A 144,179-nucleotide genomic window follows, 5' to 3' on the forward strand; every position below is an offset into this window, starting at 1 on the left:
ACAAAGTCCTGCGCCGCCTGAACAGCCTCAACTACGAAGTTGTCCCCGATGGAACTGTGGTCGCTGGCCGTCAGCGTCAACGGCCTGATGTCGTCCATGTAGTGCGCCTAAAACCGTACTTTTCGCGTGTCTGAGCGCTGTGTGAACGCTGTGTGTCGCCCGTTTACCTCCTTACCCCACGTGTGAACTTGACTCTCCTCACCTCTCAACTAGCGCCGGATGTATAATTCACCTCACCCATATTTTTCGTTTCTTTTTCCCCTTCTTCTCTCCCTGTACATAACCCATTCCACACCGAGACGGTGTTTGATTTCGCGGGAGGGAATAATGCCACGTGCCGAACGCGCCGCGCGGCCTCCACGCTTAGTCAACGACGACGACGAAGTGTTGTTGGCTCCCGAGGAGCTCTGGCTCTGTGCTTTGGGCCCTGGCTGTCTGATTAACGCGCCTAGCCTTCTGTTCCCCCCGACGTCTACCTGCACGGCTCCTCAGGTCGTGACAATATTTACAACTTTATTATTGCTCATTGTATTCAGAGATATGGAACCAAATGCGGTTCCAAATGACGCGCAAACCCTGCAGATATTGAAGCGAAAATCTTCACTACGCCTCCTTTTGGAGGCATTGGGCCGCAAGTTTGACCTTGAATATAGCTAGAGGTCAAAGAAATGACGCCTGTCTCGTATACCTCGGTGCACACCCGAAGCGCGCCCGTAAGTAAAGAAAGGGGGCGGTCCCACTCTGGCGGTGAGCGGGAACCATTTTTGGTGATATTTGTACGTCGACTGTACCTCGCTCGTTCGCTTCATAAATATGGTTCAGATATCTCCGAAAAGCTAGTTTTCTCTGCTTTCAAAAGATGCATTTCTTTTAACGGTAGCTGCAAATTTGTTTCAACTGTAAAAGAAAACGCAAAGATGAAAACTGGCAGTTGAGCTCAACTTGTCTCAGGAAATGCAAAATTGTGAGAAACCTCTTGCACCTAAAGAAATATATTTCGAGATACTTTGAGATGTGATGCTAGTGCGCATTTTTGAGCATTTAGAAGTACGTGTATAGATTAGTTTATTAGCCACGCTTGTTTGAAAAGCATAGAAAACAGAACAATATAATCTGCAATAACTTTTGGGATATGCATTGCACTGCGGCGACTTCTTGTACAGTTTGAGAACGTCTAATCGCTCATCTATTCTGAAAATTTCAGTCATCTGCCTAGTTTAGTTTAAAAGGTATTCCTGATCAAAGTTAGCGTTTTTCGAAATATTTAAAAACGGAATGCAATACTGTGCAGTTAACCAGCACTTCACAATTCTGAGATTTTGCGTGAAGAAACTAAGTACTGCGCTCTACGCGGCTAAGCATCGCCTTTACTCTACGGCTTTTGGGGAACGTGCACTGTCTAGTTGAAAAAATGTTGATTTTAGCTACCTTTTTCGTTGTGCTTATGAAGGGCACAAGCTCTCGGAACGTTCCGCAGCTTCTATTTTTCAGGTAAATATACTCTTAAAATATCGGGCTCTTATTCTTTTATTCAACTTGTAAAAATTATCGACTACAAAGTCCACAAATTACAAACAATAATAGCAATAACGCAGCGACATGCGATAAATGTAGTAAGTAGCGCCATCTACATTAGCGCACATGTACTAAATGGTCACAGTTCAGAAAAATGACAAGTGTGGCGCTGCCAAACACCTAAAATCAGGAGGTGTTCACGAGAGGGAATCATTTCTCTACAATATTTGCACGTTCCCTTCCATTTTGCCCTCTGTAGCTTCCGAGCAGATTTACACCATATTGCTTTGCTGGATTGCTTTTTGCGAAAGCAACACTACGCGAGTCGCCTAGCCATTTCGCAGAGCTGAGGAAAGGAGGTACTGCGCATGCGCGAGGAGCAGTGACGTCACACGGCGCCCGCCGTCGTCGCTGCGGCGGTGACTCAGGTGCCGCCGCCGCGCTCGCCAGTTGCGCATGCGCAGTAGCGGCGCATAGCTAGCGTGCCGGGGCCACCGCCGCTGCCGCGCGCTCTCCATAGCCTCTCCCGCCTCTCCCTGACGCTACGAAAAGCATTCTAGGCGTCCTCTTATTTTTCGAGGACAGCTTTGGCATTGCTGAAGAAGGAAGGAGACAGGATTTTGCCTCGTGCCGTCGGTTGTTCGTTGTTCCGGCTAGCGCTGTGCTGTGGAGGGGAAGTTGGAGAGCGCTCGATTCGCCTGCGCTCGCTGTACCATTTCGGCAAAGCTGTGCGGCGGTGCCCCTGAGTGTGTAGCGCTAGTTCCGGCAGTTTGAGCCACGGTGTAATAGTAGGCTATGTCTTTCACCGTGGTTTGAGCGCAGTTTGGCACTGTCTGCTTCCAAAACGGATGGTCGAGTGCAGGCCTGGTCGTCTGCTAGCCTTGGTGACGCCAGTGAATTGCAGCCAGCTGTTTCTGTTTACACCCCACATCAGCGGCTGCCAACATCTCGTATCTCGTGAAGAAATCTTCAAAGAGCACATCACAATAAAATGTTGCCATGAACCAGCCTCGATGCGTGCATGTGCACCTCGTGACAGCTGGCGCGAAACGACGCGACTGAACTGTGTCGACGTGCATCATGCTGCATGCACGTCTTTGTTTTTTACAGTGATGTCAGTCACGTGTAGCCGTTTTTTTGGAGAACTCGAGCAGTGCTCTAGCTTGTCGACGAGTGGAATTACTTGAGTCTCCGCCGTTTATCACTACGCGCAAACCATCATCTGCCTTCATGGCGGCTGCAGCTGCACTATTTCGGCACTAACCACTGAGAAGGGTTGCAGTTTTCCTGAACTACGCTCGCACTACTTTCAAACGAATGCCGTGGTTCAGAGCGCACCGTGTTTCACCGCTGAAATGAAGCCATGTGAGCTGGAGTGCCGCGGGAACCAGTTCATGTGGTACAGGCGAATCGAACGGATCTATAAGTCGGGTACAACCAGTGTTGTAGGCGTTATCGAAAAAAAGTAACTAAATACGTTACTCGTTACGCTAAAAGAAAAGAACGCGTTACCGCCTACGTTACCTACCATTGCCGAAAAAAAAAGGATCGCACGTTACTTTGCCGCTACTCCATGGCCATAATTACACTGCGGCTTCGCTGTAAGAACTGAAAATAACAATTTTATAAAGCTCATTTTTCACATAATTCCGACCTCACAAAGAAAACATAGGTGAACTCAACAAATTTACAGTAATTCTGGTGTGCTCCTGCTTACGAAATTACGCGGAAATTGTGTAGCATTAAAGGAATGCTTAGTTCCGGAAAAAAAATGTATTTGCGCACATGAACATTTTTTGTCACTTGAACCTGCATAATTATCACAAAAATGTTAGTGTTTATGTCAAGGTGTTCAAGGTCAGCCTCGCTCGCTTAGGAACTCAATAAACAGAAACGTAGCCGCAGTTGCAGATAGAAATAAACAAAATTTATTTTGAAAACAATGTTGATAAACAACGACAACTTTCTAATAGTTACAACTTGCTGTTACTGCAGCTGCACTGCAAAGCTGTCATCGGACAGCTTGCCTCTCTTCCTAGTGGGGTTGTTAGTGGGGGAGTGGGTTGTTCCTTGTTCAAGATAGGGGAGAAAGGGGGGGGGGTTGTATGACTATGAAGGGAGAAAGTTGGAGTGACAGTGTTGTTGAGCAGAAAGTTTTTAGAAAGTTTAGTATGAGGTAGCTCATTACTGCCGGCACAGGGACAAAGGTCCATTTCCTTCTTTTTTCCGATACTTCAGTGCTAAAGCCGGTTGACTGCAGTCCCCTTTTCTGTTCTGTACCATTGTACTCTTTCGACGGCTCTCTTGGGGCCATCTTGAAGTAAACTGGCGACATTCCTGAGTTTACTCAGAAGGGGAACTGCTTCCACAAAGAATGCGAGAGTGTTGCCTAGGAACAAGACCTTCTGGTTGGAAAACAAGCTTACAGAGAAACTGACTTACAGATTTCTGCAAATGGTCTATTGGTGGCTCGGCATGCGTGCACTCTTTAGAGAGTTCCGTGCGTGAGTGGTGTGGGGACAAGTGTGTGAATGCGTGTTCGTGCATTTTTTTTTTACTTGAGTGCGTCGTCAAGGGCAGGTGTTTTCTGGCATGCATGCGAGCCCCAACAAGGGTCGTCGAGAACACCGGTCTGTAGATGTTGTTTACTTGCAACAACATTTTCGGCGTTTCTTTTTCTGAAAAATAGGCGGAGCGGGGCAATTGAAATAAGAAATAACTAGTAACGTGACACCTCAAGTTACCGAAAAATGTTAACGTAAGCGAAAATCGTAAGCGAATTATTTTGCTGCGAATGTGTGAATGCATGGCAACTGGCCCATCTCAAAATGATTTGCTACTAACCCATGAAACCAAAGGGCGGGCTCAACACGAAAGTACAGTCATGAAATTTATGAGCGTGAACACAGCAGCGCGTGGCAGATAGCCTCGAACCCTACTCTTGACGATACGCGGCGGTCGCCTTCATAAACAAAGTGGAAAGGGATGTGTGTCCTGCTTGCTGGAAGCAGGCAAGGCGGCATAGCCCTTTCCACCACGTTGATAAAAGCAGCCGCCGCGTGTCGCCACAAGTAGGTCTTGAGGATACTTGCCATGCGCTCCCGTATTCACGCTCATAAATATCATGACTGTACACACGTTTCTTACGTGTTCCCTGTGCAATAAATATGACAATACACTCCGGTTACATTGAAATAATGGACAGTAGTCCGCCCAATATATTGGTTCGAAAACTACAAAGGCATGCACTCTGCTTTTAGCGCGTGCATTATTACGGGAAGCTGAAGCAAGACAAGGAAGCAGCTGCCAACGTTCTTCCATAGCGTGCCGCTCTTGGCATCGCATTTCAGTGTCAAATAAAATATCGCGGGAAAAAAAATATCAAAAAATATCTCAAGGATGTTATAGCTGCCTGACAACGGACGGTGTGAAAATAACAGCTGTCGCTTCAATTTCCAGGTACGCGTGCGTGAACGCGCACACACGCACGCACGCTTTTTCTATCTTTGACGAACCCTAAATCGGGGCAAATCGACGCAAGGCGAGTAAGATATACATTTCAGCACGCGGTGGAAAATTCTAAAGGCAGTAAGCAACCTAATAAGGCAAGCTGGATGCAAGAAGAAAGACGTACAGTCCCCGTCAAAAGTATACAGCCCAAGGGGTTTACTTCTCAGCTGTTTAGCGGGGCTCCCTAGCACATCTAGCACTCCAAAGATTGGGAGGGTTGAGGAAGCGATGCTATTCCTCTCTCGAGAGGTCGCTGGGCATGCATAACGAGGCACGCAGCAGGCCTCACAAGCAAACCCCTTGGGCCGTATACTTTTGACGGGGGGTGTACGTCTAACATAATTAAGAGCACACAGTTCAGGGTCCTAACGGGAGAGGGGAGGGGGACGCCCCAAGTGCCCACAGAACTATCCCTTTATAGCTGGCCCCTTTTTTGACAACGTTTCTCCCCCCCCCCTTTCCTCGTTCAGTGTTTAGACTTAGTCCGCTTCGTGAATGATATGCATCTATGCTGCATTTTTTTAAACCTTGGCAAAATTCTGTTCAAATTGACCGTCCCGAATTGGTTGCAAGATGCCGCCGCATGTACGACGAATATTTTTTTCTGAGGCGAACTCATTCCGACACGCTGCGGTGATAACCCTCTCGGTAGAAATTTCACGTCTCTTGTGCAATATCGATTCATCTCAGCGGTAAACAGAAATTGACAGTTGCCCACTTCTCTAAACCTTGTTCTTCACCAACCCTAGATTCTATGGTTGGACAAGCATCCGTCGAGCGTTGTCTGAAGTTGTCTAGCTGTCTTTGTGACAGTTGTATTATCATAGATGTAACAATATTTGATAAAAAACATTTTTTTTTCAGCGCTCGAGTTGGCAGGTTACACTCTACACCAGGAGTGTTCCGACTACTACTAATATTACTATGCATCAACAGGGACGAAGTGATTGTACGCGCAAAAGACGAGGGCAGAAAGAAGAACACAAGAAAGGCACCGACTTCAACTATAAGGTTCATTGCAAAAAAAAACGCCAGAAGTATATACCTGGGACATAAAAAAGCATGTATAATTTGCATGATATCACACCTTTCTATTTTTGTCGTCCGCTTTCCCTTTTCGCTTACTGCGTGCTGGGTTTCTTTTTCTTTGCCAACACTTATGTATCGACATTGAAAATAGAAAAGTCTGTAGTCGGGTACAACGCAAGAACGAAGCGGCACATACCCTCAAATGAGCCAAGGCTAAACAAGAGAGGGAGGGAAGCGGTCCTTTGTTCCCGTGCCGCGCATCCTTATCCCGAACAAAGATAATCCCCCTTCCGATGCCGTTTGGGCAAAGACGGTACCCTCTTTGTCCCGGCTCTCCAACTTTTTCCCTTCACCCTTCCACAACCATATCCCGAACAAAGGAAGCTCCACTCGCGACGACAAGGCCCTTCTTCCCTCTATGCTTAGCCTTGGCTACATAGCCGCAGAAGGCTACCGTGTGTGGATGTGGAAAAACCAGCAAGGAGCAGGCAGAGAAAGAAGCATGCCGAACCACCCCAGCCAACACCTCCCCCCACGCACGACGGGGACAAGCAGCCGGGTTTGCCATGGTTCATCTGTAACCCTCTGAAGGCAGGCGCAGCAACAAAAGAAAAGCGTTCACGCAGCGCGCGGGTCAAGAAAGGACCGGAAACACATCTCAACCAGAACCAGTCTCGGGTCGCTCAGGGGCAAGACGGGTAGACACTTTCCCAGTCATGGATCAGTGTCGTAGCCTGGTGGCAGAATTTGAACTACTCGCAAGATGGCGGCAGTGGAACCGCCACCTTAAGAGAAGAAAGCAAGAGGCGCCGTAGTGAAGGACTATGGAATAAAAAGGTGTCGCCGCCACCGTCTGGAAGACGTTGAAGTAACGAGCGTTAGCTGTTTGGTTTACGAGATGAAGAATGCGAAGAACGCGCCGCTCGTCTCGAGAAACGGAATGAAATATCCTTTGAAACGGGGTGGATTGCCACCAGGCTGGGCTACGCGTGCACGTACGCCCCCTGGCGCCATCTATCAGAAAAATTACGATGCACGTCTACCCCCCCACCCCCCACCCCCCGATTGCCGATTTGCACTCCCTCAAAATACGTCCGAAACGAAATTTTCTTCGTTTCGGGGGCCAAGGTGGGCCTAGAATTCGGCTTGCGGTGCGATACGGTAACGCTTCAATTACTAATTGCTTGTATACAATGTTTACCTATTATTTAATTGTGGGTTTATTTCTACTCCACAACCCATAGGGTTTTATTTGCCTACCAACTTCGGTATTGTGAGCGAGGACATACCGTGGCGCCCCCTCTCGCCGGCGAACTTGTGACGTAATAAGATGGAAAGCGCGCGTTGAGCTGCTCTGAGCGATGCTCTTTCGTCCAGTTTAGTTGCGCGTTAATGGTCTAGTTACTTATTCATTCAGTTATTTAATAAATATTTGCTTCGGTCTGGGCCTGTTCAAGTCTATTTGAGGCATTTGCCCCCCCCCCCCCCCCCCCATCCGGCAACAAAGCACGCCCCGAATGAGCGAGCTGTTGTGGAGTGTACGCCGGCGAGTTTTCGCCACTGCGACGGCTGTGCTCGAAGACCAGCGTTGTTGATGCCGTTATGGAGATTACGGGAGCTGCAACACCGCCACCACCAGTCAGAGGTAAGTGATTACAGAACCTCGGTAGCAAGATTTCTGTGACAGGTGCGAGTGACTACGGTCAGCGCCGGCGGGAGGGCGCCGTTCGACTGCTCCTTTGAGCTTCGTATATAGCCGAGTGAACGATGGGAATGACACGGAAAAATCTTCAACTGTGCAGAGCAGTCTTTCAGGTTATCTGTTCCATCGGCACTGACCGCGATCATATTGCCATTCGGGCTTCGGATGAATGTCTGTTCATCGTTTGTCACCATCATTTATTAACCGTTAAGGGTCCCGTAGGGACATTACATAAGTGGGGATACAGTGTCCGACGGTCATACATATGAAAAGGCAATCAAAATTGAGAAAACATGGCAATGTAAAAGAGAAACAAATTAATATAGTCAATGAAAGAAAATGGGAAGAAGAAGCACACAGAAATACATACTACAGTAATAGAACGCGTCCAGCAAAGTGTTTGGTGTTTTACAGTGCATCGTAGTTGACAACGGGTATAGGACGGTTTTATTATTCTTGAAAATGTTCGATGAGTAGCTGCCTAAAGTTGGAAGAATTAGTCTCAGCAACAATGTTTTCGGGTAGGTTATTCCAGAATTCAATCGCACAAGGAAGAAACGATTTGTTAAATGCATTGGTGGAGCCTTCTTGTACCCCCTCCCCAACTGTGATGTCCTGGTGCTGTGGGTACCATAATATATAAATAATACAAGGAAATGTTGCTGTATATACTGGCAAAAAGTGTTGTCTAATTTTGTGTCAAACTTTTTTCGCACTTCAACCTAGATTTTTCATAAGCTTGAGGGCACTAACAGAGTCTTTCAGTGCACTCTGAGGATCTGGAGCGCTTATCAAGTTGAGAAGCACCAGGCTTCCTGATGGCAGCTGCGCAACACCACCAGAGATACACTAAGTTCAGGCGTTGTGTCCTTCAAGAGGATTAAAAAGTGCTTATGGGAAGTGAAAATGCTGTAAGGTGTGCTCAAGAAAGTAGGCTGATGGAACCTTTCAAGTTGCAGGCTAAACTGAAAACATCAAGGTGCCTGAAGGCGACGTGCTGAAGAGGCTGCTGAAAGAATTGCCGTACAACTGTGTTGCTCTCCGCCACTGTGAAGGCAGTAAGTGGATATATTATGTAGGTGGCTTAGTTTGATGCAGGCTGTTTCGTGACTGAACACCTTGTTAAAACTTGCCAGTTTAAATGTTCCAATGCCAAAAAATTAGCAAGCTTCCTTACTGTCTGCAGACTCTTATACGGTGCATTATCACTGTTTGTGCATGGCACTTGAACCTGCTGTTTAAATACCTATAAATCAATGGTTTCAGGGAAAAGTAGATGCTTTTTCATGTATTGCTTTTCAGTAAAAACCACCTTCTCAAACACAAAAATGCATAGGAATTTATTGTTTAAGGTACACCTTAAAATTTGAACTTTATTTTATGAAATCGTAGTCACCACCTGACTCGCGCGGTGCCAAGTAAATGCTCAAAGAGCACGACAGGAGACCATTCATGCAACGATGCAGCGCCACTGCTGCCCATGAAGACTTCTTTTAGTCTTCAACTTAATAAGCAGTGTCAAGAGAGTGCAACAAACGCAGGAGGCCATACATATGATGGCATTTAAGAAGCCACCAGCGCTTTTTGAAGCTGCCAGGAAGGCGATTGCAGCAGGAATGCTCTCTGCAGACGAGATTTATGGCTACGTGCACGAAGCGTACACAAATACGGAAATTGAACAGATAACTAAGCTAACAGAGGCCCAAGCAGATTCTCAGGATTGGCTGATATACAAAAAAGGAATGCTAATAGCATCAATTGCATATTCTCTATATACACTGGTGCACACACTTAAAACAAGGATGGGACTACATGATGTGCGACATCTTCCAAAAGAGGTTCTGAAAGAGAACTCAGTGCAGTCATCTGCAATGGTAAGAGGCACTCTAGTAGAAGAGACAGCAAAGGAGGCCTATTCAGCTGTAAGTCAGCACAAAAACTCGAATTTATGCAGTGCGGGCTTCTTATTTCAGACCAGCACTCATGCATTGGCGCCAGTCCAGATGGGCTAGTTACATGCGACTGTTGCACTCAAACAGTTCTTGAAGTGAAGTTCCCCATCAGTTAAGAAGAATTCAAAGCCAAAGAAATAATAACTGACGCTGTAAGCTTCTGTCTAAAGAAGACTAGCAAGTATTTTTGTCAGGTGCAGATGGGATTGGCAAGGGTATCGAGTGCAGACGTCTCGTGTTTCAAGAGAGCGAAAACTGCTTGCTGCTTGCTGAAATATTCAGCAAGTCTTTCTTTATTCACGTTGTGGACAGGGCTGTCTATTTTTTGAAGTCATACGTGCTACCTTGCCTTTTAACTCATTAAGCACAGTAGGTGTTCACCATTATTCATTTTATTATGCTAATGGCTGTAAATAAAGTGTTTGTTTTGTGCAATACACCTTTTCTCTGGGTCATGCTGTTCACTGCATAAATTAGTGATATGCAGGAATAGCTTGAGATTCCAAATGAGGAATGCATTGGGAGGAACTGATGCAAAGAAGAAAAAAACTACGAGAAAAATGAAAATACTAAATATTATAGGAAAACATTTTTGTCAAGAGAAGCAACGCATCTAATGTGCACATTTAAAGGAAGTAACGAAACTGAAATAGATGATGAACACTGGTAACAAGATGCAAAACAAGAATTTTTTAAAGAGCAGAGCAAATACAATGCTGATCTCACTTAACAATATAGAAAAATCTGCACCATTTGGTGGAAGCGAATTAACAAATGAGCCATAGGAACCACAATCCAAAGAAAGAACGACTTGAACACATGTCATATGTACTTTGGTAACGTTCTACTTAAGCAAAAACTTGTCACAAAAGAAAATGGGCTTAGATAAATTCAAAATTCCCGCAATGACCTGTACAACAGAATAAATGTAAGCAAAAAACTCTGTGCCCAAGTTCCCCACCAAAATCTTGAACACTTTCATGCGCTCAATGGCACGTTCAAAGTTAATACGTTCAACGTTAATGCTTTGATTTTTTCTGCTTCATGTTTATCAACTTGCTTTCTCTTTCGTACGAACGGTTGACGCACTATTGTGATGTGATGCTCGAGGCAGAGTTTGTCTATTAAGAATCCTTTATCCTCCATGACACTATCAACTGAAGGGAGAAACCTTTCCAGTATTTTGCTCTCCTTTGTTATGTGGGAGTCAGATGCCAGACCACCATAAGCTTCACTTACGTAACTGATGTGGCCTCCTAGTGTCTCACAGACTAAAACTTTGGCTGTGTACACGCCCCTATACCAGCTGTATGCCAACATCTGGGACTCCATATCCCGTGGCCTCTGAATTTGGATCTCCGTGCAGGCTAACACAGCTCTCACACTCGAGTAGTCCTTAAGGTACACAGTCAAATTATCAACAACAGCTTCCTTGCTCGGCCAGAAGACTGCATCTTCAAGATTGCAGCTAGGATTACTACATTAGCCTTGAATATTTCTGACGTTGTGGTGCGAAGAATGCCAAAAAGCACACCAAGCAGTGAAAATGACATGTTGTGATTTAGCTTGACGAAAGTTAACAGTACCGCATCTTCATTTGGTAAGTAAAAGCTTTTTGCTTGAATGACTATCTGGCTGTCACTGTAAACATCGCACGTGTTGTAGAACAGCTGAAAGCAGGGAATCCCAGTTAATATGTTTAAATCTTTTCCTCCCTGCATACTTGGCGTGCTCAGTGGTTGTTGTCGTGCAGCATCGACCGTACTAACTTGCACACCAATCTCCTTCCTTATGGACTGAAGATCGGCAGGGATATCTGAAAATAAAATATATCTCTGTAATTAACATATGTAATAAATGAATGAAATATTAAAATAAACATGCATCTAATAATGATACCTTGATTTCTACCTGGGCTGGGACTGATATCTGCATCACTTCCTGAGTCAGGCACAATAAGTTCAATTTCTGCCAAGTCAGATGTGTTGTCTTCTTCTCAGGGTCATGTGCAGACAATGGGACCAAATTCTCTTTAGGGAAAATGTGGCGTAATGGCCTGCCTTCTGAAAATAAAAATCTGCTTCAGATATGTCTCTCCTACAATGGTACTGCAAATTTCTAGCTGCACAAAAGCCGACAATTACAACAGACAACCACAGCCTCTGCAATTCAAGTAGGTATAAATTCTTCACGCTCACTGCATTGAATGTAATATCAGCCTTAATTCCTACCTAATGGCATTGTTGACGAACAAATGACAAATCTCAGTTGATACAGAGGCGATACGTAATGCTACACAGACAAAATTATGATTACCAATCACATGAAAAGCAGTTTAGCTGGCCTTTGTATTTCATTAATGTTCGTCATTTAATACTTCGTGTCTGTTTGCGTCGCTCATTTGTGCAAAAAAAATTTTAGCTTAGCACTGACGTACAGTGATATCATAATGCATAAAACGCGAATATTTATTCTATCTGTTTTAAATAGCACTCTTATATGTTCGTACAAGGGGCACAAAAATGAAAAGCAAAGATATGAACATGCCACAAACGCACTGATTAAAGTGGCTATGAGAAAAAGTCACATCGGCAAGAATAGGAGTGCCAAATCAGAAAATTGCCTTTACCGTGGAATTCACATGTCATAAGCAAGCTTTTAGGAGACTCGCGGCACAATGAACACGTCAATTTATCAGTTACAGGCCAGACCAACACCACAGTACCAAAAGCTTTGCCACTCATAACAACAGGCGCAGCAATCTAAAACGGCGTTATTAAACATGCACAGAATGCGATGGTTTTGACTTCCGAACATTTAAATATGTTTCCAGGATGACGAGCTATGCGCGAAACTGCGATAACCGCGCTCACGGCCCCATGCATACTGCCTACATCGGCTCTTTACCCTCTTTCGACGACGCCGACTTGACGGCTGGCGGTGCGAAGATCGGACAGACAGGTTCTGGGTCGGTACTGCTTCGCGTAGAAGACAGCGCCTTTTCCATCCTGCCAGCAATACGCCTTCGTTAGCTTCACAAGTGATACGCGCGAGGGCGGTAACGCGCACGGCTCAGTCGCCCACTACTCACCGAACAGTTTAGCGCCAGCGCCATACACGAAGTCTTTCTCACCGAAATGTTTCCTGCCAGCACACACGAGAATGAGCACTTGCGCCTTTTCCCATTCGCAATTTGATCATCCAAGCTTCGCGCATCTTCCTGCATTTCGGGTAGAAATGGATGCTTACGTCGAGCTCTCACGCGTACATCCGGCATTGAGGCACCGAATAGTAAGCGACCATGGCAACAGCTGAAATGAACCGTAGCACTCCCAGCGACGCACACCATCAGAATGTGCAGTGTTGGCACCCATTAGCACAAAAATACAGATAATAACGCAATTTTCAGCTTGCAAGACGCTTCTCCAGATCTAGCGTCTGCTTCCACAACAGTAAGAGGAGTCCGGCAATCCCACTTACTATACGTAAAGTCGACGCTAGAGCCAGTCGCCCCAGTGGTGGAGCTCGCTCCCAATACACCTGTCCCCGAATGGGTGCCCGTTGGTGTCGGAGCATATATAAAGGAACGAATGTATATGCTTGTGTAGCGGTCCCCTAACGGCACAGTTTGCCTACCCGGTTTAGGATAATGTTTGGTGGAGGGAGGGATGAGAGGGCACAACCAATTTTAATGGCCACAATCTTGTATTCGAGAAACTGAAACTACGCTGCCATTTCGTCCCCTGACCTCATGCTCACACAGTTCCACCTCTATCCACCATATTCGACCGTGACGTCATCATTGGCACGCGGCAGGTGGCTGCTTCTACAATGCCATTGTAGAGAGCGCTACAAATCTCAATGCGAGGTGCGCTGTTTTCTAGTTGCAGCTACTGATGGCGCTTTGATCTCAGGGTTGTAGGAGACCTCACGAAATCTCGAAACGTGATGAGTAGTTGCTGGCACAGATGGCGCTGTGAACAATGGTGGTAGCAGGCCCCACGAAATCACGAAACGTGATGAGGAAGAGCTAACGCTCTTAAAAATTTGGTCTTGGGGGAAAGGGGATGGCACATTATCTTTCTCACATATCGGCGGACACATGAACTGCGCGGTAAGCGAAGGAATAAAGGAGGGAATATGAGAAGAAAAGAAGAAAGAGCTGCCGTAGTGGAGGGCTCCAGAATAATTTTTGGCACCTGGGGATCTTTAACTTGCACTGACATCGCACAGCACACGTGCGCTTTAGCGTTTCACTTCCACCGAACCGCGGCCGCCGCGGTCGGGTTCGAAACCAGGTACTCGGGATCGGTAGCCGAGCGCCCGCATCACTGAGCCGCCGCGGCGGGAAAATAATTTCGACCACCTTGGTGATCTTAAACTTGCACTGAGATCGCACAGCACACGGGTGCCTTTAGCGTTTCGCCTCCATCCAAACGCAGCCGCCGCGCTCGGATTTGAACCCGGGTACTCCGCATCAGTAGCAGAACGCTCTAAGCACTGAGACAACGCGGCGGGTAAGGGAAGGAAAGCTAAATGAAAGTTGGTTTTAAGAACAGTAAATTACGCCTGTCTCACAATGCGCCATTTCCTTTCCCCAAAAACCCAATTTCTTTTCAGTTTGGCTTCCTGAAATTACCTGCAGGTTTTGTGCGTCGTTTGGAGCCGGATTTGGTTCCATATCTCCGAATGCAACGAGCAAGAATACAGTTCTAAATATCACTGAAACTATAAGAAATATATACTCTTTTGTGTGAGCGCCTTTAATGTTGTTTCGAAGAAAGCAAGATGTTTAACAAATAAAAAATGCCTAATACCGTGTGTAAGTACGAATATCTATGAAAACCGCGAGTTGCTCGACCATAAACATAGGCAGCGAGATGCAGCTTTTCGCTTTCGACCGAGGTTTATAGTTTCGGATTCTGGCGTGCAGACGCCGGTGCGTATGGGCTCCAGTCATTTTTCCTATTTTTACCAACTTTTCAACTTCCGCTGAATTTTATTGTGTCTACCGAAGTTCATGAAGGTGCGCGGGAACTGCCCAGCCCATTTTCGAAACCGGCACTCCGTTTTTGTGGCCTACTTGCACACTTGATTCCACCGAGCCCAGTGCCAGCCTCGCTAAGCCTACCTACGCTGGAGATAGGCTCCGCTTCGCAGCCCGGCCCAGTGCTTCGTCAAGCATGGACTTCGTCACCGTAGAGGGGGACGATTCAGCCCCTGAAGAGTATATTGCCGCGAAGCTTGCTTTTTGTCTGTTCTTCTTATCGCGGCATTCACGCCGCATTATCACTTTTCTGGGACGCGAGACGCGACCAGAGTTATTTCGATTTTTCCTAGCCTCGCGCAAGTGTGCCTACTATGTTCTGGAACTTTCCTTGCCGCCTTTAAAATCGAGTACGGCTAAGAGCGGCGGGCATTCTGTTAGTCGACGACCGCCGAGCACGTTCGCTGCTGTCGCCGCCGCTGAGTTTTCAGAGCTGTTCTTAGTGGGCGTAAGCCAGCCTATTAAAGTATTCTCTTACGAGCTGCTCTGTGCCTTCCTCAAGACCGGACCCCAGTCGGTGCTACGTGACCCCGGCGGAGTTCCCGTCACCACCTCGTGACATCTGGTGAAGGTGCTGGGTAATGCACCCAACCCAACCTGGAAGATCCACCGTAGAGAACGAGAGCCAAGAAGATCCCGAGGTACGACACAGCCGCCGTCTTCAAGGCCTGCAAGCTCAGCACGGATTACTACCGGATCCTACTCGACAACGACAACAAGCTCCAGCGCCCCCATGACCGAGCCAGCGACGTCCACCCCTGTCATGCTCCACCAGCCACGGGTGCCTCCAACCTTCCACGGCTACCCTGGCGACGACCCGGAAGATTGGATAGACAACTTTGAGCGCGTGGCTACATTTACAGGTGGGAAGATGACATGAAGCTCCGCTATGTTTTCTTTTCCCTTGACGGTCCTGCAAGAACGTGGTACGAAAACCACGAGACTACCTTGAAGACCTGGAAATTATTCAAGTCTGAAGTCGTGAAGGCGTTTACCAACATTCTCCGGAAGGAAAAGGCGCAGATGCTGCTGTACTCACGGATGCAGCACCCAAACGAAACTGTCAGCATGTACGTCGAAGAAATGCAGCGTCTTTTCCGCCGAGCTGACCAAAATATGACGGAGGAGAAGAAAACCGGATATCTAATGCGGGGCGTAAAGGAGTCTCTTTTCGCTGGCCTCGTACGAAATCCGCCCAAGACTGTCGCCGAATTCGCCGAAGAAGCGTCAACGATTGAGAAGACCCTGGACGCCCGCACAAGGCAGTACAACCGACCACCGCAGGTCTGCTCCAGCTTTCCGGACACGACGACTACAACCAGCGACTTGCGGGAGATCATCCGTGAAATCGCCCGCGAAGAACTACGCCGGCTGCTGCCATCATCTTCACAACCTCAAGTAGCGAGCCTGACGGAAGTCGTCCATGAAGAAGTGCGGCATGCGCTTGGCTCCCCTTCTGCGACGACTGAACCTCAAGCTCCAGCCATGTGTTACGTCGCTGCAGTACGCAAGCCCGCGCCTCGACGTGCCACCCCAAGCCCTATTCGACGTGAGCCAGCAGTGCTGGACCGCCGCCCTCCGGGCCCCGCCCACCCGACCGATGAACAACGTTCGGGCCCAAGGAAATGCGACACCTGGAGAACCCGTGACAACCGTCCGCTGTGCTTCCACTGCGGTGAAGCCGGTCACGTCCTGCGTCACTGCCCGTTCCGACGCATCGGTCTTCGCGGATTCGCCGTTGACGCACCACGACCACGCTTCGGCCAACATCCACAAGAAATCGACGACTACCTGCGCCGCGACGAATACGTGTTGAGCCGATTTTCCCGCTCACCCTCGCCGCGAGCCTCGCGCTTCACGTCGCCCTGCCACAGCTACGCAGCGGCTGTGCGAGGAAGGTCCCCCAGCCCCCGTAGGGGAAACTGAAAGCAGCAACCTTAGGACGTGAGGTTGCTTCCCGGCAAAAAAAACGAAGACCCTCCAACGACGAGAACTCACGGCGACGCCGCACCGACGACGACACGACGCAACTTAAGAGACCCCAAGGCCACCGACATCGACAAGCCCCTGCATCCGCAGTCGCAATCACCGACCAAGCCGTGACCCGACTCCGAAAGTTACGTGCAACGCAAGAGCAAGGACTTCCGATCTAGAGGTGACTGTCGACGGCCGAAACGTTACTGCTCTAATCGACACGGGAGCTGACTATTCCGTGCTGAGTGGTTCCTTCGCCGACCGGATCAAGAAAGTGACGACGACTTGGGATGGCCCGCAGATACGCACAGCAGGCGGACACCTCATCACGCCATCAGGAAGGTGCACTGCGAGACTGACTGTCAACGGACACACATATCCGACAGTATTCGTTGTACTTCAGAAATGTTCCCGTGACGTCATTCTGGGGATGGACTTCTTGACACAGCACCGCGCAGTCATCGACCTCAAGTCCAAGTCCATCACGCTTTCGACGGACGAAGCTTTACCTCCGAAAACGACCCCAGAGCAGTCAAAGGCCCTCAGTGTTCTCGATGAAGAACTAACCATCCCACCCCGGTCCAGCATCATCGTCCCCGTCTGAGCAAGAAATTTCGAAGACGCAGAAGGCATCATCGAGGGAAACACGCAGTTGCTCTTAGACAGACGACTTGGCGTCGCAAGAGGCATCGCTCATTTGCGGCATGGAAAAGCCGAAGTACTGGTCACGAACTTCAGCGAAGAATACCGACACCTCAACAGAGGCACTACAATTGCGTTCTTGGACGAAGCAACTGATTTACTGGACGCCTTGATCATCTCCGACGAACCTGCAAATGACATCCTAAAGCAAGACCATGCTCCCACGTTCGCCATCAACCCAGCATTACCCCGGGACCGACAAGAGAAAATCACCTTTCTTCTTCAAAGTTACAGCGAATGTTTCGCCTCGTCATCAAAGGTGCGACAAACGACGATAGCCAAACATCGAATTATAACCGACGAACACACCAGACCTCTCCGCCAAAGCCCTTACCGTGTGTCGCCGCGAGAACGACAGGCCATCCGGGACCAAGTAGAGGAAATGCTTCGCGACGACGTCATCCAACCTTCGAAGAGCCCATGGGCGGCACCGGTCGTTCTAGTGAGAAAGAAAGACGGTGCTCTTCGATTCTGCGTCGATTATCGGCGACTGAACAAGATTACGAAAAAAGACGGCTACCCCCTCCCGAGGATCGACGACACTCTGGACAGGCTCTGCCACGCCAAGTATTTCTCCTCGATGGATCTCAAGAGTGGATATTGGCAGATTGAAGTCGACGAAAGAGACCGGGAAAAGACTGCCTTCATCACACCGGACGGACTGTACGAGTTCAAAGTCATGCCATTTGGGCTTTGCTCCGCACCCGCAACATTCCAAAGGGTAATGGACACAGTGTTGGCAGGCCTCAAGTGGCAAACCTGTCTCGTCTATCTAGACGACGTTGTAGTCTTCGCAGCGAGCTTCGAGGAACACCTCCGGAGGCTGAAGGCAGTACTCGACGCAATCAAGTTATCCGGACTTACCCTGAAGCCTGAAAAGTGCCGGTTTGCCTAACGAACTATTGTTTCTCGGCCACATCATCAGCAAGGACGGAGTGCGCCCCGACCTGCAGAAGACAGCCGCCATTGCCAATTTCCCACAGCCTCATAACAAGAAGGCGGTCCACAGATTTCTGGGATTGTGTGCCTATTACAGACGCTTCGTGAGGAATTTTTCGCGCGTCGCGGAACCTCTGACCAAGCTCTCCAAGGCAGACGTACCATTCACATGGAATTCGGCACAAGCGGAAGCCTTCAACGAACTTCAGCGTCTCCTGCAGTCTCCACCGGTGCTAGGGCACTTTGACGAAAACGCCGAGACAGAAATCCGTACCGACGCAAGCAGCTTTGGTCTAGGCGCCGTGCTCGTCCAGAAAAACGAAGGAGTCGAAAAAGTAATAGCATATGCAAGTCGTTCATTGTCGAAAGCAGAAGCGAATTATTCGACCACTGAAAAGGAGTGCCTTGCGATCGTCTGGGCTACATCGAAGTTCCGTCCCTACTTGTATGGACGCCCGTTCAAGGTTGTGAGCGACCACCATGCATTGTGCTGGCTGGCTAACTTGAAGGACCCCTCTGGCCGTCTCGCTCGATGGAGCTTGCGCCTCCAAGAATTCGACGTCACGGTGGTCTACAAGTCTGGGCGAAAGCACTCCGACGCTGACTGCCTGTCACGAGCCCCTGTCGACACGCCGCCAAAAGACGATGACGACGACGCTTTCCTTGGACTGCTAAGTTCCAGCGACTTCGCATGAAAGCAGCAATCTGATCCTGACCTACAGCGCCTACACGAGTATCTTGAGGGGAAGTCTCCTTCACCTCCTGCCCTCTTCAGGCGTGGACTATCGTCCTACTGTCTGCAACAGGGAATCGTCGTGAAGAAGAATTTCTCACCGAACAAGGCCGCCTACCTTCTCGTCGTCCCGAAGAGCCTTCGGGAGGAAATTCTGTAGGCTTCGCATGACGAACGAATGGCTGGCCATCTCGGGTTTACTCGCACCCTCCGCCGAATCCAAGAGAGATATTACTGGCCTCGTCTATCCTCCGACGTCGCGCACTACGTTAAGAGTTGTCGTGAATGCCAACGCCGGAAAACGCCACCGAAAAGACCAGCAGGGTTCCTGCAGCCGATTCGACCGCCATCAAGACCTTTCCAGGAGGTCGGTATAGACCTACTTGGCCCCTTCCCAACATCAACGACGGGCAACAAGTGGATTATTGTGGCGACCGATTATCTCACCAGGTACGCCGAAGCAAAGGCCCTCCCGAACGGCACAGAAGCAGAAGTCGCCAAATGCTTCGTCGAATCCATTATTTTACGACACGGTGCCCCCGAAATACTGATAACAGACAGGGGGACAGCGTTCACGGCGGAGCTAACCCAGGCCATTCTGCAGCACAGCCATACAAGTCACCGGAGAACAACTGCGCACCATCCGCAGACAAACGGGCTTACAGAACGCCTCAACAAGACCATCGCCGATATGCTTTCTATGTACGTAGACGCAGAACACAAGACATGGGACGTCATTCTTCCCTATGTGGTGTTCGCCTACAACACCGCTGTGCAAGAGACTACCCAAATGACACCATTTAGTCTCGTCCACGGGAGGGAGGCCACGACCAAACTCGACGCCATGCTGCCCGACGTTACCGACGAAAGTAACCTCGACGTCGCCGCCTACCTGCAGCGCGCAGAACAAGCTCGACGACTTGCCCGTGAGAGAATACAAGACCAGCAGCGCACCGACGCCCGACGCTACAATCTTCGAAGACGCGCAGTGCAATACGAGCCAGGCGATAGAGTTTGGGTTTGGACGCCGATTCGCCGCCGCGGACTGAGTGAAAAACTTCTGCGCCGCTATTTCGACCCGTACAGGATTCTTCGCAGACTGGGTAATCTGGACTATGAAGTCGTCCCTGACGGAGTTACAGCATCCCAGAGACGCCGCACGCGCTCAGAAGTTGTCGACGTCGCCCGTCTGAAGCCTTACTATTCGCGCTAATGACTCTGTGTTTACATTATGAGTATTTATTTTGTATGCTCTGTATCTTTATGTCCGTTATCCCTGTTTTTAAGCATCGGGTCGATGCTTCTTTAAGGGGGGAGTAATGCCGCGAAGCTTGCTTTTTGTCTGTTCTTATCGCGGCAGGCCCGCCGCATTATCACTTTTCTGGGACGCGAGACGCGACCAGAGTTATGTCGATTTTTCCTAGCCTCGAGCAAGTGTGCCTACTATGTTCTGGAACTTTCCTTGCCGCCTTTAAAATCGAGCACTGCTAAGAGCGGCGGGCATTCTGTTAGTCGACGACCGCCGAGCACGTTCGCTGCTGTCGCCGCCGCTGAGTTTTCAGAGCTGTTCTTAGTGGGCGTAAGCCAGCCTATTAAAGTATTCTCTTACGAGCTGCTCTGTGCCTTCCTCAAGACCGGACCCCAGTCGGTGCTACGTGACCCCGGCGGAGTTCCCGTCACCACCTGGTGACAATATACAAACGGACTCGACCTACGTAGCCCACTGCTACGAACGTGACTCATCCGTTTTATCACCTTCGACAAGCCACCGCCGACGTCGTTGCCTTCGGCGTCCGCACAGCATACCGCGTCCCAACAGCCATCTCACTCCTCGTCACGTAAGCTGCCGCGCCGCGCTCCGTTACTGCTACGTCTCCCTGTTGATGACTTTAAACTCATCATTCGCCCTCCCGGGGGCCTCAATCTGCATGCCGGGGGCGAGAACACTCTTCGCAGAGAAATCACCTCAAGCCTTGATTTGACCTACTCCGACGCCGCACAGGACCGCCTCCGGGTTAATTTTGTTCACAACACCCTCACCCTTAGCACCCCGAACCGGAACAGCGCTATCACTTATACAAAACTCCAGGCAATCATCCTGGGTCCGACAAGCTATCCAGTTGCCACCTATTTGGCCCCACCAAGCGCATACGCCTGAGGTATCATTCACCACTAATACGTGGATGAGGCCCAGGAGGAAATCATGGAGTACTTGATACCCAAGAATCCAGAACACTGCATTCTCTACGCCCACTGTTTAGGCAAGACCCAATCTATTGTCATCACTTTCGCAGGGACCAAGGTACCCTGCCAAGTCTACGCCGGCAGTGCTCTGCGCTGCTACATCTTCAAAAACGAGGTGGAAGCCTGCCTTAACTGTCGCCAAACGGGACACCGAGAGGATGTCTGCCCGTATCCCAAGCTCTCCAAGTGTCTTCACTGCGGAGCTGGCGACCCTGACGAGGCCCATGAATGCAGCCCCACTTGTGTAGTTTGTTCTGGTCCTCGCCAGACTGGTCCATCTAAGTGTAAACGCCGCTACAAAGTGCCTTCTGTCCTAATGCAACGCCAGCTACACGCTACGAACTCAGACAATGCTTCCACCTTCCATCGTTCCCGATCCCGGACCCGTCGCCACGGGCAGAACACCTCGGCCATAAGAGATTCGGACCGCTCCTCCTCCTCTTACCGGCGCTCCAGCCGGATTCGCACTCGGTCCTTCCCACCCCAGGACTCCAGGTTGTCTCCTCGCGGAGCGTCCTCCACGAAAATTTGGGGGAGCTGTGCCGCAGCGGCTTCTCACTCTCAGCAATCTGTCTCGCGATTCAGAGCTGCAAGCCCTGCGCGACGAGATAACGGCCCTTAAAGCTAGCAACCATAGACAACAAAAAGAAAACGCTTCTTTAAAGCGTCCACCCTTTGCACTTGATCCACCATCTCAAACAAATCCTACTCTACCACTTCAACCTGTTCCCACCGCCTCGTCTCAGGCGCCCACCTCTACTCCCCCGCAACGCAAAGATAAACCTCCAGTCATACCTCTAAGCGGAAAACTACCTGCCGCTCAGGACGATTCGTTAATTGTGCCGACCTCGAGGAATTTAAGGCTCCCCTAGAAGACAAATTGGAGGCTCAAATTGATGCTAAGCTGGAAGCAAAATTTGCTGAGTTCTCCGGAAAAATAAAACATCTTAACACCCTCACGCAACGATTCCAAACACGCGTCACAGGCCTTGAAGCTAGGGTAGGCGCACCGACCACCCTCACCACGACCCGAGTTAGACCGTACGATCGCTCGCCTCCCGCTCCAGCCCCCAAACGCATCTTAGCTTCAATCACACTTCACCATGGCGCTCCGCCACCTACTTAACGTGTGGCAATGGAACTGAGGTGGTTTTCGCCGCAAGCGTGGAAACCTGCAGGAGTACGCCCAAAATTCGGAGATCCCGCCTGATATCACCCTCCAGGAAACTCGTGGCCCAGTGAAACTACCTGGCTATAAACCATCCTCCCCCTTAGATGTCACCGCTCCTGACACCGGTATTTTAATTCAACACAACCTGCCGGCCGTCCAGTGCTCCTTAGACGACGTTGCCGTAGACAGCGTCTTACTCGAACTCCTCCCTCGTAAAAGGGGCAACCAAAGCCTCTTCATTATTAACGTTTATTGCTCCTAAGAAGACAGAAGACACGACTTCAGCTCCCTTCTTTCCCGTGTCAACAAGCTCGCGCACCATTCAGGTCTCCTCATTGAAGGAGATTTCAATGCCATCCCCCCCCCCTTGGGGTTACTGCGCCGCCAACCGAAAAGGTAACAATCTGTGGTTACGGGCACAGGTACAGGGCTTCACCTTTATTACTGACACTCACATTCCCACCCGCGTGGGAAACAGCGGGTCTGCTGACACTTAACCTGATCTAACATTCTGCAAAAACGCGCGGATCGATCGGTGGCTCAACACTGGGGATACCCTTGGCACTGACCACTGTATCCTCGCGACCACCCTCAGCACGTAACCGTACAGTCGGCATTGGCGACGACACGGAACGAGCATCGCCTAAGCACAGCTTGCTTTTTCTGCAGATCGAGCCCTGGATACCAGATTCCGTGCCTTCCGCTGTATGAGCGTCCCGCACGTGTCAGCACCAGCGACGGATAAAGAAGATCAAAGATCCGGGGGCGTGTCAAATCACTGAAAACTGCAATCTCCAGCATCGGTTCTGACGTCACAGCAACAGAATCTACAAAAGCCGCCTGCGACCACCGGGTGCTTCACTTGGCATTGGCGACGACACGGAACGAGCATCGCCTAAGCACAGCTTGCTTTTTCTGCAGGTTAGTGCTTGGATATAGTTTTTGAACCCATTATTGTTGCTTCGGTCGTCGCCATTGCCAAGTTGTTCACAGTTGTGTGTACCCTTGTCTGCCGTGGGGCGTCCTGCACAGATGGCGAAAGAACTAGCAAAGTTAAAGGAAGAGATAAGACAAGAGTTCACCCAGTTAAAGGCAGAGCTTCAGCAGGAAATAAAAACTGCTCAGGCGTCCCTGGAAAGGGATGCACGAAGTGAACTTCGCGAACTGCGCAACGAGCAAAAGAGTTTGACCGAAAGTCTTGAATTTGCACATGCTGAAATTGAAACACTGAAAAAGCAACTTACTAGTGAGGTTGAAAAAAACGCAAAGCTAAGCACTGAAAAAGATAACGCTGAAGCGAAATGTGCGGCTCTGGAACAACAGAATGAGGAGCTTGAAAAGCGAGTAGTTCAATTAGAACAGTATTCAAGAAACGTGAACTTGGAAATTCAGGGAGTCGAAGAGGAAGAAGAGGAAAACATACCAGAAATCCTTACCAAAGTTGGGATTGCTATCCACGAATCAATCACAGACAGTGATGTTGAGATATGTCACCGTGTTCCCACCCGTAATGACGGCAAAACAAAGAACATAGTTATTCAATTCAAGTCCCGCGCCAAACGCGACAGCGCTCTTGAAAAGGCCAAAAAGACTCGCCTCACAAACAGAGATCTAGGATTTGATAGCTCCGATCCCATATACATAAATGAACACCTTTGCCCCTCCCTGAAGAAGCTTCTCAGCTTGGCCAAACAAAAGAAAAAAGAACAAAACTGGAAGTTCGTGTGGGTTCGTGGCGGAAAAATCTTTGCTCGCAAACATGAAACGTCAAAAGTTCTTCGCATACAATGCGAAAAAGACATTGGAAAGATTCAGTGAGCACAACAACTTATCTAGTATCCCATCTTGTCATTCAGAATGGCATTACAGCCTGCTGAAGTTAACAATCTTATCACATCTGGAAACATGAGAGGTCTTAAATGCTTCCATCTGAACATAAGATCAAGTCGTAATAAAGAAGACATACTTAATATTTTTCTTGAAAACTTTACCTTCCCTTTTGATGTGGTCATGTTAACGGAAACGTGGTCTACAGCAGAATGTGATGCTATAATTGATGCAAATTATAAAACCTTCTTTTTGAACCGATCGAAAAAGCGTGGTGGCGGAATTCAATTGAATATTAGGAAGTGCTTTCAGTGTGACTTACTTGATCAGTTCGCTGTTATCAATGACTACATCGAATGTCTTGCCGTAGTTAGTGAGCCGTACATTTTCGCTGTGATTTACAGGCCGCCTGATGGGTGCATGAGCAGTTTCTTTCAATTTCTTGAAACCTTACTTGATTTTTCAAATAAGAATGACTACACAACAATCCTGGGAGGTGATCTTAACATAGACCTGCTTACCTCGTCCACCTCTGAGCAGTTATTACAGACAACACTCTTCTCGCAAGGCTACAGTAATATGATTCAGACTCCCACAAGGATAACCACAAAATCATCCACACTGATAGATCTATTCATAACAAACCTGCCTAAGCACGAAACAACAGCAGGTACAGTTTCATCAAATATCAGCGACCACTTGGCAATAGTTTTACTCTGTAAAACAACACCTAAACGTACGAATACTGTATCACTTCCAAGCAGAAAAATTCAAAACATCAGTGAGTCTACAATATCCATTTTTCGTAGTAAACTTATACAGACAAACTGGAGTGATGTTTATAGCACAACATCAGCTGATGATGCATATAATAACTTTTTAAATAAATTAATAGATGCATATTCGCAGTCGTTCCCCTTCATTACTGCAAAAAAATTCAAGAAATCACGTAAACCTTGGATTACCAAGGAGTCCCTAAAAATGATAAAAAAGAAAGACAAACTCTTCCATAGATTTCTAAGCACGCGCGATACAGAAGATTGGAAAGCCTTCAAAAAATATAGAAACAAAACAAACGCCATACTGCGGAAAGAAAAACAGCGGTATCTTTACCTATTCTTTGAGACGGGTCAAACCATAAAATCTGACGTTATGTGGAAGAAATTAAATGAGCTACTTAATCGAAACCCCCATTGTCAGAATACACATGAATTAATTATAAATGACAAAGTTATTTGTGGACAAGAGCTAGCTGAAGAATTTAACAACCATCTAGTCAACCAGGTTACTAGTGCTCACTGTGTAGAAGCAACGGGAAATATTGCTAGAAATTTAGACAGCATCTTTTTTGTTCCCACAAGTGAAAGTGAAGTCCATGATGCATTTAGTTCTCTTCGCAACAGTTCGGCGCGGGACATAAACGATCTTCAGCTAAGGCCTATAAAAGGTGCACTTGACTTGCTTACACCACATCTCACTCATATCTACAATTTAGCTCTCTCCACAGGCGTTTTCCCAGCAAAGATGCAAATATCTAAAGTAATAACAATTTTCAAAGGCGGCGATCGCAACAATTTATCAAACTATCGCCCAATATCCTTGCTACCTATCTTTTCAAAAGGACTTGAAAAAGTAATTCATATCCGCATCATCAATTTTTTTGAAAAGCACAATTTGTTAACACCGACACAATTCGGCTTTCGCAAAGGCAAATCCACAGAACTAGCATTGCTCACACAGAAAGAAATTATACTAAAAGCATTTGAAGAAAAAGAAGCAGTAATTGGCATCTACATTGATTTTTCTAAAGCTTTTGATCGTCTTAATCACATAACATTACTAAAGAAACTAGAAATATATGGAGTAAGGGGAACACCACTAGCACTTATAACATCATATCTACAACATCGAGGGCAAAGCGTTTCAATAGATAACAACATGTCATCATACAGACCTGTAACCACTGGCATACCTCAAGGAAGCATACTTGGCCCTCTCCTATTTAACATATACGTAAATGATATCACATCTGTTAGCCCTGTTCCACATTATATATCCTATGCAGATGACACTACCTTATTATTCCACGAGCGTAACTTTCAATCCTTAGAGGCTGGTATTAACGCGATCCTTCAAAATCTCTACCAATGGAGTAAAGCGAACTCCCTGGACATTAATACGAAAAAAACAAAGGCAGTCATGTTCACTCCCAGGCAATCGAAAGCACCACACTTCTTAAATATCACATTAGGATCCGAACCAATAGAATTTGTTGATTCAGTTAAAACACTTGGCGTATATCTGCACAAAAATATGCTATGGGACACTCACGTTAATTATGCTATAACAAAAATATCTAAATCTGTCGGAATACTAGCGAGGTTCCACTCTTTCCTACCACAAGCAATTAAACTGCACATATACAATGCCTTGATTCTATCACATATAAGTTACTGCTTTCTTGTTTGGGGGAGAACAACCGTCACAAATCTAAATCGTTTGCACGTACTCCAAAAAAAATCTATTCGGCATATCGTAGGGGTCGACTCGCAAGCCCACACAGGCGAATATTTTATGCAGCTTAATGTAACAAGTGTACATAATCTATACCTATATACATTGGCAAAAAGATACAAACAACAACTTCGTAAGAGCCAGCAAGAATTAAAATATATGGCACAGTTAACTCGAACAACACATATACGTGATACACGCTTTTCAGAACCTTGGAAAGTTCCTTATTCCCGGACAAATTATGGGCAACAAATGCTACGTCATTCATTACCAACACTTTTAAACAATCTTGAACATAACGGAATTGACATTAACCACATTAGTATTTCAAAAATTAGGTCTTTCCTGTCGGAGCAAGCATCAGACAACCCATACTAATTAGTGCACCTGAAATAATAACATGCAATTCTGTTGCAAAACCGTTTGCCTTTATGAATATGTACCTATGCACGTTCCATTCTGTTTGTAAATTACTACAGTTTATTTTGATTTGTCTTCGAACTTGCTGTACATATAAAAAAATTGTTTAAGTTCCACAAGAGAGCTTTGTAAAACCACTCTATATTGTTTAACCTTGTACGTTTTGCTTGCTTTGTTTCATATTTCCATATTCCACGAGTATGCTTTATATAATGTCCACCTATGTGTCGTCACTGCATGCCATGTAAAAGGGGGCTTGAGCGCAATCAAGTGAACACGTTTCACTTTTTGCTCGAGCCTCCTCCGTTGATTTCTTTCTGACGGAAAATAAACTGCATTTGATTTGATTTGATTTGATTTGAAGGTTGCCCGACACTAATCACGGATTGAGAGAAGTTTCGCTCCCTACGTGCTCAGAACGCCCCTACCCGGAATAATAACCTTGACAAGTGGATATCCAATCTCCAGCAGACGTCTCTGCTTCTACTAAGTAATCATCTGCCACGGCTTATCAATACAGTATAGACAGCCGTCTCCTCCACCTATGGCAGGTCAGGGAAAGCATTCAAAACCGCTGGAAAACACAACACCACAATAGAACGCTTCGGCATCGAAAAGCTCAGACAAACAGATTAAGGCGCACGCTCTCTCATTGGCTACCCAGCAATGGGGTCAAGTTTGTGAAAACATGCGTGGCCAGCCCGGGCTAACCCGCACCTGGCACCTTCTCCGATACCTTTTAGACCCGGACGGTTTCAAAACATCCCAACGACACAGCATTTTCCAGTCCATCAACGCCCGGGCTCAGACCAGGATCTTGATGAAATCCGTGTCCGGTATCTCAATACTACTTCCCCGGACCCCCCCCCCCCCTACATGGGTGGGGCCAACCCTGCCCTCGATGCGGAGATTTTGGACGCTGAGGTAAGATTCGCAATTACTCAGCTCCGCCCTAACTCTGCCCCGGGACCGGACGGCATTTCCAACAAAACTCTCCATACTTTAGCAAGGTGAAAAGTTGGGCTGGTTGGTGCGTGACCTTGTGGCAGGAACAGCGCAGCACGAGAGAAAGAAGAGACAGACAGGACACGACGCTGAATAACAGCCAGATTTTCGTCTTTGTCTCGCGCTGCTCTGTTACTCCCACAAGAAAAACAAACTATCCTTAATTTAGATGACCCGTCCATTGAGGCTCTCACTGCCTTCATGAATGATTGTTGGAGAGAGGGTGAAATCCATGCAGCATGGAAACATGCACGCTTGACTTTCATATCGAAGCCAGGCAAACGACTAGCTCTCGAACACCTCCGCCCCATCTCCCTCATTTCCTGTGCTGGGAAACTGATGGAGCACGTCAGTCTCAACCGTCTTAACCATTATGCGGAAGATAATGATCTCCTATCCCGCACCATGATTGGCTTCCGCTCATATATCTCTACGCAAGACATAATACTCCAGCCCTCTCTTTCGAGAGGTACTGTGCCCATCTACCAGAGCGGGAACAAAGGCTTATTCTAGGGCTTGATTTAACTAAAGCATTTGACAGCGCCTCCCACGGAGCTATTCTCGCTAACCTCTCCCTACTAAATCCTGGTCAGCTAACCTACGAGAATATACGCACCTTCCTCTCTAGTTGTACAGCAGAACTTAACTTTGGCTCTCTCCTCTCAGGCCCTATAACCTTCAGTAGCAATGGCACCTCCCAAGGATGCGTTCACTCCCCCTTTCTTTTCAATGTCGCCTCTCTCACGCTACCTTCAAAATTAAACGCTGTCCCCCGGCTATCCCATACCTTATACGCAGACGACATCACCCTTTGGGTTTCAACAGGCAACGATGATGAGGTTGATTCCAGATTTCAACAAGCGGTGGATGTCATTGAGCGCCACGTAACCGGAGCCGACCTCTCGTGCTCACCTCAGATTCGAGGTCAACCCGGCCTCCACGTCCATCCTCCCATCTGCATTACTGCTAGTGGCCAACCCATACGCGAAGTATCCACCCTTAGGGTATTGGGGCTTCTCATACAGAGCAATCAGAAAAACACCGAAGCTCTGGCAAAACTCACAGTCTCTGTCTCGCAGACCATCCGTCTAATTCGTCGCATTGCTAATAAACAGAGACATGCGAGAGGCTGAAGTCCGACGTGTTATTTGGGCGTTTGTTATCAGTTGTCTCACATATACCCTCCCTTACCTCAAGCTTACTTGGCAGGAACGGGACCGCGTTGACTACCTTATTCGACAGGCATACAAGGCGGCTCTCCATCTCCCCCACCGGACCTCCACGTATAAACTACTGGCATTGGGGCCTACATCACTGAGACGTAGCTCTCGGAAGGTCATCTCACCTCGCAGTACGAACGTTGCACCCGCACCTCACCGGGACGTCACATATTCGACAAGCTTGGAATAAGCTTCGAAACGACCATCGCCCACAAGACCCAGCTTCCGTCCCATATCCACAGCAACCTAATCGTTACCATTCTCCTGAAAAACATGCACCTAGAGTATCATGGCGCTCGCCGCAAGGACCGGGCTAAGTCGCTGCATAAAAAGTGTTTAAGAGATCAGACAGTGGTCCACGTCGACGCCACCGAATACTCCGATCGCGATGCTTTTTCGCTCGCCCTTGTAATCTTCTGTGGACGGCCTTTGGTTGCGTGCTCCATTCCCGTCAGATCGACTGGAGAGGCCGAGGAGGCGGCCATAGCCTTGGCGAGGGTCTCCATCTCTGGAAAACTGATCTTCAACGACTCAAAACTTGCGATTCGTAATTTTGCAAAACGCCGGGTCTCCCCCGTCACCCTATCTCTCCTCCACTCCACCAAGGACCAACTCCATCCGATAGAATTGATCTGCGTCCCTGCGCACTCATCTCATCCAGGGAATGAGGTGGCCCACAATCATGGCCGATGATTCGTCGACCGGAATGTGGTGTCGCACGTCCTGAGGACGGCGAGAGATCGTATGGTTACAATTCATGACATAACCGCGCACTACCACTTAGGTAGACTTCTATATCCACCCGCACATATTTCTCTAACCAAACCCCAAGAGGTTGCGTGGAGGCAACTCCAAACGAACACCTTCCCCAACCCCGCGATATATGCTTATACGCATATACCCTGGGTTCTACTCTCCCTCCGGTCAAGTATGTGGCCAACATGCCACTCGATTCCACATACTCTGGACTTTCCCTCAGGACACCCCTCCGCGAGGTTTGCACCTCTCGAATCCAGACCAGTGGGAGGCCGCACTACTCAGTTCCGACACAGACACACAGATCTGGCTTGCGATAAGAGCCCTAGAAGTCGCCGAACGCCACGGGCTCATGGCCACTTAGGGGCCTATAACCCCCACACCATCTTCTACTTTTTTCGATGAAAATGAAGTTTATCCTCCTCGTCGATTTCGGCCAGGGTTAACCAGAGCTAAACCGCCAGCAATTTTTTTGAGAAAGCCAAATTGTAAAATAAATTGGTTTTTCGGGGAACGGAAATGGCGCAATATGAGACAGATGCTTTCCCTTTGCTACAAACCGACTTTCATTTTCCTTCACTTACGGCGCGGTTCGGATGTCCAGAAAGATATGCGAGACGTGTAACTTTCTTTCCTTAAAACGAATTTTAATTTCATTTTCCTTCCCTTACGCGCTGTGGTGGATCTGTGGTTTGGGCGCTCGGGTACTGATCCGGAGTACCCGGGTTCGAACCCGACTGCGGCGGCCGCGTTTTGATGGAGGCGAATGCTAAGGCACCCGTGTGGTGTGCGATTTCGGTGCACGTTAAAGATGCCCAGGTGGTGAGAATGATTCCGCAGTCCTCCACTACGGCACCTCTTTTTTATGATCCATAGCGCAGCAACAAAACAGGGGGCAAACACAATCGTTAAAATTAGCGCTTGTGTTTGTCCCCTGTTTTGTTGCTGCGCTATGGATCATAACGCATACACACTAGCCCGAACCATCATCTTGTTAACCTCTTTTTTATTTTATTTTTTTTACTCCCTCCTTTATCTCTTCCCTTACGGCGCGGTTCAGCTGTCCGTCGAGATGTGAGACAGACACTGCGCGATTTCCTTTCCTCAGAAACCAATTTTTTCAATATTATGCGATGCCGGCAGACACTTTTCCGCTTGACCACGGTCAATGTCACAGGTCAAAAGTCAACATCAAAGCCAAAGGTCAAGGTCAAATGTCAGCCGCTGTAAGAGCCGCTGGTGTCGCTGCTGTAGCTGACTTCATCTGCTGAACCTAACTACCGTGAGTTATGCTCATGGTCTGACCTCTACCTACATTCAAGGACAAACTTGCAGCTCCGCTGACGGCTCAAAAACCTGGCAGAGTGAAACTTTTCGCTTCAAAATTGGCAGTTTGCCTCGTCTCCGTTAGTAGGTGTGTGCATGAAATGGACCGCATAAGAGGTGTGGGGGTTTCTAGGACAGCTCTTAGGTTGCCGCCCTTGGGTATCGGCAAGGTTCCTAGCTTAAGATAACTTCTTTTCCGACTGGCTTAATTGGTAATTCATAATAGTAATTTAAAGGCACCAAAAACCACGCGCACAGACGCGAGGGAAGAGAACGGAACATTTGTGAAACCCGTTGGGAAAATCAGTTATGAGTGGCGCTCTCTGCGTGCGTGCGTGTATGTGTATGTGAGTGTGTGCGCGTGTGCGCGCGTGTGTGTGTGTGCGTGTGCGTGTGCGTGTGCGTGCGTGCGTGCGTGTGTGTGTGTGTATGTGTATGTGTGTGTGTGTGTTAACCATGGCCATACGCTGCACATAAGGCTTCATCAAATTACTGTGGATTATCCGATCGTGGTTGTTCTTAATGTTTACCTTATAGTTGGTGTCCGAAAGCTTGGACACCACCTAAGCTGGCCCTTCCCATTGCACCTCAAGCTTGTTCCTTTTTGACGGACGCAGCAACATCACCTGGTCGCCAGATTGAAAGATGCGCTTGCGTGCAGATTTGTCGTAGTACACTTTAGACAGTGACTGCATTGCTCTGACATTATTGCTTAGAGATCTTAACGATGGGTCGCTTTTCTGCTCTGCAATGAGTGCTTTCCTATCAACCTTCGCAAAATCCTCCCAACAAGTCGAAGCAGGTGTCAATGTCGAACCCTTCGCGTTGGTTCCTTCTGCCCCATTCTCTACGGAATCGGCAATTCCTTCGATTTCATGAGCTACCGCTGGTTCGGGAACACCTTCATGGTCCTGCTCATGCGGTTCAGACGGATCAGTTTTCTTACAAGAATCCCCCGTCTGGTCGGGAGAATGGTTCGGTGCCTGCTCATTTATCAGAGCGCAGTCGAGTTTCTTTGCGAGCTCTCGCGCTCAAAAACGTGTTAGCGCCATGCAAGCCAAGCCCGAGGTGAAAGAGAGACCTTTCTCTTTCAGCAGCTGCTCGGATTTGTTCGAAAACAGGTAGGGCAAGTGTGTCGGCAAGTTTGCGCTAACTGCCGCTTCTTTGTCTAGCCTGCCAAAAGTCCCCTCTAGGGTCACCTTCGCTATAGGCAAGCATGCACTCTGTTCTTCGGCGACCTGCTTAATCCAGGCGCATTCGACGGTGTAGTCCGTGGAGGAAACACAGGACGGGTGAGCAACATCCATGGTAGCCGCTGAATCCCGCAGTTCCCTGAATTTCTTGCCATTTATAACCACGTCCTGCAAGTATGGCTCCAGCAATTTAAGGTTTTCCTCCGAATCTCGCATGCACGCGAACGCCATCTTTTTCTGTTTGTAGTTCACTGAGATGTGACCCTCCTTGTTGCAATTATAGCAGACAATGGGCTTTCGCGCTTCAAACGCGCGAGCTTCAGGTGCCTGCTGTTTCGGCGAATCGGCAGATTTGGGTGACTCCATCTTGTTTTCGCTACCTCCTTCTTTTGATCCCGGTTCCTCTGTTCGGTGATCTCGGCGTGCTGGTGGCAACCTTCGGTCGGGGATTCTCTTTAAATAGGTTTCTCCCTTTCATAACCTGTTATCGTACCCTGCCTTGCTTTGGAGGTTTCGGCGAACGTTATACTCGTCTGCGTGCTGTGCCGCTTTGTCTAAGTCTATATCTGTTAGCCTATCTTGCAGCCATATCCTCAGATCTTCTGGAATCGCGCTATAGTACTGCTCTAGTGCGATGCACTCCAGTACCTTGTCATGACTTCCGTGCACCTCAGCGGTCTTAAGCCACTCGTTTAAGTTGACTTAAAGCCGGTACGAGAAGTCAGTATGCGACTCCCCGCCTTTCATTGCCTGTCTGAATCGCTGCCTAAAGGCCGGTACTTTCTAAGCAGTGCGCTCTTTACCTTCTCGTAGTCGTCCCGCTCTTCCTGTAAGAGATGAGCCAACACTTCGGCCGCCTCGCACGGAAGGAGAGGAAGTAACTTCTTTGACCAAGCGCTCGTGTCTAAGTGCACCTTCCCGCATGCACGTTCGTAATTTACCAAAAAGAGTGGAATATCGCCTCCCACGCGATATGGCGAGATGAGATCCTGCAATCTCTGCCGCCCTTGCTCCTCTACCGAAGCTACAGGGCTAAGACGCGCCGTATTCCCTCCGTTCGACGCGATTTCGAGCTCCTTCATTTCTCTAGCATGTTCTCTCGCTTTTTCCTCTCCCTTACGGACCTCCCGTCTCTCTTGAGCAAACCGAAGCTCTTCTTTTTCTTTCTGCTCGCACAATTCCCGTCTTTCTTGAGCCAACCGAAGCTCTTCTTTTTCTTTCTTGCGTCCAACAATCGTTTCCAAAGCCTCGTCGACCTCCTCAGTAGCACCTCCTCCTGCCAGATAACCTCTTAAATTTCTTTTTTCTTTTCGCAGAACGTAGCGAAATCCCCAGCTCCTGGCAAATTTCGAGCAGGTCCTGCCCTTTTAACTTCTCACTCGTGAGTTCCACAATGCGTTAGCAAGCCCACTAAAACAAAAGCCCTAGCTTGAAGTGGACAAAGCAGTTTCCCTAAATCAATTTTCCAGACAACAGGAATCCGCCCCTAGCATCTGCCTGTGCTAGTACGGTCTGGCGAAATGAATGGAAAACATTGAGCACTTACCCTGCCAAGGTATAGCTGACGCCTGTCAGTCCCGTAGCTGCCAAGGTCCGTTGGAGCCGGTAACTTCACGTGGACATCCCACAGCTGCCATCCAGTTGTTGGGATTCAGGTAGCGTGACTGGGCCGGAGAAGAAACGAGGACGATCGGAGGAAGAAAACTTGGATAACTTTATACAAGGACTATTTAGATTATGTACAAGAACGGGCAACTGAGAGTGCTTCTCAGTAAAGAGAGCTTCTTAGGAGTCGGGAGTCTCTGATACCTCTCAAGAAGGGGGCTCTCCCCTGATATCAAACCAGCAGCTCCTTAAATACTCTTCGTATTCCCCAGATCCCTGGCTGGGGAATACAGTTCGAAGAATGATGTCCAATCACGCGATGGCAATGATGGTACCAACCACGGCAGGGCGGTACTGATGTTTCTTCGCAGCTCGGTCGAGGGAAAGGGAACAGGACCCGGTCACGTTGTCGTACCCGTGGCCTCGAGGTTGCCGCGCACGTGTCGAAAGAGCTTGTACTGGTGACCGGAACGCGGAAGCTCTGTCGAAGGTGCGGCACTAGGGCAATTGTTCAAATCAAGCGTGACTGAAGGGGACCACACTGATACCGCACTTCGTCGTGGTGAGGACCGGAATGAATACGCTTATGGTCGTCGCTGGCATTCCCGGTGAACACGTGAGGACGCTATTGTCGTCGCTGCTTCCGGCATTCCTGTTCGAACACGTGGGGACGCTATTGTCGTCGTTCCCTCTGGCAGTCCTGCAGTCACGTCTCCCCCAGAGGGCTCACCCACCCCAGCGGTGGTCTTCAGGGAATCCTTCACATGGCCAACTTCGCCGAATTCCACAGCAGGAAGGAAGCGCGAGCACAACAGTGTGTGTGTGTTGTTGTTGTTGTTGTTGTGTGTGTGTTGTTGTTGTTGTTGCTGTGTGTGTTGTTGTGTGTGTTGTTGTTGTTGTTGTGTGTTGTTGTGTGTGTGTGTTCACTCCTTCATCATCCCCAACGATAAAATAACTAACCAAGGTTTGAAACTGCTCAAAAGGACGAGGACAGAAGGTAAAGAAACGTGCACCAAACCACGGGCAGATAAGCAGTTGGCAGTCTGCGCGCCTGGTGTAGTGTTCGTTTTCTTGCCCTCGTCCTATTGCGCAGTTCCTGGGCTTCCTCAGGCCGTTGTGATTAAATGTTGATTCATCATCGAGAATGAAGCAACCATCCCGCAAGAACGTCGTACTAAAGGTGAAATAACCAATGCGGCGGAAAGTGGATGACGGTGAGGTTGATGAGACGCAGGCATTGCTCGCTGTCTCGCTTTTAACCCTTGTGCACGCGTAAGATTTTCGCGCTCCGCACAATCCAGTAGCGATTTTTGCAGGAATTGCCCGATCCCACTATAGAGTAACGACAGTAGCCAGCTTCAGCTTTAATTCTTTGACTCCAGCAGGCTTGCTATGTTGAAAATGCATTACGGCATTTAAATATTAATATTTGGGACGAGTAATTTACATTACCGATTTGCTAGTCGCCACCAGAGTTAATCTCATCCTTACAAATATCGTTAAGCAAGTTGCTTAATTAATATACTTAAGCCAGGACAAAATCACTAGGTCTATGCACTAAAATATACTTGTATTTCAGCAGGTTCTGATTCCAGTCAGTTCTAGTAGAGGCCCGGTACAACATGAATGTCTCACAGCGACGCACAAATCAAACCTAATTGACGTGGTTATCTCGGGCATACGTGTGTCATGCCCTCTATACGCTTCATGACTGATCTAGCGAACACTGACTTCGAGAGTTAAATCGGGCCAGTTGGTTCATCCTTGAGTTAAAATAAACAAATTATTTAATTATGCCTGCAACGTTCTCCGTGGAATCTCATCATTAAGTTACGGCGGACATCGCTGTAAACACATGGCTAAAGCCTCTTTCAAAGTGAGCCCTCCACGCTGCTTGCTTCGCGCTCTACAATGAATAGGCAACGCAGTTAAGTTACACGCTCTATTTGCTGCTTTCGAGATGCTACAAAGATGCGCACCTACCAACATAGCACAGATCGCCATCTGCACGCCTGGTTGCGCGCGGCAAGCACCGTTAACTCGTACCAGTTTGCATGTAAGCATCGGCGACAGCGGATGCGACGGACTACGTCAGCAGAAATGCGCATCCGTTCGAAGCCTAAGCTTAGCCCTTAAAAAGCAGTCAAGTAGCCTGCTCCCTCAATCTGCTGGTAATTTCAGCATGCTGTCAAGCATCTAGGCCGTTTGCAATTCAGCGCCAGCCTTTGAAGAGAACGGATACGTACGGGTGATCGACTGCCCGGGCCCAACATAACATACATCTCACCGTCATAACAGTCGGTATTACGTGATATAATCCAATATATTAGTTGTCATTACCCAGCAAATAGAGCAAACAGGATATTCAACTTTTTAATTTTTAGATTATATTTCACGGCCATAGCAAAAGTCGTGTGGAATCTATTAGACGCTTAAGCCGATACAGCGGCGGCGACCAGGCCACCGAGCCTACTGAGGCGAAGACATGCTCCACCGCAATACACGGGGCAGCGCAGCCGCGCAGCAACCGCAAAGCGCGAAACGAACGATCCGCCTCCGGGTCGACGTTGCTTGTCTACAGCTAGGCAAGCGCCCGGACCGCAGCTTTGTTTTCACGAGAAGGTTCGCGTACATAGAGTTTGAACACTCGTGAGCTCGAGGATAGCGGCCTCCGCTCAGCCGTAGCCCCAGTTGAGCAAGATGAGATGCCGCTGCGTTCGGAACGACATGACGCAGGTGCCGGAATATTGCGATACTAGTTTCAGCTCGCTCGACTGGCTGGTGCGCCGGTCGCATGACGACAGCCCGCGCGGCGGCCAATCCTGCGAGCCGCAGCCCAAGCGAGAACCCGGCCCCTGGCAAATCTGAACTATAACGCGCACACTACGCTAAAACGCAGTGGAAATATTTCAAATAGCCCTTACAGACAATCATGGACGCAAGGAAACTTTAGGCTTTGTGGTTGCTGTAGCGAGGCCGTAGCACGTTTTAGAAGCTAGCAGAATGGAACTAAAAACACGACGCTTGCCACTACGGCGGCGTCCGCGGCGGAAATGCATTCGCGCGTCAGCGCTCGTCCTGTTCGTTTTGACTGCGCGTCAGAGCTGCACCTTCACCTTGAACAGTTGACGGAGCATACACAGCTTGAAACCACAAGGTGGAGGATGAAAGTTACACGGCTCGGGCTTTCCCGCCATTTTGTCAAATGCGAGCTCGGTACCCATGACTTAACATTCCGCTACAATAATACACCTCCTTCGCACGTATCATCTAGAATACAGTTTAGAGACCACCTCAGGTGACACAAAGCAAAACACACTGTCTGTATCAAGCGGCAGAGAATATTTTTTTTCCTCATCTGTCAAAATAAAGCGAACCAATCCACGCAGGAAGAAATCCACCGATCTTCATTCGGCAGCCATCTTGCGAAGTGCAGCTCCGCATCGAAGCAGCACCACAGATTACTAGTTGTGCGGAAAATTTAGTGCTGCGCTTTAGTTTACTACATTCTAGGCTTTAAAAATTAAATGAAAGTTTGTAAAACTTCCAGGTGAATTTTTCGCACGTGACTAGACAACGGCGGTCAAAAAGAGAAAATATCTGTTTTTTTTCCTTCTTATTTCATGTAACAGATTTCTTCCGCGCGGCAACAATAAAGTTCCGCAAAAACGCCTGTAATTTTACTCTTTTTTACTGCGTATAAAAGTTTAAACATCAGTGCACGCAAGAAGCGACTGGGAAAGAGTTCTGATTTAAGTCAATGCTCTACCTTCATGCCGTACTGCCAAACGGTCGTGGAAGTACTAGTTTATCTTAAGCTTTGCCTTCTAGAACTGCAGAATATCATTGAGATATCAGGGCACAACGCATAGTATGCAATTTATTCGCTATCGCGCGAAATTCTATAAGCCAATTTTATCTTAACGCGACAGCGTTAAGGAGCTTATGCCGCAGAAAAGCCGGTGTCGTCGGCGCCGTGAGCGTAAAATAGCGCATCTCGGTGAACACCTGAATCACGCCGAAAGGGAAGAGATTCTTCTCCTCTCAAGGCGCGGTTCGGTTGCCCACCGAGATATGTGAGACAGGCGTCCTTTCCTTAAATTATGTTGACGTTTGTCAGGCAGAAAAAAAAGACTCATGCCAGAGCAAAATGAAATTAATAGTTTTCCCGCCACTGAAATAAAAGTGTGGAAGCGTGCAGCTAGAGAGAGAGAAAAACTTTATTTGGTCCATTAAGTGTTTAGCGTTCGGTCTTCGTCTGCATCGCTGCAGACTCGACCTTGAAAGCAGGGTTGGAGCCCTAGTCCAGGGCTCCTACTGAGTCGCGCTGCTTCGCTTGCGTGCTGCACCATTGCCCTTTGGGCGGCGAGCTCGCAGCTGGTGAGCCGACTCTCCCACTGCTCCGCACTCAGCGTTTTGTGTTGGTGGAACGTGTAGTTCCGCTTACACTCCCAGATTATATGGTAAAGCGTGGGCGTTGCCCCGCACCACAGGCATGTGTTCCTATACTGTGTAGGATACATCTTGCTAAGTATATGTAAGTTAAAGAATGTTCCCGTTTGCAGCCTAAGCCAACTAGCTGCTTCTTGTTGTGTGAGGCCCTTATGTGGCGGGGAGTATCTAATTCTCCTACTTCTTTGGTAGTTTAGGTATTCTGAAAATCCGATCTCCAAGGTGAAGTGCTGGCCCAGGGCGTATGGCCGCAAGGCTCGGTACGTGATATCTCGAGCCAAGCTGTCTGCCCTTTCGTTTTCTTCTATCCCCGTGTGTGCCGGAATCCAGATTAATTTGTGGGTTGCTGTTTTTTAGAGGTGTACTGCTTCGCTGAGGATAGCCAAGGCAGCCCTGCAGATTCTACCTTTCGTATCGATTCTGCATGTCTCTTTTGAGTCCGTTAGGATGACCAGTGTTCGTCTTTTCGATGGCCCTAAGCCGCTGCCAGCGCAACAGTGACCTCCTCCGCTTCCGCTATCCTGACGCTACCTGCAGTTGCGCGGTGATTAGATTGCCTGCGTTATCAACTACCACCGAAGCTGTGTTGTAGTAGCTTTCGCGCAGCTAGAACGACCGTTTGCTGTCGTTTTGATGTAAATGGCAGTGAAGGATAATAGAAAGTGGGATCTGCGCAAAACTTCGGTGCGCATACACGGTTTTTGCGTATTTTGGCGGTGGTGCCAACGCCTGTATTATGTCTTGTTCTTTTCTAGCGTATAAAAGCTCCGGTGTCCGTTGGAGTGGTCTCTTCTTCGTTCGAATGCCATGGTCTTTCGATGCAGGCTAAGTTCAACTTCTCCTCGGTGTCAGTTTATTGCCGGGAAAGACAAGTTGAAGAAGTTGGGAGAGAATGAAGTAAGGGACAGCCTCCGTAGTGTAGGGCGACTTTTGAAATTCCCATCAATCGAAACACGGCCGCCGCAGCGGGATTGCACGCTGAGTCCTGGGCTTGAGCAGGCGAGCATTCTAACCAGTGAGCCACCTCAGCGGGTTAAAATCATTGCAGGTAGTTTAGCTCTGGTTATCCCCGGTCGAAAGCGGAAAGCTGCATCTCTCTGGCTACGTTTGGGCTCGAGCGACTGGCGGTTTCCATAGGTAGCCATACTGAAACACACACAGTAGTAGACTTTTAGAGCGAAAGCTTTACTGCCGCAAACTTGCGATTTCGCCGTGGCCGCACTCCGAGGAGGCATATGATATCACAGCGTGCGCTTCGCCGCGGATATTTCTCTCTCTTTCTCGCTCCCTAGTCACAACTGCGCATGAGCCACTAGTAGCACCGAGCCACAGTTCCGCCACAGCGCCGCGCCTTTCCTCAAAATGCAACTTTAAATTTTCAGTTTTTCGTCTTGCTCTCCCTCTTTTATCCCTTCCTTTACGGAGCGGTTCGGGTCTCCACCGAGACATGTGAGATGGTTACTGTGCTTTGCGCGCTCGCCGCACCATCTGGCATTACGTCACACCGCGCGGCTCGCCGCCGCCGCCGTTTCGTATGACGTCACATCGTGTTCCTCGCCTTTGCGCTCGCCTCCGCTCGTTTCGCCAGCTGCGTTGCACGACTGATAACATGTCGGAGGATTGAAAAGGAGAGCTTGCGTGTGCCGAAACCTCAGTTGTGTCGTCTTTAATGCGAGAACAACATAGCTAGACAACCAGACTAACGTAGACTTGCAATCAATATTAACCAAGGCTTACCATGCTGTGCCTCAGCTTTCGCTACGTATATACTGGCATAGCCGAGCTAAGCTACTGGCATTTATCTAATTTGTTAAATATCTACTTTTCTTAGAAACGACATTAAAGGCGCCTACACAAAACAGTATATATTTATATAGCTTCGGTGATATTGCCACGTGCCGAACGCGCCGCGCGGCCTCCACGCTTAGTAAAAGACGACGACGAAGTGTTGCTTGGCTCCCGAGGCGCTCTGGCTCTGTGCTTTAGGCCCTGGCTGTCTGATTAAAGCGCCTAGCCTTCTGTTCCCCCCGACGTCTACCTGCACGGCTCCTCAGGTCGTGACACTGGTGGAGGTGCGATTGATGATCCCTTCTCCTGCGGAAGACTCGACGCGCCCGCATCTTGTGACTACCCCTGTCCATCGTGCCAGCCGGAGGATCCGAGGCCTATCCCCCGAGGTCGTGACGGCGAACCCTCGTGCCGCTCGTGAAGGCGAACCCTCGACTTTCACTCCCCTCATGGCGACGCCACTGCCCCCCGTGACGATGACTGTACCTTCGACCAGCCTCACCTATCTGACCCTTCAGACCCCACGAACACCTAAGCCCTTTCACGGTGGCCAGTTCGAGGATGCCGAGGACTGGTTGGCACACTATGAACGGGTTGCGACCTTCAACGGCTGGGACGACACGACCAAGCTGCCTTAACGTGTATTTCAGCCTCGAAGACTCTGCCCGCACGTGGTTCGAGAACCGTGAGGCTACCTTGTCTACGTGGCCGGACTTCCGACGTCAGCTCCTGACTACGTACGCCAACAGTGACCGCCGGGAGAGCGTGGAGCGCGCCCTGACGTCTCGAATTCAACTTCCAGACGAGAGTGTTGCAATGTACGTAGAGGATGTGACGCGTCTTTGCCATCGCGCCGATCCAGCCATGAGTGAAGAAAAAAAGCTGCGGCACCTGATGCGCGGCGTAAAAGACCAGCTCTTTTCCGGTCTCGTACGGAACCCGCCCAACACCGTCGCGGAGTTTCTGGCCGACGCCGCCCACATGGAGAAATTGCTGCAGCAAAGGGCCAATCAGTACGCCCGGCAACTGCGTCCAGTGCCGTCGCTGTCCACGTTGGAGCGGTTCGACCACGATCCCGGGATGAACCCGAGCTCCCTTCGCGAACTCATTCGTTCCGTGGTCCACGAGGAGCTGCAGCACCTTCATGGAACATTTGCCCCTCGCATCGATTCCGTCACCAGCGTCATCCGCGAGGAAGTTCAGCTGGCGTTCAGGCACAAACAGCTGCGGTCGTGCCGGCGCCGCAACCGGCCCCATCCGTTCCCGCGCCGTGCCCGGCCCCTGTTCAGCCAGTCACGTACGCGGGCGTCGTGCGCCGCCCACCCCCATTTCCTGAGCCTTCCCCTTACTCCCCTCCAGTGGACGCGGTGCACGCTGCTCAACCGCTCCCTTACTGGGCTGATCGGCGCCAGCCACCGCGGAAGACTGATCTCTGGCGCACTCCGGATCAATTCCCGCTGTGCTACCACTGTGGTGAAGCCGGCCATCTCTACCGGCGGTGCCAGTATCGCGAAATGGGTCTGCGCGGATTTGCTCTTGAAAGTCCCCGTCCACGACCCGGAGAGCACCCTCAGGACATCGCCGAGTATGTCAACCGCCAGCGTAGTTTCCTGCCTCCTCCCCGCCGCCCGTCTCCGCGCCGCGAGTCGCGTTCGCCTTCTCCACGCCGGTCTTCGCCTTTTGGGTCCCGTTATGCCTCAGAACAACTTGGTTCCTCGATCCCACATCGGGAAAACTAGCTCCGGCGACCTTTGGAGGCGAGGCCGCCGAACGCCGATCCGGCGCAAAGCTTCCACCGCCGCACCGACCGACTCGCCCCGACGTAGAACGCCGCATCGCCGCACAGTTTTCCCCGACTCTCCACCCGAATCGCCCCGACGTCGCAACCCCAGTCGTCGACCAGCTTCCGCCGCCGCACCGACTGAGTCCCTCCCCACAACCATCGACAGACCGCGCTGAAGGCCGGATCTCCTTGGACATCCCTGTTCTCGTCGACACTAAGGAGGTCAGCGCGTTGGTTGACACGGGCGCAGATTACTCCATCCTTAGCGGACGGCTTGCGACGACCCTGAAAAAAGTGACGACACCGTGGGAAGGCCCCGACATACGTACGGCGGGGGGACATGTAGCACCACTCGGTATGTGTGCGGCCCGTGTTACGGTTCGCGGCTGCACCTTCGTCGCCACTTTTCTTGTTCTGCGCGAATGTTCTCGCGATGTCATCCTTGGCATCGACTTTCTTCGTGAGCACGGTGCTATAATAGACCTCCCGAATCGCTTGGTTACGTTTTCCACTAAATTGGCCACAGCAGAGCCGGCGCACCAGGTTTCTCAGTCCGCCCTGCGAGTCGCCGAGGATAACGTTACGGTACCTCCACGTGCCAGCATTCTCGCTAGAGTTACCTGTGATGAACCACAGCGGGGACTCCGGGTTGTCGAGCCTAATGTCTCTCTCGTACTCACTAAGGGGATTGCGGTGAAACGAGGCCTTAGCTGCCTGCATGACGGTTGGACAGAGGTCCTTATTACCAACTTTTGCAATGAGCATCGACATCTATTCCGTGGCACAGCCATCGCTTACGTCGACCATGCCCAGGAAGTGGCCGAATGTTTTGCTTGCGATGAGGACACCACTGGAGGTGACGCAGAAGCGCTCGACGACGTCAACATAAATCCGGGCCTTTCATCCGCTGAAAAGGGGCAACTCCAGGACCTCTTGCGGGAGTTCCGTGCGTGTTTCACGTCGTCGTCTAAGGTGCGACAAACGTCGATAGTTAAACACCGCATCATCACGCCTGAAGGAGCTCGACCCATCCATCAGCAACCCTATCGTGTGTCCCCTCGGGAGCGAGATGCTATACAAACACAGGTCAAAGAGATGCTCACGGACGGCGTCATCCAACCGTCAAGCAGCCCGTGGTCGTCTCCTGTCGTCCTGGTGAAGAAGAAAGACGGAACACTGCAATTCTGCGTCGACTATAGGAAGCTTAACAGTGTGACAAAGAAAGACGTGTATCCGCTGCCCCGTATCGATGACTCCCTCGACCGTCTTCGCCAAGCCAAGTACTTCTCTTCGGTAGACCTCAGGAGCGGTTATTGGCAGATAGAAGTCGATGATAGGGACCGTGAGAAAACCGCCTTCATCACACCGGACGGGCTCTACGAGTTTCGCGTCCTCCCCTTCGGGCTCTGCTGCGCTCCTGCCACTTTCCAAAGAATGATGGACACCTTCCTCACAGGTCTGAAGTGGCAGAGATGTCTTGTTTATCCTGACGATGTCATTATTTTTTCCGCAACGTTCACGGAACATCTGCACCGTCTCAGAACTGTCCTCGAAGCCGTTCGTTCCGCCAACTTCTTCCTCAAACCACGAAAATGTCACTTTGAATTCACCGAATTGAAGTTTCTCGGGCAGGTCATTATTGCTGGTGGAATCCGAGCTGACCCAGAGAAGCTTGCTGCCGTTGCTGCCTTTCCGGTCCCCGTTCACAAAAAAGCAGTCCGACGTTTCTTGGGCCTGTGATCCTATTATCGTCGCTTCATTAGAAACTTCGCCCAGCTTGCCAGCCCTCTGACGCTCCTAACACGGGATGATACATCATTTTCCTGGGGCAACGAATAGCAGACTGCCTTCAACGAATTACGACGCCGACTCCAATCGCCGCCAATACTAGCACATTTAGACGAAGATGCCGACACGGCGGTACATACGGATACGAGCAACGTCGGTCTAGGCGCCGTTCTCGTCCAGCGGCAAGACGGTGTCGACAAAGTAATTGCCTACGCCAGCCGGGCACGGTCGCGCGCTGAGTTGAACTACTCTACCACCGAAAAAGAATGCTTAGCCGTAGTCTGGGCAGTAGCTAAGTTCCGCCCATATCTGTATGGCAGACCGTTTTGTGTCGTCACCGACCACCATTCGCTGTGCTGGCTAAAAAATTTAAAGGACCCTTGCGGCCGCCTCGCCCGTTGGGCATTACGCCTGCAGGAATTCGATTTCACTGTCACCTATAAGTCCGGCCGGAACCACACCGACGCTGATAGCCTGTCACGCGCTCCCGTCGAACCTCCTCCACAAGACACCATCGACGACGACAGCTTCCTCGGAGCCGTCAGCACGTCTGAGCTCGTCTCCAGACAGCGTGCCGACGCCAAGCTGCGTCTGCTCATAGAACATCTCGAAGGTGGGCACCCTGAGATACCACGGTACCTAGCTCGTGGGATATCATCGTTTTGTCTCCGGAGCGGGGTGCTTTATAAAAAGAACTCTACTTCCAGTCCGACAACTTACCTGCTCGTCATACCGTCTGATTTACGAGATGAAGTTCTGGCCTGCCATGATGAGCCAACTTCCGGCCACCTTGGTGTTACCCGCACCTTGTCCCGAATCCGGCAGAACTATTACTGGCGCCAGCTCACGTCAAGCGTCAAGCGTTATGTCCGGACATGCCGGCAATGTCAGCGGCGGAAGAAACCGACGCTCAAGCCTCCCGGGCTGCTTCAGTGCATCAAGCCGCCACAAAAACCATTCGACAAAGTCGGCATGGACCTTTTGGGGCCATTTCCTCTTTCGTCGTCCGGCCACAATTGGATCGTAGTCGCCAGCGACTACTTGACCCGTTACGCTGAAACGAAGGCCCTTGCGCAAAGTACTGCCGCCGAAGTTGCCCTCTTCTTCATGCACAAAATCGTGCTTAGACACGGCGCCCCATCGATCATCATTACTGACCGAGGCAAGGCGTTTCAAGCCCGGCTCTTACGTGACGTCTTAACGCTTAGCCACACAGCTCATCGACCCACAACAGCGTACCATCCCCAAACCAATGGTCTAACAGAACGGCTCAACAAAACATTAGCGGACATGATCTCGATGTACGTTGACGTTGAACATAAAACGTTGGATGAGATCCTGCCGTACGTCACCTTCGCATATAATACAGCGACGCAGGAAACCACCCAGTTTACCCCGTTCCGTCTCGTCTATGGCAGGGAGGTCCGCATGATGTTGGATGCGATGCTCCCGTACGGCGATGATGAGGTAACCCCTGAAGCAGGCAACTTCGTGGAAAACGCAGAGCAAGCCCGTCAGCTGGCCCGCTTGAACATCAAGGACCAGCAATCCGTCGATGCTCGACACTATAACCTTCTGGACAGGGACGTGCACTACGAGCCGGGTGACAAGGTATGGGTGTGGACACCCTTGCGCCGCAAGGGGTTGTGCGAAAAGCTTATCAATCGGTATTTTGGCCCGTACAAAGTCCTGCGCCGCCTGAACAGCCTCAACTACGAAGTTGTCCCCGATGGAACTGTGGTCGCTGGCCGTCAGCGTCAACGGCCTGATGTCGTCCATGTAGTGCGCCTAAAACCGTACTTTTCGCGTGTCTGAGCGCTGTGTGAACGCTGTGTGTCGCCCGTTTACCTCCTTACCCCACGTGTGAACTTGACTCTCCTCACCTCTCAACTAGCGCCGGATGTATAATTCACCTCACCCATATTTTTCGTTTCTTTTTCCCCTTCTTCTCTCCCTGTACATAACCCATTCCACACCGAGACGGTGTTTGATTTCGCGGGAGGGAATAATGCCACGTGCCGAACGCGCCGCGCGGCCTCCACGCTTAGTCAACGACGACGACGAAGTGTTGTTGGCCCCCGAGGAGCTCTGGCTCTGTGCTTTGGGCCCTGGCTGTCTGATTAACGCGCCTAGCCTTCTGTTCCCCCCGACGTCTACCTGCACGGCTCCTCAGGTCGTGACAATATTTACAACTTTATTATTGCTCATTGTATTCAGAGATATGGAACCAAATGCGGTTCCAAATGACGCGCAAACCCTGCAGATATTGAAGCGAAAATCTTCACTACGCCTCCTTTTGGAGGCATTGGGCCGCAAGTTTGACCTTGAATATAGCTAGAGGTCAAAGAAATGACGCCTGTCTCGTATACCTCGGTGCACACCCGAAGCGCGCCCGTAAGTAAAGAAAGGGGGCGGTCCCACTCTGGCGGTGAGCGGGAACCATTTTTGGTGATATTTGTACGTCGACTGTACCTCGCTCGTTCGCTTCATAAATATGGTTCAGATATCTCCGAAAAGCTAGTTTTCTCTGCTTTCAAAAGATGCATTTCTTTTAACGGTAGCTGCAAATTTGTTTCAACTGTAAAAGAAAACGCAAAGATGAAAACTGGCAGTTGAGCTCAACTTGTCTCAGGAAATGCAAAATTGTGAGAAACCTCTTGCACCTAAAGAAATATATTTCGAGATACTTTGAGATGTGATGCTAGTGCGCATTTTTGAGCATTTAGAAGTACGTGTATAGATTAGTTTATTAGCCACGCTTGTTTGAAAAGCATAGAAAACAGAACAATATAATCTGCAATAACTTTTGGGATATGCATTGCACTGCGGCGACTTCTTGTACAGTTTGAGAACGTCTAATCGCTCATCTATTCTGAAAATTTCAGTCATCTGCCTAGTTTAGTTTAAAAGGTATTCCTGATCAAAGTTAGCGTTTTTCGAAATATTTAAAAACGGAATGCAATACTGTGCAGTTAACCAGCACTTCACAATTCTGAGATTTTGCGTGAAGAAACTAAGTACTGCGCTCTACGCGGCTAAGCATCGCCTTTACTCTACGGCTTTTGGGGAACGTGCACTGTCTAGTTGAAAAAATGTTGATTTTAGCTACCTTTTTCGTTGTGCTTATGAAGGGCACAAGCTCTCGGAACGTTCCGCAGCTTCTATTTTTCAGGTAAATATACTCTTAAAATATCGGGCTCTTATTCTTTTATTCAACTTGTAAAAATTATCGACTACAAAGTCCACAAATTACAAACAATAATAGCAATAACGCAGCGACATGCGATAAATGTAGTAAGTAGCGCCATCTACATTAGCGCACATGTACTAAATGGTCACAGTTCAGAAAAATGACAAGTGTGGCGCTGCCAAACACCTAAAATCAGGAGGTGTTCACGAGAGGGAATCATTTCTCTACAATATTTGCACGTTCCCTTCCATTTTGCCCTCTGTAGCTTCCGAGCAGATTTACACCATATTGCTTTGCTGGATTGCTTTTTGCGAAAGCAACACTACGCGAGTCGCCTAGCCATTTCGCAGAGCTGAGGAAAGGAGGTACTGCGCATGCGCGAGGAGCAGTGACGTCACACGGCGCCCGCCGTCGTCGCTGCGGCGGTGACTCAGGTGCCGCCGCCGCGCTCGCCAGTTGCGCATGCGCAGTAGCGGCGCATAGCTAGCGTGCCGGGGCCACCGCCGCTGCCGCGCGCTCTCCATAGCCTCTCCCGCCTCTCCCTGACGCTACGAAAAGCATTCTAGGCGTCCTCTTATTTTTCGAGGACAGCTTTGGCATTGCTGAAGAAGGAAGGAGACAGGATTTTGCCTCGTGCCGTCGGTTGTTCGTTGTTCCGGCTAGCGCTGTGCTGTGGAGGGGAAGTTGGAGAGCGCTCGATTCGCCTGCGCTCGCTGTACCATTTCGGCAAAGCTGTGCGGCGGTGCCCCTGAGTGTGTAGCGCTAGTTCCGGCAGTTTGAGCCACGGTGTAATAGTAGGCTATGTCTTTCACCGTGGTTTGAGCGCAGTTTGGCACTGTCTGCTTCCAAAACGGATGGTCGAGTGCAGGCCTGGTCGTCTGCTAGCCTTGGTGACGCCAGTGAATTGCAGCCAGCTGTTTCTGTTTACACCCCACATCAGCGGCTGCCAACATCTCGTATCTCGTGAAGAAATCTTCAAAGAGCACATCACAATAAAATGTTGCCATGAACCAGCCTCGATGCGTGCATGTGCACCTCGTGACAGCTGGCGCGAAACGACGCGACTGAACTGTGTCGACGTGCATCATGCTGCATGCACGTCTTTGTTTTTTACAGTGATGTCAGTCACGTGTAGCCGTTTTTTTGGAGAACTCGAGCAGTGCTCTAGCTTGTCGACGAGTGGAATTACTTGAGTCTCCGCCGTTTATCACTACGCGCAAACCATCATCTGCCTTCATGGCGGCTGCAGCTGCACTATTTCGGCACTAACCACTGAGAAGGGTTGCAGTTTTCCTGAACTACGCTCGCACTACTTTCAAACGAATGCCGTGGTTCAGAGCGCACCGTGTTTCACCGCTGAAATGAAGCCATGTGAGCTGGAGTGCCGCGGGAACCAGTTCATGTGGTACAGGCGAATCGAACGGATCTATAAGTCGGGTACAACCAGTGTTGTAGGCGTTATCGAAAAAAAGTAACTAAATACGTTACTCGTTACGCTAAAAGAAAAGAACGCGTTACCGCCTACGTTACCTACCATTGCCGAAAAAAAAAGGATCGCACGTTACTTTGCCGCTACTCCATGGCCATAATTACACTGCGGCTTCGCTGTAAGAACTGAAAATAACAATTTTATAAAGCTCATTTTTCACATAATTCCGACCTCACAAAGAAAACATAGGTGAACTCAACAAATTTACAGTAATTCTGGTGTGCTCCTGCTTACGAAATTACGCGGAAATTGTGTAGCATTAAAGGAATGCTTAGTTCCGGAAAAAAAATGTATTTGCGCACATGAACATTTTTTGTCACTTGAACCTGCATAATTATCACAAAAATGTTAGTGTTTATGTCAAGGTGTTCAAGGTCAGCCTCGCTCGCTTAGGAACTCAATAAACAGAAACGTAGCCGCAGTTGCAGATAGAAATAAACAAAATTTATTTTGAAAACAATGTTGATAAACAACGACAACTTTCTAATAGTTACAACTTGCTGTTACTGCAGCTGCACTGCAAAGCTGTCATCGGACAGCTTGCCTCTCTTCCTAGTGGGGTTGTTAGTGGGGGAGTGGGTTGTTCCTTGTTCAAGATAGGGGAGAAAGGGGGGGGGGTTGTATGACTATGAAGGGAGAAAGTTGGAGTGACAGTGTTGTTGAGCAGAAAGTTTTTAGAAAGTTTAGTATGAGGTAGCTCACTACTGCCGGCACAGGGACAAAGGTCCATTTCCTTCTTTTTTCCGATACTTCAGTGCTAAAGCCGGTTGACTGCAGTCCTCTTTTCTGTTCTGTACCATTGTACTCTTTCGACGGCTCTCTTGGGGCCATCTTGAAGTAAACTGGCGACATTCCTGAGTTTACTCAGAAGGGGAACTGCTTCCACAAAGAATGCGAGAGTGTTGCCTAGGAACAAGACCTTCTGGTTGGAAAACAAGCTTACAGAGAAACTGACTTACAGATTTCTGCAAATGGTCTATTGGTGGCTCGGCATGCGTGCACTCTTTAGAGAGTTCCGTGCGTGAGTGGTGTGGGGACAAGTGTGTGAATGCGTGTTCGTGCATTTTTTTTTTACTTGAGTGCGTCGTCAAGGGCAGGTGTTTTCTGGCATGCATGCGAGCCCCAACAAGGGTCGTCGAGAACACCGGTCTGTAGATGTTGTTTACTTGCAACAACATTTTCGGCGTTTCTTTTTCTGAAAAATAGGCGGAGCGGGGCAATTGAAATAAGAAATAACTAGTAACGTGACACCTCAAGTTACCGAAAAATGTTAACGTAAGCGAAAATCGTAAGCGAATTATTTTGCTGCGAATGTGTGAATGCATGGCAACTGGCCCATCTCAAAATGATTTGCTACTAACCCATGAAACCAAAGGGCGGGCTCAACACGAAAGTACAGTCATGAAATTTATGAGCGTGAACACAGCAGCGCGTGGCAGATAGCCTCGAACCCTACTCTTGACGATACGCGGCGGTCGCCTTCATAAACAAAGTGGAAAGGGATGTGTGTCCTGCTTGCTGGAAGCAGGCAAGGCGGCATAGCCCTTTCCACCACGTTGATAAAAGCAGCCGCCGCGTGTCGCCACAAGTAGGTCTTGAGGATACTTGCCATGCGCTCCCGTATTCACGCTCATAAATATCATGACTGTACACACGTTTCTTACGTGTTCCCTGTGCAATAAATATGACAATACACTCCGGTTACATTGAAATAATGGACAGTAGTCCGCCCAATATATTGGTTCGAAAACTACAAAGGCATGCACTCTGCTTTTAGCGCGTGCATTATTACGGGAAGCTGAAGCAAGACAAGGAAGCAGCTGCCAACGTTCTTCCATAGCGTGCCGCTCTTGGCATCGCATTTCAGTGTCAAATAAAATATCGCGGGAAAAAAAATATCAAAAATATCTCAAGGATGTTATAGCTGCCTGACAACGGACGGTGTGAAAATAACAGCTGTCGCTTCAATTTCCAGGTACGCGTGCGTGAACGCGCACACACGCACGCACGCTTTTTCTATCTTTGACGAACCCTAAATCGGGGCAAATCGACGCAAGGCGAGTAAGATATACATTTCAGCACGCGGTGGAAAATTCTAAAGGCAGTAAGCAACCTAATAAGGCAAGCTGGATGCAAGAAGAAAGACGTACAGTCCCCGTCAAAAGTATACAGCCCAAGGGGTTTACTTCTCAGCTGTTTAGCGGGGCTCCCTAGCACATCTAGCACTCCAAAGATTGGGAGGGTTGAGGAAGCGATGCTATTCCTCTCTCGAGAGGTCGCTGGGCATGCATAACGAGGCACGCAGCAGGCCTCACAAGCAAACCCCTTGGGCCGTATACTTTTGACGGGGGGTGTACGTCTAACATAAATAAGAGCACACAGTTCAGGGTCCTAACGGGAGAGGGGAGGGGGACGCCCCAAGTGCCCACAGAACTATCCCTTTATAGCTGGCCCCTTTTTTGACAACGTTTCTCCCCCCCCCCCCTTTCCTCGTTCAGTGTTTAGACTTAGTCCGCTTCGTGAATGATATGCATCTATGCTGCATTTTTTTAAACCTTGGCAAAATTCTGTTCAAATTGACCGTCCCGAATTGGTTGCAAGATGCCGCCGCATGTACGACGAATATTTTTTTCTGAGGCGAACTCATTCCGACACGCTGCGGTGATAACCCTCTCGGTAGAAATTTCACGTCTCTTGTGCAATATCGATTCATCTCAGCGGTAAACAGAAATTGACAGTTGCCCACTTCTCTAAACCTTGTTCTTCACCAACCCTAGATTCTATGGTTGGACAAGCATCCGTCGAGCGTTGTCTGAAGTTGTCTAGCTGTCTTTGTGACAGTTGTATTATCATAGATGTAACAATATTTGATAAAAAACATTTTTTTTTCAGCGCTCGAGTTGGCAGGTTACACTCTACACCAGGAGTGTTCCGACTACTACTAATATTACTATGCATCAACAGGGACGAAGTGATTGTACGCGCAAAAGACGAGGGCAGAAAGAAGAACACAAGAAAGGCACCGACTTCAACTATAAGGTTCATTGCAAAAAAAAAACGCCAGAAGTATATACCTGGGACATAAAAAAGCATGTATAATTTGCATGATATCACACCTTTCTATTTTTGTCGTCCGCTTTCCCTTTTCGCTTACTGCGTGCTGGGTTTCTTTTTCTTTGCCAACACTTATGTATCGACATTGAAAATAGAAAAGTCTGTAGTCGGGTACAACGCAAGAACGAAGCGGCACATACCCTCAAATGAGCCAAGGCTAAACAAGAGAGGGAGGGAAGCGGTCCTTTGTTCCCGTGCCGAGCATCCTTATCCCGAACAAAGTTAATCCCCCTTCCGATGCCGTTTGGGCAAAGACGGTACCCTCTTTGTCCCGGCTCTCCAACTTTTTCTCTTCACCCTTCCACAACCATATCCCGAACAAAGGAAGCTCCACTCGCGACGACAAGGCCCTTCTTCCCTCTATGCTTAGCCTTGGCTACATAGCCGCAGAAGGCTACCGTGTGTGGATGTGGAAAAACCAGCAAGGAGCAGGCAGAGAAAGAAGCATGCCGAACCACCCCAGCCAACACCTCCCCCCACGCACGACGGGGACAAGCAGCCGGGTTTGCCATGGTTCATCTGTAACCCTCTGAAGGCAGGCGCAGCAACAAAAGAAAAGCGTTCACGCAGCGCGCGGGTCAAGAAAGGACCGGAAACACATCTCAACCAGAACCAGTCTCGGGTCGCTCAGGGGCAAGACGGGTAGACACTTTCCCAGTCATGGATCAGTGTCGTAGCCTGGTGGCAGAATTTGAACTACTCGCAAGATGGCGGCAGTGGAACCGCCACCTTAAGAGAAGAAAGCAAGAGGCGCCGTAGTGAAGGACTATGGAATAAAAAGGTGTCGCCGCCACCGTCTGGAAGACGTTGAAGTAACGAGCGTTAGCTGTTTGGTTTACGAGATGAAGAATGCGAAGAACGCGCCGCTCGTCTCGAGAAACGGAATGAAATATCCTTTGAAACGGGGTGGATTGCCACCAGGCTGGGCTACGCGTGCACGCACGCCCCCTGGCGCCATCTATCAGAAAAATTACGATGCACGTCTACCCCCCCACCCCCCACCCCCCGATTGCCGATTTGCACTCCCTCAAAATACGTCCGAAACGAAATTTTCTTCGTTTCGGGGGCCAAGGTGGGCCTAGAATTCGGCTTGCGGTGCGATACGGTAACGCTTCAATTACTAATTGCTTGTATACAATGTTTACCTATTATTTAATTGTGGGTTTATTTCTACTCCACAACCCATAGGGTTTTATTTGCCTACCAACTTCGGTATTGTGAGCGAGGACATACCGTGGCGCCCCCTCTCGCCGGCGAACTTGTGACGTAATAAGATGGAAAGCGCGCGTTGAGCTGCTCTGAGCGATGCTCTTTCGTCCAGTTTAGTTGCGCGTTAATGGTCTAGTTACTTATTCATTCAGTTATTTAATAAATATTTGCTTCGGTCTGGGCCTGTTCAAGTCTATTTGAGGCATTTGCCCCCCCCCCCCCCATCCGGCAACAAAGCACGCCCCGAATGAGCGAGCTGTTGTGGAGTGTACGCCGGCGAGTTTTCGCCACTGCGACGGCTGTGCTCGAAGACCAGCGTTGTTGATGCCGTTATGGAGATTACGGGAGCTGCAACACCGCCACCACCAGTCAGAGGTAAGTGATTACAGAACCTCGGTAGCAAGATTTCTGTGACAGGTGCGAGTGACTACGGTCAGCGCCGGCGGGAGGGCGCCGTTCGACTGCTCCTTTGAGCTTCGTATATAGCCGAGTGAACGATGGGAATGACACGGAAAAATCTTCAACTGTGCAGAGCAGTCTTTCAGGTTATCTGTTCCATCGGCACTGACCGCGATCATATTGCCATTCGGGCTTCGGATGAATGTCTGTTCATCGTTTGTCACCATCATTTATTAACCGTTAAGGGTCCCGTAGGGACATTACATAAGTGGGGATACAGTGTCCGACGGTCATACATATGAAAAGGCAATCAAAATTGAGAAAACATGGCAATGTAAAAGAGAAACAAATTAATATAGTCAATGAAAGAAAATGGGAAGAAGAAGCACACAGAAATACATACTACAGTAATAGAACGCGTCCAGCAAAGTGTTTGGTGTTTTACAGTGCATCGTAGTTGACAACGGGTATAGGACGGTTTTATTATTCTTGAAAATGTTCGATGAGTAGCTGCCTAAAGTTGGAAGAATTAGTCTCAGCAACAATGTTTTCGGGTAGGTTATTCCAGAATTCAATCGCACAAGGAAGAAACGATTTGTTAAATGCATTGGTGGAGCCTTCTTGTACCCCCTCCCCAACTGTGATGTCCTGGTGCTGTGGGTACCATAATAAATAAATAATACAAGGAAATGTTGCTGTATATACTGGCAAAAAGTGTTGTCTAATTTTGTGTCAAACTTTTTTCGCACTTCAACCTAGATTTTTCATAAGCTTGAGGGCACTAACAGAGTCTTTCAGTGCACTCTGAGGATCTGGAGCGCTTATCAAGTTGAGAAGCACCAGGCTTCCTGATGGCAGCTGCGCAACACCACCAGAGATACACTAAGTTCAGGCGTTGTGTCCTTCAAGAGGATTAAAAAGTGCTTATGGGAAGTGAAAATGCTGTAAGGTGTGCTCAAGAAAGTAGGCTGATGGAACCTTTCAAGTTGCAGGCTAAACTGAAAACATCAAGGTGCCTGAAGGCGACGTGCTGAAGAGGCTGCTGAAAGAATTGCCGTACAACTGTGTTGCTCTCCGCCACTGTGAAGGCAGTAAGTGGATATATTATGTAGGTGGCTTAGTTTGATGCAGGCTGTTTCGTGACTGAACACCTTGTTAAAACTTGCCAGTTTAAATGTTCCAATGCCAAAAAATTAGCAAGCTTCCTTACTGTCTGCAGACTCTTATACGGTGCATTATCACTGTTTGTGCATGGCACTTGAACCTGCTGTTTAAATACCTATAAATCAATGGTTTCAGGGAAAAGTAGATGCTTTTTCATGTATTGCTTTTCAGTAAAAACCACCTTCTCAAACACAAAAATGCATAGGAATTTATTGTTTAAGGTACACCTTAAAATTTGAACTTTATTTTATGAAATCGTAGTCACCACCTGACTCGCGCGGTGCCAAGTAAATGCTCAAAGAGCACGACAGGAGACCATTCATGCAACGATGCAGCGCCACTGCTGCCCATGAAGACTTCTTTTAGTCTTCAACTTAATAAGCAGTGTCAAGAGAGTGCAACAAACGCAGGAGGCCATACATATGATGGCATTTAAGAAGCCACCAGCGCTTTTTGAAGCTGCCAGGAAGGCGATTGCAGCAGGAATGCTCTCTGCAGACGAGATTTATGGCTACGTGCACGAAGCGTACACAAATACGGAAATTGAACAGATAACTAAGCTAACAGAGGCCCAAGCAGATTCTCAGGATTGGCTGATATACAAAAAAGGAATGCTAATAGCATCAATTGCATATTCTCTATATACACTGGTGCACACACTTAAAACAAGGATGGGACTACATGATGTGCGACATCTTCCAAAAGAGGTTCTGAAAGAGAACTCAGTGCAGTCATCTGCAATGGTAAGAGGCACTCTAGTAGAAGAGACAGCAAAGGAGGCCTATTCAGCTGTAAGTCAGCACAAAAACTCGAATTTATGCAGTGCGGGCTTCTTATTTCAGACCAGCACTCATGCATTGGCGCCAGTCCAGATGGGCTAGTTACATGCGACTGTTGCACTCAAACAGTTCTTGAAGTGAAGTTCCCCATCAGTTAAGAAGAATTCAAAGCCAAAGAAATAATAACTGACGCTGTAAGCTTCTGTCTAAAGAAGACTAGCAAGTATTTTTGTCAGGTGCAGATGGGATTGGCAAGGGTATCGAGTGCAGACGTCTCGTGTTTCAAGAGAGCGAAAACTGCTTGCTGCTTGCTGAAATATTCAGCAAGTCTTTCTTTATTCACGTTGTGGACAGGGCTGTCTATTTTTTGAAGTCATACGTGCTACCTTGCCTTTTAACTCATTAAGCACAGTAGGTGTTCACCATTATTCATTTTATTATGCTAATGGCTGTAAATAAAGTGTTTGTTTTGTGCAATACACCTTTTCTCTGGGTCATGCTGTTCACTGCATAAATTAGTGATATGCAGGAATAGCTTGAGATTCCAAATGAGGAATGCATTGGGAGGAACTGATGCAAAGAAGAAAAAAACTACGAGAAAAATGAAAATACTAAATATTATAGGAAAACATTTTTGTCAAGAGAAGCAACGCATCTAATGTGCACATATAAAGGAAGTAACGAAACTGAAATAGATGATGAACACTGGTAACAAGATGCAAAACAAGAATTTTTTAAAGAGCAGAGCAAATACAATGCTGATCTCACTTAACAATATAGAAAAATCTGCACCATTTGGTGGAAGCGAATTAACAAATGAGCCATAGGAACCACAATCCAAAGAAAGAACGACTTGAACACATGTCATATGTACTTTGGTAACGTTCTACTTAAGCAAAAACTTGTCACAAAAGAAAATGGGCTTAGATAAATTCAAAATTCCCGCAATGACCTGTACAACAGAATAAATGTAAGCAAAAAACTCTGTGCCCAAGTTCCCCACCAAAATCTTGAACACTTTCATGCGCTCAATGGCACGTTCAAAGTTAATACGTTCAACGTTAATGCTTTGATTTTTTCTGCTTCATGTTTATCAACTTGCTTTCTCTTTCGTACGAACGGTTGACGCACTATTGTGATGTGATGCTCGAGGCAGAGTTTGTCTATTAAGAATCCTTTATCCTCCATGACACTATCAACTGAAGGGAGAAACCTTTCCAGTATTTTGCTCTCCTTTGTTATGTGGGAGTCAGATGCCAGACCACCATAAGCTTCACTTACGTAACTGATGTGGCCTCCTAGTGTCTCACAGACTAAAACTTTGGCTGTGTACACGCCCCTATACCAGCTGTATGCCAACATCTGGGACTCCATATCCCGTGGCCTCTGAATTTGGATCTCCGTGCAGGCTAACACAGCTCTCACACTCGAGTAGTCCTTAAGGTACACAGTCAAATTATCAACAACAGCTTCCTTGCTCGGCCAGAAGACTGCATCTTCAAGATTGCAGCTAGGATTACTACATTAGCCTTGAATATTTCTGACGTTGTGGTGCGAAGAATGCCAAAAAGCACACCAAGCAGTGAAAATGACATGTTGTGATTTAGCTTGACGAAAGTTAACAGTACCGCATCTTCATTTGGTAAGTAAAAGCTTTTTGCTTGAATGACTATCTGGCTGTCACTGTAAACATCGCACGTGTTGTAGAACAGCTGAAAGCAGGGAATCCCAGTTAATATGTTTAAATCTTTTCCTCCCTGCATACTTGGCGTGCTCAGTGGTTGTTGTCGTGCAGCATCGACCGTACTAACTTGCACACCAATCTCCTTCCTTATGGACTGAAGATCGGCAGGGATATCTGAAAATAAAATATATCTCTGTAATTAACATATGTAATAAATGAATGAAATAATAAAATAAACATGCATCTAATAATGATACCTTGATTTCTACCTGGGCTGGGACTGATATCTGCATCACTTCCTGAGTCAGGCACAATAAGTTCAATTTCTGCCAAGTCAGATGTGTTGTCTTCTTCTCAGGGTCATGTGCAGACAATGGGACCAAATTCTCTTTAGGGAAAATGTGGCGTAATGGCCTGCCTTCTGAAAATAAAAATCTGCTTCAGATATGTCTCTCCTACAATGGTACTGCAAATTTCTAGCTGCACAAAAGCCGACAATTACAACAGACAACCACAGCCTCTGCAATTCAAGTAGGTATAAATTCTTCACGCTCACTGCATTGAATGTAATATCAGCCTTAATTCCTACCTAATGGCATTGTTGACGAACAAATGACAAATCTCAGTTGATACAGAGGCGATACGTAATGCTACACAGACAAAATTATGATTACCAATCACATGAAAAGCAGTTTAGCTGGCCTTTGTATTTCATTAATGTTCGTCATTTAATACTTCGTGTCTGTTTGCGTCGCTCATTTGTGCAAAAAAAATTTTAGCTTAGCACTGACGTACAGTGATATCATAATGCATAAAACGCGAATATTTATTCTATCTGTTTTAAATAGCACTCTTATATGTTCGTACAAGGGGCACAAAAATGAAAAGCAAAGATATGAACATGCCACAAACGCACTGATTAAAGTGGCTATGAGAAAAAGTCACATCGGCAAGAATAGGAGTGCCAAATCAGAAAATTGCCTTTACCGTGGAATTCACATGTCATAAGCAAGCTTTTAGGAGACTCGCGGCACAATGAACACGTCAATTTATCAGTTACAGGCCAGACCAACACCACAGTACCAAAAGCTTTGCCACTCATAACAACAGGCGCAGCAATCTAAAACGGCGTTATTAAACATGCACAGAATGCGATGGTTTTGACTTCCGAACATTTAAATATGTTTCCAGGATGACGAGCTATGCGCGAAACTGCGATAACCGCGCTCACGGCCCCATGCATACTGCCTACATCGGCTCTTTACCCTCTTTCGACGACGCCGACTTGACGGCTGGCGGTGCGAAGATCGGACAGACAGGTTCTGGGTCGGTACTGCTTCGCGTAGAAGACAGCGCCTTTTCCATCCTGCCAGCAATACGCCTTCGTTAGCTTCACAAGTGATACGCGCGAGGGCGGTAACGCGCACGGCTCAGTCGCCCACTACTCACCGAACAGTTTAGCGCCAGCGCCATACACGAAGTCTTTCTCACCGAAATGTTTCCTGCCAGCACACACGAGAATGAGCACTTGCGCCTTTTCCCATTCGCAATTTGATCATCCAAGCTTCGCGCATCTTCCTGCATTTCGGGTAGAAATGGATGCTTACGTCGAGCTCTCACGCGTACATCCGGCATTGAGGCACCGAATAGTAAGCGACCATGGCAACAGCTGAAATGAACCGTAGCACTCCCAGCGACGCACACCATCAGAATGTGCAGTGTTGGCACCCATTAGCACAAAAATACAGATAATAACGCAATTTTCAGCTTGCAAGACGCTTCTCCAGATCTAGCGTCTGCTTCCACAACAGTAAGAGGAGTCCGGCAATCCCACTTACTATACGTAAAGTCGACGCTAGAGCCAGTCGCCCCAGTGGTGGAGCTCGCTCCCAATACACCTGTCCCCGAATGGGTGCCCGTTGGTGTCGGAGCATATATAAAGGAACGAATGTATATGCTTGTGTAGCGGTCCCCTAACGGCACAGTTTGCCTACCCGGTTTAGGATAATGTTTGGTGGAGGGAGGGATGAGAGGGCACAACCAATTTTAATGGCCACAATCTTGTATTCGAGAAACTGAAACTACGCTGCCATTTCGTCCCCTGACCTCATGCTCACACAGTTCCACCTCTATCCACCATATTCGACCGTGACGTCATCATTGGCACGCGGCAGGTGGCTGCTTCTACAATGCCATTGTAGAGAGCGCTACAAATCTCAATGCGAGGTGCGCTGTTTTCTAGTTGCAGCTACTGATGGCGCTTTGATCTCAGGGTGGTAGGAGACCTCACGAAATCTCGAAACGTGATGAGTAGTTGCTGGCACAGATGGCGCTGTGAACAATGGTGGTAGCAGGCCCCACGAAATCACGAAACGTGATGAGGAAGAGCTAACGCTCTTAAAAATTTGGTCTTGGGGGAAAGGGGATGGCACATTATCTTTCTCACATATCGGCGGACACATGAACTGCGCGGTAAGCGAAGGAATAAAGGAGGGAATATGAGAAGAAAAGAAGAAAGAGCTGCCGTAGTGGAGGGCTCCAGAATAATTTTTGGCACCTGGGGATCTTTAACTTGCACTGACATCGCACAGCACACGTGCGCTTTAGCGTTTCACTTCCACCGAACCGCGGCCGCCGCGGTCGGGTTCGAAACCAGGTACTCGGGATCGGTAGCCGAGCGCCCGCATCACTGAGCCGCCGCGGCGGGAAAATAATTTCGACCACCTTGGTGATCTTAAACTTGCACTGAGATCGCACAGCACACGGGTGCCTTTAGCGTTTCGCCTCCATCCAAACGCAGCCGCCGCGCTCGGATTTGAACCCGGGTACTCCGCATCAGTAGCAGAACGCTCTAAGCACTGAGACAACGCGGCGGGTAAGGGAAGGAAAGCTAAATGAAAGTTGGTTTTAAGAACAGTAAATTACGCCTGTCTCACAATGCGCCATTTCCTTTCCCCAAAAACCCAATTTCTTTTCAGTTTGGCTTCCTGAAATTACCTGCAGGTTTTGTGCGTCGTTTGGAGCCGGATTTGGTTCCATATCTCCGAATGCAACGAGCAAGAATACAGTTCTAAATATCACTGAAACTATAAGAAATATATACTCTTTTGTGTGAGCGCCTTTAATGTTGTTTCGAAGAAAGCAAGATGTTTAACAAATAAAAAATGCCTAATACCGTGTGTAAGTACGAATATCTATGAAAACCGCGAGTTGCTCGACCATAAACATAGGCAGCGAGATGCAGCTTTTCGCTTTCGACCGAGGTTTATAGTTTCGGATTCTGGCGTGCAGACGCCGGTGCGTATGGGCTCCAGTCATTTTTCCTATTTTTACCAACTTTTCAACTTCCGCTGAATTTTATTGTGTCTACCGAAGTTCATGAAGGTGCGCGGGAACTGCCCAGCCCATTTTCGAAACCGGCACTCCGTTTTTGTGGCCTACTTGCACACTTGATTCCACCGAGCCCAGTGCCAGCCTCGCTAAGCCTACCTACGCTGGAGATAGGCTCCGCTTCGCAGCCCGGCCCAGTGCTTCGTCAAGCATGGACTTCGTCACCGTAGAGGGGGACGATTCAGCCCCTGAAGAGTATATTGCCGCGAAGCTTGCTTTTTGTCTGTTCTTCTTATCGCGGCATTCACGCCGCATTATCACTTTTCTGGGACGCGAGACGCGACCAGAGTTATTTCGATTTTTCCTAGCCTCGCGCAAGTGTGCCTACTATGTTCTGGAACTTTCCTTGCCGCCTTTAAAATCGAGTACGGCTAAGAGCGGCGGGCATTCTGTTAGTCGACGACCGCCGAGCACGTTCGCTGCTGTCGCCGCCGCTGAGTTTTCAGAGCTGTTCTTAGTGGGCGTAAGCCAGCCTATTAAAGTATTCTCTTACGAGCTGCTCTGTGCCTTCCTCAAGACCGGACCCCAGTCGGTGCTACGTGACCCCGGCGGAGTTCCCGTCACCACCTCGTGACATCTGGTGAAGGTGCTGGGTAATGCACCCAACCCAACCTGGAAGATCCACCGTAGAGAACGAGAGCCAAGAAGATCCCGAGGTACGACACAGCCGCCGTCTTCAAGGCCTGCAAGCTCAGCACGGATTACTACCGGATCCTACTCGACAACGACAACAAGCTCCAGCGCCCCCATGACCGAGCCAGCGACGTCCACCCCTGTCATGCTCCACCAGCCACGGGTGCCTCCAACCTTCCACGGCTACCCTGGCGACGACCCGGAAGATTGGATAGACAACTTTGAGCGCGTGGCTACATTTACAGGTGGGAAGATGACATGAAGCTCCGCTATGTTTTCTTTTCCCTTGACGGTCCTGCAAGAACGTGGTACGAAAACCACGAGACTACCTTGAAGACCTGGAAATTATTCAAGTCTGAAGTCGTGAAGGCGTTTACCAACATTCTCCGGAAGGAAAAGGCGCAGATGCTGCTGTACTCACGGATGCAGCACCCAAACGAAACTGTCAGCATGTACGTCGAAGAAATGCAGCGTCTTTTCCGCCGAGCTGACCAAAATATGACGGAGGAGAAGAAAACCGGATATCTAATGCGGGGCGTAAAGGAGTCTCTTTTCGCTGGCCTCGTACGAAATCCGCCCAAGACTTTCGCCGAATTCGCCGAAGAAGCGTCAACGATTGAGAAGACCCTGGACGCCCGCACAAGGCAGTACAACCGACCACCGCAGGTCTGCTCCAGCTTTCCGGACACGACGACTACAACCAGCGACTTGCGGGAGATCATCCGTGAAATCGCCCGCGAAGAACTACGCCGGCTGCTGCCATCATCTTCACAACCTCAAGTAGCGAGCCTGACGGAAGTCGTCCATGAAGAAGTGCGGCATGCGCTTGGCTCCCCTTCTGCGACGACTGAACCTCAAGCTCCAGCCATGTGTTACGTCGCTGCAGTACGCAAGCCCGCGCCTCGACGTGCCACCCCAAGCCCTATTCGACGTGAGCCAGCAGTGCTGGACCGCCGCCCTCCGGGCCCCGCCCACCCGACCGATGAACAACGTTCGGGCCCAAGGAAATGCGACACCTGGAGAACCCGTGACAACCGTCCGCTGTGCTTCCACTGCGGTGAAGCCGGTCACGTCCTGCGTCACTGCCCGTTCCGACGCATCGGTCTTCGCGGATTCGCCGTTGACGCACCACGACCACGCTTCGGCCAACATCCACAAGAAATCGACGACTACCTGCGCCGCGACGAATACGTGTTGAGCCGATTTTCCCGCTCACCCTCGCCGCGAGCCTCGCGCTTCACGTCGCCCTGCCACAGCTACGCAGCGGCTGTGCGAGGAAGGTCCCCCAGCCCCCGTAGGGGAAACTGAAAGCAGCAACCTTAGGACGTGAGGTTGCTTCCCGGCAAAAAAAACGAAGACCCTCCAACGACGAGAACTCACGGCGACGCCGCACCGACGACGACACGACGCAACTTAAGAGACCCCAAGGCCACCGACATCGACAAGCCCCTGCATCCGCAGTCGCAATCACCGACCAAGCCGTGACCCGACTCCGAAAGTTACGTGCAACGCAAGAGCAAGGACTTCCGATCTAGAGGTGACTGTCGACGGCCGAAACGTTACTGCTCTAATCGACACGGGAGCTGACTATTCCGTGCTGAGTGGTTCCTTCGCCGACCGGATCAAGAAAGTGACGACGACTTGGGATGGCCCGCAGATACGCACAGCAGGCGGACACCTCATCACGCCATCAGGAAGGTGCACTGCGAGACTGACTGTCAACGGACACACATATCCGACAGTATTCGTTGTACTTCAGAAATGTTCCCGTGACGTCATTCTGGGGATGGACTTCTTGACACAGCACCGCGCAGTCATCGACCTCAAGTCCAAGTCCATCACGCTTTCGACGGACGAAGCTTTACCTCCGAAAACGACCCCAGAGCAGTCAAAGGCCCTCAGTGTTCTCGATGAAGAACTAACCATCCCACCCCGGTCCAGCATCATCGTCCCCGTCTGAGCAAGAAATTTCGAAGACGCAGAAGGCATCATCGAGGGAAACACGCAGTTGCTCTTAGACAGACGACTTGGCGTCGCAAGAGGCATCGCTCATTTGCGGCATGGAAAAGCCGAAGTACTGGTCACGAACTTCAGCGAAGAATACCGACACCTCAACAGAGGCACTACAATTGCGTTCTTGGACGAAGCAACTGATTTACTGGACGCCTTGATCATCTCCGACGAACCTGCAAATGACATCCTAAAGCAAGACCATGCTCCCACGTTCGCCATCAACCCAGCATTACCCCGGGACCGACAAGAGAAAATCACCTTTCTTCTTCAAAGTTACAGCGAATGTTTCGCCTCGTCATCAAAGGTGCGACAAACGACGATAGCCAAACATCGAATTATAACCGACGAACACACCAGACCTCTCCGCCAAAGCCCTTACCGTGTGTCGCCGCGAGAACGACAGGCCATCCGGGACCAAGTAGAGGAAATGCTTCGCGACGACGTCATCCAACCTTCGAAGAGCCCATGGGCGGCACCGGTCGTTCTAGTGAGAAAGAAAGACGGTGCTCTTCGATTCTGCGTCGATTATCGGCGACTGAACAAGATTACGAAAAAAGACGGCTACCCCCTCCCGAGGATCGACGACACTCTGGACAGGCTCTGCCACGCCAAGTATTTCTCCTCGATGGATCTCAAGAGTGGATATTGGCAGATTGAAGTCGACGAAAGAGACCGGGAAAAGACTGCCTTCATCACACCGGACGGACTGTACGAGTTCAAAGTCATGCCATTTGGGCTTTGCTCCGCACCCGCAACATTCCAAAGGGTAATGGACACAGTGTTGGCAGGCCTCAAGTGGCAAACCTGTCTCGTCTATCTAGACGACGTTGTAGTCTTCGCAGCGAGCTTCGAGGAACACCTCCGGAGGCTGAAGGCAGTACTCGACGCAATCAAGTTATCCGGACTTACCCTGAAGCCTGAAAAGTGCCGGTTTGCCTAACGAACTATTGTTTCTCGGCCACATCATCAGCAAGGACGGAGTGCGCCCCGACCTGCAGAAGACAGCCGCCATTGCCAATTTCCCACAGCCTCATAACAAGAAGGCGGTCCACAGATTTCTGGGATTGTGTGCCTATTACAGACGCTTCGTGAGGAATTTTTCGCGCGTCGCGGAACCTCTGACCAAGCTCTCCAAGGCAGACGTACCATTCACATGGAATTCGGCACAAGCGGAAGCCTTCAACGAACTTCAGCGTCTCCTGCAGTCTCCACCGGTGCTAGGGCACTTTGACGAAAACGCCGAGACAGAAATCCGTACCGACGCAAGCAGCTTTGGTCTAGGCGCCGTGCTCGTCCAGAAAAACGAAGGAGTCGAAAAAGTAATAGCATATGCAAGTCGTTCATTGTCGAAAGCAGAAGCGAATTATTCGACCACTGAAAAGGAGTGCCTTGCGATCGTCTGGGCTACATCGAAGTTCCGTCCCTACTTGTATGGACGCCCGTTCAAGGTTGTGAGCGACCACCATGCATTGTGCTGGCTGGCTAACTTGAAGGACCCCTCTGGCCGTCTCGCTCGATGGAGCTTGCGCCTCCAAGAATTCGACGTCACGGTGGTCTACAAGTCTGGGCGAAAGCACTCCGACGCTGACTGCCTGTCACGAGCCCCTGTCGACACGCCGCCAAAAGACGATGACGACGACGCTTTCCTTGGACTGCTAAGTTCCAGCGACTTCGCATGAAAGCAGCAATCTGATCCTGACCTACAGCGCCTACACGAGTATCTTGAGGGGAAGTCTCCTTCACCTCCTGCCCTCTTCAGGCGTGGACTATCGTCCTACTGTCTGCAACAGGGAATCGTCGTGAAGAAGAATTTCTCACCGAACAAGGCCGCCTACCTTCTCGTCGTCCCGAAGAGCCTTCGGGAGGAAATTCTGTAGGCTTCGCATGACGAACGAATGGCTGGCCATCTCGGGTTTACTCGCACCCTCCGCCGAATCCAAGAGAGATATTACTGGCCTCGTCTATCCTCCGACGTCGCGCACTACGTTAAGAGTTGTCGTGAATGCCAACGCCGGAAAACGCCACCGAAAAGACCAGCAGGGTTCCTGCAGCCGATTCGACCGCCATCAAGACCTTTCCAGGAGGTCGGTATAGACCTACTTGGCCCCTTCCCAACATCAACGACGGGCAACAAGTGGATTATTGTGGCGACCGATTATCTCACCAGGTACGCCGAAGCAAAGGCCCTCCCGAACGGCACAGAAGCAGAAGTCGCCAAATGCTTCGTCGAATCCATTATTTTACGACACGGTGCCCCCGAAATACTGATAACAGACAGGGGGACAGCGTTCACGGCGGAGCTAACCCAGGCCATTCTGCAGCACAGCCATACAAGTCACCGGAGAACAACTGCGCACCATCCGCAGACAAACGGGCTTACAGAACGCCTCAACAAGACCATCGCCGATATGCTTTCTATGTACGTAGACGCAGAACACAAGACATGGGACGTCATTCTTCCCTATGTGGTGTTCGCCTACAACACCGCTGTGCAAGAGACTACCCAAATGACACCATTTAGTCTCGTCCACGGGAGGGAGGCCACGACCAAACTCGACGCCATGCTGCCCGACGTTACCGACGAAAGTAACCTCGACGTCGCCGCCTACCTGCAGCGCGCAGAACAAGCTCGACGACTTGCCCGTGAGAGAATACAAGACCAGCAGCGCACCGACGCCCGACGCTACAATCTTCGAAGACGCGCAGTGCAATACGAGCCAGGCGATAGAGTTTGGGTTTGGACGCCGATTCGCCGCCGCGGACTGAGTGAAAAACTTCTGCGCCGCTATTTCGACCCGTACAGGATTCTTCGCAGACTGGGTAATCTGGACTATGAAGTCGTCCCTGACGGAGTTACAGCATCCCAGAGACGCCGCACGCGCTCAGAAGTTGTCGACGTCGCCCGTCTGAAGCCTTACTATTCGCGCTAATGACTCTGTGTTTACATTATGAGTATTTATTTTGTATGCTCTGTATCTTTATGTCCGTTATCCCTGTTTTTAAGCATCGGGTCGATGCTTCTTTAAGGGGGGAGTAATGCCGCGAAGCTTGCTTTTTGTCTGTTCTTATCGCGGCAGGCCCGCCGCATTATCACTTTTCTGGGACGCGAGACGCGACCAGAGTTATGTCGATTTTTCCTAGCCTCGAGCAAGTGTGCCTACTATGTTCTGGAACTTTCCTTGCCGCCTTTAAAATCGAGCACTGCTAAGAGCGGCGGGCATTCTGTTAGTCGACGACCGCCGAGCACGTTCGCTGCTGTCGCCGCCGCTGAGTTTTCAGAGCTGTTCTTAGTGGGCGTAAGCCAGCCTATTAAAGTATTCTCTTACGAGCTGCTCTGTGCCTTCCTCAAGACCGGACCCCAGTCGGTGCTACGTGACCCCGGCGGAGTTCCCGTCACCACCTCGTGACAATATACAAACGGACTCGACCTACGTAGCCCACTGCTACGAACGTGACTCATCCGTTTTATCACCTTCGACAAGCCACCGCCGACGTCGTTGCCTTCGGCGTCCGCACAGCATACCGCGTCCCAACAGCCATCTCACTCCTCGTCACGTAAGCTGCCGCGCCGCGCTCCGTTACTGCTACGTCTCCCTGTTGATGACTTTAAACTCATCATTCGCCCTCCCGGGGGCCTCAATCTGCATGCCGGGGGCGAGAACACTCTTCGCAGAGAAATCACCTCAAGCCTTGATTTGACCTACTCCGACGCCGCACAGGACCGCCTCCGGGTTAATTTTGTTCACAACACCCTCACCCTTAGCACCCCGAACCGGAACAGCGCTATCACTTATACAAAACTCCAGGCAATCATCCTGGGTCCGACAAGCTATCCAGTTGCCACCTATTTGGCCCCACCAAGCGCATACGCCTGAGGTATCATTCACCACTAATACGTGGATGAGGCCCAGGAGGAAATCATGGAGTACTTGATACCCAAGAATCCAGAACACTGCATTCTCTACGCCCACTGTTTAGGCAAGACCCAATCTATTGTCATCACTTTCGCAGGGACCAAGGTACCCTGCCAAGTCTACGCCGGCAGTGCTCTGCGCTGCTACATCTTCAAAAACGAGGTGGAAGCCTGCCTTAACTGTCGCCAAACGGGACACCGAGAGGATGTCTGCCCGTATCCCAAGCTCTCCAAGTGTCTTCACTGCGGAGCTGGCGACCCTGACGAGGCCCATGAATGCAGCCCCACTTGTGTAGTTTGTTCTGGTCCTCGCCAGACTGGTCCATCTAAGTGTAAACGCCGCTACAAAGTGCCTTCTGTCCTAATGCAACGCCAGCTACACGCTACGAACTCAGACAATGCTTCCACCTTCCATCGTTCCCGATCCCGGACCCGTCGCCACGGGCAGAACACCTCGGCCATAAGAGATTCGGACCGCTCCTCCTCCTCTTACCGGCGCTCCAGCCGGATTCGCACTCGGTCCTTCCCACCCCAGGACTCCAGGTTGTCTCCTCGCGGAGCGTCCTCCACGAAAATTTGGGGGAGCTGTGCCGCAGCGGCTTCTCACTCTCAGCAATCTGTCTCGCGATTCAGAGCTGCAAGCCCTGCGCGACGAGATAACGGCCCTTAAAGCTAGCAACCATAGACAACAAAAAGAAAACGCTTCTTTAAAGCGTCCACCCTTTGCACTTGATCCACCATCTCAAACAAATCCTACTCTACCACTTCAACCTGTTCCCACCGCCTCGTCTCAGGCGCCCACCTCTACTCCCCCGCAACGCAAAGATAAACCTCCAGTCATACCTCTAAGCGGAAAACTACCTGCCGCTCAGGACGATTCGTTAATTGTGCCGACCTCGAGGAATTTAAGGCTCCCCTAGAAGACAAATTGGAGGCTCAAATTGATGCTAAGCTGGAAGCAAAATTTGCTGAGTTCTCCGGAAAAATAAAACATCTTAACACCCTCACGCAACGATTCCAAACACGCGTCACAGGCCTTGAAGCTAGGGTAGGCGCACCGACCGCCCTCACCACGACCCGAGTTAGACCGTACGATCGCTCGCCTCCCGCTCCAGCCCCCAAACGCATCTTAGCTTCAATCACACTTCACCATGGCGCTCCGCCACCTACTTAACGTGTGGCAATGGAACTGAGGTGGTTTTCGCCGCAAGCGTGGAAACCTGCAGGAGTACGCCCAAAATTCGGAGATCCCGCCTGATATCACCCTCCAGGAAACTCGTGGCCCAGTGAAACTACCTGGCTATAAACCATCCTCCCCCTTAGATGTCACCGCTCCTGACACCGGTATTTTAATTCAACACAACCTGCCGGCCGTCCAGTGCTCCTTAGACGACGTTGCCGTAGACAGCGTCTTACTCGAACTCCTCCCTCGTAAAAGGGGCAACCAAAGCCTCTTCATTATTAACGTTTATTGCTCCTAAGAAGACAGAAGACACGACTTCAGCTCCCTTCTTTCCCGTGTCAACAAGCTCGCGCACCATTCAGGTCTCCTCATTGAAGGAGATTTCAATGCCATCCCCCCCCCCCCCCTTGGGGTTACTGCGCCGCCAACCGAAAAGGTAACAATCTGTGGTTACGGGCACAGGTACAGGGCTTCACCTTTATTACTGACACTCACATTCCCACCCGCGTGGGAAACAGCGGGTCTGCTGACACTTAACCTGATCTAACATTCTGCAAAAACGCGCGGATCGATCGGTGGCTCAACACTGGGGATACCCTTGGCACTGACCACTGTATCCTCGCGACCACCCTCAGCACGTAACCGTACAGTCGGAAAGGTTGCCCGACACTAATCACGGATTGAGAGAAGTTTCGCTCCCTACGTGCTCAGAACGCCCCTACCCGGAATAATAACCTTGACAAGTGGATATCCAATCTCCAGCAGACGTCTCTGCTTCTACTAAGTAATCATCTGCCACGGCTTATCAATACAGTATAGACAGCCGTCTCCTCCACCTATGGCAGGTCAGGGAAAGCATTCAAAACCGCTGGAAAACACAACACCACAATAGAACGCTTCGGCATCGAAAAGCTCAGACAAACAGATTAAGGCGCACGCTCTCTCATTGGCTACCCAGCAATGGGGTCAAGTTTGTGAAAACATGCGTGGCCAGCCCGGGCTAACCCGCACCTGGCACCTTCTCCGATACCTTTTAGACCCGGACGGTTTCAAAACATCCCAACGACACAGCATTTTCCAGTCCATCAACGCCCGGGCTCAGACCAGGATCTTGATGAAATCCGTGTCCGGTATCTCAATACTACTTCCCCGGACCCCCCCCCCCCCCTACATGGGTGGGGCCAACCCTGCCCTCGATGCGGAGATTTTGGACGCTGAGGTAAGATTCGCAATTACTCAGCTCCGCCCTAACTCTGCCCCGGGACCGGACGGCATTTCCAACAAAACTCTCCATACTTTAGCAAGGTGAAAAGTTGGGCTGGTTGGTGCGTGACCTTGTGGCAGGAACAGCGCAGCACGAGAGAAAGAAGAGACAGACAGGACACGACGCTGAATAACAACCAGATTTTCGTCTTTGTCTCGCGCTGCTCTGTTACTCCCACAAGAAAAACAAACTATCCTTAATTTAGATGACCCGTCCATTGAGGCTCTCACTGCCTTCATGAATGATTGTTGGAGAGAGGGTGAAATCCATGCAGCATGGAAACATGCACGCTTGACTTTCATATCGAAGCCAGGCAAACGACTAGCTCTCGAACACCTCCGCCCCATCTCCCTCATTTCCTGTGCTGGGAAACTGATGGAGCACGTCAGTCTCAACCGTCTTAACCATTATGCGGAAGATAATGATCTCCTATCCCGCACCATGATTGGCTTCCGCTCATATATCTCTACGCAAGACATAATACTCCAGCCCTCTCTTTCGAGAGGTACTGTGCCCATCTACCAGAGCGGGAACAAAGGCTTATTCTAGGGCTTGATTTAACTAAAGCATTTGACAGCGCCTCCCACGGAGCTATTCTCGCTAACCTCTCCCTACTAAATCCTGGTCAGCTAACCTACGAGAATATACGCACCTTCCTCTCTAGTTGTACAGCAGAACTTAACTTTGGCTCTCTCCTCTCAGGCCCTATAACCTTCAGTAGCAATGGCACCTCCCAAGGATGCGTTCACTCCCCCTTTCTTTTCAATGTCGCCTCTCTCACGCTACCTTCAAAATTAAACGCTGTCCCCCGGCTATCCCATACCTTATACGCAGACGACATCACCCTTTGGGTTTCAACAGGCAACGATGATGAGGTTGATTCCAGATTTCAACAAGCGGTGGATGTCATTGAGCGCCACGTAACCGGAGCCGACCTCTCGTGCTCACCTCAGATTCGAGGTCAACCCGGCCTCCACGTCCATCCTCCCATCTGCATTACTGCTAGTGGCCAACCCATACGCGAAGTATCCACCCTTAGGGTATTGGGGCTTCTCATACAGAGCAATCAGAAAAACACCGAAGCTCTGGCAAAACTCACAGTCTCTGTCTCGCAGACCATCCGTCTAATTCGTCGCATTGCTAATAAACAGAGACATGCGAGAGGCTGAAGTCCGACGTGTTATTTGGGCGTTTGTTATCAGTTGTCTCACATATACCCTCCCTTACCTCAAGCTTACTTGGCAGGAACGGGACCGCGTTGACTACCTTATTCGACAGGCATACAAGGCGGCTCTCCATCTCCCCCACCGGACCTCCACGTATAAACTACTGGCATTGGGGCCTACATCACTGAGACGTAGCTCTCGGAAGGTCATCTCACCTCGCAGTACGAACGTTGCACCCGCACCTCACCGGGACGTCACATATTCGACAAGCTTGGAATAAGCTTCGAAACGACCATCGCCCACAAGACCCAGCTTCCGTCCCATATCCACAGCAACCTAATCGTTACCATTCTCCTGAAAAACATGCACCTAGAGTATCATGGCGCTCGCCGCAAGGACCGGGCTAAGTCGCTGCATAAAAAGTGTTTAAGAGATCAGACAGTGGTCCACGTCGACGCCACCGAATACTCCGATCGCGATGCTTTTTCGCTCGCCCTTGTAATCTTCTGTGGACGGCCTTTGGTTGCGTGCTCCATTCCCGTCAGATCGACTGGAGAGGCCGAGGAGGCGGCCATAGCCTTGGCGAGGGTCTCCATCTCTGGAAAACTGATCTTCAACGACTCAAAACTTGCGATTCGTAATTTTGCAAAACGCCGGGTCTCCCCCGTCACCCTATCTCTCCTCCACTCCACCAAGGACCAACTCCATCCGATAGAATTGATCTGCGTCCCTGCGCACTCATCTCATCCAGGGAATGAGGTGGCCCACAATCATGGCCGATGATTCGTCGACCGGAATGTGGTGTCGCACGTCCTGAGGACGGCGAGAGATCGTATGGTTACAATTCATGACATAACCGCGCACTACCACTTAGGTAGACTTCTATATCCACCCGCACATATTTCTCTAACCAAACCCCAAGAGGTTGCGTGGAGGCAACTCCAAACGAACACCTTCCCCAACCCCGCGATATATGCTTATACGCATATACCCTGGGTTCTACTCTCCCTCCGGTCAAGTATGTGGCCAACATGCCACTCGATTCCACATACTCTGGACTTTCCCTCAGGACACCCCTCCGCGAGGTTTGCACCTCTCGAATCCAGACCAGTGGGAGGCCGCACTACTCAGTTCCGACACAGACACACAGATCTGGCTTGCGATAAGAGCCCTAGAAGTCGCCGAACGCCACGGGCTCATCGCCACTTAGGGGCCTATAACCCCCACACCATCTTCTACTTTTTTCGATGAAAATGAAGTTTATCCTCCTCGTCGATTTCGGCCAGGGTTAACCAGAGCTAAACCGCCAGCAATTTTTTTGAGAAAGCCAAATTGTAAAATAAATTGGTTTTTCGGGGAACGGAAATGGCGCAATATGAGACAGATGCTTTCCCTTTGCTACAAACCGACTTTCATTTTCCTTCACTTACGGCGCGGTTCGGATGTCCAGAAAGATATGCGAGACGTGTAACTTTCTTTCCTTAAAACGAATTTTAATTTCATTTTCCTTCCCTTACGCGCTGTGGTGGATCTGTGGTTTGGGCGCTCGGGTACTGATCCGGAGTACCCGGGTTCGAACCCGACTGCGGCGGCCGCGTTTTGATGGAGGCGAATGCTAAGGCACCCGTGTGGTGTGCGATTTCGGTGCACGTTAAAGATGCCCAGGTGGTGAGAATGATTCCGCAGTCCTCCACTACGGCACCTCTTTTTTATGATCCATAGCGCAGCAACAAAACAGGGGGCAAACACAATCGTTAAAATTAGCGCTTGTGTTTGTCCCCTGTTTTGTTGCTGCGCTATGGATCATAACGCATACACACTAGCCTGAACCATCATCTTGTTAACCTCTTTTTTATTTTATTTTTTTTACTCCCTCCTTTATCTCTTCCCTTACGGCGCGGTTCAGCTGTCCGTCGAGATGTGAGACAGACACTGCGCGATTTCCTTTCCTCAGAAACCAATTTTTTCAATATTATGCGATGCCGGCAGACACTTTTCCGCTTGACCACGGTCAATGTCACAGGTCAAAAGTCAACATCAAAGCCAAAGGTCAAGGTCAAATGTCAGCCGCTGTAAGAGCCGCTGGTGTCGCTGCTGTAGCTGACTTCATCTGCTGAACCTAACTACCGTGAGTTATGCTCATGGTCTGACCTCTACCTACATTCAAGGACAAACTTGCAGCTCCGCTGACGGCTCAAAAACCTGGCAGAGTGAAACTTTTCGCTTCAAAATTGGCAGTTTGCCTCGTCTCCGTTAGTAGGTGTGTGCATGAAATGGACCGCATAAGAGGTGTGGGGGTTTCTAGGACAGCTCTTAGGTTGCCGCCCTTGGGTATCGGCAAGGTTCCTAGCTTAAGATAACTTCTTTTCCGACTGGCTTAATTGGTAATTCATAATAGTAATTTAAAGGCACCAAAAACCACGCGCACAGACGCGAGGGAAGAGAACGGAACATTTGTGAAACCCGTTGGGAAAATCAGTTATGAGTGGCGCTCTCTGCGTGCGTGCGTGTATGTGTATGTGAGTGTGTGCGCGTGTGCGCGCGTGTGTGTGTGTGCGTGTGCGTGTGCGTGTGCGTGCGTGCGTGCGTGTGTGTGTGTGTGTATGTGTATGTGTGTGTGTGTGTTAACCATGGCCATACGCTGCACATAAGGCTTCATCAAATTACTGTGGATTATCCGATCGTGGTTGTTCTTAATGTTTACCTTATAGTTGGTGTCCGAAAGCTTGGACACCACCTAAGCTGGCCCTTCCCATTGCACCTCAAGCTTGTTCCTTTTTGACGGACGCAGCAACATCACCTGGTCGCCAGATTGAAAGATGCGCTTGCGTGCAGATTTGTCGTAGTACACTTTAGACAGTGACTGCATTGCTCTGACATTATTGCTTAGAGATCTTAACGATGGGTCGCTTTTCTGCTCTGCAATGAGTGCTTTCCTATCAACCTTCGCAAAATCCTCCCAACAAGTCGAAGCAGGTGTCAATGTCGAACCCTTCGCGTTGGTTCCTTCTGCCCCATTCTCTACGGAATCGGCAATTCCTTCGATTTCATGAGCTACCGCTGGTTCGGGAACACCTTCATGGTCCTGCTCATGCGGTTCAGACGGATCAGTTTTCTTACAAGAATCCCCCGTCTGGTCGGGAGAATGGTTCGGTGCCTGCTCATTTATCAGAGCGCAGTCGAGTTTCTTTGCGAGCTCTCGCGCTCAAAAACGTGTTAGCGCCATGCAAGCCAAGCCCGAGGTGAAAGAGAGACCTTTCTCTTTCAGCAGCTGCTCGGATTTGTTCGAAAACAGGTAGGGCAAGTGTGTCGGCAAGTTTGCGCTAACTGCCGCTTCTTTGTCTAGCCTGCCAAAAGTCCCCTCTAGGGTCACCTTCGCTATAGGCAAGCATGCACTCTGTTCTTCGGCGACCTGCTTAATCCAGGCGCATTCGACGGTGTAGTCCGTGGAGGAAACACAGGACGGGTGAGCAACATCCATGGTAGCCGCTGAATCCCGCAGTGCCCTGAATTTCTTGCCATTTATAACCACGTCCTGCAAGTATGGCTCCAGCAATTTAAGGTTTTCCTCCGAATCTCGCATGCACGCGAACGCCATCTTTTTCTGTTTGTAGTTCACTGAGATGTGACCCTCCTTGTTGCAATTATAGCAGACAATGGGCTTTCGCGCTTCAAACGCGCGAGCTTCAGGTGCCTGCTGTTTCGGCGAATCGGCAGATTTGGGTGACTCCATCTTGTTTTCGCTACCTCCTTCTTTTGATCCCGGTTCCTCTGTTCGGTGATCTCGGCGTGCTGGTGGCAACCTTCGGTCGGGGATTCTCTTTAAATAGGTTTCTCCCTTTCATAACCTGTTATCGTACCCTGCCTTGCTTTGGAGGTTTCGGCGAACGTTATACTCGTCTGCGTGCTGTGCCGCTTTGTCTAAGTCTATATCTGTTAGCCTATCTTGCAGCCATATCCTCAGATCTTCTGGAATCGCGCTATAGTACTGCTCTAGTGCGATGCACTCCAGTACCTTGTCATGACTTCCGTGCACCTCAGCGGTCTTAAGCCACTCGTTTAAGTTGACTTAAAGCCGGTACGAGAAGTCAGTATGCGACTCCCCGCCTTTCATTGCCTGTCTGAATCGCTGCCTAAAGGCCGGTACTTTCTAAGCAGTGCGCTCTTTACCTTCTCGTAGTCGTCCCGCTCTTCCTGTAAGAGATGAGCCAACACTTCGGCCGCCTCGCACGGAAGGAGAGGAAGTAACTTCTTTGACCAAGCGCTCGTGTCTAAGTGCACCTTCCCGCATGCACGTTCGTAATTTACCAAAAAGAGTGGAATATCGCCTCCCACGCGATATGGCGAGATGAGATCCTGCAATCTCTGCCGCCCTTGCTCCTCTACCGAAGCTACAGGGCTAAGACGCGCCGTATTCCCTCCGTTCGACGCGATTTCGAGCTCCTTCATTTCTCTAGCATGTTCTCTCGCTTTTTCCTCTCCCTTACGGACCTCCCGTCTCTCTTGAGCAAACCGAAGCTCTTCTTTTTCTTTCTGCTCGCACAATTCCCGTCTTTCTTGAGCCAACCGAAGCTCTTCTTTTTCTTTCTTGCGTCCAACAATCGTTTCCAAAGCCTCGTCGACCTCCTCAGTAGCACCTCCTCCTGCCAGATAACCTCTTAAATTTCTTTTTTCTTTTCGCAGAACGTAGCGAAATCCCCAGCTCCTGGCAAATTTCGAGCAGGTCCTGCCCTTTTAACTTCTCACTCGTGAGTTCCACAATGCGTTAGCAAGCCCACTAAAACAAAAGCCCTAGCTTGAAGTGGACAAAGCAGTTTCCCTAAATCAATTTTCCAGACAACAGGAATCCGCCCCTAGCATCTGCCTGTGCTAGTACGGTCTGGCGAAATGAATGGAAAACATTGAGCACTTACCCTGCCAAGGTATAGCTGACGCCTGTCAGTCCCGTAGCTGCCAAGGTCCGTTGGAGCCGGTAACTTCACGTGGACATCCCACAGCTGCCATCCAGTTGTTGGGATTCAGGTAGCGTGACTGGGCCGGAGAAGAAACGAGGACGATCGGAGGAAGAAAACTTGGATAACTTTATACAAGGACTATTTAGATTATGTACAAGAACGGGCAACTGAGAGTGCTTCTCAGTAAAGAGAGCTTCTTAGGAGTCGGGAGTCTCTGATACCTCTCAAGAAGGGGGCTCTCCCCTGATATCAAACCAGCAGCTCCTTAAATACTCTTCGTATTCCCCAGATCCCTGGCTGGGGAATACAGTTCGAAGAATGATGTCCAATCACGCGATGGCAATGATGGTACCAACCACGGCAGGGCGGTACTGATGTTTCTTCGCAGCTCGGTCGAGGGAAAGGGAACAGGACCCGGTCACGTTGTCGTACCCGTGGCCTCGAGGTTGCCGCGCACGTGTCGAAAGAGCTTGTACTGGTGACCGGAACGCGGAAGCTCTGTCGAAGGTGCGGCACTAGGGCAATTGTTCAAATCAAGCGTGACTGAAGGGGACCACACTGATACCGCACTTCGTCGTGGTGAGGACCGGAATGAATACGCTTATGGTCGTCGCTGGCATTCCCGGTGAACACGTGAGGACGCTATTGTCGTCGCTGCTTCCGGCATTCCTGTTCGAACACGTGGGGACGCTATTGTCGTCGTTCCCTCTGGCAGTCCTGCAGTCACGTCTCCCCCAGAGGGCTCACCCACCCCAGCGGTGGTCTTCAGGGAATCCTTCACATGGCCAACTTCGCCGAATTCCACAGCAGGAAGGAAGCGCGAGCACAACAGTGTGTGTGTGTTGTTGTTGTTGTTGTTGTGTGTGTGTTGTTGTTGTTGTTGCTGTGTGTGTTGTTGTGTGTGTTGTTGTTGTTGTTGTGTGTTGTTGTGTGTGTGTGTTCACTCCTTCATCATCCCCAACGATAAAATAACTAACCAAGGTTTGAAACTGCTCAAAAGGACGAGGACAGAAGGTAAAGAAACGTGCACCAAACCACGGGCAGATAAGCAGTTGGCAGTCTGCGCGCCTGGTGTAGTGTTCGTTTTCTTGCCCTCGTCCTATTGCGCAGTTCCTGGGCTTCCTCAGGCCGTTGTGATTAAATGTTGATTCATCATCGAGAATGAAGCAACCATCCCGCAAGAACGTCGTACTAAAGGTGAAATAACCAATGCGGCGGAAAGTGGATGACGGTGAGGTTGATGAGACGCAGGCATTGCTCGCTGTCTCGCTTTTAACCCTTGTGCACGCGTAAGATTTTCGCGCTCCGCACAATCCAGTAGCGATTTTTGCAGGAATTGCCCGATCCCACTATAGAGTAACGACAGTAGCCAGCTTCAGCTTTAATTCTTTGACTCCAGCAGGCTTGCTATGTTGAAAATGCATTACGGCATTTAAATATTAATATTTGGGACGAGTAATTTACATTACCGATTTGCTAGTCGCCACCAGAGTTAATCTCATCCTTACAAATATCGTTAAGCAAGTTGCTTAATTAATATACTTAAGCCAGGACAAAATCACTAGGTCTATGCACTAAAATATACTTGTATTTCAGCAGGCTCTGATTCCAGTCAGTTCTAGTAGAGGCCCGGTACAACATGAATGTCTCACAGCGACGCACAAATCAAACCTAATTGACGTGGTTATCTCGGGCATACGTGTGTCATGCCCTCTATACGCTTCATGACTGATCTAGCGAACACTGACTTCGAGAGTTAAATCGGGCCAGTTGGTTCATCCTTGAGTTAAAATAAACAAATTATTTAATTATGCCTGCAACGTTCTCCGTGGAATCTCATCATTAAGTTACGGCGGACATCGCTGTAAACACATGGCTAAAGCCTCTTTCAAAGTGAGCCCTCCACGCTGCTTGCTTCGCGCTCTACAATGAATAGGCAACGCAGTTAAGTTACACGCTCTATTTGCTGCTTTCGAGATGCTACAAAGATGCGCACCTACCAACATAGCACAGATCGCCATCTGCACGCCTGGTTGCGCGCGGCAAGCACCGTTAACTCGTACCAGTTTGCATGTAAGCATCGGCGACAGCGGATGCGACGGACTACGTCAGCAGAAATGCGCATCCGTTCGAAGCCTAAGCTTAGCCCTTAAAAAGCAGTCAAGTAGCCTGCTCCCTCAATCTGCTGGTAATTTCAGCATGCTGTCAAGCATCTAGGCCGTTTGCAATTCAGCGCCAGCCTTTGAAGAGAACGGATACGTACGGGTGATCGACTGCCCGGGCCCAACATAACATACATCTCACCGTCATAACAGTCGGTATTACGTGATATAATCCAATATATTAGTTGTCATTACCCAGCAAATAGAGCAAACAGGATATTCAACTTTTTAATTTTTAGATTATATTTCACGGCCATAGCAAAAGTCGTGTGGAATCTATTAGACGCTTAAGCCGATACAGCGGCGGCGACCAGGCCACCGAGCCTACTGAGGCGAAGACATGCTCCACCGCAATACACGGGGCAGCGCAGCCGCGCAGCAACCGCAAAGCGCGAAACGAACGATCCGCCTCCGGGTCGACGTTGCTTGTCTACAGCTAGGCAAGCGCCCGGACCGCAGCTTTGTTTTCACGAGAAGGTTCGCGTACATAGAGTTTGAACACTCGTGAGCTCGAGGATAGCGGCCTCCGCTCAGCCGTAGCCCCACTTGAGCAAGATGAGATGCCGCTGCGTTCGGAACGACATGACGCAGGTGCCGGAATATTGCGATACTAGTTTCAGCTCGCTCGACTGGCTGGTGCGCCGGTCGCATGACGACAGCCCGCGCGGCGGCCAATCCTGCGAGCCGCAGCCCAAGCGAGAACCCGGCCCCTGGCAAATCTGAACTATAACGCGCACACTACGCTAAAACGCAGTGGAAATATTTCAAATAGCCCTTACAGACAATCATGGACGCAAGGAAACTTTAGGCTTTGTGGTTGCTGTAGCGAGGCCGTAGCACGTTTTAGAAGCTAGCAGAATGGAACTAAAAACACGACGCTTGCCACTACGGCGGCGTCCGCGGCGGAAATGCATTCGCGCGTCAGCGCTCGTCCTGTTCGTTTTGACTGCGCGTCAGAGCTGCACCTTCACCTTGAACAGTTGACGGAGCATAGACAGCTTGAAACCACAAGGTGGAGGATGAAAGTTACACGGCTCGGGCTTTCCCGCCATTTTGTCAAATGCGAGCTCGGTACCCATGACTTAACATTCCGCTACAATAATACACCTCCTTCGCACGTATCATCTAGAATACAGTTTAGAGACCACCTCAGGTGACACAAAGCAAAACACACTGTCTGTATCAAGCGGCAGAGAATATTTTTTTTCCTCATCTGTCCAAATAAAGCGAACCAATCCACGCAGGAAGAAATCCACCGATCTTCATTCGGCAGCCATCTTGCGAAGTGCAGCTCCGCATCGAAGCAGCACCACAGATTACTAGTTGTGCGGAAAATTTAGTGCTGCGCTTTAGTTTACTACATTCTAGGCTTTAAAAATTAAATGAAAGTTTGTAAAACTTCCAGGTGAATTTTTCGCACGTGACTAGACAACGGCGGTCAAAAAGAGAAAATATCTGTTTTTTTTTCCTTCTTATTTCATGTAACAGATTTCTTCCGCGCGGCAACAATAAAGTTCCGCAAAAACGCCTGTAATTTTACTCTTTTTTACTGCGTATAAAAGTTTAAACATCAGTGCACGCAAGAAGCGACTGGGAAAGAGTTCTGATTTAAGTCAATGCTCTACCTTCATGCCGTACTGCCAAACGGTCGTGGAAGTACTAGTTTATCTTAAGCTTTGCCTTCTAGAACTGCAGAATATCATTGAGATATCAGGGCACAACGCATAGTATGCAATTTATTCGCTATCGCGCGAAATTCTATAAGCCAATTTTATCTTAACGCGACAGCGTTAAGGAGCTTATGCCGCAGAAAAGCCGGTGTCGTCGGCGCCGTGAGCGTAAAATAGCGCATCTCGGTGAACACCTGAATCACGCCGAAAGGGAAGAGATTCTTCTCCTCTCAAGGCGCGGTTCGGTTGTCCACCGAGATATGTGAGACAGGCGTCCTTTCCTTAAATTATGTTGACGTTTGTCAGGCAGAAAAAAAAGACTCATGCCAGAGCAAAATGAAATTAATAGTTTTCCCGCCACTGAAATAAAAGTGTGGAAGCGTGCAGCTAGAGAGAGAGAAAAACTTTATTTGGTCCATTAAGTGTTTAGCGTTCGGTCTTCGTCTGCATCGCTGCAGACTCGACCTTGAAAGCAGGGTTGGAGCCCTAGTCCAGGGCTCCTACTGAGTCGCGCTGCTTCGCTTGCGTGCTGCACCATTGCCCTTTGGGCGGCGAGCTCGCAGCTGGTGAGCCGACTCTCCCACTGCTCCGCACTCAGCGTTTTGTGTTGGTGGAACGTGTAGTTCCGCTTACACTCCCAGATTATATGGTAAAGCGTGGGCGTTGCCCCGCACCACAGGCATGTGTTCCTATACTGTGTAGGATACATCTTGCTAAGTATATGTAAGTTAAAGAATGTTCCCGTTTGCAGCCTAAGCCAACTAGCTGCTTCTTGTTGTGTGAGGCCCTTATGTGGCGGGGAGTATCTAATTCTCCTACTTCTTTGGTAGTTTAGGTATTCTGAAAATCCGATCTCCAAGGTGAAGTGCTGGCCCAGGGCGTATGGCCGCAAGGCTCGGTACGTGATATCTCGAGCCAAGCTGTCTGCCCTTTCGTTTTCTTCTATCCCCGTGTGTGCCGGAATCCAGATTAATTTGTGGGTTGCTGTTTTTTAGAGGTGTACTGCTTCGCTGAGGATAGCCAAGGCAGCCCTGCAGATTCTACCTTTCGTATCGATTCTGCATGTCTCTTTTGAGTCCGTTAGGATGACCAGTGTTCGTCTTTTCGATGGCCCTAAGCCGCTGCCAGCGCAACAGTGACCTCCTCCGCTTCCGCTATCCTGACGCTACCTGCAGTTGCGCGGTGATTAGATTGCCTGCGTTATCAACTACCACCGAAGCTCTGTTGTAGTAGCTTTCGCGCAGCTAGAACGACCGTTTGCTGTCGTTTTGATGTAAATGGCAGTGAAGGATAATAGAAAGTGGGATCTGCGCAAAACTTCGGTGCGCATACACGGTTTTTGCGTATTTTGGCGGTGGTGCCAACGCCTGTATTATGTCTTGTTCTTTTCTAGCGTATAAAAGCTCCGGTGTCCGTTGGAGTGGTCTCTTCTTCGTTCGAATGCCATGGTCTTTCGATGCAGGCTAAGTTCAACTTCTCCTCGGTGTCAGTTTATTGCCGGGAAAGACAAGTTGAAGAAGTTGGGAGAGAATGAAGTAAGGGACAGCCTCCGTAGTGTAGGGCGACTTTTGAAATTCCCATCAATCGAAACACGGCCGCCGCAGCGGGATTGCACGCTGAGTCCTGGGCTTGAGCAGGCGAGCATTCTAACCAGTGAGCCACCTCAGCGGGTTAAAATCATTGCAGGTAGTTTAGCTCTGGTTATCCCCGGTCGAAAGCGGAAAGCTGCATCTCTCTGGCTACGTTTGTGCTCGAGCGACTGGCGGTTTCCATAGGTAGCCATACTGAAACACACACAGTAGTAGACTTTTAGAGCGAAAGCTTTACTGCCGCAAACTTGCGATTTCGCCGTGGCCGCACTCCGAGGAGGCATATGATATCACAGCGTGCGCTTCGCCGCGGATATTTCTCTCTCTTTCTCGCTCCCTAGTCACAACTGCGCATGAGCCACTAGTAGCACCGAGCCACAGTTCCGCCACAGCGCCGCGCCTTTCCTCAAAATGCAACTTTAAATTTTCAGTTTTTCGTCTTGCTCTCCCTCTTTTATCCCTTCCTTTACGGAGCGGTTCGGGTCTCCACCGAGACATGTGAGATGGTTACTGTGCTTTGCGCGCTCGCCGCACCATCTGGCATTACGTCACACCGCGCGGCTCGCCGCCGCCGCCGTTTCGTATGACGTCACATCGTGTTCCTCGCCTTTGCGCTCGCCTCCGCTCGTTTCGCCAGCTGCGTTGCACGACTGATAACATGTCGGAGGATTGAAAAGGAGAGCTTGCGTGTGCCGAAACCTCAGTTGTGTCGTCTTTAATGCGAGAACAACATAGCTAGACAACCAGACTAACGTAGACTTGCAATCAATATTAACCAAGGCTTACCATGCTGTGCCTCAGCTTTCGCTACGTATATCCTGGCATAGCCGAGCTAAGCTACTGGCATTTATCTAATTTGTTAAATATCTACTTTTCTTAGAAACGACATTAAAGGCGCCTACACAAAACAGTATATATTTATATAGCTTCGGTGATATTGCCACGTGCCGAACGCGCCGCGCGGCCTCCACGCTTAGTAAAAGACGACGACGAAGTGTTGCTTGGCTCCCGAGGCGCTCTGGCTCTGTGCTTTAGGCCCTGGCTGTCTGATTAAAGCGCCTAGCCTTCTGTTCCCCCCGACGTCTACCTGCACGGCTCCTCAGGTCGTGACACTGGTGGAGGTGCGATTGATGATCCCTTCTCCTGCGGAAGACTCGACGCGCCCGCCTCTTGTGACTACCCCTGTCCATCGTGCCAGCCGGAGGATCCGAGGCCTATCCCCCGAGGTCGTGACGGCGAACCCTCGTGCCGCTCGTGAAGGCGAACCCTCGACTTTCACTCCCCTCATGGCGACGCCACTGCCCGACGTGACGATGACTGTACCTTCGACCAGCCTCACCTATCTGACCCTTCAGACCCCACGAACACCTAAGCCCTTTCACGGTGGCCAGTTCGAGGATGCCGAGGACTGGTTGGCACACTATGAACGGGTTGCGACCTTCAACGGCTAGGACGACACGACCAAGCTGCCTTAACGTGTATTTCAGCCTCGAAGACTCTGCCCGCACGTGGTTCGAGAACCGTGAGGCTACCTTGTCTACGTGGCCGGACTTCCGACGTCAGCTCCTGACTACGTACGCCAACAGTGACCGCCGGGAGAGCGTGGAGCGCGCCCTGACGTCTCGAATTCAACTTCCAGACGAGAGTGTTGCAATGTACGTAGAGGATGTGACGCGTCTTTGCCATCGCGCCGATCCAGCCATGAGTGAAGAAAAAAAGCTGCGGCACCTGATGCGCGGCGTAAAAGACCAGCTCTTTTCCGGTCTCGTACGGAACCCGCCCAACACCGTCGCGGAGTTTCTGGCCGACGCCGCCCACATGGAGAAATTGCTGCAGCAAAGGGCCAATCAGTACGCCCGGCAACTGCGTCCAGTGCCGTCGCTGTCCACGTTGGAGCGGTTCGACCACGATCCCGGGATGAACCCGAGCTCCCTTCGCGAACTCATTCGTTCCGTGGTCCACGAGGAGCTGCAGCACCTTCATGGAACATTTGCCCCTCGCATCGATTCCGTCACCAGCGTCATCCGCGAGGAAGTTCAGCTGGCGTTCAGGCACAAACAGCTGCGGTCGTGCCGGCGCCGCAACCGGCCCCATCCGTTCCCGCGCCGTGCCCGGCCCCTGTTCAGCCAGTCACGTACGCGGGCGTCGTGCGCCGCCCACCCCCATTTCCTGAGCCTTCCCCTTACTCCCCTCCAGTGGACGCGGTGCACGCTGCTCAACCGCTCCCTTACTGGGCTGATCGGCGCCAGCCACCGCGGAAGACTGATCTCTGGCGCACTCCGGATCAATTCCCGCTGTGCTACCACTGTGGTGAAGCCGGCCATCTCTACCGGCGGTGCCAGTATCGCGAAATGGGTCTGCGCGGATTTGCTCTTGAAAGTCCCCGTCCACGACCCGGAGAGCACCCTCAGGACATCGCCGAGTATGTCAACCGCCAGCGTAGTTTCCTGCCTCCTCCCCGCCGCCCGTCTCCGCGCCGCGAGTCGCGTTCGCCTTCTCCACGCCGGTCTTCGCCTTTTGGGTCCCGTTATGCCTCAGAACAACTTGGTTCCTCGATCCCACATCGGGAAAACTAGCTCCGGCGACCTTTGGAGGCGAGGCCGCCGAACGCCGATCCGGCGCAAAGCTTCCACCGCCGCACCGACCGACTCGCCCCGACGTAGAACGCCGCATCGCCGCACAGTTTTCCCCGACTCTCCACCCGAATCGCCCCGACGTCGCAACCCCAGTCGTCGACCAGCTTCCGCCGCCGCACCGACTGAGTCCCTCCCCACAACCATCGACAGACCGCGCTGAAGGCCGGATCTAATTGGACATCCCTGTTCTCGTCGACACTAAGGAGGTCAGCGCGTTGGTTGACACGGGCGCAGATTACTCCATCTTTAGCGGACGGCTTGCGACGACCCTGAAAAAAGTGACGACACCGTGGGAAGGCCCCGACATACGTACGGCGGGGGGACATGTAGCACCACTCGGTATGTGTGCGGCCCGTGTTACGGTTCGCGGCTGCACCTTCGTCGCCACTTTTCTTGTTCTGCGCGAATGTTCTCGCGATGTCATCCTTGGCATCGACTTTCTTCGTGAGCACGGTGCTATAATAGACCTCCCGAATCGCTTGGTTACGTTTTCCACTAAATTGGCCACAGCAGAGCCGGCGCACCAGGTTTCTCAGTCCGCCCTGCGAGTCGCCGAGGATAACGTTACGGTACCTCCACGTGCCAGCATTCTCGCTAGAGTTACCTGTGATGAACCACAGCGGGGACTCCGGGTTGTCGAGCCTAATGTCTCTCTCGTACTCACTAAGGGGATTGCGGTGAAACGAGGCCTTAGCTGCCTGCATGACGGTTGGACAGAGGTCCTTATTACCAACTTTTGCAATGAGCATCGACATCTATTCCGTGGCACAGCCATCGCTTACGTCGACCATGCCCAGGAAGTGGCCGAATGTTTTGCTTGCGATGAGGACACCACTGGAGGTGACGCAGAAGCGCTCGACGACGTCAACATAAATCCGGGCCTTTCATCCGCTGAAAAGGGGCAACTCCAGGACCTCTTGCGGGAGTTCCGTGCGTGTTTCACGTCGTCGTCTAAGGTGCGACAAACGTCGATAGTTAAACACCGCATCATCACGCCTGAAGGAGCTCGACCCATCCATCAGCAACCCTATCGTGTGTCCCCTCGGGAGCGAGATGCTATACAAACACAGGTCAAAGAGATGCTCACGGACGGCGTCATCCAACCGTCAAGCAGCCCGTGGTCGTCTCCTGTCGTCCTGGTGAAGAAGAAAGACGGAACACTGCAATTCTGCGTCGACTATAGGAAGCTTAACAGTGTGACAAAGAAAGACGTGTATCCGCTGCCCCGTATCGATGACTCCCTCGACCGTCTTCGCCAAGCCAAGTACTTCTCTTCGGTAGACCTCAGGAGCGGTTATTGGCAGATAGAAGTCGATGATAGGGACCGTGAGAAAACCGCCTTCATCACACCGGACGGGCTCTACGAGTTTCGCGTCCTCCCCTTCGGGCTCTGCTGCGCTCCTGCCACTTTCCAAAGAATGATGGACACCTTCCTCACAGGTCTGAAGTGGCAGAGATGTCTTGTTTATCCTGACGATGTCATTATTTTTTCCGCAACGTTCACGGAACATCTGCACCGTCTCAGAACTGTCCTCGAAGCCGTTCGTTCCGCCAACTTCTTCCTCAAACCACGAAAATGTCACTTTGAATTCACCGAATTGAAGTTTCTCGGGCAGGTCATTATTGCTGGTGGAATCCGAGCTGACCCAGAGAAGCTTGCTGCCGTTGCTGCCTTTCCGGTCCCCGTTCACAAAAAAGCAGTCCGACGTTTCTTGGGCCTGTGATCCTATTATCGTCGCTTCATTAGAAACTTCGCCCAGCTTGCCAGCCCTCTGACGCTCCTAACACGGGATGATACATCATTTTCCTGGGGCAACGAATAGCAGACTGCCTTCAACGAATTACGACGCCGACTCCAATCGCCGCCAATACTAGCACATTTAGACGAAGATGCCGACACGGCGGTACATACGGATACGAGCAACGTCGGTCTAGGCGCCGTTCTCGTCCAGCGGCAAGACGGTGTCGACAAAGTAATTGCCTACGCCAGCCGGGCACGGTCGCGCGCTGAGTTGAACTACTCTACCACCGAAAAAGAATGCTTAGCCGTAGTCTGGGCAGTAGCTAAGTTCCGCCCATATCTGTATGGCAGACCGTTTTGTGTCGTCACCGACCACCATTCGCTGTGCTGGCTAAAAAATTTAAAGGACCCTTGCGGCCGCCTCGCCCGTTGGGCATTACGCCTGCAGGAATTCGATTTCACTGTCACCTATAAGTCCGGCCGGAACCACACCGACGCTGATAGCCTGTCACGCGCTCCCGTCGAACCTCCTCCACAAGACACCATCGACGACGACAGCTTCCTCGGAGCCGTCAGCACGTCTGAGCTCGTCTCCAGACAGCGTGCCGACGCCAAGCTGCGTCTGCTCATAGAACATCTCGAAGGTGGGCACCCTGAGATACCACGGTACCTAGCTCGTGGGATATCATCGTTTTGTCTCCGGAGCGGGGTGCTTTATAAAAAGAACTCTACTTCCAGTCCGACAACTTACCTGCTCGTCATACCGTCTGATTTACGAGATGAAGTTCTGGCCTGCCATGATGAGCCAACTTCCGGCCACCTTGGTGTTACCCGCACCTTGTCCCGAATCCGGCAGAACTATTACTGGCGCCAGCTCACGTCAAGCGTCAAGCGTTATGTCCGGACATGCCGGCAATGTCAGCGGCGGAAGAAACCGACGCTCAAGCCTCCCGGGCTGCTTCAGTGCATCAAGCCGCCACAAAAACCATTCGACAAAGTCGGCATGGACCTTTTGGGGCCATTTCCTCTTTCGTCGTCCGGCCACAATTGGATCGTAGTCGCCAGCGACTACTTGACCCGTTACGCTGAAACGAAGGCCCTTGCGCAAAGTACTGCCGCCGAAGTTGCCCTCTTCTTCATGCACGAAATCGTGCTTAGACACGGCGCCCCATCGATCATCATTACTGACCGAGGCAAGGCGTTTCAAGCCCGGCTCTTACGTGACGTCTTAACGCTTAGCCACACAGCTCATCGACCCACAACAGCGTACCATCCCCAAACCAATGGTCTAACAGAACGGCTCAACAAAACATTAGCGGACATGATCTCGATGTACGTTGACGTTGAACATAAAACGTGGGATGAGATCCTGCCGTACGTCACCTTCGCATATAATACAGTGACGCAGGAAACCACCCAGTTTACCCCGTTCCGTCTCGTCTATGGCAGGGAGGTCCGCATGATGTTGGATGCGATGCTCCCGTACGGCGATGATGAGGTAACCCCTGAAGCAGGCAACTTCGTGGAAAACGCAGAGCAAGCCCGTCAGCTGGCCCGCTTGAACATCAAGGACCAGCAATCCGTCGATGCTCGACACTATAACCTTCTGGACAGGGACGTGCACTACGAGCCGGGTGACAAGGTATGGGTGTGGACACCCTTGCGCCGCAAGGGGTTGTGCGAAAAGCTTATCAATCGGTATTTTGGCCCGTACAAAGTCCTGCGCCGCCTGAACAGCCTCAACTACGAAGTTGTCCCCGATGGAACTGTGGTCGCTGGTCGTCAGCGTCAACGGCCTGATGTCGTCCATGTAGTGCGCCTAAAACCGTACTTTTCGCGTGTCTGAGCGCTGTGTGAACGCTGTGTGTCGCCCGTTTACCTCCTTACCCCACGTGTGAACTTGACTCTCCTCACCTCTCAACTAGCGCCGGATGTATAATTCACCTCACCCATATTTTTCGTTTCTTTTTCCCCTTCTTCTCTCCCTGTACATAACCCATTCCACACCGAGACGGTGTTTGATTTCGCGGGGGGGAATAATGCCACGTGCCGAACGCGCCGCGCGGCCTCCACGCTTAGTCAACGACGACGACGAAGTGTTGTTGGCTCCCGAGGAGCTCTGGCTCTGTGCTTTGGGCCCTGGCTGTCTGATTAACGCGCCTAGCCTTCTGTTCCCCCCGACGTCTACCTGCACGGCTCCTCAGGTCGTGACAATATTTACAACTTTATTATTGCTCATTGTATTCAGAGATATGGAACCAAATGCGGTTCCAAATGACGCGCAAACCCTGCAGATATTGAAGCGAAAATCTTCACTACGCCTCCTTTTGGAGGCATTGGGCCGCAAGTTTGACCTTGAATATAGCTAGAGGTCAAAGAAATGACGCCTGTCTCGTATACCTCGGTGCACACCCGAAGCGCGCCCGTAAGTAAAGAAAGGGGGCGGTCCCACTCTGGCGGTGAGCGGGAACCATTTTTGGTGATATTTGTACGTCGACTGTACCTCGCTCGTTCGCTTCATAAATATGGTTCAGATATCTCCGAAAAGCTAGTTTTCTCTGCTTTCAAAAGATGCATTTCTTTTAACGGTAGCTGCAAATTTGTTTCAACTGTAAAAGAAAACGCAAAGATGAAAACTGGCAGTTGAGCTCAACTTGTCTCAGGAAATGCAAAATTGTGAGAAACCTCTTGCACCTAAAGAAATATATTTCGAGATACTTTGAGATGTGATGCTAGTGCGCATTTTTGAGCATTTAGAAGTACGTGTATAGATTAGTTTATTAGCCACGCTTGTTTGAAAAGCATAGAAAACAGAACAATATAATCTGCAATAACTTTTGGGATATGCATTGCACTGCGGCGACTTCTTGTACAGTTTGAGAACGTCTAATCGCTCATCTATTCTGAAAATTTCAGTCATCTGCCTAGTTTAGTTTAAAAGGTATTCCTGATCAAAGTTAGCGTTTTTCGAAATATTTAAAAACGGAATGCAATACTGTGCAGTTAACCAGCACTTCACAATTCTGAGATTTTGCGTGAAGAAACTAAGTACTGCGCTCTACGCGGCTAAGCATCGCCTTTACTCTACGGCTTTTGGGGAACGTGCACTGTCTAGTTGAAAAAATGTTGATTTTAGCTACCTTTTTCGTTGTGCTTATGAAGGGCACAAGCTCTCGGAACGTTCCGCAGCTTCTATTTTTCAGGTAAATATACTCTTAAAATATCGGGCTCTTATTCTTTTATTCAACTTGTAAAAATTATCGACTACAAAGTCCACAAATTACAAACAATAATAGCAATAACGCAGCGACATGCGATAAATGTAGTAAGTAGCGCCATCTACATTAGCGCACATGTACTAAATGGTCACAGTTCAGAAAAATGACAAGTGTGGCGCTGCCAAACACCTAAAATCAGGAGGTGTTCACGAGAGGGAATCATTTCTCTACAATATTTGCACGTTCCCTTCCATTTTGCCCTCTGTAGCTTCCGAGCAGATTTACACCATATTGCTTTGCTGGATTGCTTTTTGCGAAAGCAACACTACGCGAGTCGCCTAGCCATTTCGCAGAGCTGAGGAAAGGAGGTACTGCGCATGCGCGAGGAGCAGTGACGTCACACGGCGCCCGCCGTCGTCGCTGCGGCGGTGACTCAGGTGCCGCCGCCGCGCTCGCCAGTTGCGCATGCGCAGTAGCGGCGCATAGCTAGCGTGCCGGGGCCACCGCCGCTGCCGCGCGCTCTCCATAGCCTCTCCCGCCTCTCCCTGACGCTACGAAAAGCATTCTAGGCGTCCTCTTATTTTTCGAGGACAGCTTTGGCATTGCTGAAGAAGGAAGGAGACAGGATTTTGCCTCGTGCCGTCGGTTGTTCGTTGTTCCGGCTAGCGCTGTGCTGTGGAGGGGAAGTTGGAGAGCGCTCGATTCGCCTGCGCTCGCTGTACCATTTCGGCAAAGCTGTGCGGCGGTGCCCCTGAGTGTGTAGCGCTAGTTCCGGCAGTTTGAGCCACGGTGTAATAGTAGGCTATGTCTTTCACCGTGGTTTGAGCGCAGTTTGGCACTGTCTGCTTCCAAAACGGATGGTCGAGTGCAGGCCTGGTCGTCTGCTAGCCTTGGTGACGCCAGTGAATTGCAGCCAGCTGTTTCTGTTTACACCCCACATCAGCGGCTGCCAACATCTCGTATCTCGTGAAGAAATCTTCAAAGAGCACATCACAATAAAATGTTGCCATGAACCAGCCTCGATGCGTGCATGTGCACCTCGTGACAGCTGGCGCGAAACGACGCGACTGAACTGTGTCGACGTGCATCATGCTGCATGCACGTCTTTGTTTTTTACAGTGATGTCAGTCACGTGTAGCCGTTTTTTTGGAGAACTCGAGCAGTGCTCTAGCTTGTCGACGAGTGGAATTACTTGAGTCTCCGCCGTTTATCACTACGCGCAAACCATCATCTGCCTTCATGGCGGCTGCAGCTGCACTATTTCGGCACTAACCACTGAGAAGGGTTGCAGTTTTCCTGAACTACGCTCGCACTACTTTCAAACGAATGCCGTGGTTCAGAGCGCACCGTGTTTCACCGCTGAAATGAAGCCATGTGAGCTGGAGTGCCGCGGGAACCAGTTCATGTGGTACAGGCGAATCGAACGGATCTATAAGTCGGGTACAACCAGTGTTGTAGGCGTTATCGAAAAAAAGTAACTAAATACGTTACTCGTTACGCTAAAAGAAAAGAACGCGTTACCGCCTACGTTACCTACCATTGCCGAAAAAAAAAGGATCGCACGTTACTTTGCCGCTACTCCATGGCCATAATTACACTGCGGCTTCGCTGTAAGAACTGAAAATAACAATTTTATAAAGCTCATTTTTCACATAATTCCGACCTCACAAAGAAAACATAGGTGAACTCAACAAATTTACAGTAATTCTGGTGTGCTCCTGCTTACGAAATTACGCGGAAATTGTGTAGCATTAAAGGAATGCTTAGTTCCGGAAAAAAAATGTATTTGCGCACATAACAATTTTTTGTCACTTGAACCTGCATAATTATCACAAAAATGTTAGTGTTTATGTCAAGGTGTTCAAGGTCAGCCTCGCTCGCTTAGGAACTCAATAAACAGAAACGTAGCCGCAGTTGCAGATAGAAATAAACAAAATTTATTTTGAAAACAATGTTGATAAACAACGACAACTTTCTAATAGTTACAACTTGCTGTTACTGCAGCTGCACTGCAAAGCTGTCATCGGACAGCTTGCCTCTCTTCCTAGTGGGGTTGTTAGTGGGGGAGTGGGTTGTTCCTTGTTCAAGATAGGGGAGAAAGGGGGGCGGGGGGTTGTATGACTATGAAGGGAGAAAGTTGGAGTGACAGTGTTGTTGAGCAGAAAGTTTTTAGAAAGTTTAGTATGAGGTAGCTCACTACTGCCGGCACAGGGACAAAGGTCCATTTCCTTCTTTTTTCCGATACTTCAGTGCTAAAGCCGGTTGACTGCAGTCCCCTTTTCTGTTCTGTACCATTGTACTCTTTCGACGGCTCTCTTGGGGCCATCTTGAAGTAAACTGGCGACATTCCTGAGTTTACTCAGAAGGGGAACTGCTTCCACAAAGAATGCGAGAGTGTTGCCTAGGAACAAGACCTTCTGGTTGGAAAACAAGCTTACAGAGAAACTGACTTACAGATTTCTGCAAATGGTCTATTGGTGGCTCGGCATGCGTGCACTCTTTAGAGAGTTCCGTGCGTGAGTGGTGTGGGGACAAGTGTGTGAATGCGTGTTCGTGCATTTTTTTTTTACTTGAGTGCGTCGTCAAGGGCAGGTGTTTTCTGGCATGCATGCGAGCCCCAACAAGGGTCGTCGAGAACACCGGTCTGTAGATGTTGTTTACTTGCAACAACATTTTCGGCGTTTCTTTTTCTGAAAAATAGGCGGAGCGGGGCAATTGAAATAAGAAATAACTAGTAACGTGACACCTCAAGTTACCGAAAAATGTTAACGTAAGCGAAAATCGTAAGCGAATTATTTTGCTGCGAATGTGTGAATGCATGGCAACTGGCCCATCTCAAAATGATTTGCTACTAACCCATGAAACCAAAGGGCGGGCTCAACACGAAAGTACAGTCATGAAATTTATGAGCGTGAACACAGCAGCGCGTGGCAGATAGCCTCGAACCCTACTCTTGACGATACGCGGCGGTCGCCTTCATAAACAAAGTGGAAAGGGATGTGTGTCCTGCTTGCTGGAAGCAGGCAAGGCGGCATAGCCCTTTCCACCACGTTGATAAAAGCAGCCGCCGCGTGTCGCCACAAGTAGGTCTTGAGGATACTTGCCATGCGCTCCCGTATTCACGCTCATAAATATCATGACTGTACACACGTTTCTTACGTGTTCCCTGTGCAATAAATATGACAATACACTCCGGTTACATTGAAATAATGGACAGTAGTCCGCCCAATATATTGGTTCGAAAACTACAAAGGCATGCACTCTGCTTTTAGCGCGTGCATTATTACGGGAAGCTGAAGCAAGACAAGGAAGCAGCTGCCAACGTTCTTCCATAGCGTGCCGCTCTTGGCATCGCATTTCAGTGTCAAATAAAATATCGCGGGAAAAAAAATATCAAAAAATATCTCAAGGATGTTATAGCTGCCTGACAACGGACGGTGTGAAAATAACAGCTGTCGCTTCAATTTCCAGGTACGCGTGCGTGAACGCGCACACACGCACGCACGCTTTTTCTATCTTTGACGAACCCTAAATCGGGGCAAATCGACGCAAGGCGAGTAAGATATACATTTCAGCACGCGGTGGAAAATTCTAAAGGCAGTAAGCAACCTAATAAGGCAAGCTGGATGCAAGAAGAAAGACGTACAGTCCCCGTCAAAAGTATACAGCCCAAGGGGTTTACTTCTCAGCTGTTTAGCGGGGCTCCCTAGCACATCTAGCACTCCAAAGATTGGGAGGGTTGAGGAAGCGATGCTATTCCTCTCTCGAGAGGTCGCTGGGCATGCATAACGAGGCACGCAGCAGGCCTCACAAGCAAACCCCTTGGGCCGTATACTTTTGACGGGGGGTGTACGTCTAACATAAATAAGAGCACACAGTTCAGGGTCCTAACGGGAGAGGGGAGGGGGACGCCCCAAGTGCCCACAGAACTATCCCTTTATAGCTGGCCCCTTTTTTGACAACGTTTCTCCCCCCCCCCCCCCTTTCCTCGTTCAGTGTTTAGACTTAGTCCGCTTCGTGAATGATATGCATCTATGCTGCATTTTTTTAAACCTTGGCAAAATTCTGTTCAAATTGACCGTCCCGAATTGGTTGCAAGATGCCGCCGCATGTACGACGAATATTTTTTTCTGAGGCGAACTCATTCCGACACGCTGCGGTGATAACCCTCTCGGTAGAAATTTCACGTCTCTTGTGCAATATCGATTCATCTCAGCGGTAAACAGAAATTGACAGTTGCCCACTTCTCTAAACCTTGTTCTTCACCAACCCTAGATTCTATGGTTGGACAAGCATCCGTCGAGCGTTGTCTGAAGTTGTCTAGCTGTCTTTGTGACAGTTGTATTATCATAGATGTAACAATATTTGATAAAAAACATTTTTTTTTCAGCGCTCGAGTTGGCAGGTTACACTCTACACCAGGAGTGTTCCGACTACTACTAATATTACTATGCATCAACAGGGACGAAGTGATTGTACGCGCAAAAGACGAGGGCAGAAAGAAGAACACAAGAAAGGCACCGACTTCAACTATAAGGTTCATTGCAAAAAAAAAAACGCCAGAAGTATATACCTGGGACATAAAAAAGCATGTATAATTTGCATGATATCACACCTTTATATTTTTGTCGTCCGCTTTCCCTTTTCGCTTACTGCGTGCTGGGTTTCTTTTTCTTTGGCAACACTTATGTATCGACATTGAAAATAGAAAAGTCTGTAGTCGGGTACAACGCAAGAACGAAGCGGCACATACCCTCAAATGAGCCAAGGCTAAACAAGAGAGGGAGGGAAGCGGTCCTTTGTTCCCGTGCCGCGCATCCTTATCCCGAACAAAGATAATCCCCCTTCCGATGCCGTTTGGGCAAAGACGGTACCCTCTTTGTCCCGGCTCTCCAACTTTTTCCCTTCACCCTTCCACAACCATATCCCGAACAAAGGAAGCTCCACTCGCGACGACAAGGCCCTTCTTCCCTCTATGCTTAGCCTTGGCTACATAGCCGCAGAAGGCTACCGTGTGTGGATGTGGAAAAACCAGCAAGGAGCAGGCAGAGAAAGAAGCATGCCGAACCACCCCAGCCAACACCTCCCCCCACGCACGACGGGGACAAGCAGCCGGGTTTGCCATGGTTCATCTGTAACCCTCTGAAGGCAGGCGCAGCAACAAAAGAAAAGCGTTCACGCAGCGCGCGGGTCAAGAAAGGACCGGAAACACATCTCAACCAGAACCAGTCTCGGGTCGCTCAGGGGCAAGACGGGTAGACACTTTCCCAGTCATGGATCAGTGTCGTAGCCTGGTGGCAGAATTTGAACTACTCGCAAGATGGCGGCAGTGGAACCGCCACCTTAAGAGAAGAAAGCAAGAGGCGCCGTAGTGAAGGACTATGGAATAAAAAGGTGTCGCCGCCACCGTCTGGAAGACGTTGAAGTAACGAGCGTTAGCTGTTTGGTTTACGAGATGAAGAATGCGAAGAACGCGCCGTTCGTCTCGAGAAACGGAATGAAATATCCTTTGAAACGGGGTGGATTGCCACCAGGCTGGGCTACGCGTGCACGCACGCCCCCTGGCGCCATCTATCAGAAAAATTACGATGCACGTCTACCCCCCCACCCCCCACCCCCCGATTGCCGATTTGCACTCCCTCAAAATACGTCCGAAACGAAATTTTCTTCGTTTCGGGGGCCAAGGTGGGCCTAGAATTCGGCTTGCGGTGCGATACGGTAACGCTTCAATTACTAATTGCTTGTATACAATGTTTACCTATTATTTAATTGTGGGTTTATTTCTACTCCACAACCCATAGGGTTTTATTTGCCTACCAACTTCGGTATTGTGAGCGAGGACATACCGTGGCGCCCCCTCTCGCCGGCGAACTTGTGACGTAATAAGATGGAAAGCGCGCGTTGAGCTGCTCTGAGCGATGCTCTTTCGTCCAGTTTAGTTGCGCGTTAATGGTCTAGTTACTTATTCATTCAGTTATTTAATAAATATTTGCTTCGGTCTGGGCCTGTTCAAGTCTATTTGAGGCATTTGCCCCCCCCCCCATCCGGCAACAAAGCACGCCCCGAATGAGCGAGCTGTTGTGGAGTGTACGCCGGCGAGTTTTCGCCACTGCGACGGCTGTGCTCGAAGACCAGCGTTGTTGATGCCGTTATGGAGATTACGGGAGCTGCAACACCGCCACCACCAGTCAGAGGTAAGTGATTACAGAACCTCGGTAGCAAGATTTCTGTGACAGGTGCGAGTGACTACGGTCAGCGCCGGCGGGAGGGCGCCGTTCGACTGCTCCTTTGAGCTTCGTATATAGCCGAGTGAACGATGGGAATGACACGGAAAAATCTTCAACTGTGCAGAGCAGTCTTTCAGGTTATCTGTTCCATCGGCACTGACCGCGATCATATTGCCAATCGGGCTTCGGATGAATGTCTGTTCATCGTTTGTCACCATCATTTATTAACCGTTAAGGGTCCCGTAGGGACATTACATAAGTGGGGATACAGTGTCCGACGGTCATACATATGAAAAGGCAATCAAAATTGAGAAAACATGGCAATGTAAAAGAGAAACAAATTATTATAGTCAATGAAAGAAAATGGGAAGAAGAAGCACACAGAAATACATACTACAGTAATAGAACGCGTCCAGCAAAGAGTTTGGTGTTTTACAGTGCATCGTAGTTGACAACGGGTATAGGACGGTTTTATTATTCTTGAAAATGTTCGATGAGTAGCTGCCTAAAGTTGGAAGAATTAGTCTCAGCAACAATGTTTTCGGGTAGGTTATTCCAGAATTCAATCGCACAAGGAAGAAACGATTTGTTAAATGCATTGGTGGAGCCTTCTTGTACCCCCTCCCCAACTGTGATGTCCTGGTGCTGTGGGTACCATAATAAATAAATAATACAAGGAAATGTTGCTGTATATACTGGCAAAAAGTGTTGTCTAATTTTGTGTCAAACTTTTTTCTCACTTCAACCTAGATTTTTCATAAGCTTGAGGGCACTAACAGAGTCTTTCAGTGCACTCTGAGGATCTGGAGCGCTTATCAAGTTGAGAAGCACCAGGCTTCCTGATGGCAGCTGCGCAACACCACCAGAGATACACTAAGTTCAGGCGTTGTGTCCTTCAAGAGGATTAAAAAGTGCTTATGGGAAGTGAAAATGCTGTAAGGTGTGCTCAAGAAAGTAGGCTGATGGAACCTTTCAAGTTGCAGGCTAAACTGAAAACATCAAGGTGCCTGAAGGCGACGTGCTGAAGAGGCTGCTGAAAGAATTGCCGTACAACTGTGTTGCTCTCCGCCACTGTGAAGGCAGTAAGTGGATATATTATGTAGGTGGCTTAGTTTGATGCAGGCTGTTTCGTGACTGAACACCTTGTTAAAACTTGCCAGTTTAAATGTTCCAATGCCAAAAAATTAGCAAGCTTCCTTACTGTCTGCAGACTCTTATACGGTGCATTATCACTGTTTGTGCATGGCACTTGAACCTGCTGTTTAAATACCTATAAATCAATGGTTTCAGGGAAAAGTAGATGCTTTTTCATGTATTGCTTTTCAGTAAAAACCACCTTCTCAAACACAAAAATGCATAGGAATTTATTGTTTAAGGTACACCTTAAAATTTGAACTTTATTTTATGAAATCGTAGTCACCACCTGACTCGCGCGGTGCCAAGTAAATGCTCAAAGAGCACGACAGGAGACCATTCATGCAACGATGCAGCGCCACTGCTGCCCATGAAGACTTCTTTTAGTCTTCAACTTAATAAGCAGTGTCAAGAGAGTGCAACAAACGCAGGAGGCCATACATATGATGGCATTTAAGAAGCCACCAGCGCTTTTTGAAGCTGCCAGGAAGGCGATTGCAGCAGGAATGCTCTCTGCAGACGAGATTTATGGCTACGTGCACGAAGCGTACACAAATACGGAAATTGAACAGATAACTAAGCTAACAGAGGCCCAAGCAGATTCTCAGGATTGGCTGATATACAAAAAAGGAATGCTAATAGCATCAATTGCATATTCTCTATATACACTGGTGCACACACTTAAAACAAGGATGGGACTACATGATGTGCGACATCTTCCAAAAGAGGTTCTGAAAGAGAACTCAGTGCAGTCATCTGCAATGGTAAGAGGCACTCTAGTAGAAGAGACAGCAAAGGAGGCCTATTCAGCTGTAAGTCAGCACAAAAACTCGAATTTATGCAGTGCGGGCTTCTTATTTCAGACCAGCACTCATGCATTGGCGCCAGTCCAGATGGGCTAGTTACATGCGACTGTTGCACTCAAACAGTTCTTGAAGTGAAGTTCCCCATCAGTTAAGAAGAATTCAAAGCCAAAGAAATAATAACTGACGCTGTAAGCTTCTGTCTAAAGAAGACTAGCAAGTATTTTTGTCAGGTGCAGATGGGATTGGCAAGGGTATCGAGTGCAGACGTCTCGTGTTTCAAGAGAGCGAAAACTGCTTGCTGCTTGCTGAAATATTCAGCAAGTCTTTCTTTATTCACGTTGTGGACAGGGCTGTCTATTTTTTGAAGTCATACGTGCTACCTTGCCTTTTAACTCATTAAGCACAGTAGGTGTTCACCATTATTCATTTTATTATGCTAATGGCTGTAAATAAAGTGTTTGTTTTGTGCAATACACCTTTTCTCTGGGTCATGCTGTTCACTGCATAAATTAGTGATATGCAGGAATAGCTTGAGATTCCAAATGAGGAATGCATTGGGAGGAACTGATGCAAAGAAGAAAAAAACTACGAGAAAAATGAAAATACTAAATATTATAGGAAAACATTTTTGTCAAGAGAAGCAACGCATCTAATGTGCACATTTAAAGGAAGTAACGAAACTGAAATAGATGATGAACACTGGTAACAAGATGCAAAACAAGAATTTTTTAAAGAGCAGAGCAAATACAATGCTGATCTCACTTAACAATATAGAAAAATCTGCACCATTTGGTGGAAGCGAATTAACAAATGAGCCATAGGAACCACAATCCAAAGAAAGAACGACTTGAACACATGTCATATGTACTTTGGTAACGTTCTACTTAAGCAAAAACTTGTCACAAAAGAAAATGGGCTTAGATAAATTCAAAATTCCCGCAATGACCTGTACAACAGAATAAATGTAAGCAAAAAACTCTGTGCCCAAGTTCCCCACCAAAATCTTGAACACTTTCATGCGCTCAATGGCACGTTCAAAGTTAATACGTTCAACGTTAATGCTTTGATTTTTTCTGCTTCATGTTTATCAACTTGCTTTCTCTTTCGTACGAACGGTTGACGCACTATTGTGATGTGATGCTCGAGGCAGAGTTTGTCTATTAAGAATCCTTTATCCTCCATGACACTATCAACTGAAGGGAGAAACCTTTCCAGTATTTTGCTCTCCTTTGTTATGTGGGAGTCAGATGCCAGACCACCATAAGCTTCACTTACGTAACTGATGTGGCCTCCTAGTGTCTCACAGACTAAAACTTTGGCTGTGTACACGCCCCTATACCAGCTGTATGCCAACATCTGGGACTCCATATCCCGTGGCCTCTGAATTTGGATCTCCGTGCAGGCTAACACAGCTCTCACACTCGAGTAGTCCTTAAGGTACACAGTCAAATTATCAACAACAGCTTCCTTGCTCGGCCAGAAGACTGCATCTTCAAGATTGCAGCTAGGATTACTACATTAGCCTTGAATATTTCTGACGTTGTGGTGCGAAGAATGCCAAAAAGCACACCAAGCAGTGAAAATGACATGTTGTGATTTAGCTTGACGAAAGTTAACAGTACCGCATCTTCATTTGGTAAGTAAAAGCTTTTTGCTTGAATGACTATCTGGCTGTCACTGTAAACATCGCACGTGTTGTAGAACAGCTGAAAGCAGGGAATCCCAGTTAATATGTTTAAATCTTTTCCTCCCTGCATACTTGGCGTGCTCAGTGGTTGTTGTCGTGCAGCATCGACCGTACTAACTTGCACACCAATCTCCTTCCTTATGGACTGAAGATCGGCAGGGATATCTGAAAATAAAATATATCTCTGTAATTAACATATGTAATAAATGATTGAAATAATAAAATAAACATGCATCTAATAATGATACCTTGATTTCTACCTGGGCTGGGACTGATATCTGCATCACTTCCTGAGTCAGGCACAATAAGTTCAATTTCTGCCAAGTCAGATGTGTTGTCTTCTTCTCAGGGTCATGTGCAGACAATGGGACCAAATTCTCTTTAGGGAAAATGTGGCGTAATGGCCTGCCTTCTGAAAATAAAAATCTGCTTCAGATATGTCTCTCCTACAATGGTACTGCAAATTTCTAGCTGCACAAAAGCCGACAATTACAACAGACAACCACAGCCTCTGCAATTCAAGTAGGTATAAATTCTTCACGCTCACTGCATTGAATGTAATATCAGCCTTAATTCCTACCTAATGGCATTGTTGACGAACAAATGACAAATCTCAGTTGATACAGAGGCGATACGTAATGCTACACAGACAAAATTATGATTACCAATCACATGAAAAGCAGTTTAGCTGGCCTTTGTATTTCATTAATGTTCGTCATTTAATACTTCGTGTCTGTTTGCGTCGCTCATTTGTGCAAAAAAAATTTTAGCTTAGCACTGACGTACAGTGATATCATAATGCATAAAACGCGAATATTTATTCTATCTGTTTTAAATAGCACTCTTATATGTTCGTACAAGGGGCACAAAAATGAAAAGCAAAGATATGAACATGCCACAAACGCACTGATTAAAGTGGCTATGAGAAAAAGTCACATCGGCAAGAATAGGAGTGCCAAATCAGAAAATTGCCTTTACCGTGGAATTCACATGTCATAAGCAAGCTTTTAGGAGACTCGCGGCACAATGAACACGTCAATTTATCAGTTACAGGCCAGACCAACACCACAGTACCAAAAGCTTTGCCACTCATAACAACAGGCGCAGCAATCTAAAACGGCGTTATTAAACATGCACAGAATGCGATGGTTTTGACTTCCGAACATTTAAATATGTTTCCAGGATGACGAGCTATGCGCGAAACTGCGATAACCGCGCTCACGGCCCCATGCATACTGCCTACATCGGCTCTTTACCCTCTTTCGACGACGCCGACTTGACGGCTGGCGGTGCGAAGATCGGACAGACAGGTTCTGGGTCGGTACTGCTTCGCGTAGAAGACAGCGCCTTTTCCATCCTGCCAGCAATACGCCTTCGTTAGCTTCACAAGTGATACGCGCGAGGGCGGTAACGCGCACGGCTCAGTCGCCCACTACTCACCGAACAGTTTAGCGCCAGCGCCATACACGAAGTCTTTCTCACCGAAATGTTTCCTGCCAGCACACACGAGAATGAGCACTTGCGCCTTTTCCCATTCGCAATTTGATCATCCAAGCTTCGCGCATCTTCCTGCATTTCGGGTAGAAATGGATGCTTACGTCGAGCTCTCACGCGTACATCCGGCATTGAGGCACCGAATAGTAAGCGACCATGGCAACAGCTGAAATGAACCGTAGCACTCCCAGCGACGCACACCATCAGAATGTGCAGTGTTGGCACCCATTAGCACAAAAATACAGATAATAACGCAATTTTCAGCTTGCAAGACGCTTCTCCAGATCTAGCGTCTGCTTCCACAACAGTAAGAGGAGTCCGGCAATCCCACTTACTATACGTAAAGTCGACGCTAGAGCCAGTCGCCCCAGTGGTGGAGCTCGCTCCCAATACACCTGTCCCCGAATGGGTGCCCGTTGGTGTCGGAGCATATATAAAGGAACGAATGTATATGCTTGTGTAGCGGTCCCCTAACGGCACAGTTTGCCTACCCGGTTTAGGATAATGTTTGGTGGAGGGAGGGATGAGAGGGCACAACCAATTTTAATGGCCACAATCTTGTATTCGAGAAACTGAAACTACGCTGCCATTTCGTCCCCTGACCTCATGCTCACACAGTTCCACCTCTATCCACCATATTCGACCGTGACGTCATCATTGGGACGCGGCAGGTGGCTGCTTCTACAATGCCATTGTAGAGAGCGCTACAAATCTCAATGCGAGGTGCGCTGTTTTCTAGTTGCAGCTACTGATGGCGCTTTGATCTCAGGGTGGTAGGAGACCTCACGAAATCTCGAAACGTGATGAGTAGTTGCTGGCACAGATGGCGCTGTGAACAATGGTGGTAGCAGGCCCCACGAAATCACGAAACGTGATGAGGAAGAGCTAACGCTCTTAAAAATTTGGTCTTGGGGGAAAGGGGATGGCACATTATCTTTCTCACATATCGGCGGACACATGAACTGCGCGGTAAGCGAAGGAATAAAGGAGGGAATATGAGAAGAAAAGAAGAAAGAGCTGCCGTAGTGGAGGGCTCCAGAATAATTTTTGGCACCTGGGGATCTTTAACTTGCACTGACATCGCACAGCACACGTGCGCTTTAGCGTTTCACTTCCACCGAACCGCGGCCGCCGCGGTCGGGTTCGAAACCAGGTACTCGGGATCGGTAGCCGAGCGCCCGCATCACTGAGCCGCCGCGGCGGGAAAATAATTTCGACCACCTTGGTGATCTTAAACTTGCACTGAGATCGCACAGCACACGGGTGCCTTTAGCGTTTCGCCTCCATCCAAACGCAGCCGCCGCGCTCGGATTTGAACCCGGGTACTCCGCATCAGTAGCAGAACGCTCTAAGCACTGAGACAACGCGGCGGGTAAGGGAAGGAAAGCTAAATGAAAGTTGGTTTTAAGAACAGTAAATTACGCCTGTCTCACAATGCGCCATTTCCTTTCCCCAAAAACCCAATTTCTTTTCAGTTTGGCTTCCTGAAATTACCTGCAGGTTTTGTGCGTCGTTTGGAGCCGGATTTGGTTCCATATCTCCGAATGCAACGAGCAAGAATACAGTTCTAAATATCACTGAAACTATAAGAAATATATACTCTTTTGTGTGAGCGCCTTTAATGTTGTTTCGAAGAAAGCAAGATGTTTAACAAATAAAAAATGCCTAATACCGTGTGTAAGTACGAATATCTATGAAAACCGCGAGTTGCTCGACCATAAACATAGGCAGCGAGATGCAGCTTTTCGCTTTCGACCGAGGTTTATAGTTTCGGATTCTGGCGTGCAGACGCCGGTGCGTATGGGCTCCAGTCATTTTTCCTATTTTTACCAACTTTTCAACTTCCGCTGAATTTTATTGTGTCTACCGAAGTTCATGAAGGTGCGCGGGAACTGCCCAGCCCATTTTCGAAACCGGCACTCCGTTTTTGTGGCCTACTTGCACACTTGATTCCACCGAGCCCAGTGCCAGCCTCGCTAAGCCTACCTACGCTGGAGATAGGCTCCGCTTCGCAGCCCGGCCCAGTGCTTCGTCAAGCATGGACTTCGTCACCGTAGAGGGGGACGATTCAGCCCCTGAAGAGTATATTGCCGCGAAGCTTGCTTTTTGTCTGTTCTTCTTATCGCGGCATTCACGCCGCATTATCACTTTTCTGGGACGCGAGACGCGACCAGAGTTATTTCGATTTTTCCTAGCCTCGCGCAAGTGTGCCTACTATGTTCTGGAACTTTCCTTGCCGCCTTTAAAATCGAGTACGGCTAAGAGCGGCGGGCATTCTGTTAGTCGACGACCGCCGAGCACGTTCGCTGCTGTCGCCGCCGCTGAGTTTTCAGAGCTGTTCTTAGTGGGCGTAAGCCAGCCTATTAAAGTATTCTCTTACGAGCTGCTCTGTGCCTTCCTCAAGACCGGACCCCAGTCGGTGCTACGTGACCCCGGCGGAGTTCCCGTCACCCCCTCGTGACATCTGGTGAAGGTGCTGGGTAATGCACCCAACCCAACCTGGAAGATCCACCGTAGAGAACGAGAGCCAAGAAGATCCCGAGGTACGACACAGCCGCCGTCTTCAAGGCCTGCAAGCTCAGCACGGATTACTACCGGATCCTACTCGACAACGACAACAAGCTCCAGCGCCCCCATGACCGAGCCAGCGACGTCCACCCCTGTCATGCTCCACCAGCCACGGGTGCCTCCAACCTTCCACGGCTACCCTGGCGACGACCCGGAAGATTGGATAGACAACTTTGAGCGCGTGGCTACATTTACAGGTGGGAAGATGACATGAAGCTCCGCTATGTTTTCTTTTCCCTTGACGGTCCTGCAAGAACGTGGTACGAAAACCACGAGACTACCTTGAAGACCTGGAAATTATTCAAGTCTGAAGTCGTGAAGGCGTTTACCAACATTCTCCGGAAGGAAAAGGCGCAGATGCTGCTGTACTCACGGATGCAGCACCCAAACGAAACTGTCAGCATGTACGTCGAAGAAATGCAGCGTCTTTTCCGCCGAGCTGACCAAAATATGACGGAGGAGAAGAAAACCGGATATCTAATGCGGGGCGTAAAGGAGTCTCTTTTCGCTGGCCTCGTACGAAATCCGCCCAAGACTGTCGCCGAATTCGCCGAAGAAGCGTCAACGATTGAGAAGACCCTGGACGCCCGCACAAGGCAGTACAACCGACCACCGCAGGTCTGCTCCAGCTTTCCGGACACGACGACTACAACCAGCGACTTGCGGGAGATCATCCGTGAAATCGCCCGCGAAGAACTACGCCGGCTGCTGCCATCATCTTCACAACCTCAAGTAGCGAGCCTGACGGAAGTCGTCCGTGAAGAAGTGCGGCATGCGCTTGGCTCCCCTTCTGCGACGACTGAACCTCAAGCTCCAGCCATGTGTTACGTCGCTGCAGTACGCAAGCCCGCGCCTCGACGTGCCACCCCAAGCCCTATTCGACGTGAGCCAGCAGTGCTGGACCGCCGCCCTCCGGGCCCCGCCCACCCGACCGATGAACAACGTTCGGGCCCAAGGAAATGCGACACCTGGAGAACCCGTGACAACCGTCCGCTGTGCTTCCACTGCGGTGAAGCCGGTCACGTCCTGCGTCACTGCCCGTTCCGACGCATCGGTCTTCGCGGATTCGCCGTTGACGCACCACGACCACGCTTCGGCCAACATCCACAAGAAATCGACGACTACCTGCGCCGCGACGAATACGTGTTGAGCCGATTTTCCCGCTCACCCTCGCCGCGAGCCTCGCGCTTCACGTCGCCCTGCCACAGCTACGCAGCGGCTGTGCGAGGAAGGTCCCCCAGCCCCCGTAGGGGAAACTGAAAGCAGCAACCTTAGGACGTGAGGTTGCTTCCCGGCAAAAAAAACGAAGACCCTCCAACGACGAGAACTCACGGCGACGCCGCACCGACGACGACACGACGCAACTTAAGAGACCCCAAGGCCACCGACATCGACAAGCCCCTGCATCCGCAGTCGCAATCACCGACCAAGCCGTGACCCGACTCCGAAAGTTACGTGCAACGCAAGAGCAAGGACTTCCGATCTAGAGGTGACTGTCGACGGCCGAAACGTTACTGCTCTAATCGACACGGGAGCTGACTATTCCGTGCTGAGTGGTTCCTTCGCCGACCGGATCAAGAAAGTGACGACGACTTGGGATGGCCCGCAGATACGCACAGCAGGCGGACACCTCATCACGCCATCAGGAAGGTGCACTGCGAGACTGACTGTCAACGGACACACATATCCGACAGTATTCGTTGTACTTCAGAAATGTTCCCGTGACGTCATTCTGGGGATGGACTTCTTGACACAGCACCGCGCAGTCATCGACCTCAAGTCCAAGTCCATCACGCTTTCGACGGACGAAGCTTTACCTCCGAAAACGACCCCAGAGCAGTCAAAGGCCCTCAGTGTTCTCGATGAAGAACTAACCATCCCACCCCGGTCCAGCATCATCGTCCCCGTCTGAGCAAGAAATTTCGAAGACGCAGAAGGCATCATCGAGGGAAACACGCAGTTGCTCTTAGACAGACGACTTGGCGTCGCAAGAGGCATCGCTCATTTGCGGCATGGAAAAGCCGAAGTACTGGTCACGAACTTCAGCGAAGAATACCGACACCTCAACAGAGGCACTACAATTGCGTTCTTGGACGAAGCAACTGATTTACTGGACGCCTTGATCATCTCCGACGAACCTGCAAATGACATCCTAAAGCAAGACCATGCTCCCACGTTCGCCATCAACCCAGCATTACCCCGGGACCGACAAGAGAAAATCACCTTTCTTCTTCAAAGTTACAGCGAATGTTTCGCCTCGTCATCAAAGGTGCGACAAACGACGATAGCCAAACATCGAATTATAACCGACGAACACACCAGACCTCTCCGCCAAAGCCCTTACCGTGTGTCGCCGCGAGAACGACAGGCCATCCGGGACCAAGTAGAGGAAATGCTTCGCGACGACGTCATCCAACCTTCGAAGAGCCCATGGGCGGCACCGGTCGTTCTAGTGAGAAAGAAAGACGGTGCTCTTCGATTCTGCGTCGATTATCGGCGACTGAACAAGATTACGAAAAAAGACGGCTACCCCCTCCCGAGGATCGACGACACTCTGGACAGGCTCTGCCACGCCAAGTATTTCTCCTCGATGGATCTCAAGAGTGGATATTGGCAGATTGAAGTCGACGAAAGAGACCGGGAAAAGACTGCCTTCATCACACCGGACGGACTGTACGAGTTCAAAGTCATGCCATTTGGGCTTTGCTCCGCACCCGCAACATTCCAAAGGGTAATGGACACAGTGTTGGCAGGCCTCAAGTGGCAAACCTGTCTCGTCTATCTAGACGACGTTGTAGTCTTCGCAGCGAGCTTCGAGGAACACCTCCGGAGGCTGAAGGCAGTACTCGACGCAATCAAGTTATCCGGACTTACCCTGAAGCCTGAAAAGTGCCGGTTTGCCTAACGAACTATTGTTTCTCGGCCACATCATCAGCAAGGACGGAGTGCGCCCCGACCTGCAGAAGACAGCCGCCATTGCCAATTTCCCACAGCCTCATAACAAGAAGGCGGTCCACAGATTTCTGGGATTGTGTGCCTATTACAGACGCTTCGTGAGGAATTTTTCGCGCGTCGCGGAACCTCTGACCAAGCTCTCCAAGGCAGACGTACCATTCACATGGAATTCGGCACAAGCGGAAGCCTTCAACGAACTTCAGCGTCTCCTGCAGTCTCCACCGGTGCTAGGGCACTTTGACGAAAACGCCGAGACAGAAATCCGTACCGACGCAAGCAGCTTTGGTCTAGGCGCCGTGCTCGTCCAGAAAAACGAAGGAGTCGAAAAAGTAATAGCATATGCAAGTCGTTCATTGTCGAAAGCAGAAGCGAATTATTCGACCACTGAAAAGGAGTGCCTTGCGATCGTCTGGGCTACATCGAAGTTCCGTCCCTACTTGTATGGACGCCCGTTCAAGGTTGTGAGCGACCACCATGCATTGTGCTGGCTGGCTAACTTGAAGGACCCCTCTGGCCGTCTCGCTCGATGGAGCTTGCGCCTCCAAGAATTCGACGTCACGGTGGTCTACAAGTCTGGGCGAAAGCACTCCGACGCTGACTGCCTGTCACGAGCCCCTGTCGACACGCCGCCAAAAGGCGATGACGACGACGCTTTCCTTGGACTGCTAAGTTCCAGCGACTTCGCATGAAAGCAGCAATCTGATCCTGACCTACAGCGCCTACACGAGTATCTTGAGGGGAAGTCTCCTTCACCTCCTGCCCTCTTCAGGCGTGGACTATCGTCCTACTGTCTGCAACAGGGAATCGTCGTGAAGAAGAATTTCTCACCGAACAAGGCCGCCTACCTTCTCGTCGTCCCGAAGAGCCTTCGGGAGGAAATTCTGCAGGCTTCGCATGACGAACGAATGGCTGGCCATCTCGGGTTTACTCGCACCCTCCGCCGAATCCAAGAGAGATATTACTGGCCTCGTCTATCCTCCGACGTCGCGCACTACGTTAAGAGTTGTCGTGAATGCCAACGCCGGAAAACGCCACCGAAAAGACCAGCAGGGTTCCTGCAGCCGATTCGACCGCCATCAAGACCTTTCCAGGAGGTCGGTATAGACCTACTTGGCCCCTTCCCAACATCAACGACGGGCAACAAGTGGATTATTGTGGCGACCGATTATCTCACCAGGTACGCCGAAGCAAAGGCCCTCCCGAACGGCACAGAAGCAGAAGTCGCCAAATGCTTCGTCGAATCCATTATTTTACGACACGGTGCCCCCGAAATACTGATAACAGACAGGGGGACAGCGTTCACGGCGGAGCTAACCCAGGCCATTCTGCAGCACAGCCATACAAGTCACCGGAGAACAACTGCGCACCATCCGCAGACAAACGGGCTTACAGAACGCCTCAACAAGACCATCGCCGATATGCTTTCTATGTACGTAGACGCAGAACACAAGACATGGGACGTCATTCTTCCCTATGTGGTGTTCGCCTACAACACCGCTGTGCAAGAGACTACCCAAATGACACCATTTAGTCTCGTCCACGGGAGGGAGGCCACGACCAAACTCGACGCCATGCTGCCCGACGTTACCGACGAAAGTAACCTCGACGTCGCCGCCTACCTGCAGCGCGCAGAACAAGCTCGACGACTTGCCCGTGAGAGAATACAAGACCAGCAGCGCACCGACGCCCGACGCTACAATCTTCGAAGACGCGCAGTGCAATACAAGCCAGGCGATAGAGTTTGGGTTTGGACGCCGATTCGCCGCCGCGGACTGAGTGAAAAACTTCTGCGCCGCTATTTCGACCCGTACAGGATTCTTCGCAGACTGGGTAATCTGGACTATGAAGTCGTCCCTGACGGAGTTACAGCATCCCAGAGACGCCGCACGCGCTCAGAAGTTGTCGACGTCGCCCGTCTGAAGCCTTACTATTCGCGCTAATGACTCTGTGTTTACATTATGAGTATTTATTTTGTATGCTCTGTATCTTTATGTCCGTTATCCCTGTTTTTAAGCATCGGGTCGATGCTTCTTTAAGGGGGGAGTAATGCCGCGAAGCTTGCTTTTTGTCTGTTCTTATCGCGGCAGGCCCGCCGCATTATCACTTTTCTGGGACGCGAGACGCGACCAGAGTTATGTCGATTTTTCCTAGCCTCGAGCAAGTGTGCCTACTATGTTCTGGAACTTTCCTTGCCGCCTTTAAAATCGAGCACTGCTAAGAGCGGCGGGCATTCTGTTAGTCGACGACCGCCGAGCACGTTCGCTGCTGTCGCCGCCGCTGAGTTTTCAGAGCTGTTCTTAGTGGGCGTAAGCCAGCCTATTAAAGTATTCTCTTACGAGCTGCTCTGTGCCTTCCTCAAGACCGGACCCCAGTCGGTGCTACGTGACCCCGGCGGAGTTCCCGTCACCACCTCGTGACAATATACAAACGGACTCGACCTACGTAGCCCACTGCTACGAACGTGACTCATCCGTTTTATCACCTTCGACAAGCCACCGCCGACGTCGTTGCCTTCGGCGTCCGCACAGCATACCGCGTCCCAACAGCCATCTCACTCCTCGTCACGTAAGCTGCCGCGCCGCGCTCCGTTACTGCTACGTCTCCCTGTTGATGACTTTAAACTCATCATTCGCCCTCCCGGGGGCCTCAATCTGCATGCCGGGGGCGAGAACACTCTTCGCAGAGAAATCACCTCAAGCCTTGATTTGACCTACTCCGACGCCGCACAGGACCGCCTCCGGGTTAATTTTGTTCACAACACCCTCACCCTTAGCACCCCGAACCGGAACAGCGCTATCACTTATACAAAACTCCAGGCAATCATCCTGGGTCCGACAAGCTATCCAGTTGCCACCTATTTGGCCCCACCAAGCGCATACGCCTGAGGTATCATTCACCACTAATACGTGGATGAGGCCCAGGAGGAAATCATGGAGTACTTGATACCCAAGAATCCAGAACACTGCATTCTCTACGCCCACTGTTTAGGCAAGACCCAATCTATTGTCATCACTTTCGCAGGGACCAAGGTACCCTGCCAAGTCTACGCCGGCAGTGCTCTGCGCTGCTACATCTTCAAAAACGAGGTGGAAGCCTGCCTTAACTGTCGCCAAACGGGACACCGAGAGGATGTCTGCCCGTATCCCAAGCTCTCCAAGTGTCTTCACTGCGGAGCTGGCGACCCTGACGAGGCCCATGAATGCAGCCCCACTTGTGTAGTTTGTTCTGGTCCTCGCCAGACTGGTCCATCTAAGTGTAAACGCCGCTACAAAGTGCCTTCTGTCCTAATGCAACGCCAGCTACACGCTACGAACTCAGACAATGCTTCCACCTTCCATCGTTCCCGATCCCGGACCCGTCGCCACGGGCAGAACACCTCGGCCATAAGAGATTCGGACCGCTCCTCCTCCTCTTACCGGCGCTCCAGCCGGATTCGCACTCGGTCCTTCCCACCCCAGGACTCCAGGTTGTCTCCTCGCGGAGCGTCCTCCACGAAAATTTGGGGGAGCTGTGCCGCAGCGGCTTCTCACTCTCAGCAATCTGTCTCGCGATTCAGAGCTGCAAGCCCTGCGCGACGAGATAACGGCCCTTAAAGCTAGCAACCATAGACAACAAAAAGAAAACGCTTCTTTAAAGCGTCCACCCTTTGCACTTGATCCACCATCTCAAACAAATCCTACTCTACCACTTCAACCTGTTCCCACCGCCTCGTCTCAGGCGCCCACCTCTACTCCCCCGCAACGCAAAGATAAACCTCCAGTCATACCTCTAAGCGGAAAACTACCTGCCGCTCAGGACGATTCGTTAATTGTGCCGACCTCGAGGAATTTAAGGCTCCCCTAGAAGACAAATTGGAGGCTCAAATTGATGCTAAGCTGGAAGCAAAATTTGCTGAGTTCTCCGGAAAAATAAAACATCTTAACACCCTCACGCAACGATTCCAAACACGCGTCACAGGCCTTGAAGCTAGGGTAGGCGCACCGACCGCCCTCACCACGACCCGAGTTAGACCGTACGATCGCTCGCCTCCCGCTCCAGCCCCCAAACGCATCTTAGCTTCAATCACACTTCACCATGGCGCTCCGCCACCTACTTAACGTGTGGCAATGGAACTGAGGTGGTTTTCGCCGCAAGCGTGGAAACCTGCAGGAGTACGCCCAAAATTCGGAGATCCCGCCTGATATCACCCTCCAGGAAACTCGTGGCCCAGTGAAACTACCTGGCTATAAACCATCCTCCCCCTTAGATGTCACCGCTCCTGACACCGGTATTTTAATTCAACACAACCTGCCGGCCGTCCAGTGCTCCTTAGACGACGTTGCCGTAGACAGCGTCTTACTCGAACTCCTCCCTCGTAAAAGGGGCAACCAAAGCCTCTTCATTATTAACGTTTATTGCTCCTAAGAAGACAGAAGACACGACTTCAGCTCCCTTCTTTCCCGTGTCAACAAGCTCGCGCACCATTCAGGTCTCCTCATTGAAGGAGATTTCAATGCCATCCCCCCCCCCCCCTTGGGGTTACTGCGCCGCCAACCGAAAAGGTAACAATCTGTGGTTACGGGCACAGGTACAGGGCTTCACCTTTATTACTGACACTCACATTCCCACCCGCGTGGGAAACAGCGGGTCTGCTGACACTTAACCTGATCTAACATTCTGCAAAAACGCGCGGATCGATCGGTGGCTCAACACTGGGGATACCCTTGGCACTGACCACTGTATCCTCGCGACCACCCTCAGCACGTAACCGTACAGTCGGAAAGGTTGCCCGACACTAATCACGGATTGAGAGAAGTTTCGCTCCCTACGTGCTCAGAACGCCCCTACCCGGAATAATAACCTTGACAAGTGGATATCCAATCTCCAGCAGACGTCTCTGCTTCTACTAAGTAATCATCTGCCACGGCTTATCAATACAGTATAGACAGCCGTCTCCTCCACCTATGGCAGGTCAGGGAAAGCATTCAAAACCGCTGGAAAACACAACACCACAATAGAACGCTTCGGCATCGAAAAGCTCAGACAAACAGATTAAGGCGCACGCTCTCTCATTGGCTACCCAGCAATGGGGTCAAGTTTGTGAAAACATGCGTGGCCAGCCCGGGCTAACCCGCACCTGGCACCTTCTCCGATACCTTTTAGACCCGGACGGTTTCAAAACATTCCAACGACACAGCATTTTCCAGTCCATCAACGCCCGGGCTCAGACCAGGATCTTGATGAAATCCGTGTCCGGTATCTCAATACTACTTCCCCGGACCCCCCCCCCCCCCTACATGGGTGGGGCCAACCCTGCCCTCGATGTGGAGATTTTGGACGCTGAGGTAAGATTCGCAATTACTCAGCTCCGCCCTAACTCTGCCCCGGGACCGGACGGCATTTCCAACAAAACTCTCCATACTTTAGCAAGGTGAAAAGTTGGGCTGGTTGGTGCGTGACCTTGTGGCAGGAACAGCGCAGCACGAGAGAAAGAAGAGACAGACAGGACACGACGCTGAATAACAACCAGATTTTCGTCTTTGTCTCGCGCTGCTCTGTTACTCCCACAAGAAAAACAAACTATCCTTAATTTAGATGACCCGTCCATTGAGGCTCTCACTGCCTTCATGAATGATTGTTGGAGAGAGGGTGAAATCCATGCAGCATGGAAACATGCACGCTTGACTTTCATATCGAAGCCAGGCAAACGACTAGCTCTCGAACACCTCCGCCCCATCTCCCTCATTTCCTGTGCTGGGAAACTGATGGAGCACGTCAGTCTCAACCGTCTTAACCATTATGCGGAAGATAATGATCTCCTATCCCGCACCATGATTGGCTTCCGCTCATATATCTCTACGCAAGACATAATACTCCAGCCCTCTCTTTCGAGAGGTACTGTGCCCATCTACCAGAGCGGGAACAAAGGCTTATTCTAGGGTTTGATTTAACTAAAGCATTTGACAGCGCCTCCCACGGAGCTATTCTCGCTAACCTCTCCCTACTAAATCCTGGTCAGCTAACCTACGAGAATATACGCACCTTCCTCTCTAGTTGTACAGCAGAACTTAACTTTGGCTCTCTCCTCTCAGGCCCTATAACCTTCAGTAGCAATGGCACCTCCCAAGGATGCGTTCACTCCCCCTTTCTTTTCAATGTCGCCTCTCTCACGCTACCTTCAAAATTAAACGCTGTCCCCCGGCTATCCCATACCTTATACGCAGACGACATCACCCTTTGGGTTTCAACAGGCAACGATGATGAGGTTGATTCCAGATTTCAACAAGCGGTGGATGTCATTGAGCGCCACGTAACCGGAGCCGACCTCTCGTGCTCACCTCAGATTCGAGGTCAACCCGGCCTCCACGTCCATCCTCCCATCTGCATTACTGCTAGTGGCCAACCCATACGCGAAGTATCCACCCTTAGGGTATTGGGGCTTCTCATACAGAGCAATCAGAAAAACACCGAAGCTCTGGCAAAACTCACAGTCTCTGTCTCGCAGACCATCCGTCTAATTCGTCGCATTGCTAATAAACAGAGACATGCGAGAGGCTGAAGTCCGACGTGTTATTTGGGCGTTTGTTATCAGTTGTCTCACATATACCCTCCCTTACCTCAAGCTTACTTGGCAGGAACGGGACCGCGTTGACTACCTTATTCGACAGGCATACAAGGCGGCTCTCCATCTCCCCCACCGGACCTCCACGTATAAACTACTGGCATTGGGGCCTACATCACTGAGACGTAGCTCTCGGAAGGTCATCTCACCTCGCAGTACGAACGTTGCACCCGCACCTCACCGGGACGTCACATATTCGACAAGCTTGGAATAAGCTTCGAAACGACCATCGCCCACAAGACCCAGCTTCCGTCCCATATCCACAGCAACCTAATCGTTACCATTCTCCTGAAAAACATGCACCTAGAGTATCATGGCGCTCGCCGCAAGGACCGGGCTAAGTCGCTGCATAAAAAGTGTTTAAGAGATCAGACAGTGGTCCACGTCGACGCCACCGAATACTCCGATCGCGATGCTTTTTCGCTCGCCCTTGTAATCTTCTGTGGACGGCCTTTGGTTGCGTGCTCCATTCCCGTCAGATCGACTGGAGAGGCCGAGGAGGCGGCCATAGCCTTGGCGAGGGTCTCCATCTCTGGAAAACTGATCTTCAACGACTCAAAACTTGCGATTCGTAATTTTGCAAAACGCCGGGTCTCCCCCGTCACCCTATCTCTCCTCCACTCCACCAAGGACCAACTCCATCCGATAGAATTGATCTGCGTCCCTGCGCACTCATCTCATCCAGGGAATGAGGTGGCCCACAATCATGGCCGATGATTCGTCGACCGGAATGTGGTGTCGCACGTCCTGAGGACGGCGAGAGATCGTATGGTTACAATTCATGACATAACCGCGCACTACCACTTAGGTAGACTTCTATATCCACCCGCACATATTTCTCTAACCAAACCCCAAGAGGTTGCGTGGAGGCAACTCCAAACGAACACCTTCCCCAACCCCGCGATATATGCTTATACGCATATACCCTGGGTTCTACTCTCCCTCCGGTCAAGTATGTGGCCAACATGCCACTCGATTCCACATACTCTGGACTTTCCCTCAGGACACCCCTCCGCGAGGTTTGCACCTCTCGAATCCAGACCAGTGGGAGGCCGCACTACTCAGTTCCGACACAGACACACAGATCTGGCTTGCGATAAGAGCCCTAGAAGTCGCCGAACGCCACGGGCTCATGGCCACTTAGGGGCCTATAACCCCCACACCATCTTCTACTTTTTTCGATGAAAATGAAGTTTATCCTCCTCGTCGATTTCGGCCAGGGTTAACCAGAGCTAAACCGCCAGCAATTTTTTTGAGAAAGCCAAATTGTAAAATAAATTGGTTTTTCGGGGAACGGAAATGGCGCAATATGAGACAGATGCTTTCCCTTTGCTACAAACCGACTTTCATTTTCCTTCACTTACGGCGCGGTTCGGATGTCCAGAAAGATATGCGAGACGTGTAACTTTCTTTCCTTAAAACGAATTTTAATTTCATTTTCCTTCCCTTACGCGCTGTGGTGGATCTGTGGTTTGGGCGCTCGGGTACTGATCCGGAGTACCCGGGTTCGAACCCGACTGCGGCGGCCGCGTTTTGATGGAGGCGAATGCTAAGGCACCCGTGTGGTGTGCGATTTCGGTGCACGTTAAAGATGCCCAGGTGGTGAGAATGATTCCGCAGTCCTCCACTACGGCACCTCTTTTTTATGATCCATAGCGCAGCAACAAAACAGGGGGCAAACACAATCGTTAAAATTAGCGCTTGTGTTTGTCCCCTGTTTTGTTGCTGCGCTATGGATCATAACGCATACACACTAGCCCGAACCATCATCTTGTTAACCTCTTTTTTATTTTATTTTTTTTACTCCCTCCTTTATCTCTTCCCTTACGGCGCGGTTCAGCTGTCCGTCGAGATGTGAGACAGACACTGCGCGATTTCCTTTCCTCAGAAACCAATTTTTTCAATATTATGCGATGCCGGCAGACACTTTTCCGCTTGACCACGGTCAATGTCACAGGTCAAAAGTCAACATCAAAGCCAAAGGTCAAGGTCAAATGTCAGCCGCTGTAAGAGCCGCTGGTGTCGCTGCTGTAGCTGACTTCATCTGCTGAACCTAACTACCGTGAGTTATGCTCATGGTCTGACCTCTACCTACATTCAAGGACAAACTTGCAGCTCCGCTGACGGCTCAAAAACCTGGCAGAGTGAAACTTTTCGCTTCAAAATTGGCAGTTTGCCTCGTCTCCGTTAGTAGGTGTGTGCATGAAATGGACCGCATAAGAGGTGTGGGGGTTTCTAGGACAGCTCTTAGGTTGCCGCCCTTGGGTATCGGCAAGGTTCCTAGCTTAAGATAACTTCTTTTCCGACTGGCTTAATTGGTAATTCATAATAGTAATTTAAAGGCACCAAAAACCACGCGCACAGACGCGAGGGAAGAGAACGGAACATTTGTGAAACCCGTTGGGAAAATCAGTTATGAGTGGCGCTCTCTGCGTGCGTGCGTGTATGTGTATGTGAGTGTGTGCGCGTGTGCGCGCGTGTGTGTGTGTGCGTGTGCGTGTGCGTGTGCGTGCGTGCGTGCGTGTGTGTGTGTGTATGTGTATGTGTGTGTGTGTGTTAACCATGGCCATACGCTGCACATAAGGCTTCATCAAATTACTGTGGATTATCCGATCGTGGTTGTTCTTAATGTTTACCTTATAGTTGGTGTCCGAAAGCTTGGACACCACCTAAGCTGGCCCTTCCCATTGCACCTCAAGCTTGTTCCTTTTTGACGGACGCAGCAACATCACCTGGTCGCCAGATTGAAAGATGCGCTTGCGTGCAGATTTGTCGTAGTACACTTTAGACAGTGACTGCATTGCTCTGACATTATTGCTTAGAGATCTTAACGATGGGTCGCTTTTCTGCTCTGCAATGAGTGCTTTCCTATCAACCTTCGCAAAATCCTCCCAACAAGTCGAAGCAGGTGTCAATGTCGAACCCTTCGCGTTGGTTCCTTCTGCCCCATTCTCTACGGAATCGGCAATTCCTTCGATTTCATGAGCTACCGCTGGTTCGGGAACACCTTCATGGTCCTGCTCATGCGGTTCAGACGGATCAGTTTTCTTACAAGAATCCCCCGTCTGGTCGGGAGAATGGTTCGGTGCCTGCTCATTTATCAGAGCGCAGTCGAGTTTCTTTGCGAGCTCTCGCGCTCAAAAACGTGTTAGCGCCATGCAAGCCAAGCCCGAGGTGAAAGAGAGACCTTTCTCTTTCAGCAGCTGCTCGGATTTGTTCGAAAACAGGTAGGGCAAGTGTGTCGGCAAGTTTGCGCTAACTGCCGCTTCTTTGTCTAGCCTGCCAAAAGTCCCCTCTAGGGTCACCTTCGCTATAGGCAAGCATGCACTCTGTTCTTCGGCGACCTGCTTAATCCAGGCGCATTCGACGGTGTAGTCCGTGGAGGAAACACAGGACGGGTGAGCAACATCCATGGTAGCCGCTGAATCCCGCAGTGCCCTGAATTTCTTGCCATTTATAACCACGTCCTGCAAGTATGGCTCCAGCAATTTAAGGTTTTCCTCCGAATCTCGCATGCACGCGAACGCCATCTTTTTCTGTTTGTAGTTCACTGAGATGTGACCCTCCTTGTTGCAATTATAGCAGACAATGGGCTTTCGCGCTTCAAACGCGCGAGCTTCAGGTGCCTGCTGTTTCGGCGAATCGGCAGATTTGGGTGACTCCATCTTGTTTTCGCTACCTCCTTCTTTTGATCCCGGTTCCTCTGTTCGGTGATCTCGGCGTGCTGGTGGCAACCTTCGGTCGGGGATTCTCTTTAAATAGGTTTCTCCCTTTCATAACCTGTTATCGTACCCTGCCTTGCTTTGGAGGTTTCGGCGAACGTTATACTCGTCTGCGTGCTGTGCCGCTTTGTCTAAGTCTATATCTGTTAGCCTATCTTGCAGCCATATCCTCAGATCTTCTGGAATCGCGCTATAGTACTGCTCTAGTGCGATGCACTCCAGTACCTTGTCATGACTTCCGTGCACCTCAGCGGTCTTAGGCCACTCGTTTAAGTTGACTTAAAGCCGGTACGAGAAGTCAGTATGCGACTCCCCGCCTTTCATTGCCTGTCTGAATCGCTGCCTAAAGGCCGGTACTTTCTAAGCAGTGCGCTCTTTACCTTCTCGTAGTCGTCCCGCTCTTCCTGTAAGAGATGAGCCAACACTTCGGCCGCCTCGCACGGAAGGAGAGGAAGTAACTTCTTTGACCAAGCGCTCGTGTCTAAGTGCACCTTCCCGCATGCACGTTCGTAATTTACCAAAAAGAGTGGAATATCGCCTCCCACGCGATATGGCGAGATGAGATCCTGCAATCTCTGCCGCCCTTGCTCCTCTACCGAAGCTACAGGGCTAAGACGCGCCGTATTCCCTCCGTTCGACGCGATTTCGAGCTCCTTCATTTCTCTAGCATGTTCTCTCGCTTTTTCCTCTCCCTTACGGACCTCCCGTCTCTCTTGAGCAAACCGAAGCTCTTCTTTTTCTTTCTGCTCGCACAATTCCCGTCTTTCTTGAGCCAACCGAAGCTCTTCTTTTTCTTTCTTGCGTCCAACAATCGTTTCCAAAGCCTCGTCGACCTCCTCAGTAGCACCTCCTCCTGCCAGATAACCTCTTAAATTTCTTTTTTCTTTTCGCAGAACGTAGCGAAATCCCCAGCTCCTGGCAAATTTCGAGCAGGTCCTGCCCTTTTAACTTCTCACTCGTGAGTTCCACAATGCGTTAGCAAGCCCACTAAAACAAAAGCCCTAGCTTGAAGTGGACAAAGCAGTTTCCCTAAATCAATTTTCCAGACAACAGGAATCCGCCCCTAGCATCTGCCTGTGCTAGTACGGTCTGGCGAAATGAATGGAAAACATTGAGCACTTACCCTGCCAAGGTATAGCTGACGCCTGTCAGTCCCGTAGCTGCCAAGGTCCGTTGGAGCCGGTAACTTCACGTGGACATCCCACAGCTGCCATCCAGTTGTTGGGATTCAGGTAGCGTGACTGGGCCGGAGAAGAAACGAGGACGATCGGAGGAAGAAAACTTGGATAACTTTATACAAGGACTATTTAGATTATGTACAAGAACGGGCAACTGAGAGTGCTTCTCAGTAAAGAGAGCTTCTTAGGAGTCGGGAGTCTCTGATACCTCTCAAGAAGGGGGCTCTCCCCTGATATCAAACCAGCAGCTCCTTAAATACTCTTCGTATTCCCCAGATCCCTGGCTGGGGAATACAGTTCGAAGAATGATGTCCAATCACACGATGGCAATGATGGTACCAACCACGGCAGGGCGGTACTGATGTTTCTTCGCAGCTCGGTCGAGGGAAAGGGAACAGGACCCGGTCACGTTGTCGTACCCGTGGCCTCGAGGTTGCCGCGCACGTGTCGAAAGAGCTTGTACTGGTGACCGGAACGCGGAAGCTCTGTCGAAGGTGCGGCACTAGGGCAATTGTTCAAATCAAGCGTGACTGAAGGGGACCACACTGATACCGCACTTCGTCGTGGTGAGGACCGGAATGAATACGCTTATGGTCGTCGCTGGCATTCCCGGTGAACACGTGAGTACGCTATTGTCGTCGCTGCTTCCGGCATTCCTGTTCGAACACGTGGGGACGCTATTGTCGTCGTTCCCTCTGGCAGTCCTGCAGTCACGTCTCCCCCAGAGGGCTCACCCACCCCAGCGGTGGTCTTCAGGGAATCCTTCACATGGCCAACTTCGCCGAATTCCACAGCAGGAAGGAAGCGCGAGCACAACAGTGTGTGTGTGTGTTGTTGTTGTTGTTGTTGTGTGTGTGTTGTTGTTGTTGTTGCTGTGTGTGTTGTTGTTGTGTGTGTGTTGTTGTTGTTGTTGTGTGTTGTTGTGTGTGTGTGTTCACTCCTTCATCATCCCCAACGATAAAATAACTAACCAAGGTTTGAAACTGCTCAACAGGACGAGGACAGAAGGTGAAGAAACATGCACCACACCACGGGCAGATAAGCAGTTGGCAGTCTGCGCCCCTGGTATAGTGTTCGTTTTCTTGCCCTCGTCCTATTGCGCCGTTCCTGAGCTTCCTCAGGCCGTTGTGATTAAATGTTGATTCATCATCGAGAATGAAGCAACCATCCCGCAAGAACGTCGTACTAAAGGTGAAATAACCAATGCGGCGGAAAGTGGATGACGGTGAGGTTGATGAGACGCAGGCATTGCTCGCTGTCTCGCTTTTAACCCTTGTGCACGCGTAAGATTTTCGCGCTCCGCACAATCAAGTAGCGATTTTTGCAGGAATTGCCCGATCCCACTATAGAGTAACGAGAGTAGCCAGCTTCAGCTTTAATTCTTTGACTCCAGCAGGCTTGCTATGTTGAAAATACATTACGGCATTTAAATATTAATATTTGGGAGGAGTAATTTACATTACCGATTTGCTCGTTGCCTCCAGAGTTAATCTCAGCCTTACAAATATCGTTAAGCAAGTTGCTTAATTAATATACTTAAGCCAGGACAAAAGCACGAGGTCTATGCACTAAAATATACTTGTATTTCAGCAGGCTCTGATTCCAGTCAGTTCTAGTAGAGGCCCGGTACAACATGAATGTCTCACAGCGACGTACAAATCAAACCTAATTGACGTGGTTATCTCGGGCATACGTGTGTCATGCCCTCTATACGCTTCATAACTGATCTAGCGAACACTGACTTCGAGAGTTAAATCGGGCCAGTTGGTTCATCCTTGAGTTAAAATAAGCAAATTATTTAATTATGCCTGCAACGTTCTCCGTGGAATCTCATGATTAAGTTACGGCGAACATCGCTGTAAACACATGGCTAAAGCCTCTTTCAAAGTGAGCCCTCCATGCTGCTTGCTTCGCGCTCTACAATGAATAGGCAACACAGTTAAGTTACACGCTCTATTTGCTGCTTTCGAGATGCTACAAAGATGCGCACCTACCAACATAGCACAGATCGCCATCTGCACGCCTGGTTGCGCGCGGCAAGCACCGTTAACTCGTACCAGTTTGCATGTAAGCATCGGCGACAGCGGATGCGACGGACTACGTCAGCAGAAATGCGCATCCGTTCGAAGCCTAAGCTTAGCCCTTAAAAAGCAGTCAAGTAGCCTGCGCCCTCAATCTGCTGGTAATTTCAGCATGCTGTCAAGCATCTAGGCCGTTTGCAATTCAGCACCAGCCTTTGAAGAGAACGGATACGTACGGGTGATCGACTGCCCGGGCCCAACATAACATACATCTCACCGTCATAACAGTCGGTATTACGTGATATAATCCAATATGGTAGCTGTCATTACCCAGCAAATAGAGCAAACAGGATATTCAACTTTTTAATTTTTAGATTATATTTCACGGCCATAGCAAAAGTCGTGTGGAATCTATTAGACGCTTAAGCCGATACAGCGGCGGCGACCAGGCCACCGAGCCTACAGAGGCGAAGATATGCTCCACCGCAATACACGGGGCAGCGCAGCCGCGCAGCAACCACAAAGCGCGAAACGAACGATCCGCCTCCGGGTCGACGTTGCTTGTCTACAGCTAGGCAAGCGCCCAGACCGCAGCTTTGTTTTCACGAGAAGGTTCGCGTACATAGAGTTTGAACACTCGTGAGCTCGAGGATAGCGGCCTCCGCTCAGCCGTAGCCCCACTTGAGCAAGATGACATGCCGCTGCATTCGGAACGACATGACGCAGGTGCCGGAATATTGCGATACTGGTTTCGGCTCGCTCGACTGGCCGGTGCGCCGGTCGCATGACGACAGCCCGCGCGGCGGCCAATCCTGCGAGCCGCAGCCCAAGCGAGAACCCGGCCCCTGGCAAATCTGAACTATAACGCGCACACTACGCGAAAACGCAGTGGAAATATTTCAAATAGCCCTTACAGACAATCATGGACGCAAGGAAACTTTAGGCTTTGTGGTTGCTGTAGCGAGGCCGTAGCACGATTTAGAAGCTAGAAGGATGCAACTAAACACACGACGCTTGCCACTACGGCGGCGTCCGCGGCAGAAACGCATTCGCGCGTCAGCGCTCGTCCTGTTCGTTTTGACTGCGCGTCAGAGCTGCACCTTCACCTTGAACAGTTTACGGAGCATAGACAGCTTGGAACCACAAGGTGGAGGATGAAAGTTACACGGCTCGGGCTTTCCCGCCATTTTGTCAAATGCGAGCTCGGTACCCATGACTTAACATTCCGCTACAATAATCCACCTCCTTCGCACGTGTCATCTAGAATACAGTTTAGAGACCACCTCAGGTGACACAAAGCAAAACACACTGTCTGTATCAAGCGGCAGAGAATATTTTTTTCCTCATCTGTCCAAATAAAGCGAACCAATCGACGCAGGAAGAAATCCACCGATCTTCATTCGGCAGCCATCTTGCGAAGTGCAGCTCCGCATCAAAGCAGCACCGCAGATTACTAGTTGTGCGGAAAATTTAGCGCTGCGCTTTATTTTACTACATTCTAGGCTTTAAAAATTAAATGAAAGTTTGTAAAATTTCCAGGTGAATTTTTCGTTGCTTATTTCTCACTAGAAAAGCACGTGACTAGACAACGGCGGTCAAAAAGAGAAAATATCTTTTTTTTGCTTCTTATTTCAAGTAACAGATTTTTTCCGAGCGGCAACAATACAATTCCGCAAAAACGCCTGTAATTTTACACTCTTTTTTACAGCGTATAAAAGTTTAAGCATGAGTGCTCGCAAGAACCGACTGAAAACTGAAAAAGAGTTCCGATTTAAGTCAATGCTCTACCTTCATGACGTACTGTCAAACGGTCGTAGAAGTACTAGTTTTTCTTAAGCTTTGCCTTCTAGAACTGCAGAATAACATTGAGATATCAGGGCACAACGCACAGTATGCAATTAATTCGCTATCGCGCGACATTCTATAAGCCAATTTTATCTTAACGCGACAGCGTTAAGGAGCTTATACCGCAGTAAAGCCGGTGTCGTCGGCGCCGTGAGCGTGGTGGTGGTAGTGGTTTTATTAAAAATAATAGTAAAAAGGAAGGAAAAGATTTTTGCTAGCCCCGGCATCTGCCATCGATACTGAAGCACCTGAGCTGGGGCAGCGGAAATAAAGGACAGGAGGCAGAATGGAGAAATGAAATGAAAGAGGTGAGGGGACAGGAATAGAGGACAGGGGGAGAAGTAATATGTACAAACTATTTACACAATAAGTAATGTGTCCAGGTTGTGCGCGTGATTAGTTCATTTTAGAGGAATTAAATCACACACGCGCACAGCACTGTGTAGGTTACAACTGGAGTGGGGCGTCCAGTTATTAATCGTTCAAGGTAGAACTCGCGGAGCGTTCGGTCACTGCGTGTAACTACCTGACGGAGAACAGACGGGACGTCAAGCCCGTGTGTTCGAGGAATGGACAGAGGCTCACCAAAGTTCGCTCACGAGTGCGCGCACTGCCCTGCGGCCACAATAGCGTCTTGATGGAGTCTGGTAGTATGCCCTGCGCCCTATAGGCCGCGAGCATATCGCGACGAGCATCGGCGAACGCGGAGCAGCGAAGGAGCAGATGTTCTAGTGTTTCCACTGCACCGCATCCGTCACACACATCACTCGTCGCGATTCCGTGACGCACCCGTCGTTCCCCGGGCCACACGCAGCCAATGCGCGCGCGGAGGATCATTGCACGTTGCGACCGTGTAAGTGCACGACAGCCGGTGACACTGTCGATGCGCTCACCTCCCACGATGCGTGGGTCGGGGTGCTGCTTTCGGAGATGGTCGTGAATGGCCGCACGCACGTGCTCCAGCGCAAGGGGCAGATCGCTGGCAGGTAGTTGGTGTGCAGCGGTCGCGAGGTCGTCAGCTTCTTTGTTGCCGGCGATGCCGCAGTGACCGGGCACCCACTGTGCACGCACGGCACAACCTCTCTGCGCGAGGCGCTCGATGCGCGAGCGAATTTTTCGTACTAGTGGGGTACCGCGGCCGTTAGATTGCAGGCGGCTGAGGGCGGCGCGGGAGTCGCACAGCAGAGCACTCCTGGGCGGCGGAGGGCCGAGGGTGAGCAGCAGGTCCAGCCCGAGCCGGATCCCCATCAACTCCGCCGTGGTGGAGGAGCCCAGGAAGGTTGCGTGTTGCTGGCTGTGCAGTCGCAGGGCGGGGATGGTGGCTGCCGCAGCAAGGGAGCAGCTGTCGCGGGCCACTGAGCCGTCGGTGTACACGAGGAGATGGTCCTGGAGCTCCTCGTGTATGACGGCTCTGGCCAGCTGCTGCACAGCGCAGAGGGGTTTGCTCCGCTTTCCCGCGATGCCGGCGATCTCTCGCTGTACCTCCGAGGCAGCAGGCCAGGGCGCGCAGGAGCCGTAGGGGGGTGGGCCTTGGGTCAATTGCTCATACTCGAGCAGCGCCGCGCCCATTCGTGAGCGCGGGTGCGAGCGCATACGCTGCAGCAGCGAGCCGCCGTCCGGTGCGCGGTGAAGCCGGTCGATGTGATTCAGTGCCCTGCGCGCTGCTTGGAGCTCAAGGGGCCACGCTCCTGCCTCGGCCAACGTTGCGGCGCACTGCGAGTTTTTGGGCAGGCCTAGGCACACGCGCAGCGACTTGCGGTGCTGAAGCTCGAGCTTCTTCCAGCACGGCTTGCGCACCGTGACGAGCGGCAGCGCATAGAGCACCGCCCCCAAAGCTGCGGCATTGTATAGACGCAGCGCGGCTTGCTGGGAGATGCCCTGGCCTCGAGCGGTGAGCTTGTGCACGGCGGCGGTGATCCTCTTCATCTGCAGACAGGCCTTGGTCGCCGCGGGGCGGAAGGAAAGGCGCCAGTCGATGTCCAGGCCAAGGTACCGCACCGATTTACGCCAAGGAATCAGAGTCCTGTCCAGTGACCGTGGCGCAAGGTGCGCGCGCGAGCGCGAAACGCAGGCCATGGCCACCGATTTGTCCGCGCTCAGCGACAGACCAAGGCCGCGCAAGTAGGCATCGATTGCGGTCAGGGCTCCCTGAAGGCACCCCCGCACGCGGAACGCCTCGCCCGGTGGTCCCCGGCACCACAGGGCTATGTCGTCTGCATATATGGACATGTACACATGGTGTCGCCCGGTCGTGGGGAGGGAGGCCGGCACCACCGACATGGCCACATTAAACAGAAATGGTGATAGTACAGAGCCCTGCGGCACGCCCATGTCGACCGGGCGAGGCTTGGAGAGCTTACCCCCTACTCGTACGCGCATGGTGCGCCCGCTCAGGAAGCCATGAACGTATCGCAAAAGGCGCCCGCTCACACCGGCCCCCTCAAGCACCGCGAGAATTGGTGCGCGGTGAACGTTGTCAAAAGCGCCCGAGACGTCCAGCAGCAGCAGCAGCGCAACCTGGCCTGCTGCCCTGGCATGCTCCAGCGCTGTAACAACGTCCGATATAGAATCAGCCGTGCACCGCATCCCACGGAAACCCGTCTGCCGCTCGTCAAACAAATCAGCCTCCGCAGCCCGCTCGTTCAGACGCTGCAACGCCATATGCTCCATGAGCTTACCTGCCGCCGATGTTAATGCCACTGGCCGGTATCCGCTCAGCTCCGTAGGTGGGCGCCCTGCCTTTCGGATGGGACAAACGACCGCGGTTCGCCAATCCTCCGGTGACTCCCCGCGTTCCCACACCAGGTTGATCTGCTGCAGGAGGATCTGTCGTTGCTGCGCATCCAGGTTTCGCAGCATTTGGTATGTCACCCCGTCCGGTCCGGGCGCCGAGCGGCGGCGGCAGCGCTGCAGCGCATTGTTCAATTCCGCCGCGGTGAACGGCGCATCACATGGACATTCCGAGGCGACGGGCGAGGGACTGGCGTCGCTTCTGGGGCTCTCAGGAGCAGCTATGTTAGCGGCGTTTGCGGGGCTGGGCGGCGCGAACCGATCGGTAAACCGCTCTGCCAATTCTACAAAGCTGAGCCCGCTGGAGATTGCGAGGGCGGCCAGCGGTTGACGGTTTGCCTGTGGTTCGGTGATGCGCCGCAGGGTGTCAAACAGCCTCCGCGAGCTGATATCTTCCTGCATCCTTTGGCATAGTGAAGCCATAGCTTGTTGGCGTGGCGGCGCGCTGCTGCGTCCAAGCGGTTGTAGACAGTCCAGTCGGCGGCTCTGTCAGTCCGTCGCGCCCGTCGCTCTGCGCGATCTCTCTTCTCGCGCAGATTGAGCAGCTTCATATCAGGTGTGGGCTGCCCTGCCCTTACCTCTGCTCGTTGGGTGGCTGCGAGAGCGCTTCGGACTAGACTTGAAAAGAAATCTGCGCCAGTGGCCGCCGCCTCGTCGACCGCCCGCCTGAACTCACTCCAGTTGGTAATGGAGTAGGCACGTTTGGGGCGCGCCTCCATCGCAGTGGGTTCAATTAGGATGGAGTAATGATCCGAGCCCCAGAGAGATGGTGATCGGCGCCATGTCGCCTCGATGCGCCATTTTGCGCCGTGAGCGTAAAATGGCGCATCTCGGTAACACCTGAATCACGCCGAAAGGGAAGAGATTTTTCTCCTCTCAAGGCGCGGTTCGGTTGTCCACCGAGATATGTGAGACAGGCGTCCTTTCCTTAAATTGTCCAGCAAAACGCTTAGGTGTTCGTGTGCTGTGCGATGAAAGTGCACGTTAAAGATCCCCAAGTGGTCGAAATTATTCCGGAATCCTCCACTACGGCACCTCTTCCTTTCTTCTTTCATTCCCTCCTTTATTCCTTCCCTTACGGCGCGTTTCAGGTGTCCATCGATATATGAGACAGATATGCGCCATTTCCTTTCCCCCAAGACTAATTATTATCAGCGGGCCACGCGTCGCGCCGAACGGGCGTTGGCGTTCGTTCCGTGGACTCATTGGCAGCGCTGCAACACGCTTTCGCGTCTCACTCTTAAAGACGAAGCTTAAGCGGTTTATAAATTTTTATGCGAGTTGCCCGAAGGATAAGCTTATTTTCTGCCCGCTTTCATTACTTTATACGTCACTGCCTTCATAGCACGCCATCAGGAAGGTGCACTGCGAGACTGACTGTCAACGGACACACATATCCGACAGTATTCGTTGTACTTCAGAAATGTTCCCGTGACGTCATTCTGGGGATGGACTTCTTGACACAGCACCGCGCAGTCATCGACCTCAAGTCCAAGTCCATCACGCTTTCGACGGACGAAGCTTTACCTCCGAAAACGACCCCAGAGCAGTCAAAGGCCCTCAGTGTTCTCGATGAAGAACTAACCATCCCACCCCGGTCCAGCATCATCGTCCACGTCTGAGCAAGAAATTTCGAAGACGCAGAAGGCATCATCGAGGGAAACACGCAGTTGCTCTTAGACAGACGACTTGGCGTCGCAAGAGGCATCGCTCATTTGCGGCATGGAAAAGCCGAAGTACTGGTCACGAACTTCAGCGAAGAATACCGACACCTCAACAGAGGCACTACAATTGCGTTCTTGGACGAAGCAACTGATTTACTGGACGCCTTGATCATCTCCGACGAACCTGCAAATGACAGCCTAAAGCAAGACCATGCTCCCACGTTCGCCATCAACCCAGCATTACCCCGGGACCGACAAGAGAAAATCACCCTTCTTCTTCAAAGTTACAGGGAATGTTTCGCCTCGTCATCAAAGGTGCGACAAACGACGATAGCCAAACATCGAATTATAACCGACGAACACACCAGACCTCTCCGCCAAAGCCCTTACCGTGTGTCGCCGCGAGAACGACAGGCCATCCGGGACCAAGTAGAGGAAATGCTTCGCGACGACGTCATCCAACCTTCGAAGAGCCCATGGGCGGCACCGGTCGTTCTAGTGAGAAAGAAAGACGGTGCTCTTCGATTCTGCGTCGATTATCGGCGACTGAACAAGATTACGAAAAAAGACGTCTACCCCCTCCCGAGGATCGACGACACTCTGGACAGGCTCTGCCACGCCAAGTATTTCTCGTCGATGGATCTCAAGAGTGGATATTGGCAGATTGAAGTCGACGAAAGAGACCGGGAAAAGACTGCCTTCATCACACCGGACGGACTGTACGAGTTCAAAGTCATGCCATTTGGGCTTTGCTCCGCACCCGCAAAATTCCAAAGGGTAATGGACACAGTGTTGGCAGGCCTCAAGTGGCAATCCTGTCCCGTCTATCTAGACGACGTTGTAGTCTTCGCAGCGAGCTTCGAGGAACACCTCCGGAGGCTGAAGGCAGTACTCGACGCAATCAAGTTATCCGGACTTACCCTGAAGCCTGAAAAGTGCCGGTTTGCCTACCACGAACTATTGTTTCTCGGCCACATCATCAGCAAGGACGGAGTGCGCCCCGACCTGCAGAAGACAGCCGCCATTGCCAATTTCCCACAGCCTAATGACAAGAAGGCGGTCCACAGATTTCTGGGATTGTGTGCTTATTACAGACGCTTCGTGAGGAATTTTTCGCGCGTCGCGGAACCTCTGACCAAGCTCTCCAAGGCAGACGTACCATTCACATGGAATTCGGCACAAGCGGAAGCCTTCAACGAACTTCAGCGTCTCCTGCAGTCTCCACCGGTGCTAGGGCACTTTGACGAAAACGCCGAGACAGAAATCCATACCGACGCAAGCAGCTTTGGTCTAGGCGCCGTGCTCGTCCAGAAAAACGAAGGAGTCGAAAAAGTAATAGCATATGCAAGTCGTTCATTGTCGAAAGCAGAAGCGAATTATTCGACCACTGAAAAGGAGTGACATCGAAGTTCCGTCCCTACTTGTATGGACGCCCGTTCAAGGTTGTGAGCGACCACCATGCATTGTGCTGGCTGGCTAACTTGAAGGACCCCTCTGGCCGTCTCGCTCGATGGAGCTTGCGCCTCCAAGAATTCGACGTCACGGTGGTCTACAAGTCTGGGCAAAAGCACTCCGACGCTGACTGCCTGTCACGAGCCCCTGTCGACACGCCGCCAAAAGACGATGACGACGACGCTTTCCTTGGACTGCTAAGTTCCAGCGACTTCGCATGACAGCAGCAACCTGATCCTGACCTACAGCGCCTGCACGAGTATCTTGAGGGGAAGTCTCCTTCACCTCCTGCCCTCTTCAGGCGTGGACTATCGTCCTACTGTCTGCAACAGGGAATCGTCGTGAAGAAGAATTTCTCGCCGAACAAGGCCGCCTACCTTCTCGTCGTCCCGAAGAGCCTTCGGGAGGAAATTCTGCAGGCTTCGCATGACGAACGAATGGCTGGCCATCTCGGGTTTACTCGCACCCTCCGCCGAATCCAGAGAGATATTACTGGCCTCGTCTATCCTCCGACGTCGCGCACTACGTTAAGAGTTGTCGTGAATGCCAACGCCGGAAAACGCCACCGAAAAGACCAGCAGGGTTCCTGCAGCCGATTCGACCGCCATCAAGACCTTTCCAGGAGGTCGGTATAGACCTACTTGGCGCCTTCCCAACATCAACGACAGGCAACAAGTGGATTATTGTGGCGACCGATTATCTCACCAGGTACGCCGAAGCAAAGGCCCTCCCGAACGGCACAGAAGCAGATGTCGCCAAATGCTTCGTCGAATCCATTATTTTACGACACGGTGCCCCCGAAATACTGATAACAGACAGGGGGACAGCGTTCACGGCGGAGCTAACCCAGGCCATTCTGCAGCACAGCCATACAAGTCACCGGAGAACAACTGCATACCATCCGCAGACAAACGGGCTTACAGAACGCCTCAACAAGACCATCGCCGATATGCTTTCTATGTACGTAGACGCAGAACACAAGACATGGGACGTCATTCTTCCCTATGTGGTGTTCGCCTACAACACCGCTGTGCAAGAGACCACCCAAATGACACCATTTAGTCTCGTCCACGGGAGGGAGGCCACGACCAAACTCGACGCCATGCTGCCCGACGTTACCGACGAAAGTAACCTCGACGTCGCCGCCTACCTGCAGCGCGCAGAACAAGCTCGACGACTTGCCCGTGAGAGAATACAAGACCAGCAGCGCACCGACGCCCGACGCTACAATCTTCGAAGACGCGCAGTGCAATACAAGCCAGGTGATAGAGTTTGGGTTTGGACGCCGATTCGCCGCCGCGGACTGAGTGAAAAACTTCTGCGCCGCTATTTCGACCCGTACAGGATTCTTCGCAGACTGGGTAATCTGGACTATGAAGTCGTCCCTGACGGAGTTACAGCATCCCAGAGACGCCGCACGCGCTCAGAAGTTGTCGACGTCGCCCGTCTGAAGCCTTACTATTCGCGCTAATGACTCTTTGTGTTTACATTAGAGTATTTATTTTGTATGCTCTGTATCTTTATGTCCGTTATCCCTGTTTTTAAGCATCGGGTCGATGCTTCTTTAAGGGGGGAGTAATGCCGCGAAGCTTGCTTTTTGTCTGTTCTTATCGCGGCAGGCCCGCCGCATTATCACTTTTCTGGGACGCGAGACGCGACCAGAGTTATGTCGATTTTTCCTAGCCTCGCGCAAGTGTGCCTACTATGTTCTGGAACTTTCCTTGCCGCCTTTAAAATCGAGCACTGCTAAGAGCGGCGGGCATTCTGTTAGTCGACGACCGCCGAGCACGTTCGCTGCTGTCGCCGCCGCTGAGTTTTCAGAGCTGTTCTTTGTGGGCGTAAGCCAGCCTATTAAAGTATTCTCTTACGAGCTGCTCTGTGCCTTCCTCAAGACCGGACCCCAGTCGGTGCTACGGGACCCCGGCGGAGTTCCCGTCACCACCTCGTGACAATATACAAACGGACTCGACCTACGTAGCCCACTGCTACGAACGTGACTCATCCGTTTTATCACCTTCGACAAGCCACCGCCGACGTCGTTGCCTTCGGCGTCCGCACAGCATACCGCGTCCCAACAGCCATCTCACTCCTCGTCACGTAAGCTGCCGCGCCGCGCTCCGTTACTGCTACGTCTCCCTGTTGATGACTTTAAACTCATCATTCGCCCTCCCGGGGGCCTCAATCTGCATGCCGGGGGCGAGAACACTCTTCGCAGAGAAATCACCTCAAGCCTTGATTTGACCTACTCCGACGCCGCACAGGACCGCCTCCGGGTTAATTTTGTTCACAACACCCTCACCCTTAGCACCCCGAACCGGAACAGCGCTATCACTTATACAAAACTCCAGGCAATCATCCTGGGTCCGACAAGCTATCCAGTTGCCACCTATTTGGCCCCACCAAGCGCATACGCCTGAGGTATCATTCACCACTAATACGTGGATGAGGCCCAGGAGGAAATCATGGAGTACTTGATACCCAAGAATCCAGAACACTGCATTCTCTACGCCCACTGTTTAGGCAAGACCCAATCTATTGTCATCACTTTCGCAGGGACCAAGGTACCCTGCCAAGTCTACGCCGGCAGTGCTGTGCGCTGCTACATCTTCAAAAACGAGGTGGAAGCCTGCCTTTACTGTCGCCAAACGGGACACCGAGAGGATGTCTGCCCGTATCCCAAGCTCTCCAAGTGTCTTCACTGCGGAGCTGGCGACCCTGACGAGGCCCATGAATGCAGCCCCACTTGTGTAGTTTGTTCTGGTCCTCGCCAGACTGGTCCATCTAAGTGTAAACGCCGCTACAAAGTGCCTTCTGTCCTAATGCAACGCCAGTTACACGCTACGAACTCAGACAATGCTTCCACCTTCCATCGTTCCCGATCCCGGACCCGTCGCCACGGGCAGAACACCTCGGCCATAAGAGATTCGGACCGCTCCTCCTCCTCTTACCGGCGCTCCAGCCGGATTCGCACTCGGTCCTTCCCACCCCAGGACTCCAGGTTGTCTCCTCGCGGAGCGTCCTCCACGAAAATTTGGGGGAGCTGTGCCGCAGCGGCTTCTCACTCTCAGCAATCTGTCTCGCGATTCAGAGCTGCAAGCCCTGCGCGACGAGATAACGGCCCTTAAAGCTAGCAACCATAGACAACAAAAAGAAAACGCTTCTTTAAAGCGTCCACCCTTTGCACTTGATCCACCATCTCAAACAAATCCTACTCTACCACTTCAACCTGTTCCCACCGCCTCGTCTCAGGCGCCCACCTCTACTCCCCCGCAACGCAAAGATAAACCTCCAGTCATACCTCTAAGCGGAAAACTACCTGCCGCTCAGGACGATTCGTTAATTGTGCCGACCTCGAGGAATTTAAGGCTCCCCTAGAAGACAAATTGGAGGCTCAAATTGATGCTAAGCTGGAAGCAAAATTTGCTGAGTTCTCCGGAAAAATAAAACATCTTAACACCCTCACGCAACGATTCCAAACACGCGTCACAGGCCTTGAAGCTAGGGTAGGCGCACCGACCGCCCTCACCACGACCCGAGTTAGACCGTACGATCGCTCGCCTCCCGCTCCAGCCCCCAAACGCATCTTAGCTTCAATCACACTTCACCATGGCGCTCCGCCACCTACTTAACGTGTGGCAATGGAACTGAGGTGGTTTTCGCCGCAAGCGAGGAAACCTGCAGGAGTACGCCCAAAATTCGGAGATCCCGCCTGATATCACCCTCCAGGAAACTCGTGGCCCAGTGAAACTACCTGGCTATAAACCATCCTCCCCCTTAGATGTCACCGCTCCTGACACCGGTATTTTAATTCAACACAACCTGCCGGCCGTCCAGTGCTCCTTAGACGACGTTGCCGTAGACAGCGTCTTACTCGAACTCCTCCCTCGTAAAAGGGGCAACCAAAGCCTCTTCATTATTAACGTTTATTGCTCCTAAGAAGACAGAAGACACGACTTCAGCTCCCTTCTTTCCCGTGTCAACAAGCTCGCGCACCATTCAGGTCTCCTCATTGAAGGAGATTTCAATGCCATCCCCCCCCCCTTGGGGTTACTGCGCCGCCAACCGAAAAGGTAACAATCTGTGGTTACGGGCACAGGTACAGGGCTTCACCTTTATTACTGACACTCACATTCCCACCCGCGTGGGAAACAGCGGGTCTGCTGACACTTAACCTGATCTAACATTCTGCAAAAACGCGCGGATCGATCGGTGGCTCAACACTGGGGATACCCTTGGCACTGACCACTGTATCCTCGCGACCACCCTCAGCACGTAACCGTACAGTCGGAAAGGTTGCCCGACACTAATCACGGATTGAGAGAAGTTTCGCTCCCTACGTGCTCAGAACGCCCCTACCCGGAATAATAACCTTGAAAAGTGGATATCCAATCTCCAGCAGACGTCTCTGCTTCTACTAAGTAATCATCTGCCACGGCTTATCAATCCAGTATAGACAGCCGTCTCCTCCACCTATGGCAGGTCAGGGAAAGCATTCAAAACCGCTGGAAAACACAACACCACAATAGAACGCTTCGGCATCGAAAAGCTCAGACAAACAGATTAAGGCGCACGCTCTCTCATTGGCTACCCAGCAATGGGGTCAAGTTTGTGAAAACATGCGTGGCCAGCCCGGGCTAACCCGCACCTGGCACCTTCTCCGATACCTTTTAGACCCGGACGGTTTCAAAACATCCCAACGACACAGCATTTTCCAGTCCATCAACACCCGGGCTCAGACCAGGATCTTGATGAAATCCGTGTCCGGTATCTCAATACTACTTCCCCGGACCCCCCCCCCCCTACATGGGTGGGGCCAACCCTGCCCTCGATGCGGAGATTTTGGACGCTGAGGTAAGATTCGCAATTACTCAGCTGCGCCCTAACTCTGCCCCGGGACCGGACGGCATTTCCAACAAAACTCTCCATACTTTAGCAAGGTGAAAAGTTGGGCTGGTTGGTGCGTGACCTTGTGGCAGAAACAGCGCAGCACGAGAGAAAGAAGAGACAGACAGGACACGACGCTGAATAACAACCAGATTTTCGTCTTTGTCTCGCGCTGCTCTGTTACTCCCACAAGAAAAACAAACTATCCTTAATTTAGATGACCCGTCCATTGAGGCTCTCACTGCCTTCATGAATGATTGCTGGAGAGAGGGTGAAATCCCTGCAGCATGGAAACATGCACGCTTGACTTTCATATCGAAGCCAGGCAAACGACTAGCTCTCGAACACCTCCGCCCCATCTCCCTCATTTCCTGTGCTGGGAAACTGATGGAGCACGTCAGTCTCAACCGTCTTAACCATTATGCGGAAGATAATGATCTCCTATCCCGCACCATGATTGGCTTCCGCTCATATATCTCTACGCAAGACATAATACTCCAGCCCTCTCTTTCGAGAGGTACTGTGCCCATCTACCAGAGCGGGAACAAAGGCTTATTCTAGGGCTTGATTTAACTAAAGCATTTGACAGCGCCTCCCACGGAGCTATTCTCGCTAACCTCTCCCTACTAAATCCTGGTCAGCTAACCTACGAGAATATACGCACCTTCCTCTCTAGTTGTACAGCAGAACTTATCTTTGGCTCTCTCCTCTCAGGCCCTATAACCTTCAGTAGCAATGGCACCTCCCAAGGATCCGTTCACTCCCCCTTTCTTTTCAATGTCGCCTCTCTCACGCTACCTTCAAAATTAAACGCTGTCCCCCTGCTATCCCATACCTTATACGCAGACGACATCACCCTTTGGGTTTCAACAGGCAACGATGATGAGGTTGATTCCAGATTTCAACAAGCGGTGGATGTCATTGAGCGCCACGTAACCGGAGCCGACCTCTCGTGCTCACCTCAGATTCGAGGTCAACCCGGCCTCCACGTCCATCCTCCCATCTGCATTACTGCTAGTGGCCAACCCATACGCGAAGTATCCACCCTTAGGGTATTGGGGCTTCTCATACAGAGCAATCGGAAAAACACCGAAGCTCTGGCAAAACTCACAGTCTCTGTCTCGCAGACCATCCGTCTAATTCGTCGCATTGCTAATAAACAGAGACATGCGAGAGGCTGAAGTCCGACGTCTTATTTGGGCGTTTGTTATCAGTTGTCTCACATATACCCTCCCTTACCTCTAGCTTACTTGGCAGGAACGGGACCGCGTTGACTACCTTATTCGACAGGCATACAAGGCGGCTCTCCATCTCCCCCACCGGACCTCCACGTATAAACTACTGGCATTGGGGCCTACATCACTGAGACGTAGCTCTCGGAAGGTCATCTCACCTCGCAGTACGAACGTTGCACCCGCACCTCACCGGGACGTCACATATTCGACAAGCTTGGAATAAGCTTCGAAACGACCATCGCCCACAAGACCCAGCTTCCGTCCCATATCCACAGCAACCTAATCGTTACCATTCTCCTGAAAAACATGCACCTAGAGTATCATGGCGCTCGCCGCAAGGACCGGGCTAAGTCGCTGCATAAAAAGTGTTTAAGAGATCAGACAGTGGTCCACGTCGACGCCACCGAATACTCCGATCACGATGCTTTTTCGCTCGCCCTTGTAATCTTCTGTGGACGGCCTTTGGTTGCGTGCTCCATTCCCGTCAGATCGACTGGAGAGGCCGAGGAGGCGGCCATAGCCTTGGCGAGGGTCTCCATCTCTGGAAAACTGATCTTCAACGACTCAAAACTTGCGATTCGTAATTTTGCAAACCGCCGGGTCTCCCCCGTCACCCTATCTCTCCTCCACTCCACCAAGGACCAACTCCATCCGATAGAATTGATCTGCGTCCCTGCGCACTCATCTCATCCAGGGAATGAGGTGGCCCACAATCATGGCCGATGATTCGTCGACCGGAATGTGGTGTCGCACGTCCTGAGGACGGCGAGAGATCGTATGGTTACAATTCATGACATAACCACGCACTACCACTTAGGTAGACTTCTATATCCCCCCGCACATATTTCTCTAACCAAACCCCAAGAGGTTGCGTGGAGGCAACTCCAAACGAACACCTTCCCCAACCCCGCGATATATGCATATACCCGATATATGCATATACGCATATACCCTGGGTTCTACTCTCCCTCCGGTCAAGTATGTGGCCAACATGCCACTCGATTCCACATACTCTGGACTTTCCCTCAGGACACCCCTCCGCGAGGTTTGCACCTCTCGAATCCAGACCAGTGGGAGGCCGCACTACTCAGTTCCGACACAGACACACAGATCTGGCTTGCGATAAGAGCCCTAGAAGTCGCCGAACGCCACGGGCTCATGGCCACTTAGGGGCCTATTACCCCCACACCATCTTCTACTTTTTTCGATGAAAATGAAGTTTATCCTCCTCGTCGATTTCGGCCAGGGTTAACCAGAGCTAAACCGCCAGCAATTTTTTTGAGAAAGCCAAATTGTAAAATAAATTGGTTTTTCGGGGAACGGAAATGGCGCAATATGAGAGAGATGCTTTCCCTTTGCTACAAACCGACTTTCGTTTTCCTTCGCTTACGGCGCGGTTCGGATGTCCAGAAAGATATGCGAGATGTGTAACTTTCTTTCCTTAAAACGAATTTTAATTTCATTTTCCTTCCCTTACGCGCTGTGGTGGCTCTGTGGTTTGGGCGCCTGGCTACTGATCCGGAGTACCCGGGTTCGAACCCGACTGCGGCGGCCGCGTTTTGATGGAGGCGAATGCTAAGGCACCCGTGTGGTGTGCGATTTCGGTGCACGTTAAAGATGCCCAGGTGGTGAGAATGATTCCGCAGTCCTCCACTACGGCACCTCTTTTTTATGATCCATAGCGCAGCAACAAAACAGGGGGCAAACACAATCGTTAAAATTAGCGCTTGTGTTTGTCCCCTGTTTTGTTGCTGCGCTATGGATCATAACGCATACACACTAGCCCGAACCATCATCTTGTTAACCTCTTTTTTATTTTATTTTTTTACTCCCTCCTTTATCTCTTCCCTTACGGCGCGGTTCAACTGTCCGTCGAGATGTGAGACAGACACTGCGCGATTTCCTTTCCTCAGAAACCAATTTTTTCAATATTATGCGATGCCGGCAGACACTTTTCCGCTTGACCACGGTCAAGTCACAGATCAAAAGTCAACATCAAAGCCAAAGGTCAAGGTCAAATGTCAGCCGCTGTAAGAGCCGCTGGTGTCGCTGCTGTAGCTGACCTCATCTGCTGAACTTAACTACCGTGAGTTATGCTCATGGTCTGACCTCTACCTACATTCAAGGACAAACTTGCAGCTCCGCTGACGGCTCAAAAACCTGGCAGAGTGAAACTTTTCGCTTCAAAATTGGCAGTTTGCCTCGTCTCCGTTAGTAGGTGTGTGCATGAAATGGACCGCATAAGAGGTGTGGGGGTTTCTAGGACAGCTCTTAGGTTGCCGCCATTGGGTATCGGCAAGGTTCCTAGCTTAAGATAACTTCTTTTCCGACTGGCTTAATTGGTAATTCATAATAGTAATTTAAAGGCACCAAAAACCACGCGCACAGACGCGAGGGAAGAGAACGGAACATTTGTGAAACCCGTTGGGAAAATCAGTTATGAGTGGCGCTCTCTGCGTGCGTGCGTGTATGTGTATGTGAGTGTGTGCGCGTGTGCGCGCGAGTGTGCGTGTGCGTGTGCGTGTGCGTGCGTGCTTGTGTGTGTGTGTATGTGTATGTGTATGTGTGTGTGTGTCTGTGTTAACCATGGCCATACGCTGCACATAAGGCTTCATCAAATTACTGTGGATTATCCGATCGTGGTTGTTCTTAATGTTTACCTTATAGTTGGTGTCCGAAAGCTTGGACACCACCTAAGCTGGCCCTTCCCATTGCACCTCAAGCTTGTTCCTTTTTGACGGACGCAGCAACATCACCTGGTCGCCAGATTGAAAGATGCGCTTGCGTGCAGATTTGTCGTAGTACACTTTAGACAGTGACTGCATTGCTCTGACATTATTGCTTAGAGATCTTAACGATGGGTCGCTTTTCTGCTCTGCAATGAGTGCTTTCCTATCAACCTTCGCAAAATCCTCCCAACAAGTCGAAGCAGGTGTCAATGTCGAACCCTTCGCGTTGGTTCCTGCTGCCCCATTCTCTACGGAATCGGCAATTCCTTGGATTTCATGAGCTACCGCTGGTTCGGGAACACCTTCATGGTCATGCTAATGCGGTTCAGACGGATCAGTTTTCTTACAAGAATCCCCCGGCTGGTCGGGAGAATGGTTCGGTGCCTGCTCATTTATCAGAGCGCAGTCGAGTTTCTTTGCGAGCTCTCGCGCTCAAAAACGTGTTAGCGCCATGCAAGCCAAGCCCGAGGTGAAAGAGAGACCTTTCTCTTTCAGCAGCTGCTCGGATTTGTTCGAAAACAGGTAGGGCAAGTGTGTCGGCAAGTTTGCGCTAACTGCCGCTTCTTTGTCTAGCCTGCCAAAAGTCCCCTCTAGGGTCACCTTCGCTATAGGCAAGCATGCACTCTGTTCTTCGGCGACCTGCTTAATCCAGGCGCATTCGACGGTGTAGTCCGTGGAGGAAACACAGGACGGGTGAGCAACATCCATGGTAGCCGCTGAATCCCGCAGTGCCCTGAATTTCTTGCCATTTATAACCACGTCCTGCAAGTATGGCTCCAGCAATTTAAGGTTTTCCTCCGAATCTCGCATGCACGCGAACGCCATCTTTTTCTGTTTGTAGTTCACTGAGATGTGACCCTCCTTGTTGCAATTATAGCAGACAATGGGCTTTCGCGCTTCAACGCGCGAGCTCCAGGTGCCTGCTGTTTCGGCGAATCGGCAGATTTGGGTGACTCCATCTTGTTTTCGCTACCTCCTTCTTTTGATCCCGGTTCCTCTGTTCGGCGATCTCGGCGTGCTGGTGGCAACCTTCGGTCGGGGATTCTCTTTAAATAGGTTTCTCCCTTTCATAACCTGTTATCGTACCCTGCCTTGCTTTGGAGGTTTCGGCGAACGTTATACTCGTCTGCGTGCTGTGCCGCTTTGTCTAAGTCTATATCTGTTAGCCTATCTTGCAGCCATATCCTCAGATCTTCTGGAATCGCGCTATAGTACTGCTCTAGTGCGATGCCCTCCAGTACCTTGTCATGACTTCCGTGCACCTCAGCGGTCTTAAGCCACTCGTTTAAGTTGACTTAAAGCCGGTACGAGAAGTCAGTATGCGACTCCCCGCCTTTCATTGCCTGTCTGAATCGCTGCCTAAAGGCCGGTACTTTCTAAGCAGTGCGCTCTTTACCTTCTCGTAGTCGTCCCGCTCTTCCTGTAAGAGATGAGCCAACACTTCGGCCGCCTCGCACGGAAGGAGAGGAAGTAACTTCTTTGACCAAGCGCTCGTGTCTAAGTGCACCTCCCCGCATGCACGTTCGTAATTTACCAAAAAGAGTGGAATATCGCCTCCCACGCGGTATGGCGAGATGAGATCCTGCAATCTCTGCCGCCCTTGCTCCTCTACCGAAGCTACAGGGCTAAGACGCGCCGTATTCCCTCCGTTCGACGCGATTTCGAGCTCCTTCATTTCTCTAGCATGTTCTCTCGCTTTTTCCTCTCCCTTACGGACCTCCCGTCTCTCTTGAGCAAACCGAAGCTCTTCTTTTTCTTTCTGCTCGCACAATTCCCGTCTTTCTTGAGCCAACCGAAGCTCTTCTTTTTCTTTCTTGCGTCCAACAATCGTTTCCAAAGCCTCGTCGACCTCCTCAGTAGCACCTCCTCCTGCCAGATAACCTCTTAAATTTCTTTTTTCTTTTCGCAGAACGTAGCGAAATCCCCAGCTCCTGGCAAATTTCGAGCAGGTCCTGCCCTTTTAACTTCTCACTCGTGAGTTCCACAATGCGTTAGCAAGCCCACTAAAACAAAAGCCCTAGCTTGAAGTGGACAAAGCAGTTTCCCTAAATCAATTTTCCAGACAACAGGAATCCGCCCCTAGCATCTGCCTGTGCTAGTACGGTCTGGCGAAATGAATGGAAAACATTGAGCACTTACCCTGCCAAGGTATAGCTGACGCCTGTCAGTCCCGTAGCTGCCAAGGTCCGTTGGAGCCGGTAACTTCACGTGGACATCCCACAGCTGCCATCCAGTTGTTGGGATTCAGGTAGCGTGACTGGGCCGGAGAAGAAACGAGGACGATCGGAGGAAGAAAACTTGGATAACTTTATACAAGGACTATTTAGATTATGTACAAGAACGGGCAACTGAGAGTGCTTCTCAGTAAAGAGAGCTTCTTAGGAGTCGGGAGTCTCTGATACCTCTCAAGAAGGGGGCTCTCCCCTGATATCAAACCAGCAGCTCCTTAAATACTCTTCGTATTCCCCAGATCCCTGGCTGGGGAATACAGTTCGAAGAATGATGTCCAATCACACGATGGCAATGATGGTACCAACCACGGCAGGGCGGTACTGATGTTTCTTCGCAGCTCGGTCGAGGGAAAGGGAACAGGACCCGGTCACGTTGTCGTACCCGTGGCCTCGAGGTTGCCGCGCACGTGTCGAAAGAGCTTGTACTGGTGACCGGAACGCGGAAGCTCTGTCGAAGGTGCGGCACTAGGGCAATTGTTCAAATCAAGCGTGACTGAAGGGGACCACACTGATACCGCACTTCGTCGTGGTGAGGACCGGAATGAATACGCTTATGGTCGTCGCTGGCATTCCCGGTGAACACGTGAGGACGCTATTGTCGTCGCTGCTTCCGGCATTCCTGTTCGAACACGTGGGGACGCTATTGTCGTCGTTCCCTCTGGCAGTCCTGCAGTCACGTCTCCCCCAGAGGGCTCACCCACCCCAGCGGTGGTCTTCAGGGAATCCTTCACATGGCCAACTTCGCCGAATTCCACAGCAGGAAGGAAGCGCGAGCACAACAGTGTGTGTGTGTTGTTGTTGTTGTTGTTGTGTGTGTGTTGTTGTTGTTGTTGCTGTGTGTGTTGTTGTTGTGTGTGTTGTTGTTGTTGTTGTGTGTTGTTGTGTGTGTGTGTTCACTCCTTCATCATCCCCAACGATAAAATAACTAACCAAGGTTTGAAACTGCTCAAAAGGACGAGGACAGAAGGTAAAGAAACGTGCACCACACCACGGGCAGATAAGCAGTTGGCAGTCTGCGCGCCTGGTGTAGTGTTCGTTTTCTTGCCCTCGTCCTATTGCGCCGTTCCTGAGCTTCCTCAGGCCGTTGTGATTAAATGTTGATTCATCATCGAGAATGAAGCAACCATCCCGCAAGAACGTCGTACTAAAGGTGAAATAACCAATGCGGCGGAAAGTGGATGACGGTGAGGTTGATGAGACGCAGGCATTGCTCGCTGTCTCGCTTTTAACCCTTGTGCACGCGTAAGATTTTCGCGCTCCGCACAATCCAGTAGCGATTTTTGCAGGAATTGCCCGATCCCACTATAGAGTAACGAGAGTAGCCAGCTTTAGCTTTAATTCTTTGACTCCAGCAGGCTTGCTATGTTGAAAATACATTACGGCATTTAAATATTAATATTTGGGAGGAGTAATTTACATTACCGATTTGCTCGTTGCCTCCAGAGTTAATCTCAGCCTTACAAATATCGTTAAGCAAGTTGCTTAATTAATATACTTAAGCCAGGACAAAAGCACTAGGTCTATGCACTAAAATATACTTGTATTTCAGCAGGCTCTGATTCCAGTCAGTTCTAGTAGAGGCCCGGTACAACATGAATGTCTCACAGCGACGTACAAATCAAACCTAATTGACGTGGTTATCTCGGGCATACGTGTGTCATGCCCTCTATACGCTTCATAACTGATCTAGCGAACACTGACTTCGAGAGTTAAATCGGGCCAGTTGGTTCATCCTTGAGTTAAAATAAGCAAATTATTTAATTATGCCTGCAACGTTCTCCGTGGAATCTCATCATTAAGTTACGGCGAACATCGCTGTAAACACATGGCTAAAGCCTCTCCCAAAGTGAGCCCTCCATGCTGCTTGCTTCGCGCTCTACAATGAATAGGCAACACAGTTAAGTTACACGCTCTATTTGCTGCTTTCGAGATGCTACAAAGATGCGCACCTACCAACATAGCACAGATCGCCATCTGCACGCCTGGTTGCGTGCGGCAAGCACCATTAACTCGTACCAGTTTGCATGTAAGCATCGGCGACAGCGGACTACGTCAGCAGAAGTGCGCATCCGTTCGAAGCCTAAGCTTAGCCCTTGAAAAGCAGTCAAGTAGCCTGCGCCCTCAATCTGCTGGTAATTTCAGCATGCTGTCAAGCATCTAGGCCGTTTGCAATTCAGCGCCAGCCTTTGAAGAGAACGGATACGTACGGGTGATCGACTGCCCGGGCCCAACATAACATACATCTCACCGTCATAACAGTCGGTATTACGTGATATAATCCAATATGGTAGCTGTCATTACCCAGCAAATAGAGCAAACAGGATATTCAACTTTTTAATTTTTAGATTATATTTCACGGCCATAGCAAAAGTCGTGTGGAATCTATTAGACGCTTAAGCCGATACAGCGGCGGCGACCAGGCCACCGAGCCTACTGAGGCGAAGATATGCTCCACCGCAATACACGGGGCAGCGCAGCCGCGCAGCAACCGCAAAGCGCGAAACGAACGATCCGCCTCCGGGTCGACGTTGCTTGTCTACAGCTAGGCAAGCGCCCAGACCGCAGCTTTGTTTTCACGAGAAGGTTCGCGTACATAGAGTTTGAACACTCGTGAGCTCGAGGATAGCGGCCTCCGCTCAGCCGTAGCCCCACTTGAGCAAGATGAGATGCCGCTGCATTCGGAACGACATGACGCAGGTGCCGGAATATTGCGATACTGGTTTCGGCTCGCTCGACTGGCCGGTGCGCCGGTCGCATGACGACAGCCCGCGCGGCGGCCAATCCCGCGAGCCGCAGCCCAAGCGAGAACCCGGCCCCTGGCAAATCTGAACTATAACGCGCACACTACGCGAAAACGCAGTGGAAATATTTCAAATAGCCCTTACAGACAATCATGGACGCAAGGAAACTTTAGGCTTTGTGGTTGCTGTAGCGAGGCCGTAGCACGATTTAGAAGCTAGAAGGATGCAACTAAACACACGACGCTTGCCACTACGGCGGCGTCCGCGGCGGAAATGCATTCGCGCGTCAGCGCTCGTCCTGTTCGTTTTGACTGCGCGTCAGAGCTGCACCTTCACCTTGAACAGTTTACGGAGCATAGACAGCTTGAAACCACAAGGTGGAGGATGAAAGTTACACGGCTCGGGCTTTCCCGCCATTTTGTCAAATGCGAGCTCGGTACCCATGACTTAACATTCCGCTACAATAATCCACCTCCTTCGCACGTGTCATCTAGAATACAGTTTAGAGACCACCTCAGGTGACACAAAGCAAAACACACTGTCTGTATCAAGCGGCAGAGAATATTTTTTTCCTCATCTGTCCAAATAAAGCGAACCAATCGACGCAGGAAGAAATCCACCGATCTTCATTCGGCAGCCATCTTGCGAAGTGCAGCTCCGCATCAAAGCAGCACCGCAGATTACTAGTTGTGCGGAAAATTTAGCGCTGCGCTTTATTTTACTACATTCTAGGCTTTAAAAATTAAATGAAAGTTTGTAAAATTTCCAGGTGAATTTTTCGTTGCTTATTTCTCACTAGAAAAGCACGTGACTAGACAACGGCGGTCAAAAAGAGAAAATATGTTTTTTTTGCTTCTTATTTCAAGTAACAGATTTTTTCCGAGCGGCAACAATACAATTCCGCAAAAACGCCTGTAATTTTACACTCTTTTTTACAGCGTATAAAAGTTTAAGCATGAGTGCTCGCAAGAACCGACTGAAAACTGAAAAAGAGTTCCGATTTAAGTCAATGCTCTACCTTCATGACGTACTGTCAAACGGTCGTAGAAGTACTAGTTTATCTTAAGCTTTGCCTTCTAGAACTGCAGAATAACATTGAGATATCAGGGCACAACGCATAGTATGCAATTAATTCGCTATCGCGCGACATTCTATAAGCCAATTTTATCTTAACGCGACAGCGTTAAGGAGCTTATGCCGCAGTAAAGCCGGTGTCATCGGCGCCGTGAGCGTGGTGGTGGTAGTGGTTTTATTAAAAATAATAGTAAAAAGGAAGGAAAAGATTTTTGCTAGCCCCGGCATCTGCCATCGATACTGAAGCACCTGAGCTGGGGCAGCGGAAATAAAGGACAGCAGGCAGAATGGAGAAATGAAATGAAAGAGGTGAGGGGACAGGAATAGAGGACAGGGGGAGAAGTAATATGTACAAACTATTTACACAATAAGTAATGTGTCCAGGTTGTGCGCGTGATTAGTTCATTTTAGAGGAATTAAATCACACACGCGCACAGCACTGTGTAGGTTACAACTGGAGTGGGGCGTCCAGTTATTAATCGTTCAAGGTAGAACTCGCGGAGCGTTCGGTCACTGCGTGTAACTACCTGACGGAATGGACAGAGGCTCACCAAAGTTCGCTCACGAGTGCGCGCACTGCCCTGCGGCCACAATAGCGTCTTGATGGAGTCTGGTAGTATGCCCTGCGCCCTATAGGCCGCGAGCATATCGCGACGAGCATCGGCGAACGCGGAGCAGCGAAGGAGCAGATGTTCTAGTGTTTCCACTGCACCGCATCCGTCACACACATCACTCGTCGCGATTCCGTGACGCACCCGTCGTTCCCCGGGCCACACGCAGCCAATGCGCGCGCGGAGGATCATTGCACGTTGCGACCGTGTAAGTGCACGACAGCTGGTGACACTGTCGATGCGCTCACCTCCCACGATGCGTGGGTCGGGGTGCTGCTTTCGGAGATGGTCGTGAATGGCCGCACGCACGTCCTCCAGCGCAAGGGGCAGATCGCTGGCAGGTAGTTGGTGTGCAGCGGTCGCGAGGTCGTCAGCTTCTTCGTTGCCGGCGATGCCGCAGTGACCGGGCACCCACTGTGCACGCACGGCACAACCTCTCTGCGCGAGGCGCTCGATGCGCGAGCGAATTTCTCGTACTAGTGGGGTACCGCGGCCGTTAGATTGCAGGCGGCTGAGGGTGGCGCGGGAGTCGCACAGCAGAGCACTCCTGGGCGGCGGAGGGCCGAGGGTGAGCAGCAGGTCCAGCCCGAGCCGGATCCCCATCAACTCCGCCGTGGTGGAGGAGCCCAGGAAGGTTGCGTGTTGCTGGCTGTGCAGTCGCAGGGCGGGGATGGTGGCCGCCGCAGCAAGGGAGCAGCTGTCGCGGGCCACTGAGCCGTCGGTGTACACGAGGAGATGGTCCTGGAGCGCCTTGTGTATGACGGCTCTGGCCAGCTGCTGCACAGCGCAGAGGGGTGTGCTCCGCTTTCCCGCGATGCCGACGATCTCTCGCTGTACCTCCGAGGCAGCAGGCCAGGGCGCGCAGGAGCCGTAGGGGGGTGGGCCTTGGGTCAATTGCTCATACTCGAGCAGCGCCGCGCCCATTCGTGAGCGCGGGTGCGAGCGCATATGCTGCAGCAGCGAGCCGCCGTCCGGTGGGCGGTGAAGCCGGTCGATGTGATTCAGTGCCCTGCGCGCTGCTTGGAGCTCAAGGGGCCACGCTCCTGCCTCGGCCAACGTTGCGGCGCACTGCGAGTTTTTGGGCAGGCCTAGGCACACGCGCAGGGACTTGCGGTGCTGAAGCTCGAGCTTCTTCCAGCACGGCTTGCGTACCGTGACGAGCGGCAGCGCATAGAGCACCGCCCCCAAAGCTGCGGCATTGTATAGACGCAGCGCGGCTTGCTGGGAGATGCCCTGGCCTCGAGCGGTGAGCTTGTGCACGGCGGCGGTGATCCTCTTCATCTGCAGACAGGCCTTGGTCGCCGCGGGGCGGAAGGAAAGGCGCCAGTCGATGTCCAGGCAAAGGTACCGCACCGATTTACGCCAAGGAATCAGAGTCCCGTCCAGTGACAGTGGCGCAAGGTGCGCGCGCGAGCGCGAAACGCAGGCCATGGCCACCGATTTGTCCGCGCTCAGCGACAGACCAAGGCCGCGCAAGCTGGCAACGATTGCGGTCAGGGCTCCCTGAAGGCACCCCCGCACGTGGAACGCCTCGCCCGGTGGTCCCCGGCACCACAGGGCTATGTCGTCTGCATATATGGACATGTACACATGGTGTCGCCCGGTCGTGGGGAGGGAGGCCGGCACCACCGACATGGCCACATTAAACAGAAATGGTGATAGTACAGAGCCCTGCGGCACGCCCATGTCGACCGGGCGAGGCTTGGAGAGCTTACCCCCTACTCGTACGCGCATGGTGCGCCCGCTCAGGAAGCCATGAACGTATCGCAAAAGG

At 50.5% G+C, this 144,179-nt stretch overlaps 3 pseudogenes; all 3 read right to left on the bottom strand.

Annotated features, from left to right (window-relative positions):
• Positions 1 to 8,473: 8,473 nt before the first annotated feature.
• On the bottom strand, positions 8,474 to 17,320 carry LOC144119152 (uncharacterized; annotated as a pseudogene).
• Positions 17,321 to 54,346: 37,026 nt separating this feature from the next.
• LOC144119160 (uncharacterized) lies at positions 54,347 to 63,193 on the bottom strand (annotated as a pseudogene).
• A 32,531-nt stretch (positions 63,194 to 95,724) lies between these two features.
• Positions 95,725 to 104,571, bottom strand: LOC144119170 (uncharacterized; annotated as a pseudogene).
• Positions 104,572 to 144,179: the final 39,608 nt, after the last annotated feature.

This window comes from Amblyomma americanum, chromosome 1, assembly GCF_052857255.1.
Source record: "Amblyomma americanum isolate KBUSLIRL-KWMA chromosome 1, ASM5285725v1, whole genome shotgun sequence".
NCBI classification, from domain to species: Eukaryota; Metazoa; Arthropoda; class Arachnida; order Ixodida; family Ixodidae; genus Amblyomma; species Amblyomma americanum.